Source organism: Venturia canescens, chromosome 6 (genome assembly GCF_019457755.1).
Source record: "Venturia canescens isolate UGA chromosome 6, ASM1945775v1, whole genome shotgun sequence".
NCBI classification, from domain to species: domain Eukaryota; kingdom Metazoa; phylum Arthropoda; class Insecta; order Hymenoptera; family Ichneumonidae; genus Venturia; species Venturia canescens.
The window spans coordinates 10,676,068-10,820,246 of record NC_057426.1 but is presented as its reverse complement, the minus strand read 5'-3'; the positions used below and the strand labels follow the sequence as shown (position 1 = coordinate 10,820,246).

At 39.3% G+C, this 144,179-nt stretch overlaps 3 protein-coding genes and 1 long non-coding RNA gene across 7 annotated transcripts; all 4 read left to right on the top strand.

Annotated features, from left to right (window-relative positions):
- The first annotated feature begins 32,583 nt into the window (after positions 1-32,583).
- Positions 32,584-34,307, top strand: LOC122412359 (uncharacterized). Its single transcript, XM_043421829.1, has 4 exons — positions 32,584-33,172; positions 33,443-33,724; positions 33,805-34,160; positions 34,269-34,307. Exons 1-4 carry the CDS (start codon positions 32,584-32,586, stop codon positions 34,305-34,307), a joined length of 1,266 nt encoding a protein of 421 aa, XP_043277764.1.
- A 4,521-nt stretch (positions 34,308-38,828) lies between these two features.
- LOC122412401 (fatty acyl-CoA reductase 1-like) lies at positions 38,829-47,373 on the top strand. Its single transcript, XM_043421878.1, has 4 exons — positions 38,829-39,287; positions 40,876-41,352; positions 44,375-44,602; positions 45,846-47,373. The coding sequence occupies exons 1-4, from the start codon at positions 39,103-39,105 to the stop codon at positions 46,141-46,143; spliced, it is 1,188 nt and encodes a 395-aa protein (XP_043277813.1). The 5' UTR covers positions 38,829-39,102; the 3' UTR covers positions 46,144-47,373.
- A 299-nt stretch (positions 47,374-47,672) lies between these two features.
- LOC122412071 (uncharacterized) lies at positions 47,673-49,710 on the top strand. Its single transcript, XR_006261286.1, has 2 exons — positions 47,673-48,510; positions 48,613-49,710. It is a non-coding gene; the product is annotated as an uncharacterized lncRNA (long non-coding RNA).
- Positions 49,711-72,822: 23,112 nt separating this feature from the next.
- On the top strand, positions 72,823-123,227 carry LOC122412234 (zwei Ig domain protein zig-8-like). 4 transcript variants are annotated; one of them, XM_043421652.1, is made up of 7 exons: positions 72,823-73,466; positions 75,590-75,877; positions 104,018-104,184; positions 106,627-106,837; positions 120,134-120,261; positions 120,470-120,638; positions 120,975-123,227. In XM_043421652.1, exons 2-7 carry the CDS (start codon positions 75,751-75,753, stop codon positions 121,064-121,066), a joined length of 894 nt encoding a protein of 297 aa, XP_043277587.1. In that variant the 5' UTR covers positions 72,823-73,466; positions 75,590-75,750; the 3' UTR covers positions 121,067-123,227. The 4 variants fall into 4 exon arrangements, with proteins under 4 accessions (XP_043277587.1, XP_043277585.1, XP_043277586.1 ...); XM_043421650.1 differs by having other exon boundaries at positions 72,823-73,821; XM_043421651.1 differs by having other exon boundaries at positions 72,823-74,388.
- Positions 123,228-144,179: the final 20,952 nt, after the last annotated feature.

The window sequence follows — 144,179 nt, the reverse complement described above, 5'->3', positions numbered from 1 at the left end:
GAAATATATTTTCTGCTGCAGTACAATGAAAGCTTCCACTTTCATCGCAGCGCGGAGAGAAACCGATAATATCGGTAATTTAGCTCCCGAAGCTTTTTTCCCCACGGGCATATTCGGCTGCTTTCGCAGAGGGCTTCTCGCTCACCACGCCAGATGGAGCGGGCCAAGCGGTCCAGCATCAATACTTGCTTGATGCGCCCTGCATTCAGACGCTCAAAAATCATTCGGTCACTCAAAAATCAAAATTTCATGATTTTTTATTTTTGACAAAGCAACTCAAGTACCTCAGTTAAATATTTCATCAGGTAAATACTAGCAATAATTTGGCTGAATAAAAAAAAGCTGTGACGAAGATGAAACTGTGATGTGGCATTCAAGTATTCTAGATTTAAGCATGTGGTCTTGTTATCCTATACGAGATAGGTGGAATAAATGGTCCCAGGGCTCTATTTTTTTCTGTATTTATTTTTTCAATAGTTCCTAAAATGCCTAAAATGAACCTCTCATTTCTGAGGCCTCGATCGTTTTCTATCACACGAGTCATTCAAATATATTTCTGATGTTAACGTTGGCCAATGCGATTTTAAGATCAATAGTTTTTCAGCTGCTGCGTACTGGTTTACCTGGTCGTAGATAAATACGATTTTCTTATCGCGAAATGCAATCAAAGAAAATGGCGAAAAATGTTAATTTTTCATTCTCCATTGTGTTTTATTGAATGGATTCAATTCGGTTTGATGGTTCTGCTGAGTCGAGCTCTAAATTTCATGTAAATTATAAAAATTCATTTTTATATCGTTCACGTCGATTGCGTTGATCGAAACAAAAAATACGTATGACTCCATTCCGGGGGTAACAAAGTACTTTTTGTTAAATATTCGAGCCGAATCGATTTACCATTTGGAACGAAAGTGATTGATATTGTGCAGAAACGCACAACGCAGATAGATTTTTCCGAACATTACGCAGTGTTGCGAGTTCCTGAATCTATGTGCGTTAGAAAAATCCAATTAAACTGTCAAAATGAATATTTTCAGAACATACGTGAATTCGTTAAATGAAAAATCAGGTCAAATCCTCCATTTCAACTTTGGAACTTTTTATTTATTTTTATTCGTATTAAACGTGTATGAACTGTCGAAGCACGTGTCGATCAATTAATTCATCGGGCTCGTCGATTGGGCGATGACCGAATGGCTTCACACATCAACAACCAGCGACGCAAGCCCCGGTAATAAAAGATTTTTCGATAGGTCAAAGTTGCGCATGGCTTTGGATCCATAAAATATATCTGGAGACGAAAAAAATGTCGGCAAACAAAAACGAAAAAAAACATCTAGGAAAAAAATCTACTAGAAATGAATTTTTAGCAATCGAATGATGCGTTTCTGCAGTTTGATTGATCGCTGCGGACATTCATCGTGATATGTAGAGACATAATTAAAAAAAAAAAATGGCCACGAAATACCTAACGAGTCAATGCAAAATATTTATGTTTCAACCCATCCAATATCATGCGCTGAAAGTAGATTAACCTACGCATTCTTCGTTTTCGCTTATCAAAAAATAAAACGAACCTTTACACATATATTTCCAAAAAGAGCCTTAATATTACAGACGAAATATCAGTTTACCACGCATCTTTGCTCCACCAGCTCTGCGTCGTATATTTCTCTGCATTCCTGCTTTGATAAAAGGAAGATAATTTACCGTTTGGTTGGTAGCACCAGATAGAAGCTGGGACTCTGTACTGACACAGCACTGTCATTTTGCCGAACAGCGAAAGAGAGAGAGGGAGAAGAGAGAAGACATAGGACGAAAGAAAGGAAATACGTAAAGGGGGAGAAAACAAGGAAAAAACAAACGAAACGAGTTGAAGCAAAGCCGAGCTTGCGCCCTCGCTTGCAAGCGACTTGCTCAACGTGTTGGGTCAGCACAGAATTCCAATGAGCGTTTGACCATGTTTTTCCAACGAAACCTCGTCGTTTGCTGAAGCTTTCTATGCGGCTCTTCCCTCCTGTATTTCTTTATATACATGTATTTATAAGGTTATTTCTATATACATATGTATATATACACATTTAAGCGTTAGTATCGGCGTTTGTATTGTGCAGTGGAGCTCGGACTCCGAACTGGGCTGTTCCCCTCATAGGCGAATATACTGATATCTAGTTGTATAGATGATACCGCACTATCCCGACGTTATAATATAAAGACAGTGCAAAAAGTTTGCTACCACTGAATTTTCTTTTGCTTGATTCCACTTTCGCGTATGATGCTCGAATATATTAATAATCATTTTCATTTATACGACTTCAGACTTGAGATCCACTCTTGAGGATAATGTTCAAGTTTTCTTGTACAGGATTTCACTGAACAGATACTTTGAAAGTTTCTGTATCGAATTTCGAAGAAATGCGAAATTTTCAAAAAATACTAATGGCCAACAGTCATGTGTTACTTCTCTTCAGAATATTTTGCTTTATTCAATGCGACAAATAACTTACTGAGTAGGTTGTGCTTTTGAAGCTAAAATTCCGTTTTACTCAAATAACCGTATATTTTTTAAATTATCATTGATGATAATTTCAATGATTTTTCAATCATGTTTCACAACGAGTAATGTTCACACAGGAGAGGAGCTGCATTCTATTTTTTATACGGCACTTAGCTATCAAACTACCTTAACGTGGTGGATGTAAGTATTGGATCGGAGATTGTCTCAACTGTCGGCAATAATCTCGAGAATATCGGTCCTCGAAAACTCATCCCTTCCTGACACTCTTCGCATAAATTATACAAAAATCCGTTGAACTTATCCCCAAGAAATCTGCAATTCCCTGTAGAATTTCACAGTTACAAAGACGAATGGCAATCGATAGGGCAGATCGGGATGACCACGCGCCTCCATTCTGTTTTCATTCATCGAATGCTCGTGCTGGCCCTTTTTTATGAGCTATATTATAAAATAGGCAGCGAATAAACGTGAAAAAAGTAAACATTATAATGTTGGATGGTAAAATGATCGGTGACCCAGGATTATCCGGGTGTTATAATGCGTTATTCAGCTTGTGCACGTGAGCAGCTAACGATGTGGACATGAGGGAGAAATACAAAGAGACGAGGCGTCCGAGGGGACACGTGCGAATGTTATATAATTACGACGCACATGAATATTAATCTGCTCTGAAGCTTCGATCAAAATATTGAACATTGACCGGATATATTCTCTCAATACCTTTTCAAGAGAGCAATTGACGAAGCGTACCCTCTCGATATAGCCAGGACGGTCCGTTCAACCTTAAAAGCCTTCTACTGCAACCAGCATATTATCAAACTTCACGTATTCCACCTTAAAATATACGTGGCCGTAATACGGAGTTGATGAGCGCGTGTAATACCCTGGGAGGCAAAATTCTGAAACAGACACCTTGATCTATTTTCTCCGGGCGATTTTCACTCTCGAATTTAATGTGGCACGAGACGGCGAATCGCTGTGAGCGAAGTATCTTAGTGTGGGTGGAACACGGTGTGCAGTTTCGTGAAGTTTCATTCACGTCAAGCATATTTATTTAAGTATTTATCAAAGTTAATCGGAGTGAAAAACTCAACGCCGTTCTCATCACACACCAACGTGCACCATTTTCATGGTGATTTTAGTTTCAATTATTTTTCATTTCGACGACAGCTACTTCTGCCACAAACTTGATTGGGATCCAATGGAAAAAGGAAGATTATAAAGCAATAAAACGAGATTTCTATGGCTAATAAAAAGCTACGATCCACGTGCGACGGATTTTATTATAACGTTTCACTCTTTACGAGCATCGAAATAATCAATTGGATCTCTCGAGGGTGTACGCAACGAATTCGCAACAGTAAACACTCGCGGAGTATACGCGTTCGTGTAAAGTTTGACATTTGCTTGTTTGCTCTTGGGCATTTGAACGTTGTGGTCAAAGTGGTCGACGTTTTTGTATTACTCTCTCTCTCTCTCTTTTCTCTCTCTGTCCCTCGGTGTTCCAGAGTTCACGACAACAACTCGAATACGACTCTGGCGTTGTTGAGCTCATTCGTAATTGTACTGAGTTAGTGAACTGCGGTTAAATGTTCGGAAAAAGAATAAACGCCGCAGGAAATGTACTTGATTCGAGTCATCGGTGCTGGATTTTCTCGAATCGATTGTTATCGGCATTGTAAACATTAGTTGATTGAACAATTAATTCAATTATTTATATTTATAAACAGTTTATTCATAAATATAGACCGAGAATCGATACATTTTTTCGCTCTCTTGTATCAAGTAGAAATATTACCGGGAGGGATGAAGAGTTTAGGGAGAAAGAAACTCACCCTCAGGAATATATTTAAAAAATACCAAATTGGGAAATATATATTTTAGTAACTTGTTCGCATTTCAGCTTCACTTCGTTGAATCGCTATGCTGCTGATCATTAAAATGTCGATGTTGTGATAATGGAGCATTTTATTCAAATTTGATTGACATTCATTCACAGGAATTAACAGCACGAGAGTATAAATTGCACCGATTATGTTGTCCATCGATAATTTTATGTATTCCGTTCCGTAATTGACAAACGAATTTCGTTGGAGGAGCATGATTTTGAAGCTGCATGGATGAATACAAGTATACTTGAAACGAGAAAATCAGAATTTTCATTGTCAGTGAATTCGTTGGATTTTCCGTGCACATGTGCTTCGAAATAATATTCTGATTTAATGAACACGCTATTACGTTAACGATTTTTCATTGCAAGGGGCGGGGATATCGATTTGCATCTATATTGGTGTTACCCGAGACGCGAGGATCCTGAAATTCGATATTTTTTTTCGTCGATAAAATAATGTGAGTTTGAGAAGTTGAATAATTTTTTTTTATTATTTCGTACAGAGTATGATCAGAAAAAAGTTAATTGCGCGAGCTGTTTTTGTTGGATATTTAATTTGAGAAGTGACGATGGTAGCATGAAACTCCGGTTAGCAGACTGAAAGAAACTTAATTAATTTGTCGAGTGTCGAGTGAATTCTGTTCGAAGAAAATGGAGAATAAATACGAAACGACCAAGAACAATATTTCATTTGCGTACGCGGGACCAAAAGAAATGTCACCTTTTTCAGTCGATTTCTTCGTCACGCCAAGGAAACTTGTACTGTTTCGACACTCGGTCGAAAAAAGCAATTGAAACTGCAGAAAAACAGAGAAAGTGTTACGTTGTAGCAGCAGCGAGCTCGAAGCTGTTATATGAAAGGGCGATTTATTCTCGAGGTTAGAAAATAATTTATATCGTCATGTATAAAGGCTGCACAAATGTGAAGCTGTACGAGAAGAAAATGCCTCTGCCAAACTCAAGCAAGGGTTGTAAAACGTGTTAGAGATGGCTCACGGCGTAGGTTGAAGAAGACAGGAGAACGAGAGGGGAGAGAGAAAGAGAAAAATAAGAGGCTGCTAAGAGAGGGTGTCTTCAATTTATCAAGGACTGCGAACAGCGACGACACATTTTTCTATATAGTTTTCTGCTAGTAACTTTGCCCAGATGAATGGAAGTGAAACCGTTCGAGAGACAGTGCCTTTCTGTCGTATCTTACAGGAAAGCCGTGTATCCCAGCAGGGAAAAGAGCTATGGACGTGTTAATGGAACTGCTTAGACAATGATTCACTATACTCTCCTTGCCAGGAAAGTATCCTATCAAAACGCTTGTATCAACTCTGCGGGTCTCCTATAAATAATCTTTCCCACTTTTGAATGTCTCTGGCCCCATACTGTGACGAACAACAAAGTAGAATCAATTGTAATGACGGATTCGTTGAAAAATTGGTGGGTTTTGGGTCGTTAAACAAAATTACAGCACTTGAAATACGTGAGCAAAGAGCGCCCCTTAAATATTGTTACAAAATTGAGACTCGCTGTTCACTCTGTCAGGCAGACCCTAAGTTTGGTAAAACTGTTCGTAATTTACTAATTGGCCAATTGAAAAAATGGTAATTCACTAAACTGAAGCAATAAAGTGTCGTTGAATTGATGCCATTTTGCTGGAAACGAATAAATGTATAAATATATATTCACGAGTAATAAGTGTCAGGGTGAACAATGATCTCGACTCTCGGTTTATAGTTATGAATCAGTTTGGCGTCTGGCAAAGGTCGTGTGACCGCGTTCTCACAAGGGATGAACCTCGAGAATGGGAATTCTCTCTTTCACATTCACGTGGAGGTTACCATGGCTCGGGAAATCATGCATGAATGAGCCATGAAGCGAGAGGGACGAAGACAGAGAAGCAACAAAAGGAACAAGCTCGATGTGAAAAAAGAGAGAAGAGAGAGCAGGAATGGAGAACAGTTCGAAGAAGAAAGTTGGAAATTCTGGGAGCGGGGAGCATTTTCTACTCATCCGGAATATATAACCTGACGTAAATCTCAAAAGAGCTCCTCTCGCGTGCCATACTTTGTACTCTTTCTTTTACACGTCCGTACACACGTGCCGGTAAACATTTGTATGTATTACATGCAGTTGCTCAACTCACGTATGCAATGCTGAGGTAGGCAGAGTTACACCCCCTTAAAGCGGATTTTCCACTAGTCATTCCGATAGCTCCTTATCGGATAATCGAAGGATGTGCGGTTCGAACCCACGAGAAAGACTCAGCTCTTTCTTTTCTTATCTCTTTTTTTACGCCAGAATACTTCACGAAGTTCGAGTACCTACTTGGGTAACGAGCGCTGGATGGTAAAAGTATCGACTACTCGGTGCAAGAATTTCTGACGTATTATTCCAAGGGAGATAGCAGTGATGAAAATATTAATGGAGTTTCAACTTGTAATTGTAGGAAAACGCATCCGATGAAATTATCTGGGATTATCTTGGCTCTGGCTGAGGGTATTTAGTAACGGAGCATCGTGGCTCGAATGCGTCTGCAGAAAGATGCAAGAAGGTTTGTTTGATGAAATTTGTGCTGATTTTGTAAATGAATTTTTATTCTGATTTTTATTGGAGGGATTCAGGAACGAGGCAACGTGACAAATAAAATGATTTTTCACGACTACTCAGGTTTCTTCTTAAATGCAAATGCAAACCTGACCGGACTTACTTATGGGAAAAGCAAGAAACGAGATGGTAAATTGGTCTACAATTATCGCTCGTCCAGTTGTAGCCTGATAATTTTGTATAATTAAATGAAACGTCGTTACAATTGTTTCGAGGAAACTCACCGGCAAATATTTTCTCACTTGCGTTCGAGAGTGTCCTCGCGGTGGTGACGTGACGAGAAGACATTAAGATGTTTCCCCCGTTTCTCCTTCCCTCCCCCCCCCCCCTTCTCTTTTCCTGACTACCGCGAAGAACTCTCGCCACGTTTTCTCACGAAGGAAAATTAAATTTATGTTCTTCCCTCGGTTCCTTTCGCACGTCATTCCGAAACCCATATAGTTATTACGTATGCGAACTTCCACCAAGAAACTCAATGCTTATTATCATAGTTATTATATCCATGGGGAATCTGGGACGGAGTGTGCCAAATTTATAATCCAATCGATTTTTTTCTTTCAAATCTTCAGTAGTTCCTAACGCTCTACTCGCATGTTACTTACGGAAAATAATCCTCGTGATGAGGCGCAGTCCCAGGTCAGAAAAAAATAAGCGACCCGATTCTCTGACCAGTGAAATCTAAAAAAAAATCTTCAAAAAACAAAAATAAAGATCATCGAAAAATCTACGCCATTAGAGTTTCAAAATAAACATTCCAGCTAAATTGACAAAAATTCTACAGGAAAGTACTAGAAATATAGTATCTCGGGGACGGTACAAACGTCCTGGATTGCAGCATTAATTCGAAGAGCGGTAATAAGAATTGCTCCATCCACCGTAGTAAAAAGACCAATACTCATATATTTTATTCAAAAGACTCGAGAGTGTTTTTCTCTATTGGGAACTCACGAGTGTGTCACTCTGACTTCTGGTGGTCAAATATTAAACTGCTCAAAACCAGTCGCTGCCTGGGTGTTTCTGTAGCTATGTATATCAAAAATGGACGCTCATTCTCAGTCAATTTGCTAAACCACGCCCCCATGATGTTTCCCAATAAGCATAGCAAAAAATCTTTTTCCTAAAAAAACTATATGTATGGTAAAATGTGACACGTATTTGGCGTATATTTGTGTATGTATCATAGAACTTACTATGCTGACAGTGAAAGTATGAGATTTACCATAAATTTCGACTTGTCAGTGAGTGCTAGTCTGACAGGACGAATGACACTCGAAAACAAAACGAAATATAGTTCTCACGTGCACCACTTTTTGCTATCCACATAAAGCTGCTTAGAATTGGAGGGACGAAAAATTGTAAAATTGAAAAAATACTATGCTCTTTGTAATCGGGGCTTAATTACTTTGAGATTCTTGAAAAATAATATATTCCTCACTATACAAAACGAATCCGTTCGCTCCGTGAATACTTCGAGAAAAAACATTTCGGAATATTTCACCCAAATGAACCGAGTCAGAGTAGCAGATCTTGCAAAAACTGCAGACCCGAAGAAGTGTATCTCGAGATTGTAGCACACTCGATTTTCCAACGACAGAAGAATTTCTCGATCGTAAAAATCGTTGGCGAATTAAGCAGGTTGCCAAAATTTTTTTCCACCAAAAATCGCTCTTCCCCAAAGTACCTCGTACACAAAACACACAGCTCTCTACATATACATGTACATGGAAATATAACACGGAGAGAGAGAGAGAAATATGGTTTGTATGTAAATTACCGGAAGCCTGGTAGAGGGCGCTGGCAGCTTTCGTGCATACGGGTTTGGTGTCTGTACATAACTTCGACGCCGGGTATTCCCTACTGCGGAGATTTTGCGGCTACGTTGCATACGCTATACGTACCACAGTGGCAACAATACTTGCTACCGAACTCATAATACGCACCACATACTATTGCCCGTGTACGTAATACGTAAACACACTCGAACGCTTACCTGTACGTGCATTCCCAAACACACATGCATCCGAATACGTGTGTACGTATTAATATGTAACACCAAAAGGTTAAAAGGGCGTTTATTTTATGAACTAACTAAGTGAACCCGCCTTTTAGATGCTTCCTACTCGACTATGTGCACCAAAAGACCACGAGATATTGCTATTACCGCGCGGTCCACCGAGATTTAACACCGAAATCACACCGAAGGTTGTCCATTTTCAGGAAATCAGCGTCACTCATTTTCCCCACAATATTTTATTTACAACCGAGTGAGGGGTATCAACGAGTCATTTCCGGTATTCGAGGAGCTAAAAATACTGTTAACCCGTGGACTTTTTTTTTAACACTCCCTTTGAGGCCATACACTCACCAAACTGGTGCAAATTTGCTCTTCGACTTTTCAAAACTTTTTATTTCATGGATGAGTGTATGGAATTAATTTTGCGAAAACAATTCCCTAGTAATCGATTACAATCGTTAAAAAAATTGATAAATCACGTTTTTTTATAGAAAAATGGCCAAATTGAAGAAGCTAATTTTGAAGTTCTCGGACACTTTGAATTTTCGTGGGTGCAAATTTGCACCAGTGTGGTGTCTGCGGGTTAAGGTTTTCATATTTTTCGAGTTTCTCATCGGGGCATACCTGCGAGCTCTTCGTCACTCAGAACCCACGCTCCAAGCAACTTTGGAGCTTTTCACCGGCACGTATTTCTTGGAACTGGATTTTGAAAAATCGTGACCAAAATATCTTGTAAACCGTACTGTATCTTAGAAATTTATTTTTTAGGGTTTTGTTAAGTGTGGTACAGGGCTTAATATTTACAGGAAAATCGCAGTATTTACTCGCTCCAAAGCCATTTTCTCCGCGACTGTGATTTCTCAAAGATTTTTTACTCAAAATCTACGCTCCCTAATAATTTATTTTTACTGATTTACCGACGGCAGATGACACAACCCTAAGTAACACCGGTTACTGCAAAACATTTTAGTCGAAGATTCCTGCACATTCTTCGAAGTGTATTTTTCCAGATCCTCAAACAATCATTGTATAATGGAATACCGTTTTGAGGTGAAAACCTCAAAATTTATCTTCCCGGGGGTAACCGACCACCCGCCGTTTTATTATGAACGCAAAAAGCTTCAGATTTTTTCGCATAAATCAGGAGAAAAAATGGAGAGGAAAAAGAACTTGCACGATCTCTCAGAAGAGTTTAGATAAAAATGACGAGGCACGTGAGCGCTTTTAAACTTTGACTTTGTTTGAATTAACAAAAACGAAAGGAATCCATTGTTAATGATTGTTCACCGGGGGAAATAGCGATTAATAAAGAAATCATGTGCGCGAAAATGCTTGAAAAGTCTTCCTCTGTGTCATTCGAACAAGACAGACGCGCGTGTGTGTAGAGAAAAAGTCAAGATACTCAAGATCTCGTTCATATCGTCGTGGAGTTTTTTCCCTCGTGTAAGAAGGTATAAAGTATATCTCGTGGTACAAAAAACGTGGCGAACTTAGCGCTGCTGGTGAAAGAGCAGCGAGGAGAGAAAATGAGATAGAGATAAAAAAAACGTCATGATAAAAAATGAGAGAGGAAAAGAAAGTGAGAAGTAGAGAATGAGGAAGCAAGAGATGCGACGCCTTTGCCGAGGAGACGAAAGAGCCTCTGGGTTTAGCGGAGTTGGCAATAAAAGATTTAATAACCTCGTGGGAGCGTAAGCCACTACGAGCCGCCTCTGAGGGCAATATATGTGTATACGTACATGGATAAGAACGATGTACACGCGACCATGATGTAACGTGTGAGGAAAGTGTAAAGGCACACAGCGTCAGGCCCTTTACGAGCACTTTGAAAGCCCTCTTTTGGGATTGTGTATTCGAGGAGTAATATCTACACCACAGTGGCCCGCAAGGAAGTCACACGAAGACTGTATGGATATAAAAATGTCTGTATGCATATACGTGCACGTTAAGGCAGTCGTGTCCGTATTCTCACCCACTTTTTCTCACACTCGACCACGTAAACTCATCCTCTAAATTGAATAACCTCTGCACATACCTTACATATTTATACCAAACGTGTGTAAATGCTTGACAACAAAAAGTAAGCTGGCGAGATTTTAGAGAGGCGAAAATTTCATTCTGACGTTTAGAGACACCTTATTTGGTGATGGCATTTTTAAGGCTTATTCTCTGTATACAACGATGACAAAAACACGAACGAGCACGGCTTATGCAAATTCAAATAGTATCATTCACGAGAAGAGTGGAATCCCTGAATCCCGTAGTAAATTCCTCAAATGCCTTTTTTCCTGGGTTACAAAGCCACGAGAGCACGTAAGGTGAAGTTTAGCAGTTCATGGCAATTGTCGATTGTAGCGACGAATTAAGCGAACACTCGTTCGATTAGTGATAATGAAAATCCTTTTTTCACGAATTAATGGTAACGATCAGCTAAATTATTCAAACTAATTTTTGTTTACGGCAACACGAGAAATTGTGCAAAAATTGTGATCGAGACTGAATGAAAATATGGTACACGTTGATTCCAAATGGAAAGATTTTCTTACGATTCGAGTCACGTTCCAATTGAAATTGAGAAATGGAGTTCCGAAACAATTTCGAATCCTGTGCTGTGTTTCTGTCACTCGACTAGAAAAAAGTCACGTCGCCATGCCAATCAAAAGTTAGCAACTTTTCAACGTATCACACCATGCTTTTTTGTCGTTTTGTACGCTTGAATTTCGTAACTTCAGCTTAGTTACTCGGAGTGCTTAAATACCCAGATGTATCACACGCCAACGCGGCACCGTCTGTCGTGGTTTCCCAAGCAGCAATAGTTCTCATCCATTTTCCCCTTTCCCATATTCCACATTCATCCCCTAACTCATTCTCACTCAGGCAATTTACGTTTAACAGGATGTAATTAACCAAGATTTCAAACTAATTGTAGGCTCAATTGTACAGAAGGTTGAGACTACTCGACAAGCTTTTATTATTGTTATTTGTATCTTGATGCTAGGAAGCATGCCTGGGAAGAAGAACCTTAATATTCGTATTTCAGATTTAACAATCGCACAGAGATTCATTCAAATCCTGCACCTGCTTAAGGAATTTCGTTTGAATCGTTAATATTTCCCCCTCCTGCGAGTCAAGATATTCAGACCAAACTGCGAAGGTAAATGTGCCTAGGACCGAGACAACTCAGTCTTCGAATCTTTTTTCTTCTTTCATCGGGGCAAAAAAGAAACGAATGAAAACAAACCCGAATCAGAAGATTCAATTATTTTTTATTGTATTCGAGTGAAATCAATTTCCTTCCATACGGCCAAACTCTTTCAGGCTCGACTAAATTGTTTTCTTTTTTTTATATTTATTTCCGAGGGAGAATCGCGTGAGAATTATAAGGGACGACCTTTCTTTCGCTTTGCCCAGGAGGACCTTTGCTCGGATTGAGAACCGTAGAGCCAGCGAGGGATCAAAAAGGGAATGGCCTCGCCACTTCTACACATAAACCTGAAGCTTCTGCCTCTCCACGGCCACCGTACTGCTTAGGAACTTGTACGTCTATCAGCCTGCTGTGTCCTTTGAAACTCTATCTTCGAATCCATCTGTCTATACCAAACTGCGTCTACGATAGACATCGATGTATCTATATACAGTAAAAACTTACATATATATATGTATATGTGTCCAGCAGTATCGTCGTTCCACCTTTACAAGTGCTCTGTAGATTAATGCCAACCTCGAAAGACCAAGGATTTCCAGTCCGTTCCGTCAAGGCTGCCCGTACCGGATATTTAATCCCAAATCGAATAGACTTTGACCCCAATAAGCTTTTATCCTGCCAATAATTCTTCATATCACCGATAAGAGTTGCTGACGCGGGCTGAATGTATCGACGACATTTGACACGATTTATATCCCAACTAGGGTCACCGCGCGCGCAAGCGCGCGCTTGTTTTTAATTGTTTAACACTTTTTAAATAAAAATATTACTCAGGACTATTGTTTCGAATAGTTCATTGCGAAAATCACGGTACCTACGGTCGAATAGTAATTGGGCAAGATCACTCTTATTAAATTACTCCATCACTTCACTTTTATATCGCTAAATAAATTTATCTGACACACGACCGCGATCGAATGTGTTGCAATTGTTTCCTCCTTTTTTCTACCATCTGAAATACGCACATGAACGAACTCCGAGCACAACATCGACAACCAATCAAAGTACGTCATAGCAGCTTCAAAAATAACTCGCACTTCGAGATTTCGTGACAACTCTTCTTTTATGAAAGGATAATATATTGTAAAACAGCAGACGACAGAGCTGTCAGATTACTTGCCCCGAGGCTCTATCGAGTCTCTGGATTATAAACTGTGAGCCTCGATTTTGTAAACCGTCGTGGTTGATATTTCTTCCACGATGCGTCGAATGTCGATCGGTTTGCGAAGAGTGGGCAGCCCCCAGATGGCGGTAAATTAACAGGGCACGACCTCAATTTGTTGCAAGAGAGATTTTAAATTATTTCTTTTTATTTTGATTTATTTTTTTGTTTTTATGTTTTATATATTATTTATTTATTTATTCATTCATTTTTGGTATTCCTGCGTTAACTTTTTCTCTCTGGTTTTATGGAGGCGTTTCATCAGTTCAGTCCTACTTCTTTAACTTACTGGTGTTCTTGTTCTGGTGCCCTCTCCCCTCTTCCATCAAACCTTGGCCAAAACTGCTCTTTCGCTGTATTGCACTTGCACGGGGGCCATGCGAAACGGTTGAAAACCCGGTCGATGCAGGCCGCTATATTTTTGCTATTGATTCATATTATTTGAAACTCAGAAAATTCGGCTCTTGCTCAGTTATCGATTTGCGAGCCAGCGCATAAATTTTCCATACTGTAATAATCTAGTTCATTAATTATTGCACGTTCATTATATTCCTTCCCATAATTTATTACCCATTTACAAATATTCCTGGTCCCTTCAAACTTTGATGGTGAGTAAATATTGAAAATCGATTGAAAATGTATTTTCCACTAACATTTACGGTGAGAATGGATGCAAAATTATTATCGTCATTTTCAACGAATTTCGTTAATTGGAGAAAGAAACTGTTAAATGTGGAAGAGGAAATAGTTTATAATCAAAATTCAAATCTTAATAATTTGATTTTATTTTGATTTCCACAATCGTTTTTTCTTTTATTTGTAAGACAACAGTAACACAAGTAATTTTTGCACACTGCGAACAAAAGAGTTTTAGATCAAACTGCAGATTCGTTCTCTCCAAAAATATTACAATTGAATGAAGAAAACTCTTCCAATAGCATCGATTGTTATCGAATCAACAATTTGTTTTTTCTCTTCTTTGTCTTATTTCTTAAGTCTTTTTCCAAATTCTTAAACTCTCTTTTGACGTAAATATCGATAGATATTCAATTTAATCTAGAATCTCCCATGCACACCCATGCAGATGCAGAGGTAATACGTCGAGCTGACGATTACCGTAGATCGCAGACGTAGCGTATACGAGCAGCAGTATATCCGAACAGCGACGCGCTCTGCGTGCCTTCTGAGTAGTACAAACGTATGTAATGGCATACACGTTCGAGGTGGTACAAACTACGTTTTCCTGGTGCCCCGACGAAGTACGAGGTTCTCTGCTGATTTATGCGTTGAATTACACCACCAAGTTGTAGTTACGCATATATGTGTATAGTGCGCATAAACAAATTTGTGTGTGTGTTTGCATAAATATATGTATTTTGAAAATTTATGTCGTTCGAATACCCATGGAAATTCATCGAGCTAAAGAATTTCAGGGATGTGATTTTCATCAGCAATTGTTTCTAGCCTCATCATGGTGAAGTTGCATGAATATATTTGTGTCAAGAAAGTTGATTATTTACCTATTTTCACACTGTTCGTTTGTTATTTTCATTTCATATGATAATAAAATTAAGTGAATAAACGATAAAGCAGTCAATGTACTTGTGCCGGGGCACTACACCGAGTCTCTTGAGGAAAAAATGTTTTAAAATCTGTGGCAACTCGACGGGATTGGAAGTAAAATTTTTCGTTTGTATCTAAGCCAAAAACGAAGATGGGAAAAACGAATTTATTTTATAGCAAGAAGTTCATTCGGAAATTGATCGACTTGGAGATATCGAAATTGCTCAGTAAATGGTTGGCTATCCGAGTTTTTTTTAACAGCTCCACCTAAAACAATCGATTTATATTAATAATAATGAAGTTCCCTGCGTATTGTGATGGAAAAATGCTCAATCTGAAAGCCTCGCCGTACGCCTCACTCTTCGTTGTTGCTTCAACATCTCAGCCAGCTACTAAAAACAAATGACTGTAAGAAGGCTCGGCATCGATTGTGTGCACTTGAGTCTCCCGTGGTGTGAAATTAATTATAATTGTTCGTTAATTAGTTCGGGCAAACTATTCAAGAGTTTAGATAGACGATGGGAGCTACCAATGACAGAGAAGCTAAGAGGAGCACATATTCATAGACGAAAGTTCTCGGCAATCGTAGGGAAGGAAAAACACTCGGGCGCTGCGATGAAGTTGGCCCTTAAAGATCCAAACTCTCGAGACAAGGGAAATGATTAATTTTCTTCTCTCGAATGTTCCAACGCTTGTTAGACCTCGTCGTACACGTGGATTTTAAGCCCAATATACGATTCGTCGAAATCGTCACTCACTGCTGGGATTCAGGGTAATTAAAAAATATCGATTTAAAAAATTATTTTTTCGGTTATCGCCATTGCAAGGGTATTGCTAATCTGAAAAAATCAAATCAAATGACATTTTATCTTGAAAGTTTGAACCAGTTTTAGAATGAAGATTATCGAAAAATATTGAAAAGTCTGTTTCCATGAAATCGAGTAGCCAAGGTGGTGTGTACCTGAGCAAAGAGCGACGATTTCCAGCTGGAAAAATTTCAAAGCGTACTCGAAATATGCATAAATACGTGGTGAAATTTCGCAACTGTATTTTCATCGAGTTTGCCGAAAAAAAAAATTCCAATAAACGCATCAAAAAACAGCCTTCGCACAGGATGAAGCCGTGAAGTAGACTTGCCCTGGAATGCATTACGCTGAAAATAATGATGATTCACTGGGAACGTGGAAAGAGGTGTAAATATTCTATTCATTGTTAATTAAGGTTATTACGCAGCTTTTTCAACCGTTTAATTACTCCGTATGAAAAACAGCTGTAAATCCGTCCTGTAAAACAGCCGTAAAACAGCTTTTCCGTCATCTTTGAAAAAAAAATAATAATTGACACGAGCAGTGAAAACGGAGCCCACGAAAAGTTTACCAAAAATCAGCCTTTTTTTATCGCCTCGTTGGCTAATAAAGAATATTTTTTTTAAATGACCTTCAACCATCGTACTTTCTACTGCCAAGGAATAAATTTTATGTATTTTCTTATTCTCATCTCGAAAGATGAAAAAATTTCGAGACACCTCTCAATTTGAGAATTTCGGATTCCGTTTTTTTTCACGGGCACAGGAAAATCAGGACTGAATTAAAGCTTATTAAGGTCGTGACATTACGTCACAAAATAATCGATTGTTCTTCAAAGCGAATTCACCATAAGTTACGATCGTGCGGATACAGGACTTTCGTGATCGAGTCGGGGCAAAGGGACGATTCGCTAGCACAAAATCAATAGGGGTGATGCCCATCAGAATGCACCATATTTGCCCGCTAGCTGTATCAACTATTTACTTATGGAACACTTGAGGCTGGCGGGGATGCTTGCTTGCTTGGAATCCCCCGCATCGCGAAACCTCTCAATATTCGCGTATCGATGCTACCCGAGCCCCGCTACTCGATACGCCACGCCGTCGCGTCGTTAACCGATTAAATATTCATCTGTAAAGCATAGAGTCTCGGAATGCTAGGGGAGGTCGAGTATTTACTTGAAAATGCATAATGAGATTTGAGAGATAATGAGATTTAATCGCATCCTAAAATCTTGTACGACACACGTGGACTGCACAATAAAAATAATCGTCACTTCCTGAGTTGCGGAAATCATGGACGTTCGAGAAAAAATGGTTGCTTCTTTGGAAAGATGCGGGCTATCATACTATCAAAAGTGATGAGAAAAATGATTAAGTAATTAAGGAAGATTATCTGTTACCAAGCAAGTTGAAACAAAAAAGCTTGACCTCCTTCTTCGAGACAAATTGATTTATCGGAACCTCATAAATATTGAATGAATTTTACGAAATCGCACAAAAGTTCTTCGGATATTTTTCCAAACATTAAAAAGTTTCCTTGAAAACTGTTAAGGGACCATATGTTAAATTCTGAAATCAGTTTTTATTAATTCCTCTCGAACAAAGTGTCCTCGGGACTTGAAATTTTGAGAAGAGTTAATACTGCTAAATATATCCAAATTTTTATTTCAATATTTGTTTGTTCAATTACCAGATAAATGACTCAAAAAATGCGGGGAATTTAGTTAGTTAATGGTGCATTCTTTCAACGTCAAATTTAGATTGGTAATTTTTGAAAGAAGATATTTTTATGGACAAGAAAAATCGATCAGGTGAATGGAATAAGGGCTCAAGTGGCACGATTCAACATGCGAATTGATGACATACCCGTTTTTTTGTTTGCTGGAACAGTCGACACATAAATATATATTTATACATATGTATAGAGGGGACGCGATAAAATTCGGGAAATAAATCGTGCACGATGGAAAATCGAAAAGCATATTTCTTTCGCACAACTTCGATTGTTACCGTCGAATGGAAAGAGGTTTAACCGTGAAGGGGAAAAAAGTAGATCGTTTCAGCACAGATTGCTGATTGATTTCTAGCAATTTAAAGCTCGTGGTGTCGCTTCTCTTCAAGAATGGCCGATATTAATTTTTGATGACAGAAAAAGAGACGCTCGTCAGAAAAAGAAAAGATAGAGGAAGGGGGAAGTGGGAAAGCTGTAAGAAGCTCGAATAGATTGAAAAATACATTATTTATCAAAAACATTAAATGTCCACTTCCCAGATCCAATGTGTCATAAAAAAATCTTCTAATATCAACGAATTTCTACTTTAACTCGATCATATCAACGGACGAAAATTTCAACTCGCACGAACAACCATCGTGAGTTGGCATTCGATTGCAAAAAAATGAAGTCCGAAGGTTAAATGACTATTTGTTCAACCGACACTGAAATCGCGTTAATTTTTTTGTCCCTCGGACTAGCTCCGTACATTCGTGGGCATGAGAGGGCATAAGAGAAACCGTATACAGATATGGCGTGAAGTAAAAAAAAGGATGAGAAGTGCGAGATAGAGGCAACGACAGGAGGACACACAGAGCCTCGTCTGTATTCGACAAGGGTGATTTATGCGTTTTAATTCCGTGGCGAGGAGTCGTCCTTTATTTATTGGCTTTCGTTACAGGATATTGCGACAAGCCTCGACAGCTCGCTAGAGGGCGCTCTCGCTACGTACAGTTTTTCGAACTTTGTATATGAGTGAGTACGTACGGATGCATGCGGATGGGTGACCATGCGTCAGAAACTTCTTTTTTTTGTTCCGATGCACAGTTAACCCCACCCCTGCTCTGCTGCGGTCAGCGCAGCCCTTGAAATTCTTCACACGTTCGACAGATCCGTTTAATTTCTGCGTACACGAATCTTCACATATCTGTTCCAAGTGCTGGCTCTTCCAGCACGAAAATCAGCAATAATTTCATTATCATTTCATCGGACGATAAAACCGCTCGCTTTTTTCGTAAATTCATCATTTTATCTCGCCGATAACTGAGTGTACGAATAACAATGATTGTTTTAATATTCCTCGACTTCATGTTGCAATCGGACGAGCATCCAAATGAGAGCTGGTTCCCAGTTTTGGAAAAAAACGGTTGTCTAACATCTGAAATAATTATTATTTATAGACAGTTCACAAAAGCTGAAAATCATTTGCAATTACTGCGTTCAAGCAGCGCTTCACTAAGCTCTTCACTGACAAATATTATCATCCAGTTTCACACAACTTTCTCGCAGCATGGTCGGAAAATGCGAGAGCGTTTTACAGGGTCTACTTCACCAGGTACATTCTGAGTTTATGGGGTTCGAGACGTGAACTCGAGTATTCAAATTACACAACAGAAGCATCCTGCATATTTGAAATATTAGGGGTAGTTCCGATCTGTTCTCAACAAACTTCTAAATTCGAAGGGAGCTCCGATATTAAAACATGTTGGGTGCGTTACCAGAATTTAATAACACGTACATTCCGAGTGAGGTTCATTTCTGTTTATTTTTTAATATTCACATCCAGGAGTGAAGTGTTCATAGCAGTGTAAAATTTTTAAAAATCAATTTTCCTTCATTATCCTATAATTTCACGAATGTCTCGTCTGAGAGGCAAAATACACACAATTTTTGGAGTTTCACCGGTTCGGAGATCGATTCATCATCTGATTATAATTGTTGAAAAAAATGTATAAAAAGTCAAAGATATTCTTTTAATTGGGATATCGAGAAAAAATGTCTGAACTCATGATTCGTGAGTAAAAAAATGTCTGCAGATCCCGAAGATCCTTGAAATCTCGAAGAACAATGGCAAAGGATCTTTCAGCTGAAGTACATTTAATTTCATTTTTCGAAATGTTTCAGTTCGAAACTATCCTGGTGGCGCCATCTGTACGCTCAATGGAGAAGGAGCTTTCCCATTCTTTAGCTCCGTTTGTTATTCAGGCGAAAAGACAGGTATACATAATTGAGTAAAGGAGAAGGTAAAGTGGAAAAGTTCAGAACGATACGAAGAAAAGGAGCGAGAGAGATGCGAAGACGAATATAGAAAGATGAATCGCGGTGAAAGCAGGAGAGAATAAGACGAAGATATTCGCCCACTGAAAGCTTTTCGTATCGAGTTCTCACAGAGTCAGCATCGATGTGGTCCCGCTGTCTTATTGCCACTACGGAAAATATAAGATCCAGGCTTCATTTAAGGGTGCGGACAAAACCATCTCGCGAATCCATCTCAAAGCTCGCTACAATTAAACTTTCTTCCTTACGTGGCAACTGAAAACGATGCGGAGATCCTTTGGCGAACAGTAATGGCCAGGATGTTTACGCGACTACGAGTCTCGTAAAAGTTTCCGCATTATGCTATTCAGTGTCTCGTACCTTATTATATCTCACTACTATTCTATATATCACGTTACTTTTTTATTTCGTCTCTTTTCTCTCTTCCTCCCCCACTCTTTTCCTCTTTCCGCTATCGACTCCTTCGTCTTTCACCTCACCGCTTCGTCTCAGAAATTAGCATAATAATATCCGAACGATATTTCACAAGGTAATGCTAGCGTGAACGTAATTCGGTTAACCACTTAAATTTAAGTGCTCTCCGATGCACAATATAATGAATTTTATCAGAACGTCGAGTATATCATGACTTGAAAAAAATTGATCCACCTTCCAAGCTGTTTTTGCCTTTTCATATTGACCATATTTAAACGATTGTGTGGGATCGTTCGTTCATTTTCAAGTTGTGCTTGTGACCGTATTCGAATATTTCTTTTAACGTGTCTTCAATCTCCTTTAACTTCATCCTGCTCCAATCATCTCGGATGCATCCGTTGGAAATTCAGTAAATTGCCATTTCTATATTTAGGAGACTCATTTGAATGTTCATGTGGTCATCAGGTCGTTGACCAAAAAGATTGAATAGTTTTTCAAACTTCAGGACTTTCATTCATGATAATACACGAAGCTGTGAAAGCATCGAGAATCATTTTATTTCCCAATCCGCGGAGTTTTCCTCTCTCGGGTACGAGAAAATCGACTTTTATACGGAAAACGGACAGTGGAGTACGCGGAAGTGTGCGAAAACTTGCACTTCCACATATTCCATTTCTTTGGGAACGGATTCCCAAAATGAAAAGCATGAATTCTTAGGATGAAAACATCGAGAACTCGAGAAGCAAACTGGAAAGACGAGAACCGGTGGAAAACTCACAAAGGCTTCTGGTCCGGAGATTTTATACCTGTTTGAATAATGCATGAGAATCGGCAGTTTCGGATGACTTCGCAAACATATTTCTCTCGTGTAATGCATGTCCAAAGTTATAGAACATTCAATCGGCTTTTAATGCTACGTATTCTTCTCATTCCTGTAAAATATTTTAATTTCACTTTGCAAATTCGTTTAGTTGTTATCCGTAAGAAAATGACCAAATTTTCATCGTTTTTTTTCTCTATAAATGATCGTCTCCGAATATGGCTGCTTCTCAATTTTTCATATCTCCGATAACATCCGGAATGCAACCCGATAGTGCAACGACTTCGCCTATACACCGCGACGCGATCAGCTGATCGTTCGTCGTTGCATTGAACGTGACTGGTGACGGAATTTATATTTTCATCTCGTAATATGTAGGTTTTTTTTCAAATGTTTCAATCAAATTTCATCATGAAAAATTAGAAGGAAATTAGAAAATGTGAACTGAGAGAATTAAATTTGAAAAATTACCGTGAGCAACGATAGTGCGGTGACGAGCTGCAACTCACGATACAATTATCGGAGAAATTGAATTTTCCTATAAATTAAATAATATTTATTGTTCCAAGTATATAAGAACTTTTCCCGGAGTATTTAGCAAATTTTGACGTTCTATCTGCAATATTGACTATATTATCAAATTGAAAACTTCGCAAAATCTTTAAAATTGAAATTTTAAAGATTTTACAGTGCGTTAAAGGAATGAATACTTTTCGTTAACTTGTCCCTGCAGTCAAATACACCATGGTAAATTTTACAGTGAATTTCTCGCTAAACATTACCGTTTAATTCTTTCCGTATAATTGAAAAATAATGACGTACAGCACTTTGGCATCTTTGATAAGGCAACGAAACGAGCTCATTGTATGAAAAATTGAATATGGAACATCGTACTTTCTATCGTCGATTCAAAGGTTCTGTCGAAACGTCGATAAATTAAATGGAAATTTCGACGTTTCGTACTGTAGAAACGAGATAATAAGAGAAGTGAAAACAGAGGTAAATTTTATACAGTCCGACTAACAGTCGAAGCGATCGAATATTCAATTTTTCTCTCGCCTTTCCGAATTCGTCTACGTCCTAATATTGATGGTACTTGGTAGACCGCACACTTTCTGCGTAATATAGTCCGATAATGTTATTCCATCGTGATATCCTATTATCCGTTCCTTTTCGATGCCGAGGAATCTCAATTGCGTTTATAACGGTACGAGAAACTCTTCCGCTGACTGTGGAGCTCCATTTTTCACCGTCAACTTAATGTCACTACGGATAATTTTAAATTGATACGATTCGAAATACAATTTCCAATTTAAATCATGAAATTTATGATAATAATGAGAAAGTTAAATATTTTAGATGAACGTGAAAAATTTATACGAGTATCAACTTGTGTTGACGATTCCGAGGAAATTTAAATCAATTGGAAACATTGAAAAAATAATTAAGATCTTATCGGAGTAAATGAAGCCTGGCAGGGTAAACAAAGCCCGATGTGATAGTTTCATATTCAGATAAATCAGATTTTTTTCATCGACACAATTTTCATCGAAACTGACCAGGGTGATGAAAGAATGTCAAATTTTCACGAGTTTTTCTGCAAGTAACCCGATCTAATTGTTCCACGTTTGATTGTTTTATGTTTTGAAAGCAGAGTTGTCAACTCTACATCGGGCAACTCGACATCGCGTTGTCTCTTCGTTGCATCTCTCCATCGTTGAAACTCTCCAAGTGTAGCAACTCTACATCGTGCCAAGTGTCCAACCGGGAGTCACTCCATTGGAGTGACTCCCGATCGTAGCGACTCGGCATTTTCTCGACTGTTATATGTGCTCGTATTTTTCGTTGACTCTACTTTTCGCACAGAACTGCTCGTGCTTGACGAAAATCTACGAGGCATGTCAATTTTTCCACATGTACCGGTTGCTTGCTTCGTCAGCTATCTAGTTTATCGACAAATTTCTGATAGAATCATTTCTTTCATGATTTTGTCATTTAATAATGCTGCGGGCAAACATTCATGACAATCGTGAGAGTCTTTTGAAATGATAATTCTTCATTACATGGCGATAAATACTTCAACTTCATAACTTATTAGCTTCTTGGAACAATCCGAAAAAAACATCCGACTCATCAGATTCAGACTTGTTTGGGTTTGGGTTTGTTTGGGCTAGACTGAGTTTGCTTTTGTTTGGATTTGGGTTGGATTTGTTTGGGCTTGATTGGGTTTGGTTTTGATTGGAATTGTTTGGGTTTGGGTCAGATTTATTTGGTTTCCTTTTGGCTTATTTGGGTTTAGGTTTGTTTCGGCTTGGCACGATGTAGAGTGGCTACACTTGGAGAGTTTCAACGATGGGGACATTCACCGGAGAGATGAGCATCGAGTTGCTCGATGTAGAGTCGACACCCTGCCGTTCACAATCATGAGAGGCGGAGTTTGCCGAAATATTACAACGATCAATAATCGCATTTCTTCTAAATTGTCTTCCGATATCAAATTGCGGTGCAACCGACTGATTTTTTTTTCTTCATCGTTCTTCATGAAAACACCTCAATTTAAGTTCGTACTTCTATCCTCATTCGTACTCCTATTTCGTCCCTGAATTGGTCAAAGTATTCGTCATGAAAATGCGAAAATACTTGGTTTCAAAAGGCTAAACGATAAACTCACGATTTTTCGCTTTCAACTACTGGTACAATTGACTTTTCGAACGACCTAGAAATGCGACAAGAGCTTCATTGGCTCGGGGTATCGACTCACGGAGCATCTTCTTCCATTCCTCTCACTCCCACGTTTCTTCCGTCCCTTTCTATCTTCCCTTCTCTCAATTCATGTACATATATAGTACATCATGTACACAATGACCACATAAATCACGTTTCCATTCGGTTATACGTGTGTACGTGCGTTATATATATAGGAGATGCATTGGACGATGCAGGGCAGACGACTGGAGTGAGTTCGGGGTAGAGGAAATATCTACGATCGTAGCCGCAGTTTGATTTACGACGCAACTACCTTTTCCACGTGCATGACTTATAGAGCATTGCAACACAGCAGTACTTTAAGTTGCACTTGTGTATCGTCGATGGGATATATACATAACTGGAAATATTTGAGATCTTGGTAAAAACGGAATCTCGAGTTTACGATAAACCGCCAGATTTATGTTAACAGTTTATCGAACGGCACTGTATTTAGATGGACAGATTTCAGAGATCATTGCTCGGCTTCTCGCGTTTTTTTCTAATATAAAGTTTTGGCATTTTCGGAAGTTCCGATGAAAATTGATGAAGCTATAGGCGCGCTGCGCCGGTGTTCAGCTCCAGTAAATATTGGAGGAGGGTAAGTCAGTTTTCCTCAAATTTTCGTTCTGGAAAGTTGGTATCATTCAATTATTTTTCAATCCAAGAGACAGGAGAACTGTTTTTTCATGACTTTCAGAAGTGGTTGAACTCTTCAGTGGTCAGTGCCTTGTCCGTTTTGTCTCGCGATTCGTTAATGGTAAAGAAGAACGAGGAGAACAGGATTATAGGACGATCGTGCGGAAGGAGGCGGATGAGGAAATTCTCACGGTCCAACCACCGCCTCAATTGTCACGCAGCTCTCTCGAATTCTAGTTTCGTCGTAGGGGAGGAGGTTTTCTGTGAGGGAAAACGTCGCTCTTGTGACAGAGTAACTGGGGATGGAAATGGCGAGGAGAGCAATGTTAGTGTTAAAAGAGAGATAGATAGACGGAAGAGACGGTGGAGCTCTCTCGCGTAGCGATTCGAAATATTCGGTCCAGAGGAAGAACGCTGAGCCAGGGAGGCGAGAGATCGTGTTAGGCGGCCGGTTACCACGAATAATGGATGCGACGGTAACTCACGTTAATGAAGCGTACCGTTTACATCTGCCTAACAGCCCGATGTCCTGGTTCTCGTTCTCTCTTGCTTCTATCCGCCATCCTTTTATCCCTGCTCTCGTTCACTTCCCTCATCTCCCCTTTTCTCTTTCTCCGTTCATACACTGATACATATACCATTGCCAATTTCTGTAGCCAGCACTACTAACACACTCTGCGTCAGCCCTCCAAGGACCGAGTAATAGAGAAATGTCTTCAAAGCTTTCTCACCGCGTTCAATTCCATTCTACCCGTTAGCTTCCGTCTGGAAGAGCACGTAAGCCTGGCCAACTTCTGGAAAAGCTCACCCAGAGCCCAACCCTGCCGACTCGCTCCTAAAGACCACCATCCCCATGTCAACCTTATACCCCAAAAAGCGTAATACCCACCGACATTCAACCCAAGATCTGACTTCAAGAGACAACTTTTATTACAGTTACCGGACGAATAAGCAGAACCAAACGCGCGCACGTTCAACGATGTACAGCCAACGGCTTCAAAGCCCTTCTCTCGTGGACAACCATTTACCGGAGCGTTTTCATCATGTACATCGGACCACTCGTTAATCATAAAACTTTTTTAACGAAACAACCTTTACTTAATATTTCCCTGACTCCTTAACTTTTTTTTCGTTCACTTAATCGAACGATGTTATCTCAAAAAACTACTCTCCGTCGAGGCAACTTTCCAAGGAGCAATTTTCCTGGGACGTTTCATGAAAAAATGAAGGAACCCTCATCTTAATCATCAAAACTCCAACATAATAAGGGTCCGAAGGGAAAAATTGTTGTGTTCGTGTTCTCTTAGGACGAGCTAAACTTCCGTTGAGTTGACCCGCACATGAGTCCCCATCCTTTTATTTTGTATTTTTCTTCCATCAATGTACGATGGAGGATCTTAGTGTGATCTGAATGGACGTGATGATTCTATGGCTCAGGGCAGTTTGACGGATTAATTTGACTAAGTGATTGAATAATAAACCATTGGAGACTCGGTCCGCCATCGCATTCGCATACTGGTTTCCACCCCATTCGATTTGAAGCTAAGTTTAGACTTCACGAGATCAGAATGGTTGATGAATATCGCAACAAAGTCTGCTGTATCTTAGCAGCGACCTGGTAAAAGACATTTTCACGAACAACAAGGTAGAATGAGATTAGAATATACGAACGTCTCCGTACGTGTGCCTCCCACAGTTCACGGACTTGTAAGATATTCTCGATAATGGAACAGATGCCTGATACTTATCGACGCTTCGTTTGTCGTCTGTGGGCCACGAGGATTCTATGAGGACGCGCAGAAAGCACGGAATTTCTAATTAATCGTGTGACGGTAATGCGGGGCTGCTCTCTATCCAGGATCAAGAGAGAGGTTGAGTCGATTCGTCGAGGTGACTCCTATTCGACATTGTACAAGGGTAAAACACTCGTTTAGATACGAGAATCATGTGAGATAAGATTTGCCAAACGAATGGTGCACGAGGCTAAACGAAGTTGCCTAGACCTTAAAAGTGGTGACCGTGTTTTTTCCCCCTCGCAGTAAACAAAGTCGTTGATCAAAACTACTCTATAGCTCGTTTCGAATATTTTCTAAAGGTTTATCTTGACATAACACTGGGACGAGTTTGCTAAACATTTATCGAAAACACAGATCGATAACCACAAGTTTGTATAGTGAATTACGAAGTCTCACATGTGTGTGTGTGTGTGTGTGTAGCAATCAAAGTCTTGAGTGCTCACGTCGCCACCCTCTGGTCTGACAATTCATCTCACATCCCCCGTCGGACAACGTTTGAAAATGTCGTCAAATTCTCGATGACTCGCTTCCCATTTGAAGCAAGGAATGGGAGGGGGAAGCACAATTTGCAGAAACCTCGAGAGCTGCCACGAGCGAGACCGAGAAAACTTTCGAAACGTGGCTAACGGAGTTGAGATTGAAATTTCAAAGAACTGTCTCAATTGAGAATTATTTCGATTTTCTACCTCTTTTCGGTCATGGAGTCTTTTCAGCATATCAGTTTTAAAAAATGTTGAGAAAATAGAACGGAGCAGGAAACATGAAATTCATAAAGAATGTTTGGAGAATTTATAACCAATGTTTTGTTATATCCAGGCCTTGAGTTATTTAGACATTCTTTACTGCATTAAGGAAAAAAAATTGTTGATTCAATAGCAATTGATGTTATTGGAAGCTTCATTTAACTGCAACGTTTTTGCAGAGAATCAATCTGCAGTTTGATCCAAAACTATTTTATTTGGTTAATCATGTTTGACCTTGGGATTTCGTTGGCACCCTGTAAGGCCACATTTCGTTGTTCCATGAAATGATTTTTTTTCTCAGCGTGTCCAATGGATAGTAATTCTTCTGCATTTGTTGTTGATATAAAGGGAGCAACCCTCTATAAAAGTTACTCTAATCTGATGATTTCTGTTCACCACACGTATGTGTATAGACACGTTAAATGAAACAATTTATTCGTCAAGCGTGCAATAATGATAATAACAATCATAATATGACAAAGTAGGATCCGTCGGCTCGTAGATCTCATTTTGCATTATTATATTACGATATCGTGTTGAAAGCCAACAGAAATGTGAGGGTGGGTGCGCGTAGGTTAACGAGGATACGTCGCAAGCACGACCCCATTTTTGTCGTTCCATAAAACTCCATTAGCAATCTCTCGGCTCTCTCGCGCGTTTCAGAGCTCCGTGTGTCACACCGTGTGATCCGAGACTGAGCTTTTTTTTCTGCGGATATTTCTCCCCGTATGACTGTGGAATATTCGGAGAGAAAGTCGAGAAAAAGCTTTCCACACGATGATTAATTATCGTCTGACAAACAAAAAATCTTATGTGCTGTATCGACGTGAAAATATTCCTGCACTCATGTAAAAACCAATCGATTGCTTTTTCTGCACTCAAACATGTTGATTCCGGACCAATTATAATTGGAGGACTCATTTCAATAAGTCTAATGGATACTTTTATAAATGCTCGTGGTGAAATAAGTTCAATCATAAGGAAATATTGACAGGTTTTTTCATCACTATATTATTACCGGGTCTGAAGTATATTTGGTAATGCGAATGGTTTACGGTGAGTTGAGAAATTTTTCAGTTTTCATTTCATTGAATAACGAGTTAACAGAATCATTTTTTTTAACAATTTTTTACATTATTTTTTATTATTTTTTCATCACGATGAAACCCCAATGGGAAAATTACTCGTTCAAAGTGTCAAATAAAAACATGAATTTTCAATAGTAAAATTGATTGCCTGTTCCCCTTACTGCCGAGTCGATTTAATGCTAGATTCAATTTATTTTAATGTCGAAAATAGCAGGTTCGGTCCCATTTCCTAAGAGGAATAATCCAAGTTCGAAATTGAAGGGACTTTTGTGCCATCCCACATCCATGCAGGTATGAACAAGGACTGGTGTGTATGTGTACGTATAATAATAAGCCATGTCTTCGATCTCGTGATCTACGAAGAACAATTCGTCGAACAAGACGCGTCAGCGAAGGGCACACACGCTCTCTGGAATACTAATCAAGTTCTCAAGTGGTTTCCGTATTACACGCCGAATGAATGATATACATATGTAAGGCCCACGGGGTAAAAGGGAAGGGCCATAAATTTCAACTCCAATTAATACTACCGAATTGGAAGGAATTCTAGGGAGGAGAAAGAGGGGCGGAGGGTACAAGCTCCTGGTGAATTTCATGACGACATTGAGAGCTCAGACTTTGCGATGAGTGTTTCATCAAATCGTACATGATAATGACGTTCTCGTCATGGCAAACTTCGCCTTGCTTCCCTAAATTCCCTCACTTCAATCCTTATCTGTTTCTACAGCTTCGTCTTTCTCTCTCCTTCGTCTCGTTAAACTCATACCTGAGCACCAATTAGCAGAAGGGCCTTTAGAAGTGGACATTTAACTGAAAACCTATTAAATCCTCCATGTAAATTCAATTGATATGCTTCTATGCGAGTTCATTCAAAATTTAATGCGAGTCCTCTATTTTTATGATTTAATTAATGTTGCGTGTCACACGCTGAATTGACTTCCGTAAAACTAAGATTTAAATTATTCATTTTCGAGTTTACTTCACGAGTTTAATTTACGTTTATTTGTGTGGTATATTATTATAAATCTTGAGAAATATTAATTTGCTGCGTACTTCGGAAAGTCATCTTTCCGATGACGGAGACCAAATGGCCTCTACTTGAATACTTTCTTTACATTTTTTACTAAAAGATGTTTAAAATTTTCATAAAAATTGAACATTTTTCTCAAAATTGAATCTCAAAGAAAGCGGTTATCCTCGACACGAGAATTGAGTCCTGAATCTAAGTCGATTCCGCACAAGCCTGATCGTAACATACTTTAGATTTCCAACTCACCAATTCGTTCTATTAATAAAAGTACTGACATTTATTAATTGATAAATTGTCGATTCTTTATTTAAAAAAGGGAAAAATACTATTGCGACCTGGGATTTGCGACCCCAACTAAAAGGATCGGCTGCAAAAATTATTTATCTCGTCGTACAATTAATCGTGTACGCTGTACTATTGCGCTTTATGAAAAAGGTCTTATTTCTGTGCTACCGTTATTTCACGAGCGTGATAAGTTGCGGATTGAAAAAAGATCGATATTATCGTTGAAATAAAATATAGATTTACCAGTGCCTCATAGGAAATAAGCTCGTGTATGTGGTCAGTGGTGACCATTTTGGCTTAACGCTTGTTGAATAATCCTTTGACACGTGTTCAACAGGAAAGAACTACTGCGACGATTTCATGGAAAAAATAAAACGAAACGAAACTAAAATTGTATCAATTTTTGGCTTTGGATGCAACCCGATAAACGGTGGATTTTACATTCGGATGACCCGACACTGATTCGCTTAACGGTTCGACAGAGCAACCAGACCAGGCATGCCCAAAATCGCGAATTTTTTTGCCCTTTTCCACTTTCTATGTATGAATGTGCACGTGCAAACTCCAAAGAAGTGTAGAAAATGCTATAGTAAAACCCTGGCACGTTCACAAAATATTAACTATACTTCGTTGCAAAAAGCTTTACCGAATATAACAACTATGCAAGTTCTTCGTGAATACATTCTACCACGTTCGAGACTTGTGCCAATAAAAAAATAAAAAATAAAAAATAAAAAATAAAAAATAAAAAAAATAATAAATAAATTAACCTCGTGATTTTTTGTGACATACATTTTTTCGTAACTTTACATTCGTTTGTGACACGAATACGCGGACACATACGAATTCCCATGTGTGTCAGAATATCATTCTTGATACACTTTTGCGGTGAGGAAAAAACATAGAATTATCAATAAATGAACTTTAAAAATTTCAAAAGTCTATGTTTTTTTCTCGCCGTAAAAAACCGTGGAAACACCCCAAAAAATCTGGCTCCCACACAGGGTGACTCCCTTAAAGTTATCCAATTGCCCGAAATGATGCGGTTCGTTTAATTTCATTCGAACAACCATCAAACCTGGAAACTTTTTTCAATGAACCCGAGAAAAGCGTATCAGAAATAAACTTCACTTTCTTTCCAGTACAGTCCCTACTCTGGGAAAATTGAAGGTTATATTTCTGATCATCTTATCGCCATTGGTTCTCGCCAATGAGCTGTATCAAGTCTTATCTACAAAACGCACGCAGCGATATTTTTTTCATCATTTTCTTTGTCATTTTGTGCTACTACGAAAAAGGAGATGTTGCGAACACAGAATTCTTGCCGCTATCCTTTCTTTGGATAACGTCGGATGCAATATCTACTTTATTCACTCGTTAATCAACCTTTTTTTCTTTTTCCATGGGACAATTTCGCGAATTATGCTGTACTTCGGGCGAATGATGGAAAACCGAAAACCGGATAGCGCAAGTGGTCCTGAATGATTTTATCACTGAGATGAAAGTACAGCAGGCGTTCCCTTATTCCAAGAATTGCAGTAGAGTTTCAATCGATTTCCTAATTACTTTTCTGCGAATTCTGTTGATTATACAATGGCTTTTCAGGTTTTTCCGGAAATTGAATTCCAGTTTGACCATTCGTTTCTGTCTACCTTCCGTTGTATTTCTAGGAAAGTATGATCGATACGAAATTCTCGGAAGTTGTTGGAATTTTTTAATTATATTCGATGGGGATATGTACACATTCCCGTATGCAGTGCCGGGAATCTTTTATACTTGAAGAGAAAAACAAGAAAAAAATATTGAAACAAACGATGAATTAAGTGCTTTTATGTCCGCAATAAAATGGGTAAATACTGACCCAGTTTTGGGCTGCACCAATAGTGTGTTCAACAGCTTTCGATCAAACATGAATCTTATTCGCTTGTGTTGCCAAATTCCCGGGTCGAAAGCACAGTGAATACGCCTGTACTTGTACTCCAATAGGCCTCGTAGGCTTAAGCAATTCTGGAGGCTGCTCCCTTTTAACTAAATTAACAAAGCATAAAGTGATCGACAATTTATTGTCTAAACCCAATTTTACCAAATGCAAGCCATGCTCGACTCCATTCGTGTTCGTACAAAGAAATAATACTAAAAATGAAAAACCTAATAGCAGTCTGATTGATGACTAATTCACGATTGTAGCAGGTCACTGAACTTTGCTCAGTATCGACATATGGAAATAATTAGTGGATTCACGTATCAGGAGAAAGTCAGACAGTTCCTCATTCATATTCAAGATACTACTGTCAGTTATTGAAAGGTAGGATATCTAAATAACATGAAAAGATTGAAAAAAGCTCTGCGGATAAAGCGAAAAGAAATTATTCTAATTCTATATTTCAGTGTTCCCAACCAGAAGTTCTAATTCCATGGATGATTGTAATTTTTCTTGCGTATTTTGGTGAAAAAAACTTGAAACCTTCCAATGTCAAAAATTCTAATCGATAATGGATCAATTGCGACTTTACCGAAAGCTCATTCAAATTATTGCAACTGGTGAGTGCGAGATAAATACCTGCAAATTTCGAAATCGAAATTCTTTGACACAGTTTGACTGATTAAAGAAAGGCTCCGTCAGCCGATTTTCGCCATCGTCCTGCGTAGGCTGACAGAGTCTTTTTTTAAGGAGTTTCGGTACAAAAGTCTAAATATTAAGAAATTGATGAAATTTGGTGATAATGTTCTTCAACATCACGTGCGAAAACACAAATTTTTTCAAAATTTTCTTCTACTTAGTTATCGAGTAATTACGCATTAAAGCAGATTTCTTACGCCCGGAATGTATACCTATATATATGGAAACGCTATGCTTATACATGTCAACTTTAGTGATCAATTACTCGATAACTGTGTAGAAGAAAAATCTTAAAAAATTTGTATTGTCAAATTTGGCACTAAAGAATATGTTCACCACATTTTATAAAATTCTGAACTTTTTGAAATTTTTTATGCGTTTAGCATGGTTTGGCATGGCAACATTGTATCGCCTGTACCGAAACTCCTTAATCGGTCAAACTGCGTCAAAGAATTTCAATTACGAAAATTCAAAGTGAGGTTAGTCGACTGATTGACAAATGAAACGACGAACAAAGGAAGATCACAAAACGAGGATGATATTATTACAACGGCATTGCTAGCAACAGGATGAGGTTCGTGTATTCTCTATTCATTAGTATGTGTATCGTCGATAAAGTGATTAATCAAAGAACGGATACAGCGGAAGAGTCGGAGACGACAGTACCGAACGAGACCAAGAATATCGAGGTGAACGGTGGAGCTGTCACAGAGCAGGTTATGGAGCCGAATATAACGATAAATAAACCAGGAGAACCGGAAGATGAGGAAAGTGAGGAATCGAACGAGGAGGAAACGACTGATCGCGAGTCGGATGTGAATCGTATGATTCAAGATTTAGCGTATTTTCTGAGAGCTCACAAATTCCAAGATTACGATCGTCGTTACTTCAAGAGCATCAATGAGGCCTCGACTCGTCCTTACGAAGAGTTTCCACGGCCACCATTGAGATCATTGCACTGGGAAGTGCATAAAAACTGTGACCTTGGGTTCCATCATTGTCTTCGTTACGTCGATCGAATTGTCCGAGTTACGAGTCTCCGGAGAGAAGACGACACTTTGACAATTATGAGGACAAATAATTGGGACCTGGAGAAAAATACTCAGCAAATTCTCGTCACTCAGAAGGACTGCCAGATGGCCCAGAGACGGGATAATCTCACAGTTGTTCCTTTCCAAGGACCTATCGGTAAAATTGGCGCAAGAAACTCACTCGGCTATATTTTTTCATTCGTTTTTCTCGCAAGCTCTCTTCCATTTCGTTATCTCTCCTTGAATAATATTTTATTCCGATACGTCTAAGCCTAGGCAGGGAGAAATAAGGTCACGAGATTATTTTCTATGTCGACAGCAAAGACGTTACGTTTGATGAAATTTTAAAGTGTTCACACTCACCCTAAACAACGACGGAATGAACTATGTTCCCAAAATATCAATTCCAAATGTCTCAAATTCCCAGAACGATTTCAATGGAGAACGACAGTCAGCTATTACATGTGTTGGTACACAATGCTTGAAAAACCAGAGCTTGAATTCTTCGGTGACTCATGCTCCAATCACGCTAATTGTTTGGACAATTATGGAGTAGAGAATAGAGATCCAAGGGCCAACGACGATAAACCCTTCGCTTGTGCCTTGTACAGTTTTTGTCCCGATCATTGCTGTCCCATGAAACATTTGTGGTACATGAGAGATTGTTTTCAATCTCCTAGAAATCCTTGTTACGAGGGAAATCGAGTAGGTAAGCATAAAAAAACGTAACTTGATAACTGAACTTTTCGGTCGGCTTTTTCGTAAATATTACGAACAGTTTGTTCCCAGCTAATCGAAAGTGTACGTTGAACCGTGAAGAGAATCAAGATTTCGAATCGCTCATCCGCAATCGTATAAATGTAAGTTGCCATTGTCACGAGAGTGGCTACGAATGGTCATCAAGATATGGAATTTGCGTGGACGTGAACGAGTGTACTCGTAATTTGCATGATTGTAATCTCGAGGATGGCCAAATTTGTATCAACCAGCCAGGAAGTTACGCGTGTGTGTGTGGTGTCGGCACCGTGTACAATTCTGAGACGAAGAACTGTGAGAAAGATCCAATATTCGAGAAGGCATTGAATCCTTTAAGAGGCGACAAGACTCGATCGAAACCGAAAATGAAGAACATATTCGAGTCGATAGTGAGAGCTCTGACTCGATCATCGGCGTTTAAAAAGACCCATAAAAAAAACAGTATTTTTTTGCAATTTATTTTTATTCCTATTTTTATATTCCTGCAATTGTTGTAGCCTAAAAGATTGGGGAATGTTATCCGTTGTTCTTTGTAGAGATTCGATTATATATTTTCAAAGAGAAAATTTTGTCAAATAATCTACAACTTTTTGGGTAATCGCGGCGTTTGATCAAGGTCTGTCTCTGAAAGCTGTTCGAGTAGGAGAAAGAGCTGATATAAAAGCCTTGAAAAGAAGACTGCAGGACAAAATAAAGTCACCGTTCTGAGTTGAAATGATTGAAACGTTGGTTGCGTGTCGTGTTTTAGTTGCTTCCACCCACATAAAAAAGGCCGTATGAATAAAAGAAGATCTCAAACGATATTTAGTCTCGTATCTATTTTTATAACTTGCTCTGTGCGCGTTCGTTTCGCCTTTGCCTTCGGTGGCAAGGCTGTATCAGCGAATGATAACGATGATAAAATATATACAATGATATGAAAAAAATGAGTGTCGCATTAAAAGTACTGGCAGCGGGAAAAGCGGAGCGAAGACCGGCTGCAGGGGAGAAAAGAAAAAAAATGTTGACGCACAGCATCCGCAGCGGCAATTCGAAATTTAATCTTCTTTCGAGGCGCAACGAGAGCCTGATGCTGGTTTTCGCGATTCTGTGTGTTATTCCGCGCCGCGAGAATACTCTTTTCTCTTTCTTTCACTTCTCGCTCTCTCTCTCTCCCCTCCCCCCCCCCCCTTTTCCGCGTTCTCTTTTCCCTCACACTAACTCTATTCTTCTCCCTCATCTCTCGTCTTTTCGTACCGCGAGCGTGCTCCTGCACTATTTCTCTCCCACTCGTTTTCCACCAGAATGGCTTTTCCCTTAACGGTCGTTCTCCACGCTCAGGGAAAAACAATGGTACTCTACATACCAATTGCCGCATTTAGCATAATGGAGAGATAAGAAAGGCTGCTTTCGCGATCCCTTCTGCTTTACCGGTTAGCATTTTCATATATAGTTATATATATATAGACGGATTTATGTGCAAGTCTGCGTGACCGTACATACGTACGATGTAGTATACACATATATAATGGATGCGTATGTATATGAATAGAAGTTGACACTGACAACGAGAGAAAATCATCAGAGGATGAAAACGACCACGAGACGCCGTAAAGTTCTCAAAAAAGTACTTTTGCCTTGAAACTTATTCATGTATTCATTTCATTACATGATATTAAGGAGAACTTAGTTTCTTAATTGGAAAAACGTCTGGAATTAAAAAACAAGGAGCATCTCGTTTTAATTGTTTCCACGGTTTTCATTTAACAGTAACGTTGACTAACAGTGAGCGTTTAACAAATTTTTCCTCTCTCTCTCTCTCTCTCTCTCTCTCTCTCTCTCTCTCTCTCTCCTTGCATTATCTGTATTATCTTTATTGTTATCTTCTCCATTTCCCGTATATAATTTTTATATTATTTTTAATTTTTATTAGTAAATTTCCCTCACTATTGCAAATTAGCCACATATGAAACCTTCTGGGTTCCTTCTTTACTGTATCTCACTTGTACACCTCTTACTCTACTGTATTTGATTTTGGCTCTTTTTATTCATACTGTCATCACGACATCTTTATTCGCTATTCTCAATTATTATTCTCAATTATTTCGTTATTCGCTACAATTATTATTATTATTTTTATTCGCTATTCTAAATTTTTCGCTATTTGTTATACAAACTGAATTTACCTGTTGTATCTACTGTTTTTACCACTTGCCCCAAAGGAAACTAGGGCATAATAAAGCATCACCATCACCATCACCATCTCTCTCTCTCTCTCTCTCTTCATTTCTGTGCAAGTTTTTGAAATAGGAAATCCGACAGTGGAAATGCAAAAGTGTGAATAATTCGAGATTTTTCGGTTTAGGGTTAGCATATATTGGAATGAAAAATAATAAAAGAACTTGGCGAAAAATAAAACGTAAACAAAAGTGCATCGTGCTGGGATTTTTCCATTGACCTCAAGAGATCGAAAAGAGAAGGCCGCGAAAGAAAGGAGACCGTCAAGTTCATCCGGTTGGGAAAGGTTGTGTGGGCTCCCCGTGTGCAGTCCATGTGAATGCCACGGATTATCATTCTGCTTTAAATTTTATGATATCGTGCGGAGCTTTCAACAACCTGTACAAGCCACGAAATTAAAGTCTGGCGTTTTATATCTGCACAAAAATTTACATGTTCCAATAATATGATAAAGTTTACGAATTTTCTCGTAGCTAAATGATAAATGAGTAGAAATAATTTTCTCTGCACACCTCAGTCGAAAGATAACATTTCTGCGCTGTCAAAACTGCACGCGCTTCATTTGTCTCGGCGAGAGCAAAAACTTTTTTCTGCATTCCGAAAGGTTTGACGTAATTATTTTTTTTACTTTTGGCGTTTGACGTTTGAACCGATATTGCTTACGTGTTTTTTGAAAGGTTGTGTCTAGTCATCTGCAAACCGTACGAATAAGGTTATGTTATTCATTCGGAAATATGTTATGGAAATGCCATATTATTTCCAAGCACTATTATCAAAACAGTACAAATTCGAACGAATAACATACATTTATCCTTCCAGATAAAATCAATGTGAAAGCCAAAAATAAAGTGACCAGGCTGATAAAATGAATATAGTCGTTCGGAATAATGATCTATTTTCAGGTTCATAGGAATGCAAATATTCATATTAATTATCTTTTCTAATATCTTGTTTTTTTGATTCCTGCCTCGGCTTCGCCTCGGACATTGTGACGCGCAGTGCAGGAATATCAAACTTTCTGCCCTTGTGGTGTAATAAACTATTCAATGATTCGAAAATAAAAAGTTTATTGCCAATCAACCTGTTACGCACTCTCCATGGGGGCAAAGATCGCTTCAATGCTCAATGAGGAAAACACTCGAATCAGCGAAATATTAATTCATAAAAGCTGAACAAGCAATATTCGTTCTGTCGAAACATCTTTTAAGTCTGATCTCGTTTTTTATTTACGTTACTTTTTCATTTTTTACGTTCGAACAATATTCAAAAAATATATTTTTTTCTGTTAATTGTATTTCTGTAAGAATCCAAAAGTTTATAACGTTCATATTAAGTTTTGAAATTTCATACCAAATCATACATTGCCTGTTCAGGGATACTCCAGCTGGATCTCTATTCCCCTGTTCACTCGATTTCGCCTCATAATACACTGTCAACGTACTTGTTTGTTTAACATGATCGAGTTACGATTACATTGGCCAGTGTGCGGTTATCAAATCGGAGCTCATGTGATCTCCCACTAAGACAATTTCGTCGTTTGCGTAACTGATTTAGTCACCAGAACGATCTCGAAACCTGAACGGTCCACAGAAGGTGGCCACTGACCGACTCTCGTTTACATAAGAATATTTGGTGAGAGGAGGTAAAATAATTCCAGATGAACTGCAACTTACACGATCGTCGAGAAATTTTCGTTTTCATTTCAGAAGATCAGAAGATCAAGAAACGATTGAAATCCATCGTAGTACAGTTCGAATTCTATGACTATAAAAATAACAATAAAACTGAGGGAAAGAATAAATTTCGATCAATTCTTAACTCGTAATTGAACACATTTGCGGGCAACAATTGTTGTAAATGATGGCTACATTAGAATTATTATTTTAGGCCGTTCATGCACGAAACGTCGATTGTCACGCATATCAAATGTTAAAGGATTCGTCTTATTTGTTATTGAGATAAACTTGTTTAAATATGAAAAAAATCGTTCATCTTTTTATTATAAAGAATGAACGCTTCTTACGAAGTTTACGAAAAAGTACACAATAACAATGAAGTATATATTGAAGGTCTGGGAAAAAAAGTTTTACTAGTAATAAAGATATTTACTTATTTCGGCATTTTGTTTTTTCTTGGCTTGGGCCATTCGTGTCATAGCCTTCTGTCTTTCTATTAACACTATTTTCTTGATTAATTTCCCTTTGCGCTCTCTAATGCAATTTTTTACATGAAAAACTATAGGGTTTTCCAAAAACTATATTATTTGAAAAAAGTTATTTAAAATTTCGAATTAATAACTCTGACATTAATTTAAAGTGACAATATCTTCGACTAGGAAGTAAAAATCAACCCAATTTAGTCACCCATAAAATACGATTCTTCGGGCATGATTTACCGCAACACTTTTTTCGTGACCTTCAATTTCACAATATTTTTGAGCTCTTCTCAAGTGCTAAGTGTGTAATAAAATAATATTATAAAAGGATTGCCATCTGTAAATGAGGCAATCACGATTGCTTGAAAAAAGTTTGCTATAGAAAAACAAGATTTACGGAGGACAGGATGTCATCGAAAAATGAAAGTGATGAATCCTCATCATAATCCTCTCACCTTTGTTCTTCACAGATTGCCTCAACCATTTAGAAAATTGCGCTATTGACTGTGAGTGAAAATTAGCGAAGGTCGAATCTCCGAACGAGGTGCAGGTCTCGACGTTCGTATTTGTGCCTTGGAATTATTTTTTGACTGCAGAGTCTTGAAGGAAAAGATGAAAAGGGTGGGGGGTCGACGATTCGAGTCTTGAGCGATCGGTGAATTCGCGGTTAGTCTTGGCATTGCAGGTGATTGGTAAACATCTTAAGGGGACACTCGTGAAAGAAGAAGAAAGAAATATAAGAAGAATCACTTGACATATTAAGAGAAAGAAAAAGAAAAAAATAATAAAGAAAAAAATAAATAAATAAAGAAAAAAAAGTCTTAGCAGAAAGCTCAATTTGTGAAGCTGAACGATTATTGAAAAAGTAAAACGTGCAAAAAGTGAGAGTCACACGCGTTCACGATATTAAAAGTAGTGCTGCACATTATCTTGTTTAACATCGAAGTCAGTCAGTGACCATGTCTGTGGGGGAATGGTTTAGCAATCATGAGATCATTCTGACAGGAGTGACCAGCGATTTAGGACGAGCCTTGCTAGAAAAACTACTCCGAGCTTTTCCAAATGTTAAAATTAATGCTGTGCTGCGATCTCGAAATGGTCTCAACAAGGACGACAGAATGAAGAGTATTTTGTCATCACCTGGGTATGGTTTTTATAAACAAACGTATGAAATGAGAGGCGTTTATATACTTTAATTTTTCATTCGCACTTTCCACCCCTTAATTTGTTTAAAACTTTTGTTTCTCTTACGAGATCAGCCACACTTTGGTATCACCTTCCATCCGAAGAAATTTGTTTGCAAAACACCATGAAACATTCCAAAACCAATGCCACAGTCCATTTAAATTTTTTTTTGTTGACAATGCTAGATCGAAAGATTCCACGGAACGTCGATTAAAAATAGAACGATCGAGGTCTCGCAGCCACAGTTTTTTAATGACACTAAGCTTCATATTTTGTTGCAAAAAAGACTTGATTTAAAAAATTCTGTAATTAATCAACGTGAAAGCTATTCGAGATATACATTTGTCGATGAAAATACATTTTCTAGGAAAATGCTTTTCTTGTGTAAATCCGTCCTCGGGGGAGTCGGAGCTTACATCTTCGGCGTCTAGGATTTCATAGATTTTTCTCGGATGTCCTTAAAACTTGCAGAGGCCATTGGGCAGATATGTACTTCAAGAAAATATAAAATCCAAAAATGAATTTTCGTAACGCATACGAGGAGCTTTAAGAGAACATATTCGTGGATATGTATTTTTCAGATTTTGTGGTCCATTGCTCAGAGGAATTGAAAGATAATAAAACGCAAAATTTAATGCCCTCGGCGTCGTTTCAGCACTCAGAACCCGAGGAGAGCGAGTTTTACTGATATTATTTTTATTATACTTTCCCAAAGTAATTCATTTTTAGAAGGCTATTCTGTATCGGAAACAATAACGCTCAAGGGGTTGTAAACGATTGACGAAGCGTTCGCGATGCTTTTGTAGCTGTACTCGTCGCGAGTATGCATCTTCGTTCTCCATTCGACCTATTATACTATACACACACAAATATCCATAAATGTGTGAGCGGGTAAGCACGTGAGCACGAACCATACTCATGCGCACGATTTCTCCAACAATTTCTGAGTATATGTTCACGATTTTTCCGAAACTATAATACGTGATTCAGGGCACCGAGTTTCCATATAAAAACCGATGGGAAAAATTCGCGTGAAAATTTATCTGGCTCTGGAATAACACGCGAGTTACCGCTACGTACCGTATTAAGGTTTCTTCATTCGAAAAAAATCGATCTTCCTTGATTACATGGCGCTCTGCCAGAATTGAACTACGAGCCCCGAGCTCTCGAGTGGACACGGTTGAAACATAATGTTTTTTCAAATCTTCCTCCGAGACGAAATGATTTCTTTTTCCAAACAACATTTTACCACGCCATTTAATATTCGTGGATGAAACATTTGTTTTCAAACCTTGCTCGGAGAGAGAATCAATTTTCTTTCCGTACGATATTTTTCTACACGAATTCATATCCATGAATGTAAACAATGTTTCCTCATCCATAAGCACACGTTCTTCAGTTTTTTACGACTAAAAACGTGAAAAAATGATGGAATTATAAAAATTCACAGAAATAATGAAAAATCAATGAAAACGGTCGTCAACGTTTCATCAACCTCGAATACCGAAAAATATCAATCCCTTGATGCAATTCATTCCGAAAAACAGGTACGAGAGATTGCGACAAGAGGATCCAAGCGCGATAACTCGAGTTAAAGGATTGGAGGGAAATTTACTGTACGAGGATATCGGTCTCAGCGATGACGATGTTTCAAGGTTAAAAAACGTCGCAGTTCTATTTCATCCGGCAGGTCCCGACGGAGAAGTCCTCGAGTTTTGCCAACGTTTGCCCAACTTGCGGGCGATCGTTTCTGTATCGTCGTTGTTCAAACAAAAAGGATCAATTATGGAAACACATCAGAATGGAAAAAACTCCGATGTACCGTTGGTGGTTCTGAGAGTCCCATTTTTAGGCCCCGCTTACAAGGAACCGATTCCAGGATTCGTCCAAGTTTTGAAAGGACCAACAGCACTTATGATTGGCGCAGGTTATGCCTATGGAAAATCGGATCTTCCGGCTGAAGTTTTTCCGATTGATCTCGTTGTAAACACGATGATCGTTGCTGCCTGGGAGAGAGGACTTAGGTGAGTTTTTATTTTCTTTCACTCATTTGACGAATCGATTTGTGAATTTTATTAAAAAATAATTTCAATAATTTTTTGTTTTTGCAAACTTTTTTTTTACAATTTTCAGGAGATTATGTGATGACTAATTTTAATTGAATCAGCGATCAATTTCATCAAATTTCAATCAAAAGCTAACAAGCCTTTGAACACGAGTAAAATGAAATCAGCCAGTCACAATGGTCCAAGCGCCGTTTGACTCGAAGCTTCGCGATGAGATGACAGTTTCGTCCAGGCTCGCGAAAAATAACACTCCGCACTCTTTATTTTTTCACTTTCTTATGGCGAGGAAGAGGAAGCAAATAGAATGATTCTCCCTTTTAGATACGAAGTAATCGATTGTTGGAAAAATCGCTTCTCAAACAAATTTACGTTCGCTTCGGTCACTCACCGAGAGTGAAAGTTACCCAACTCAAAGTGCTCGTAACATGTACGCATTTGCTGTTGCATTTGTAGACGAGTCATAAAATACATTGCCGATTTAGTCAATGGTCGCAATTATCTGTTACTTCAGCATCGTAAGAAACACGGATACAGTGAAAACGTGAAATAAAACTTTGTATGTGCGGCTCGATAAACATCGCAAGTATGTTGCTCAAGTGTTATTTTCCATTCGGCCGCATATTTTCCAAATCAGATTATAAGTACTCTGGATACTTGGTAAATGGAAAAGTACAAAGTTCTAATGCAGAGAATGAGAGTTTCTAATGACAGAAGTTTCTTATGAATAAAATTGAAGTATTTTGTTTATTTGTGATTTTAGTTAAAGATTTAAAAAAATATGGGACATATTCTGTTACGCCTTGGGTATCTGCGATTGAAAAAAATTACTCCTCAAAGTCTTTTTCTATCTATAAAAAAATAACAACTTTTGGCGGATGTATGGAAATCTTGATTTAGTGAAATTATTAAACTTAAAGAGTCAGCAGCATTTTTTTCATTTATAAAATCGCATCGTGGCCCGTTGAGAGATTCGCGAATGTTTGAAGCAAGCCATCAATCATCGTTGCGTCACTTGAGACTTTGTGCTGCAACACCCTCGATAAAAGAATAGGAAACGTCGTCCTAAATTATTTACAATCCACCGTGACTGCTGCGAGTCGTAAATATAATTGCGAAGTATTTTGCGACGAGCGCCAATTTTTAAACGTTACTTTGAGTTATCGGTGAAAGCGATCATAAAAGTTGAGGTTAGTAGGAAGATTAATCGCTCGCAGCATAAATCGTTGAAGCTAAAATGGAAAACAGAGAATTCGATTAGAAAAATGAAACAATAAATATGAATTGATAAAACAAGCAATGCACGATTATCCACGTGTAAAATCTTCACGACTCCCTCTTTGAATCTCTTTTATTGAGTATCAATGATTGTCATTGAAGTGTCAATCACGTATTTTTTATCATTCGCTGGGAAAAAATTCTGGAGCAATACATTGGAATGGCAGACTCTGCAGGTGAATTGCAAGCGTATTTTTTTCCGTCCAGATTCAACTGGAGTACAGAGAAAAAAGAGAGCGAGATAGGAAGGAAAAGGTAAAAATCCTTCTGCAACAAAGATCCAGGCAGTTTTATTGGTAGAACGAAAAGCCTTATTTACCGGTCTTAACGTACGTCTCTGGGGGCTTTTCTCGAACCCGCACTATTTTCGCCTCACTGGACTGCTGGAATAAACCGATTGCATCTACCTCCCCGAAACGAACGATACTTATTTTTTTGCTCTGTCGCAATTGTTCCTTCTGGCTCTCGCTCACTTCTTACCTCTTCTACTTTCCTCTCAGCTCAAAGATAATCGAAGTTCACAAAAAATAAATGTCGAACCCATTCAACACAAGAACAGATATGAATGTATACGTGTGTTATACAACGTTGCTCAAAAGTTTCGAAACCCTAATTCAGGATGTTTTCGAAACTCCGGTGTCCTTTTACTAATCACTTATTAATGGAAAGATTAATGAATTTCATAAACTGTGAAACACGAGATCCAACGAACAAATTTTTTCGTTTCGACCTTAATTATTTTGGGTCAAGAATAGGCAAGCTCAAATTTGGAAAGAAACTGGATCAGCGTCAGCGATAAATGAATCGAGAATAATTTGCCTCGTTGCTTTTGTCGATCGGATACTTCAATAAAAATAGCCAAGTGGAAATGCTGGTGTGAGATATTGAGCCATCGATCATCAGCACCGTTCATCTTTCTTGCGAGCTTTTCAAATTTTTGTGCAAGGCTGTATACCGTGTTCGTCCGAATGTGTACCAACGGTGTGCCAAACTATATCCTGCTACAGGTTCATTTTTCTTCGATAGCACGGAGTCCGTAATTTCCGTCTCAGTGGTGATCGCAGATGTGAAGGACGATCGCAGTGTATAAACTTCTGTTAACAGCTATAGTTGCGCTTGAGCCTTATGAGTTCGACTCGGTCAACAATATCAAAAAATAATATCCGCACGAAATGATCCAGGGCTTGACTTGATTGTAAGAAGACCTTTCACTACTTGCCCCACAGATTTCTGAGCCAACTTTCGTTGGCCTGTGTTGTACGTTGTTCGACCTCATGTTCGGGGTGACTGATTCAGAATCGACTGAGATTTTTCGAGACGCTATTTCATTCGAAACTTCTTATCCGAATTAAGATCGAGTATGAAATGATTTGTCATTATTGTTACACGTCCGAAACATTTTTGTTGCATTTCTCGAATAATTCACGGTTTGTCGGGTTCCATAAAACTTCTATCTAAAAATTTGATTTTATATGTTAGGAATGATAATGCCAGTGGGCATAGAACGAAGAAACAGTATCGTGAAAAATATTTTGCTTTCGTTTGAAATATCTTTTTTACACAGAATGAAAATCATAAAAAGGTATTTTAGTGTGATATTTTTCACGAGATTTTCTTGGTGAAATTTAGTCTTATCTCTTGCATGATCGGCGTCGATCAAAATCGTCATGTACATGTGTTTTATAGTCGTTTTTAAACTTTACAGAAGTCGGTCGGACGAGCCAACGGTGTACAATGCTTTGAGTCTCGGTTGCACCTGGGCCGAACTGATCGAAAAGGGCAACCTGGCAAATCGTAAATTCTCCTATCCGACATTCGGGGTTAGGGGTATGACTTCGGTAGGTTTTTTGCATTGGATAGTCGTCTTGTTCATGGAATGGATGCCCTCGGCTGCTTGTGACGCGATTCTTTCGGTTTTCGGTGCAAAACCAAGGTAACCAACATTCCTGTGTATATACATAGTTGTCTGTAGATCAAAAAGTTTATTATACATCTACAGAGCGAAGGCGGTAAAAGATTTTGTTGCGATCGTAAAAAGAAAAAGGACAGAAAGTAGAATATTCCAAGTCTACCGAAAACCTGCACCAGAGCATTCGTTCGCATGCAAGATTCATCGCTCATAAAAGTCTCGAATCAAATACAGAGTATCGGTTCGACGCAATGCCAAAGAATCGAACGATTACAGACACACGAGTGAATCGAAAACCCAATCGAATACCAAAATGCTAACTCGACCGTTGCAATTTGTTAATTGAATTTCTGCCAATCCGAGTTTTCCGTACAAATTCATTGCAGCCACAACGCCATCGACGATGGAACTGCGTTGGTTCATTCACCTCACTTCTGACCAACATGGGGCTGTATTAATGTCAGTTGAATGTCATACCAGTCACCACTTCACAAATTATGGGGACTGTAAGAAAAAATACGAAACTGAACGAGCAAAAAATTTATATTCTTCGCCGTCTCTTTGTTGCTAATATATCTGAGCCAATCAGATCTCTTTTACTGTGAGTGACGCGCATAGAGACAAAAAAAGTCGTGCCACTTTCGTGTCATGACCGTACAGGGGCATTTGAAAAACAACATATTTCTATTGCGTCGATTCGATCCTTCGTGCTGAGACTTTAAAACAAATCTATGAAAATATTTTTCCAACAAGAAGATGGCACGAAATCTCACTTTCACTCCACTGCAAAGAGGTTAACCTTGACTCAGTCTGTTGAGGTGCAAAACGATTAATTCCTTAGACAAATACTTCCACAAATGCCTTTCTACGTGGAAAATAAAGTGGTTTCTAATCACTCGCATCTCTTCCTGCGTCGCGCACCATTTGGCGTCCTAATAGACCTTTTGTTCCGATTTGAAAATGCTTTAAATTTTCTCGAGCCCCAGGCTTTTGGGTTTAAACATTGACTGGGCCGGCAACTAATTCAAGTTTCCACAAAGCAACGTTGATTCGCCATTTGGATCATGACTAAAGTTCTATCCCGTGGTATTCTTTTTGGCGTTGGGAAACTTCATATCAGGACGAATTTGCAGCGAGCGTTTGTTGTTTCCAAAGAAAACCAATGACTGTTTTCCGTAACAATGATAAACTTGTGAGATAAAAAAAAAGTAGTTGAGGAAGAAAAAAATGACAGTGAAATAACAAGACAATTTTTCCCCCTGCCCAGATGCGTGGCCGAACACGAAAAAGTACGTAAAGCTCTGGGATCGCTTGAGCCAATCGCTTCGAGATCGTGGTCCGTCGAGAGGAAACGTATTTACCAGCTGCAAGAACGCCTGACACTCCAAGATAAAGACGCGTACCCTATTTCTTCCGAAATCGATCTCGAATCTTACGCTCTTTGCGCAGCGGCATCGGCGCGAAAATATTGCGTCAACGAAGACAGTATAAAAATAGTGAAAAATTTCAAACTTTTGTTCGTCGCTCTCTTTGTCATTCTGGTACTGTACTATTTTTTCAAGTAAAACGAGATTGTGCTTCTGTCTACGTTAGCTCAGCTCTTTTATTGAAAAGTGTAATGATTAAGGCTGTAAATAATGTTGGGGATCGAACGTATAAATTGTTTTCGTTTTCATTCTTCAATTAACTCTCGGCCACGACATGGAACTCCGAGTCTAGCGTCAATCGTTTATGTTCGCAAATAAATGTTGATTTTTCACATTTTATTGGAAAATAGTCGTTAAGTCAATTAAAGTAGGATGGACCCAATTAAAACGAATCTTTGAACCTGATCGTCGGTCATTAATAATTGCCGGCGAAATGCCGGGCTAATCAATTTCTCGTTTCTACAGCGCCGCATTTTTATTTCTCTTTTTCGTTGTTTTATTGAGACTCGATAAAAGAGAAAGGTAGGTCGAAACAGTGGCCAGTCTGTTGCCTCTCTCGTTCGATTAACTGTGCACACAATACAGAGAACGACTTTCTCCGGTGCAAAGATGGCTTATGAAATTCGCAATACATCTTCTCCGTATGTACCGAAGCGGAAAAATGTTGGGAGCTTTGTTTTTTTTTTCGAAACAGATGGAAAATACGACACAAATTGGTAAAGTTTAGCCACAACAAGAAGAAAACAAAAGGTCCATATATTCGTAGAAAAGCCCATCTCACCTGGAAACTTTTTAAAGCGTGTAGGTCGTGGGATGTGTGATGTGTGAAGGACGCAAAAAAAGGACTGAAATAAACGAGTGTTTTATAGCACGGAAATTGCGCGAGATCGAACATTAAATGTCGCGCGATTGGATGAGCGGAACTCATAAACTCGATAACATTGAACTAATTAGAATTAATCTACCGATTCGCACTTTGTGATCACTGTTATAAAATTTTTAATTGAGCCATTACGCCGGGAGCTTGACATTCGAAAAACAATCGTCCTCGATCACTTATAATGAAGGAATAAAATGTAAATATGAAATGCCATGAAAGCTACTGTGCGCGGAATCCCATAATTTTTTAGGTAATTTTCCATTCGACTATTTCAAATTTATTGAATGTTCGTTATTTATCGTTGTAATAGGGAAAATTGTACAATAAAAAGGAAACGAATTTCGGTTCTCCATACAAAGTGAATTTAGTGTTTAGTAGAATTACTCAGTTTGAGGTTTGAAAAATTTGATCCACTCTACTACGACATTTCATGATTTGTGCATGTTTTGAATAATTATTAATAAATATTTTCACTACATTTTCATGAATTCACAAAACAATTGAATCAAAAAAGAATTTTCGAAATAATGTACCCGAACCCACAAAAAAACAGCAAAATGATTTCGCATTACTTTTATTTTGGCCTCATGGTCTGTCAGAGTCAACGTTTACGATGTCTCAAAGATGGTTGAATCAAACAAATGCTTCTGTTCAATTCTCCAGTGTGGAGACTCCAAACAAATTGAATTTTCGACTGGGAACATATTCGTGAATCATCCTTGAAAATGCTTTCGGAACAAGCCTATTTCCACAAGACAAATTTTCCAAGTCCTTGGATTATCGAACGAGGTCAACGATCGGAGTTCTCTTTGAAGTTAAAAGCGCACTCGTCCATCGTTTTTCGCGCCGTGCGCGCAGTCACGATTAAATGCTAGTCGGAGTGAAAAAAAATCTCGAGTCGTTCGAGCGAAAGTAGAGAAGGTCGTTAAGTTCATCCGGAGGAGTGTGGGCGTGTTTTTTTTTTCACTTTTAGCATCACCGTTGATCTGCTATGCTGGCTGCTATTGCTACGTTCCAGCTGGGCCACTCTCCAGAGTGTTGTAGCAAACGCAGCAGGCTTCCACCTTTAACACCTCGCTTGCTCACTTCAACTTCTATATACGTATGCATCGATCTCACCAGTCGAACGACACAGAAGCGAAACTTGCTCGCTGCACATTCTGACGGAGTATCCGTGCTGTGTTTGGCACGGCTCGTTAGACGAACCCGCAGAGACTGCACTTTTTTCTTCCTCGCCCTTTGACATTCGCGCATTTTTTATCTAAAACTATTCTTAAACTGTCGATTTTGCACTTTGAGTGTGAACTTGTTGCGACGAAAGTGATTGCTAGTTTTTTATTACGAAGAGTCGAGCTTTACCTATTGAAAATAAATTGTTTTTATGTATCGCAAGGTGCTAATTAATCTTCGTGCGTGCACATGAATCGTGTCGATCGTGCAGGTTGAGCGCGAACTTGTCGTGAATGAAAGTGACTCTTTCAATAACGGTCCGTTCTTTCCAACCAGAAAAGGTGAGACCTACTCCAGGCAAATCTTTCGAAATGTGGTAACTTGGCAATTATCTTTAGTGGAATCGTTCGTGGAGAACATTTGGGAAACACAATCGAGTGTAAATTGGACCTCGCGTAAGTATAGGATTCCGTATTTGGTCGCACCGAGGTTGGATAAATGTGAGCAATGAATTTCGGAATGTCAATTCATGAGTTACAACGACACTTGGTTTACAGTCGCAAAGCAGAAGCTGCATGAGTTGAGCGTCGTTGGCAGACGAGTTCCGGGCCAATACTTGATGAAATTTGAAAAATAATTCGTTGAATCTCAAAAAGAGCTGAGTGAGTTTACAATTGTGAAGTCGACCGAAAAGTCGTTTCAGAAGCAAAACGAAGTCTCGACTTTCTCGGACGAAGCAAAGAATAATTTCGAAAGGAAAAAAAGAAATTTGAAGAGGTGACCGGGGAAGAGAATCGCGAAGAGAACGAGAGGCAATGATGGGTAGGAAACGGTCGAAGTGGAAAATTGGGTTCTAGCGAACACTGCACTTCGGTACGAAGGTCAACAGCGAAGTTCTCCTTTCGATCTCTCTTAAGCAGTTCCCAATGGTTGTTGGGAGAGAGTTGAGCTCGAGGGAAAAGCGTGAAAATGAAGAAAAGGAAGATCGAGGGTGGAAAGAGCCATGGGGTGAGAGTACAACTGTTGCTAAGCTCGAACAACTTCAGCCAACTGTGCACCACAGCCAAGGAAACAACTGGCAGCAGTTGCGCCGACCTCCGGGCCACCCTGCACTAGCAGAATAGTTATTATAACTCCATGGACAATCTTACATCTCCATCGAGCATAACAAACACGGCTTACGATGCTGTATTTTAGTCATGTGTACATTTTAATGTACGCAGTAAACTTGGCGAAAAGTAACAAAACTTTCGACTTGGACTCATTGGAATTCCAGCAAAACGAAGTAAACACTGTAACTGATATTTTTTACATTGATTCTAAGAATTTTGTGGGTACCGTTTTATCAAAAATTCATTTAAAAAATGAGAAGAGAATCTGAGGAAAAAGGAATCGTTGTGAAATCAGAGTCTCTAGTAAGCAGCTTCAATGCTCCCTCCAATTTTTTTCCTCCCAATAATTAGTGATAACAAAAAATATTATACTCGGGCTCTGATAAAAAAAACAGCAACTCTTTTCCAGACATATTTCATTCGAAGTAATTTTAATTGACTGTGTGGCTTTGCTCACGTTAAAGAAATATTCGAAATTGATAATGATCATTCCGGCATCTCAAATTCAGTATTTTCAATAAATTATGTTATCTTTAAAAAGAACGATCGATATTTTCCTCCCATATCGAACCAACCCCTTCAGTCCTATTTCCCGAAATTCTCAAACCCCGAAGGCAGAGAAAGGGGAGATAAAAGGAATAACGGTTGCCTAGGGTTCTGTGATTGTACTAAACCTTCAACTTCAGGTACTGAAGATGAAAGCTGTAGGTTATAACGTAATGCGGTGGATATCTGGTACATATAAACATATTCGAGTTTATATAAAGCGCACGAATGCTCGAAGGAATTGCAAAGGGTAGTGTTGGTGTTGGCTCTCCACTGAGCGCATAAGTTATAGTTTGCATTGTGCCAGCAGGGAACCAGATAGAGGACTCTGCGGGGTAAACTTTACTGGAGAAATTCAGCTGGCCATAGAGTCACGAGTTCACGCCCGCGGTTTTACCGCCTAAGCTGCTTTCTCTCAACTGCTACCATTTCAAATTCTCACTCAAACATACATGCATATGAGCCTACGTATGGGTGCGTTAAAGCGGACCTGCGAAAAAGAGACTGCGCATAATTATGAATTAATGAATTCTGGGATTTAAAAGAGACCTGCATGGTGAGAAAATTTCAGATAAAATTGGCCTGTTCATTTCGAAATCTATCGTTGTTTTTTAACGTCGCGAAAAAGTCCTTTTTATCGTGGCTATTTTTGTTGAACAGTTTGGTTGTTAAACTCCAAAAAAAACCATAAGAATTCATGGTTTGTGAATGATTAAAATGGTCAATATTTTTTCGACAAAATCCTGATTTTTGTCATCGTTCAGAAGACTTCTATTCGGCTTTTTAACATCCTTCCTTACTCTGTACAGGTGGGGCCGAATGCATTCTAACTATAACACGTTTGCCAAGGGTGGAGAGGAGTCGTGAAAGACCTGCCACCTCTGGGTGGCAATAATGCGAGCACGCTCAAGCAACTGCTCATGAATGACAAACAAAGCTGCCCAATGACAGCTGATGAATCATAGTGAAATATGTTGGGCATCAATTAATTAAAAGTCGTCTTCTTACTGCCAGGATTGCATGAGAATGTGCGAGGTAGTTTTCCTTTTTTCGTTTTCTTTTGACCCGAAAAAACGAACCAAAATATTTCCAGACTGCACCTGCGCAGCAGGGAAATTTTTGCTAATAAAGTAAATTATTCAGTTCCTTTCGATCAAGTATTTTTAAGTATTAACGGCCGAAGGATTTCGAGCATGGCTTCAAAGATATAGATAACCTCGGGCCACTTTTTGACTCGAAATCTATTTCAAGCAACTGTTCCAGTCGTATGTACAGTATGGAAAAAGGAAGGTGAAAAAGAGGGTCTGGAAGCAAGAAAGTAAATGAGCAAAAGGTTTGCACGCGACGTCACTCAAGCAAGGATTACTTACGTTCGCGTTTTCTGCATCGCCCTTCCGCAAACCTTTAATTGAAAATCTTTTTATGATCTCTCCTTCACAAACAATAGCTTCGACGTTGAAGGAAATGACTCCTGAAGTAGCTTCAAATCGTTCTCGCGTAAACTCAACACCTGAAAAAAGAGCATCGCCGTTTAATCGCAGCATTTTTCTTTCGTCTTTGACAAACCTCAAAACAGGAAGAGTCTGCATTTCCAAAAGTAGAATCTGCATTTACTAAAATCATTCTGTTTTCGAGACAGAGATTTTCGAGCTCGTAAATCAATATGATTAACGTTTACATTGCTCTTCCGATCGTTAAATATTTATCTGTATGTATTTACTCCGAGAATATTGGGAATCGTGAATGTTAATGCGTCCCTTTTCATTTATCGTTGTCGCTCTTCTTTGCCCTTCTCTCTTCCCAGTTGTCTCATGGGACGTTCAGTGAGAGAAAAAAAATCCATTTCCTACACGTCGATTAATCGAGTGAGCAGCGAGCTTCTCCGATCCCATACCCAATATATTGATATAGTAAAACGCAATGTCCGAAAGTGCGTTGGGTACGAGTTTGGACTCTTCGTGTCCCAATTCTCAAATGCATTTATCCGTACGCATGCGTCCGCGCTTTCGGTAATTAGACAAGTTCGATGGACGAATTTATGGGGATAATTCGATTATCGAAGGTATCGAGCTGGAATAATCTATATATTGTAGAGAAAATTTGATGGTGCGTTATCGCAACCTCCATACCGGATCTATAAATTTCACCGCCCCTCTGTTCGAGGGTCAAATCCATCGGGGTGAACTTGGTGGTTCAAGGTGGAGGCAACGGATCGAAGTTAACGGGATCTGAAACCAGTTTTACTTTTCACAACAATGATGTTTGGCTGGAAATAAAAATGAAAACAATCGACAAAAAAACTAAAAATCATTGCACTGGTCGCTTGTTTCACAAGCAGCAAGATAAAGATACCCGAACGCGACGAGCACATTCGCCATGATTTGTAAGAAACCACGTGGCTACAAAACCAGACGCTTATCCGTGAGGAAGCGTAGTTCGCGACGCTTTTTAAAGATTTTGTTAAAATCATTCAATTTTTTTTCTTCCAACCGTGAATGATTAAAAGCTGAAAAGTTTTCGTTATACGTGCATCATGAATTGGCAAGCTTTCACTGATTTGTTACTGATGAATATTAATAGGCAGAAAAGTTTGATTGCCCTTGAATTCATGAAACGAGTGTTTTGATCAATCAGAGTAGAGCTTTGGTACGTTCCCGTACGCGATTTTCAATGACCCTAGACTCATTTGTTATTAGTTCTTAGTCGAATCTGGGTTTGAATTTCCAATCAGAATCGAATGATTTTTTTTGTGCGATTTCTTCATTGTGTTTTATCGAATTTTCCGAATGATCGTATTCCCTCCCAAAATCTTCATTCGACCATCAAATGATCTTTGCTTTTCAATATCCTAATTTTCATAATATTGTTTACAATGGATGAATACATAAAAATGAGCAATTCCAATATCAGCTGCGACACGAGTTCGCCATTATTTTATCACAACAACTTGGTATTTATTTTCCTTTTCAATTATCGCGCCACCCCGAAGGGAAATTTCTGCAAGAGCTTTCGAGAGTGTGTACCAAAGGTCTGTAACTTTTCGAGCATAATCTCAGAGTTATGGGTAGAATTGTGTGGTTAGAGAATCTCTGGAGATACGGGAGGCGATACAGGGAAATCTATGAATCTTGTGGCACGAGTCTCATAGCATTTAAAAGTTTACCTACAAAATGTTCAAAATTCGTATTCATGCTTCGGTGTCACAATAAATAACAAAACTAAAAACAAAAAAAAAACGATTCTCATTATTAACGATCAGTTAAGTACTCCACAAGCGTCGATGCAGAGAGAGAAATGCCTCGGAACTCTCCTCGTCAGAATTTTAGTAGGCTGCTCTCTTCAGAATCGATTGCACTCTTAAAGTCCGTATTAACCAACAATTTAAGCATATTTTCTGGAAGTAGAAAAAATCTTGAAATTTCTGCACCAAAATTATAAATCGAAACGCACTCTTCGTGACTTGGATCCGCTCACGGTATCTCTTCACTCACGATTTTCGGAGGTTCAACTGTATTATTGGAGTTTCCACCTGCGTGCGAATGTGTCACGCATATAAGAAGTCCATAAAGTAGTCCATAAAGTAGAGGTGGATTCCGTGTCTTGTGCTGCTCGGAGAGGGATTTACAGTTCCGTGGAGCGCCAAGGGCGAGACCAATAGCATCGCGAGGACTGAAACTACGCAAGTGAAATCCGTGGTTCAGCGAATTCACTATTTATTTAACTGGTGAAAGCGTGAGAGTTTCATATGTATATGCTTGACTCACCAAAAGCTTGTACACGTATTTACCAAGTTGTAAACCCGTCTTTCCTCGTTACGTGAAGCGCCTTTCAAATTTCCTCCGCTCTCTTGTGTGTGTGTGTGCAAGATAAAGGCAAATAGAGCCAAAACAAACCACACGAGACTGTTTATGTATCATTTACGTCAAGCTTCTTCCTTTCAGTGCTGTATGAGACTCTATTGATATTCACCGTCATCTTTTATCTCAAGAATATTAATACCTGTGCAACGGCTTTGAGTTTCCAACAAGCCTTCGATCGAATAGAAACTTTGAGATTAAATGGTTAATTTATTACACGAGCCTGGAATCGTTGAAGCACGTCGCTCTGGTTCTGTAGCTCGAGTGCTCCCGCACGGCTTTGTATCTTCGTTGAAACGGTATTTTTGGCAACGTTGACGCACCGAAATGATCGATTGATTTCTCGCCAGGAGACACGACTTCGGAAAAAGCTTTGGTTCAATTAGTGCTTCGTATCTGTCAAATTGAAATGGTTTCATGGTTGAACGATATTTGACACGACAATGATAGAACGAAGGATGCCTCGAAGTTGAGGATCAAATAAATGAATACAAAAAGACAATGATGCATCGAAGCGATGAAAAACTCGCCTCGATTCTGGTATTCAGGTTGGCCCTAATAACTTTTTAATTACTAACGCTTCGATATCGAATTACGGAAACGAGAATAAAATTCCTGCAGAGATCGGCGTTATGACTTCAAATACCTCGACCTCCTATTGCGCAATTAAGGCGTCGATTCGAACACGGTATTATTAGTCGTACACGAGTCATACCGCTCCAGAGAAAACGACGGGAATCCCTTGGAAGCTTCAAATTGAACTCCAATATTTGATCGAGAAAAGAGAGTCAGGGAAGAGGAAATTCCTCTCCTGTTCTACGCCTCTGTTCGAGGGGCCAGCATGGCCAAATGCCTCTGGCTCAATCGTCTTCACAAGGTCTTCTCTCGTTCCGTAGTTTCAATCGCGATCAGCTTTTTCCAAACGTCTTCCATGCTTTTTGATACATATTAATCGTACTTTTGGAAAAAACGTTTTCAATTTTACTCCAATGAGCATGACACGTCGTGGGTTATCTTTTGCCCTCTAGATCTTTGTCGATATCTTGGCTTCCTTGAAAAACGAGAGAATTGATCTTTCAAGCGAATGGGCACAGTCATAAAAGATATTTGCATTACGTAATGGAATTTTCATATCGCATCATTCCCCGGCACTCTTTTTTATCCGGATACCTACGAATTCGTTCCCCATACGTTTCCCTCTCGAAAGATATGATTCGAGTGGAATTTCGGTATCCGGCAATTCGTCAACGCGAAATACTGAAGTATATCCACTAATGAATGGTCATAACATTCAATGTTTATTCTTCAACTTAAAATTATTCGATGAAACAAATGATGAAATATTTACAATTTTTCTAATAGCTGATAAAGAAATATTCTGAATTCAGATGGTTTTAGCCATGTATGACGATTTCAGTTGTGACTATAAAATGGAAAAACACAAATAGGCGAGTCTACGAAGAAAATGGTGCCTTTCTGATTTTTCAAAACAAATTTTTTATCAAACAATCATTGTTTATATCCGCTACTAATTTTCATGATAAAGGATATTTAAACACGGAGAGAATAAAAATGTAATATTTAGCGTGAAATTTACTGTAAAATTTACCGGATGTGTTTGACCGCGGGGACAAGTTCAAAATTTTCAATATTTTGCGAAATTTCCAGTTTTATAATAGTAAATATTGCGGATAGAAACATTTACGGTACGTAAACTAAAATTTACAAAACGTTTAATCAATTTTACGGTGCATCACGGGAAAATGTCTTTGCCCCAATCTAGGTCTCGATCACCCGCTTCCGAATTCCGTAGCACACTAAATCAGTGATTTACACAGTTCAGTAAAGAGCCGAGCATATAAAAACAATGGGGAAATAGGCCAATGCAGCGACAAAATGTACCCCTGCGATGGCCCTATTATCGTCGCATCCTGGCATAAACATTCGTACGGAAATTTTTGCAGTGCAGTGCAGTAAATTTCACGGTGACGCTTGTGTAATATTTCGAATTAAGTATTTAAATAATCTTCAAAAGTACGGTACCTTCGACCGGACATTAGGCATTTTTTTGACATACTCCGATAAAAGTTCCTACTTTGAAAAATGAATATTCAATGTATAGGAAAATTCAATTCTTTCTCCACAATAATATCACGAATTGGAGCTCGTCACCGCGCTATCGTTACTGGACGGTAATTTTTAACATTTAGTTCTCTTCGTGTAATATTCCAAAGAAATAAGTCTGACTTTGGCGAATATTTGATGAATGGTTTTGAATGAAGTTCCATCGTAGTCGAACAGAGAATTCAAATGGTGTTTGATACTGAAGTTTCGAAAGCGTGCGAATTAAAAAATCTGTATTTGTACTTGATCCGCGCTTCTACGCAAGAAGGATCAAAGAATCGGGGTCGCGGAGGAAAATGATACGATAAAGAATAGTTTTCGAATCGTGATAAGAATTCCCCGACGTTGAAACAAAGACTGTCGAATGCCACGCTCTCGTTCAACGTTTGGAACGCGGGAGAGCGCGCGAAGCTGTAAAATCTTATTGTTTTCGATATTGCAGAACTCGGCTCCGCGCTCGCTATGACACAATTTTAGGGTGCGAGTACTCACTTTTCGTGGAAGCATCGCTTCGAAAATGCGATATCGAGATATCGGAGAATCGACCCAATAAAAGAGAATAACGTGCGAACGTTGATTATCGCGTTTGCATACAATATGTGACTAAAAAAAGAGTTTCGTATCGAATGCATGCATTGTGGTAGTCGCAACCAGGACTTTTTTAAAGTCAATGAAAACTTGTACCAAACGTTATCGGGAACGCTTACCCGATTTTTAGCATCGCTCTATTTTATAAATCGTTCGGATTATTTATAGATTTTTCATTGTGTATCATTTATTTCATCTGAAATTCATCAACGGCACAAAATCATTAGTAAATTGATTATAAAAATGATGGTGCTCATTCGGTTTCGATTTTAATTGTCGAGATCGAAGAATTTATCGCAATTCGATTGAGGGACGTACGTTATACATGCAAAAATGCAAGTTCGCACACAATAAAAATTAAAAAAAAAAACATAAAGGTTCGTAGAAGTTTGAAAATTCTTCAACAGGGAATACAAGAACGTGCGGTTTTCTCGTAAATTTGAATAGAGTGGGAACGGCGGTTTGTGAATTGCAAAAAGCTTGATAAATTAATCGTGGAGGTTGATCGGGCGGATTTGGTGAGAAAAGCGCAAGTGAAAGTTACTGCAGTGGTTGCGTTCCGGGTGAATACGTTTTTTCATACTTTTCTCGGTGCTGCTGGCTTTTTTTCCGCTTGAATGTTTAACACCAAGTAGGTGAATCTGCGGCGGCAAAAGACTTGCGGACGCATTAAGAATTGGTAGATCTTTTCCGCCTCGAAATCCCAGTGCATTCCATTTCGGGAAATAGTGAAGTAGCAAGGGATGAGAAAAGGCGAGAAATAAAGAGGAAAAGGCCTGGGAATTAACCTTTGGATTCCTGCAGGCGAGTGTGTTCATTCGAAGGTTTACCGTTTCTTGAATCTGTTGTTTCTTTCATGCACCCGAAGCAATCTCCGTGTTGAATATTTAAGGGAGAACCATCTTTTAACCTCTTAACTGCCCAAAGTTTTTCAAGGGGATGATATCAAATTACGCGTTGGGGGAATGAACAGAATAAAAAAGGAGACAGTGTTTTCAAGAAATACAAAAGTTATGATTCCATAAAATCAAATATTTTGCTACCACGAAACAAAGTTTTGAAGGCATGAATTACACGACGATCATGGGATAGTTTATGTTTCGTGGCAGCTCAAACTCACTTCAAATAGCCATTGAACCTTTTTATAAACTTTTATTTTCCAAAAGTTCATCATACTCGACCTAGTTAACTGTATACCGAGTCCATTAGAGCTTATAAATATGGAATTATACTCATTATACTCACGGGCGTTTTCAAGACAAGTTTTACATCTGATCGTTGCTTGAAAATTTTTATTATAATTGTATCTAAATAATAAAAGATAATCGATTCCATAAACGTTCAAAATGTAATGAAAAAGTCCGTAAATTATCTAGAATACAGACATATTGGAAGAAAACGTGTGGGCTCTCCTCATTCCTCTTCATTCCCATTTTATTACACTCTCTCTTCGCGGATGCTAGTGCAATTTGTGGTAAATAATACGAAGTGTTGCACTTCGTATACCAGCAAGTCTCGTGTTTTCAAGGCTTGAATTGTTCGGGTCATACCGCACCAACGAGGAGCTTCTGGTACGGAAAAATAGTTGGTGAAACAGTGTACTGCGCTGGAGATTGCCAAAGATGAAGAAAAGGAATGAGGAAAACGAGTGGAAAGGGGTGTGCCAGTGTACCTGAGATTTATCGTAGGAAATTTTACTCTCCCGCAGTTAGTACCGTTCTGAAACGAAACACCCCTGTTGTATCACGAGTGCGAAGCCATTTGAGTTAACGAGTTTAAGTAATTTGGTACATATAAAGCCATCAACTTGAGGTTCTATGAACACCTCGAATATTCTTTGCAATGCAAATCCTTGAATAGTCCTTCATTCAACGATCCTTCGTTCTGCCTCGCTTTAGCTCCCATTCTATTCAGAAAAAAATCTTTTCAGCCTTTCCGTATACTCGGATCTATATGGAAATATGAACTTTTTTATTTTGCAATTTTCTCCCTCCAGAATAGTTGCAAAGTGAAACCCTGAAGGGACTGACAGTTTCGGAAAGGGTGGGGATAAAGTGTTGGAATTACTAAAATTTCAAACAGCTAGAATTCGACTAGAGCTTTTAATATCGACAATAAATAAAGTAGAAACTTCAAGGTTCGAAGCACAATTACAACGAAAATAGAATGTAATAATCGTTTATAGAACGACGACTAAAATATCGTTTTTCCGAAAATTCAGACTCAAACCCGTGCTTTCCAATTTCAAACATCGCCATTTTGACTTTAGCCTTTTCGAGTTATCGCTATTCCGCATATCCAAGTTTTATAGGCTCGAGAAATTCACTCTCGATTTTTCGCTACTCCATATTCTGGCCTACTTATAAAACGACTACTCTCCATTTTGAATTCGAAAATATGAACTTTTGTCATTCTTGTGGCCTGCTCTGTTAAAATTGCGCATTCGAAATGAAAACTATTGAAATATATATTTTCGAGTAAATACGAATTCAAAGAGGGAATATTCAGTTAAACACGTAATCTGCTAAATAGTCAATCTGCATGATTACAACATTAAGAATTTTGAAATACCGCCCGTCCTACTATTTGGTTATTTGACAAATTGAATCCTACCCCTTTTTTTGTATCTACTAGAATGACAAAGATTTTCAAATTAGTGAAAATCATTCGGAGGTATCAGCTTATGTGCCAATTTAAAAAGTCATCTCCCCTGTGTCACAATTTGAAAGTAATTTTTATGTAGTAGAAAGAAAAAATGAAACTTACTAGTATGGAGAATGAGGGAAAAAAATAAAGAGAAAATATTCATTCAATATTATTTTGGAGAACGATGAAAAATGAACCAACTGCAGTTTCCTCGGGATTCGCATTGTCATTATTTAATGAATTCGAGTCAACGAAGATCAATTACAATAATTATGCAAATTCTCACATCAATTAGAATGCAGGCTTCACTGAAACTGCAACGCCTGAAATCTCGCATCTGCGTCTTGAGCGCTGCGAAGCTTTCAACCTTTGAGCCTTCGGAAGCTGGGCAAGATCACATGAACTCATTAAAAATCGTAGGTCTACCATGAAATGGTGTTTGGGTGTTGAGGATTTGGCTGAGAGCGTTTCGAGGCGGATGATGGGTCGAGCCCTTGATCTATCTGCAGGCGCACAATTTAAGGCGTCTGACAAAAGCAGATCTCATCAAGGTTGAACAAGATGAAAGGTGATGTTATAAAGGAGGGAGAGAAACAGAGATTCAGAAAAAAAATGTGAATTTTCTAGACTCCCAGATCCGTTGTTCATCGTTGCTAAATTTTGATTTTTAAATCCGATGATTGAAATCCCACGTAAACAAAGTCACTACAAAAGTCTTGGCTAGTTTTTATGAAAGTGTCGCACCGACTGATGTTTGCGAGACTTCAAAACTTCTTGCGCTAGTCTCGCAGAGACTGACGCAAAAGGTTTCGAAATGTCTGAGAAACGATCCAAATGAAGACAGAGAAGTCTGTAAAACAGTCCTGGAGCAATATTTTCACGGAGTCTCCGAAAAATTTGTCCACATCGAAATACCATTCGTATTTTCGTGCTTCATTTCCTTCATTCTATTCCTCTTTGAGAAAATCTTCAGCAGTCTTGACTGTGTTAATAAAATTGCCGAATTGATTCAGCACTTGTTTCTCTCCACGCACAGAATTTCTAATGATTTTATTTGCGCATGAGCATATTTCTGACTATAATTTCGTTATGTCTGTAACGCTCGCTACGTTAACTATATTTTAACGACCTCGATAGTCACGCAACATTCGGTACGAGGTGTCTGTCCAAAGTTTTCGAAAACTTTGACTCGGAACACGAGAGATCGCACGCTCTTCGTTCGTCTACTCGTTCGCTCGTATAGCAGCTCGTCGAGCTTTTAGAGTGCCTAACCGTGCTAGCGGTTTCTCTCTCTGTCTCTCTATCCGTCCCTTGTATTCTCTACCTTCCTTGCTGTTTCTCACTTATTCTCAAAACTCAGTCTGAATTGTTCTTGTAATTTCCTCGGTTGTACCGATTACGGAGAACAACTAATCTTTCTCCTTTACATACATTTTGATATACGGATGAGTGGGTAAGAAACCTATCAAACATACGAATGGCAATTTTACTTGAAATTTTTGAAAACTTATCGCAAAAAAAATGCAGAAGTAAATTATTTCCTGAGGATTAACACGAACGCGTGATTATCTTATTGATGTGCTGTTTATCATTATCAATCCTTTTTGTTGTTTTCATTATTCTGTTTTCATTAGTATATATACCAAGAAAGACCAATGAACATCATAAAATAAGAATGCTCGATATTGATTATCGAAACCAAACAGGGAATAAAGCTCGAGCTCAAAGCATTGATACCGTCACAGTCACGTACAAATGTTGATTCTTGGGTTAATGTTCGAAAATGTGAATATAACTTGCGGAATAATTTTATGATAATTATTGTTGCATAGGAATCTCAAAACGTATAGACTTTCGGGATATTGTTTATTATAATGAAGAGTTTCTAGCTATGGTTTCTATCGAATACGCAAATTCTTCTGAGTCAACACAACTGTGTGGAACTGCGTAATTTGCTATTTTCAATCGTTAATGTCTCGAATATGAAAGGATGGATTGCTCTGGAATTGTCTAATTCAACTAAAATTACTCGCTAACATATCGTAAGGTAGTTCATACATGAAACGATGTTTTTAAGAAAGTCTTGAATTTTACTCACAGTTTAAGGAGTTTCGGTACAAAAGTCAAAATATTAAAAAATTGATCAAATTTGGTGATAATGTTCTTCAACATCAAGTGCGAAAACACAAATTTTTTCAAAATTTTCTTCTTCTTAGTTATCGAGTAATTACGCATTAAAGCAGATTTCTTATGCCCGGAATGTATACCTATATATATGGAAACGCTATGCTTATACACGTAAACTTTAGTGATCAATTACTCGATAACTGTGTAGAGGAAAAATCTTAAAAAATTTGTATTGTCAAATTTGGCACTAAAGAATATGTTCACCAAATTTTATAAAATTCTAAACTTTTTGAAATTTTTTATGTTTTTAGCATGGTTTAGCATGGCAACATTGTATCGCCTGTACCGAAACTCCTTAAATGGGTAGTCGATTGACAAGCATATCAAATTCTGAAGGATTCGTCTTATTGGTTATTCACATAAACGTATTCGAATATGAAGAAAAATATACACGGGGGTCAAGAGACTATGTGTAAAAAATCGTTTATTTTTCCATATGACGAGTGAACGCTTCTTACGAAGTTTATGAAAAAGTACACAATAACAATGAAGTATATAATGAAGGTCTGGGAAAAAATTTGAGAGGATTGTCTTACTAATTGTAAAGATATATTACGTTAAAGACTGAACGAAATTGTTAATGAGTCTCGTCACATTTGCTTATTTCGGCTTTTCCGTTTCTTCTTGGCTTGGGTAATTCCTGTCATAGTTTTCTATTTTTTTATTAATGCTTTCTTCTTGGTCCACTTCCCTTTGTGTTTTCCCTTTGCGCTCTCTAATGCGTTTTTTTTACATAAAAACTCTAGTATTTTTACCAAGGACGAATGAAATTTCGAGTTCACTCAGTGACGGATTCACGTTTAATTAATGGCTTGTAATTTCATTCGCCAAAAGATAAGTTGAGAAAATTTATTTAAAATTTTGAATTAATAACTGTGACATTAATTCAGAGCGATAATACCTTCACATAGGAAGAAATCGATCCAATTTAGACAAACATGAAATACGATCCTTCGGGCATGATCTACTTTAAATCAGTAATCGTATCCCGAATAAGATTGAAAAATTTTCAAAACTCCTGGGGAAAGTCGCATTGGTGAGACGACCACTCTTTAAAATTCTTTAGATTAAAATGCGTATAGATTGAAATTATTTTACTCTGAATGTGAAACCTGATAAAGCAAAGTAATTTCAATTTCTGTGATTTAAGCTTCAGCCCTTAACATTTTCACCATTCATACAATGCCTGCATTTATAGAACTATGATATAAAAATCGACAACACAAACGGATCGCACGTGGTATTATTCCGTCGTTGGGAAACATGAAATTTTTCAACGAAATTCATGTTTTCACTGGTATCTCGTCCATAATTCATGCATCGTCGAATCCGTAGTGCTCCGAGGGTGCAGTATACCCTGAATGGATAGCAGCATTGGATGCATGTATGAAAAATAGCCTGAGCTTCCCGGACTCCTTTCGATTTCTCAAAGAGGCTTTGAGTAAAACCAGCGAAATTCATACATTTTTTCCAATAAGTTTAGATTTCTCGAACACAGTGAACATTGCTTCGAACAAAATTATATACGATTCTGAGAAACATATTAAAAATTTAAGAATGGAAATTTATTTTCAACAGATCACATCAATATAAAATTCAAATTTAATTCATAACCCCATCGTTCGATGTGGTCGATTAACCCTCCGTGGTCACACATTCTAAGACAAACGACTTGGTCACACGGGCTCGGAATGACCCCAGCCATGTTCAAACCTTTGGCGCGTGGTCAGTATCGTTCCGAACAACACATAAAAATGTAGGATATTAGTTTGAACCTTTCCGAATAAGAATATCATGGGAACAAAGTTTTTATACAATTTTCAATATAGCAAAAAAATCAGCAACGATACCATGTTTAAGAAAAAACCATTTGTCACTAAAAAAATCACAACTCTGCGGCTTCTCCCATGGAACCAGCTTCCTCGGGCTTTAATAAATAATTTATAATCTCTACATTAATGTTGCCCTTGGAGTCATTTTGTTTAAATTATTAATACTTAATTGTTTAAATTGTTTAAATTATTAATAGTTTAAATTATTATACGATCATAATTATTCACTTTCTCTCTTTCTCACACAATTTATCGAACTTCCAGCATCTCTCTTCCTCTCGTCTCTGTTAATCCAGGTTCCATCCAGGTTTTTATTTCGCTATGCCAGTTCCTCTCAAAAGTATTTCACAGTTTTTCGAATTGTTTTATTCATCGTAACTAATCACACAATTAGAAATTCGTATCAACTTATTCTCACACAACGAGTGAAGGACGAGTCGGTGGATGGCTAAGCCCTCCCGATCCCCCTGACGACGTGAAGCGCTTGAACCCTAAAAATGACTGAAGTCATAAGAAAAAGCGTGCGCCTATCATTGCTGGTTACATTTCGAATGTTTATCACTCAATTTTCGTTCACTTTGAACAATTTCTGTAAAGCTTTTATCGAGCAGCTCGAATTTAACCGGTTTTTATAGAAACATCGTTTCGTTTAAAAAATAATGCTCGACACGTATATTTTTATTATACATCCTCTTCCCATTTTCTTTTCCCTCAGCCCCGCGTTTACTTCCACAAGGTGTATAACTTTTACGGCCGTGTCCCTTATCATCTCGAGCGCCGAGGCCACAAACCGCATCTGTGCTTTACGTTCTCCGGCCCCGGGCGTTTTACATGCGTCAAGTGTACACCCGCTCGTTCGTATATAGTCCATCTCTCTATTGGCTTCACACCTCAACACAGAAGAAAATGTTTTTCTGTCGCCGCGTAAAGTATGCAGATAAATGAACATATTTTTAAATACAAATTTCCTCCACAAGGACTTTTTTTAGTGCTGTTCTACAGCTACTCAAACAAGCAATCCAAGAACGCGCGTGTATGTCACGCGTGTATGTGTGAGAGCCTTAGTTTGCTCGGAGGACGAACATTGAATAAAAAGTGGAAAAGTTTCGATATCAGTACGATCCGAGGAACTTCTCGTATTTCTGTCTCAACAGTTGGAATATGAAATAATCGTATCACGTGAGTACAGCTCACGAGGGAGCCATAAAAAAAATCTTTGTCCTCCTAGACGCTCATGCAGAATATATGAAAGTGGCCCGAATAATAAGGAATGATAAAGCTTCTCAGACAAGAGAACAAACAGCACACGAATGGGGAAAGAACTTCTGCAAAATAATTTTTATAATAATAATAATGTTGATCATAACAATAAACAAGTTTTCGTCATATCAGAGACTTTGAAAAGGTAGAAAATGAGTGACGAGTTGAATATATGATTAGATATTAGGAAGAACGATTACTTTTGGCTGCAAGAATTTGTTGAATGAATATATAGATATGAGTGCATTGAAAGAGATAATACCATGGAAGAAGCTCGACCACCCAACCCTTCCTTTCCTTTTTACCAACCTCTCCAGCCCTCCTTCCAAAACGGCCGAGAGCTCTACGACGGTATGTGGTATTCTTTGAATTGCTCAAGATTACGTTTTGCAAACCGTGCAGTTTTCTCAGCTTTGAGCTCGTATATACGTATCTATATATGTATATCTATAAGCTCGAGCGGACTTGATAAATGACCCTAAAAAAGCGAGGGTCCTTAATTTTTCATTCCCGCAGAAAATGGTCGACCACGACGTCAGGAGGACCGCCGATGCCTTTTCTTTTATTCTTTGCTGGATATCGCGACGTTGAGAACCGAGAATCGTCCTCAGGGCTGTACGCGGATTATTAAAGATCTGGCTAACGACCGAAATTGGATTTATCACCGACTTTATATATTTTCTTCAAATTATTATCTTCTTATTTCATTAATTTCACATTTCCATTTTTCAGCTTTAAAATCGCGAATTTGTTTCTACAGAGCGGCGAATTAAGTGGGTTCTCAGCAGACGCGATCGTGTACTCAAAACCGATCAAATCAAAGATGGATCTAGAGAACTTTTTCCTCCTGTGAGATGATCCTTGATTTGAATGATCAAACAAATACTCATTTTTGCAGCATTCCAGCGACGTTAAATTCGATAACCATGAAGTATGAAACTGAATCGTTGCTTCTGAATACCAGTATTTATGACATTCTAGTTAGGGACTTCAAAGTGGGATCATCATTTAAGGAGTCTACCTTAACTAGAATTTACAAAAAATTACTTTTTTTATTGCAATTTTCGAAAGTATACATATTTCAAAGTATCGTACTAAAATTTTATAACGATTTGAGCAGTCTAACTAAGTGTACTTTTGAGCGACGTTTACTTGGTTGTCTGAGTGCGCGAATACGTACCGCCCAGTGCAGTACCGCGTACCTGCCTTCGTTTAAACGCGTTTTTCTCAAAATTACGTTTGCGGACGGCTTGTTGATAAAATCTCCAAAACTCTAGCTATAGCGCATGTCATACGAATTTTGAAATTTCTTATTGCAAAAAACGATGAAAATACTTGCTTTTTTGTAGTTTTTGGAAAAGTGACGGCCATTTTGTTGTTTTTGAAAAAATCAAAAATCGTATAATATGCGCTATAGCCATTTACCTATTGAATCTAAAAACAATTTTTTTCTCCGATCATCCATTCCAAAGATTTTATCAACAGCGCACATCCATTTTTTTGGACCTGCCTTCTCCCCATTTTTCTGTACAAAAGCTGAGTAAAATAAATATACAAATTTTTTTGTGTATTTTTAGACCCAATACTTTTTATATTCATATTTACAATTTATACCGGTCCAAAAAATTCGTGAAAACAGTCTTCTTTTTGCCCGTCTTAATGTAAGACACACGATGATTGTAAAACGAATCAGATAATTCGAAAAATATCGTGTCTCCTTCCAGGTGTTCCAATGAGTATCAAGTGAAAGTTAATTCATTTACTAGAAAATGAATTCTAAAGCAAAATAAGCACGTATAAAATAATGCTGGAACCATGACGAATTGTCAGGAACGAGAAGTTGTTCCGGTAATCGATCATGAGTAATTGGAAAAAGAGTGACTAACTCGTAGGCAGATGCAATAGGAGAATGAAAATCGAAATATGGAAATATGATTGGGTAGCACATCTGGAATTGGTTGTTTCACCGCATGTAGTTAAAGTGCATCGATCAATTTGCTTTCATTTCTCTCCCAAGCAGAGTATTCCATCTCTTTCGTCGGTGGCAAAACGTTTCAGAGATTAACCGTAAGCGAAGTGAATTCCAGCTGGTTCTCTTTTCCATTTTTTGGTGAAACTCTGGGTTTGGCTGTGTATGATCGTTTCACTTCACACGTTTTGAAAGTCCAGTCGGACGTTTGCGCGTTTATCGTTGAGTGCTGTGGAGAAGCGCGGCTGGACCAGGTCGTACCGTCAGATTTAACATAGCTATATATTAGAAACGAAAACGAGAAAAGGGAGCAACGAAAGCGAAGCAAAAAAGAAATAAAAAGAACAAAAAAGATAGACGATGAACAGCCACCACGATTTGAACGAAAGAGAGAGAGAGAGAGAGAGAGAGAGAGAGAGAGAGAGAGAGAGAGAGAGAGAGAGAGAGAGAGAGAGAGGGAGGGAGAGAGAGAAAGGTAGCACTCTGTCGACGGTCAGCTTGAGCCTTTCCTAGTTTAGAGAAGTTCAGTTTCGGTTGCTGGTTGAAGAGCTGCTTCGAAAATTCGCTTCGTTTAACCGAACCGGCCTGGCTGGACGATAGCCAAACGGTATCATGCAACAAACGTACGTTTTCTGCCGCTCGATTCCTCATGCTCTCGTTGCTATTGGTGCATATCTCGTCCGTATTACATTTGAACGTCACGTATGTCTTTCGAATAGCATCAAAGTCACCATTGAGGAGAGGTTACAGGAAGAAGAGGACTTCGATTTGGAAGTAGATTGGCTTTTCGACCGGAGATGTTTCAAAGTGGGACAGCAAACTTGAAAATAAAGGATTATCTTTCAATCTGTTACTCCTACTATGGTATTTCGCTGGTTTGGTTTCACACACCAACAAGCTGTCGGTGGAAATGTGACTTCACCTACTGTAAATACATCGACCAAGGAAAAATATCGGTGATGATTTTTCTTGTTGAAAATATCCTGCTCAAGGTTCATGCTTCGACGACCACAAAGTCAAAGGAGTATTGGCAATGAATTGAATCCTATACTTGTGAAGTGTACCAGAGCAAAAGTCAAAGAAGTCGCGTACCATCCGATCGGTTTTTTGATCGAACAATGAAGTAAGAGAAATAACATTCGCCTTTCATCGGAATAGAGTTTTTGTCGCTGGTGACGCTCAAGCCAACCAACGACGACGACACGTTGATGCATTGAAATACAATATGAAACCATTTGTCTCATCTTCTCAGTTTCGCGTGACCCGACGATGGAAAACTTCTTAAAACTCTGTCAACGTAGCTTGATACTTGGCTGCTTGTTGAAAGCGTTGGAAATACATGTATGATCGATTTAATGTGGACGCTGTGCCGATCACACTACACGTTACTTCCTTTGCTTGAAATTATTTGTTGGCCGACGGGCCAGAAACAATTGCCCAAAACTTCGATTACTTGGGGATTGTTCAACGATTGCGTATACATCACAGACCCCATGAAAGCTTCCACGAATATCCCTGTCGAGTAAGTTTAACGACAGGGAAAGGTAGTAATGGGGTTCCTACTAAGATTAATAATGTATATTAACCTTGTATAACCCGTCCCTAACCCCCAAACTTTCCACCAGTTCCTCTTCTTCAGTTCTCAGTCCACCCCACTTCGCGTTGCCACAATTCCCAGCTGAGCATGTAAACTTACTGACGGAGGTCAAGATAACTAGCTTAGGGGCCCAACAATCACTATATTCCCTTGTATATCCCGGCCTCGCCAGCCGGAGGACCAACAGTCCAAAAAGTTTACTCGCGCTATGGCTCAGTGCTACCATACAACTCGCCAGATTTGTCGCCAACAATCTACGCAGAGGTGAAATATCGTGGGAGCGAAAGAGAGAAAGTAAAGAGGAAGAAGAACGGAGTGATGGCGAGAATGAAACTTTGGATATTCACACTGTCTGACTGTTGGCAAGTTACTCTGACATTCACATATGCGCTACAGGCTAAGTTACCTCTTTCGGTCTGGGGCTCTCCGCACCCTGCTTTTCCGGACATTTGCGCGTCTTCAACCACAATCTGCTTTATGGCGACCTCGCTTATTATCCTTGGCTGAAATCCTGTAACGATAGGGATACGTGGGAACATTCAAAATTTATTGTACAGTTTGATTTCACGACTACGCTTATAGTGCCAAGGATTATTAAACAATGTGTAAAAATGTTGTGATAGCAATCCATTGCACGTGGCGCACTCTCCATGGAACGATTAATTTCTTGGAATCGGGTCATCGGTTGCAGCATCAATTATCCATTCGACAAAAATATTATTTCTCCATCAAATTTAATTGGAAACTTGAATCGTATCAGTCGATACTTCTCATTAATGGTTCAAACCACACTCTTAGTTCTTAACGACGACAATTCAAGGACTCTCGAAACTCGAAAGCAAAAGAATATCACGGTACAGTAAGGACAAGTAATTGGTGCTCTTGGCAACATGGAGATGAACAAAAAGAACGCGATTGTAAATAGCGCATCGGAATCACCGTATAATGAGAGAAACCTAAATCAGATATTTTCAACGTCGATGTTACGAAAGAAGACGAACTGGTACCGGAAAGGATACTGTCTCGTTCAACGAATGAATTTCTCCGAAGGAAGATATAGACAAGAACAAAAAAGGGCTTCGTTGACTTTGCTAAGGATATAAATTTAGCTTTCGCTTGAATCCTTTGCAAGACCGAGTTGCTGAGAACTCCATTTCCTTTGATATTTTTAACAACTTCAATGACTTTTTGCTGCGCCGTATTTCGCATTGGATGAAATATATTTTATTGAAAGTTTCGTCTTCTCAGACGACCGAGGCGAGTGATGAATGTTTGTGAATAAAGAATTGTATCAGCATCTCTTTTGATCGTTAGCATCGCCGAGAAGTAATTAATTAAAGATAATTCATTTATTCTTTCGTAACTAAGTCTGCTCTTTCTCAAGAGCATCGTCAGAAAATTTCCCAAGGATCAAGATAAATGGGTGTTTATCCGCGAGGGTCTTGCCGATAGTTGATTGTCGATAGCCTTTGAGATGTATTTCCAGCAGTGAATGTGAAGACTGAGGTTGTTCCGAGGGAGCGAAGTATTGGGAAAGATAGCAATGAAAACCGCTGTCCCGCTGTATATTTTCTCATGCTCTCAATGCGCCACAGTAATTGCAACTTCGCTGCCTAGTCATCGAGGCAGCTCATTTAATGGTTTCCAACAATAATATTGTATTTTATCTTCGATGAAACATGCAAGGATCTTTCAGCGAGCAAGAACAATAAATCGCGTGCAGGACCTCAGAATCATAAGCATTTTAACTTACAAAAATAAATCCCAGATCCTGAAATAGCTGACAATAATTCAACTCAATAAAGTTTTAAAACTTTTCAATATCATATCCGATGCAGTCCCCGACGAGGCTGTTCTTTCATTTTGAGTCTCTGAATCTCTAAAATGAGTTGAAATTCAAAATCATTCGAGCCTGCATGATTAAAGGAGCAAGTACCAAGATAATTCAATGCATAGCAAGTCCTGATTCAACAGCGATGCTAGAGTAGGAAGCAGCAGTCACCACATTCAGAGAATAAATCTTTTCACACTCTAAATGCTAATGAGGGCCGATGCCGCAGAGTGGCCAGTTGCTCCGTACGCTATGTGATACTCTATTGCGTCGACTTTTTCGTCCTCCCGTTCTCCGTGCACATGCACAAAGTGACAAGACGAATGCTCGCGCGTGGCACACACTACGAACTCCGTTGGCTGAGGCAAAAGGTTGAAAGCCTTCTATGAAGCTGTGAAAAGTCCGGTTGGAATAGTGCATAATGAGATAGTTACAGAAAACTATTAACACGCGAGACACCATCGTCACTCTCACAGCAAGAATTATTCAACTTTCTCAAATAAGCATGTTGCTATCAAGGTAGTTTTTCGAACATCAAATCCTTTTAGTACTTCAAATGGGAAATTAAATCCAAATCAACGATATTGCCTACTTGGAAACCCAGGTGTACGTTTGAGCGAAATTCAACAGTAACATTCCCTCTATTTTCATGTGTTCACTCGCACCGTTAGCGAATTGGTTACAACAGCGATCAGCTTCAACGATATTGCTCTTGCGTAACTCGTACTATCGGGGTTACATTCTGATACTGTGAGCGTCACAGTGTGCCCTTCCTTGTTTACGCGAGAGAGAAACATAGAATTACAGAGTTTGAGTCACTACAAACTCTCGTGTACATGCGGTGAGACTCGAGAGAGGGTTACACGGTGTGAAATTGTTGACATACCCGCGTGGAAGCACCAACTTTGCATAAGGTTGGATGGCGCAGGGGCGTTGAGTGGTTTGCCACGCGGGAAACGGATATGGCGAAAATCGTTTCTGCCGAGTCGAGAGAATAAATGGAAACCGGTTAGTACCGTCAATCCAAGGCTTAGGGTGCAAGTTATCTTATCCAGGTCCGAATTCATTAAATTTTTCGAAATAACGTCATTATTGACCCAGGTTCCAATCGTGGAAAAGGATCCACCTGTATTTGGTCAAGGTATGGACATCTGATTATGCACAACCAGTGTATTCGTATATTTTTTATCCCCAGTGAGTCCGAACACAAACAGGAGGATTATTGATTGAAATTCTAATTCTCTCTGAAATCTAATAAACGTACTTTGCAAGTGAACAACATCAGAGAATGTCCATATACGTGCTGTGAATATTCGGATCGTTATTAAGCTACTGTTGGTTAACGTTGAAGGTGGCATTGGGGTATCACTGAAAGAGATCTCGAATTTTTTCTTCCCACTCGTTCATCCTATAAACTTATCTTATTCGTAAAAATTCGAACCCTTGAAGCTCAAACGATATTGTAAAATCCGAATAATCTCAAAATCACTAGTTTCTGGTATTTTTTTTTTTTTTTTAATTGTAAAACTCTCGTGTATTAAAACCACATCCATATACCATTTATACAGACTTCAATGTTAACACTCGAACCAGTCGTAAGAGACGAGGAAATAGAGTGCAGCAATTCCAAGAACCAATTTGGGAAGAACTTAATCCGTTTTCTTGTAACCCTGTCATTTAAGGGGCCATAAATGCCGTTAAAATTGTTTAATATCTCTGTGAGAAACTGAATGGATTGCTATCGTCCACGGATATATTTATCCTTAAAACGTGACATTTTTTCATCTGTGTTTATTTTTGATGAACTTCTTCAACGAGAGTTCGTTGATTCTTTGGATAGGGAACGAACGAGCAGCTGACGAGTTCGTTTTATTAACTTGATTAAGTTTTGACTTTCGTTTGTATTTTCATGTAAACATATTTTCGAAAGTTATACACGTTTGGAAACGTGTTTAACATTTTTATCATATTTCCGCTTATCCTGCCAGTTCTTTCATTTTAGCGACAAGAACTTGAATTCCCGCAACTAAAAGAGTGGAAAACAACTTTAGAAACAACACTAGAAAACTCGTTGGAAACCGATTTCCAGTTTGTTGTTTTTTTTGTTCGTTTGAATTCCATCTGTGGTATCCTGATGGCCATTACAATCAGAGTGCATCTTTTGGCGCACTTACTGCAGTGTGCTACAGGTACATGAGAGTGGTTACGACCGACGCTGGAGTAGAGCATTTCGCGAAGCAGGCATCACAGTGCGCTTTTACCGATCGCGTTGGGTGTTCCATTTGTCCATTGGACTCTGAAGTGGAAGGAGCCACTAATAAACAAGAGAGGGACATAATGTTAAGAGTGTATACGACCCTCTTTGTAACGTCAACGCTTCTGGCACTATCCACGTGTGAACACACAATTATTGTCCGCACGTAACACGTAGATCTCGTTGTCTTGTTTTCTTCAATACTATTTATTTTGAAAGTTTCTTCCCACGCCACGGACTGGTACAATTGCACAATAATTAAAAAATCGGCGACGTTATACACGTTGACGTACAACGACGGAATGGCAGTTTAAGAAATTTGGGTCTTTCATCTTTCGGCAAGAATTCAAAAGCTCATTGAAGATCCTGCGAGCGGGTGTCAAAATGTTGGCAACGTTTTCGCCAACACGATTTAAACGGGGTTATATTTTGCAAACATGAATTGTTGTTACAGGACAGATGGAGTCGAAACTTGGATTAACGATGTAGCAAAGGCCTCTGGACTTGAGACAATGGAAAAATTTATCATGTGCTTAAAAAAGCACTATTTCTCCGGATCAATCCCGTCAGATAAACGAAAAGTAAGATTGGAAGAGAAGAGGAAGGTCATTCTATTTCTTGAAAAGAGTCCAAAACAAAGAAGACAGTAAAAAACCGAAAATTGATGGGGCTCTCTCGATTTTCAAGCAACTGGGCCTCAATGAGCCTCCTGCAAAAGATAACTTCCGACTCTCCCGATGTCTGAAGAAAAGAGGAACCAGTGAAACACATGCGAAATGGCGCACGCGGTCCCGCCCGGTTGGAGAAATGTTTTCGGGGTTGCAGGCGGCGTTGGTAGCGTCCACCGTCGTCGCCGCCGCCAACACGGCGTTGGGAAGCAGTAAGGGAGGTGGTAAGAGTTGACGGTGATGGTCGGGGGTTGATATCTAGCTAAGCGCTCGCGCAGTCGATTCGCGGTCTCCGCACTACGAGAACCCGAGCACACGCTTCGTTCACTCATCCTGGTCCGTTCGCTACTCCCTCACGCATCCCCTGGTGCAATTCCTTTCTCGTTCCCGTTCGCGCCCCCGTTCGTTCTGTCGGACGCCTGGTGGCCGGTATAGTCTCGACGCAACTCACGCGCTATCAACCTCGCCTGTTACGAACGACGAGTCGTGCGTGAGCGAATGACGAACTATGGGACAACGAGAAAATTTCCCTTGATTGACCATTCGTGAAAATTGGCTGGTGCAATTGGATGTTCAAGTTCCCAATGCCGAGTGGAATTATCGACAAAAATTTGTCGTTTTATCTTCGATCCTGAAGTGCCGCTGGATGTTATGGAAAACTAGTAGACTCTGAACTGAACATTACTCGTGTGTTTTCGAGTCATCGTACCCTTGTGGATTGGATAAACAAAAGAAGAAGAGAAAAGTGTAATGTGCATGTCAATCGTGGTAATGGTTGCTGTTAATGACTCAATACGGAGAGGGTGACAATGGGAATTGGAAAAGTTGCTTCAAACGCTCGTAGTGGTAACAGGCACGCTTGAACAAAATGCGTCGCCCAGTAGGATGAGAATTCACCACGTGGTAATCCAACAAGCCTGTCAACGTAATTTGCACCGCGGTATGCTGCAATTGAATTTTTCGTGTTGTTAAACAATGTGCAATCAATGACTTCTGTTTGAGGGTGATTGTGTTTGTGTGTGAGTGTGGATGTGCCTTCGGGACCAGTGTTGACCGCTGCGGTTACGTACTCGCGCCTGTCAAAGTGAAAATTTACGTGCACGCTTTCGAAAATCAGCGACACCGCGCCTGTGCAATTCCTCCCTATATATTTCCCCGCACGTTATTTCAAAGAACTCGAATTAATAAGGAGTCGGCGTAGAGTCAAAACTTCTGAACATTTGTATCTGGGGCAGAACGAAATTGCACGATAATTCAAAAATTGAGGATCTCCGTAACTGGATGCACTTTCAATTGTTTGTACATTCGAATCGATAAAGGCTTTATTGTTGGAGCAATCTCTGTCTAATTAATACACAAATGTCAGCTTGTTATGACTACCGTTGTAATTAAATCATGAGATTTTACTGCGATTCGTTGCAAACATAATAATTGTCACACTGATATTAGAAACTCAACAGATTCAATTAATCAGCTAGATTTCAGCCAATTATGAATAAATCCTTGCTTTGAATATGTTTTTGGTGGAAGGGATGAGTCGATTTCATCTCATTATGGGAAATTTGGTTTATTGATATATTTTTTTCATGTAAATATATATTATTTCACGTTTATTGATTTTACCATGCAGCAACAAGCAGTGCAATTAACAACAATGCTGTTACGAAACGGACTATTTCAATTACGGCAATGTTGGCTCATGACCACTTTTATGTTTTCATGTTTGAATAACATTTTCAACGATTCGGGGAACAGCTATTTTCGAACTGATTATGAACGGCATTACCGTTCCGGCAAATCGATTTCAATGAACAAAATTTTCATACGAGTTGATGGGAATGGTACATGAAATGAGAATCATGGTAAAATTAATCGTACACACTCAAACTCAAATTATGCGTAATTTAGCAGCAGAGATTGACACAAAATAGCTAATTATTCGGGGAATTGAAAGCTCAAATATTTTCTGAGAATTTTCGAGTTCGTTTGAATCCGCTTGGCCCGCGTGCGGCAGATAATTCAATAGTCATATATCTGATGGTTGAAGGGTTTGCCAAAAGCTCCCCGCCCCTTGCAACGAGCAAGCAGACAGTATTTGCCATCACATTTCCATAATAGGAAACAAATCCGAACTGAATATTGTTAATTTGTACATGCTTTCCAACTGCTTTGTGTCGCCAGAGTTTTCGTTTGCGATGCTTTATTTTTTTTTTTCATCTTGATAACGTACCATGGTCCTTTTCCTCTATCACTCTTCTCCATCGCTAGAGCACTTCAAGAAACATTTATTTTTTCGTTAGAGTAATAAAATAGAGTGATAAAATAACAAACGGAGAAAGAAGAGTAAATTTATGAGCCGCGCCTCGTCAACTTTTGCGCATACGATTTCATTTTGAGTAGCGAATAAATGCGGTAAATTCGTGTACACATCAGCGAATGTTAATTGAGTTTTAGATTTAAACGCATTCGCCAGAATCTGATGACAGGCCGAATTAATTTTACTCCAGCTCGTTTATTTTCCTCTCGTTTTGTTTACTACTTATTCACTTTGCACTCGTGTACATACGATTAATAACTTTGATTTATGTTATTCATTTATAATGGAAATTGACGTGTTAGACTAGCTGCGCATTAATCGGTGGTCTGTGTGTCAAAATAGCAGCTTGTCGTGGCAATATATTCCAAGAATTCAAAGATCATTTTCTTGATCCAGCAGGCTGAGTGCATACTCGGACATGATGAAACGGTCACCCGATCTCGCGTTGAAAAACAAACTCCTTATCGCGTGATAAAGAAAGACCAAAACGTCAGACGACCTAATTAAATCGATTTGGACGTAAATTAGTTCACTTTCACCCATGAATTTATCTTATTCGCGACCATTTTGACGATCCAATCACAATCGGACTGAATCGATCACAATCCAGGCTTTTTTAAAAATGAAAAATGAATCTTTTCATCTGTTATTTTTAAAAAATATTATTTGAATTTAAATCGAAACAATACATTTCGAAAATTCAATTTACATTTGGCATCGAATTATAATTTTTTTTATCATCACAGAATGGTGAAAGTGAGTCAAGACCCCGGCAGATAATAGACGCATCAAACTTAAGACGTTTGCGCAACCCAAGATTTATCAGTACGTTCGCCGCAAGTGTAGCGTGCACAGTGTACCGCGAGAAAACGCGAGTGTGACGAGAGTCTGAAGTATCTTTCGTGAAATGTACTGGAAACGATGCAGTGCAAAGGCACTCCGGAAGCATTTACGACATGACTGCTGCTTGGCGAATGGAGGAGGCACGCCACTTACAATGATATACATCGTTCTTCTCTCGATAATGCTTGACAGTAAGTGCACAAGACTTGAAACTATTTTCTACGAATCCTTAGAATCGTACATTTTTTCATATTTCATAAGGCATCTGACTTGCCATAATTTCTCTACTATAAACAACGAATAATCTACAACAAAATATTCTCGATACTTTTTGTTTGTTGGCGATTAATCTTGGTCCGTGAGTCGAAAACAAAAAGCTATCCTGTTAGGGCCAGAGCCATGCGCACGAGACGAGCAAATTTTTCAAATGTGAAACATTCAACTTGGTAACATCAACGGTTTTTTTTGTTAAATTTCGATTCGAGCTCTTCTGTCTTTTTCTTCCATAGGGACGTACTTTTTCGATAATTCATCGCCTTATCGTTCCGATCGAACTTTCCTATTTAATATGAAATTGGACGAAGTAAAAAAAGCTGCGAGAGCAGCAGATCCGATGGAACTTTGTAGAAATGGAGGAACGAAGGTAGAATGTATCGTATAAGAGTATCGTGAAAAGTGTTGAAACAGAAAAAAGGGAGACAGAAAGGAGTGAGACAAAGACGGATAGGAAAGTTTCCCGCGAGCCCTGTATCGACGTGGTTCTTCGAAGAAAACTTGAACAACCACAATGCGGTATAAAGTTCTGCCACCGGCGAAACCGTAAAGTGCCCTAGGGTGCCCCGTAACGGAATAATTTAGTTTCGAGTCATAAGCGCACACCCGCCCCACTCGAGGAAGAACGCCACGAGATATAGCAAGTTTACCAGTTGTGTCCGTGACATATCGAGCAAAGTAAGACAAATGACGGAAACGAACGAGAGGGAAACGACATGGCACGTGACGCATCAGGACCCTTCATCCCTTTACCGTTATACTTTTCCTCCCTTGTGTTCACCCGAAGCTCTGCTGACGTGACGATTGTCGAACTTGTCAAAGGTGTCAATTTTAGGAAAAGTATATGACTGTAATCTGTCTTGTAAAAAATTGGCCACGTCAATAAATTCATTACTTATTCTCTATTCATCATCGTCATTTGACTCATGACAAAAAACTGACAAGCTTACAACCGCTTTTCTCAGCTATAAAAATAGTCAATCGTGAAATAAAATTTGTTTTTTTTTTACGGTAAGACATTATTGTGCAAAATCCTATCCATTTTAGAATGAGAATTAAGCGTATGAATACAATGTGAAGAGATGCTGTGAAATGTACGAGAATGAAGAATTTTTCAATAAATAAATCAGTTTAACGTAAATTTTTAACGATTTATTGAATGCTGTTTTGAGAATTACACGATATTTATTATACGAAAAGAAACTTTGAACATAAAATCGGAAAGAAAACGGGGAAATAAAGAATGAGAGGAAAAGAAAGGGCGAGGGAGTTCCGACAATCGATGATGTAGAGACTGTGAAAAATTAACGTGAAAATCCAGGCGTACCAGTCTGGAAAAAAAGATAGAGCTCGATAGTGAAGTGGTAGAAGAAGATCCGGTTGTGGCGTGGGGTAACCCACAAGAGAAAGAGAATTAACGTTAGTCAAGACGGAGGAAGCGGTCTGCTGATGTTGCTTCACGCCAGGGACTCCCTTTCCATTCGTTTAGATCGTCCGGACGTTCCAGTGCAATTTGATTTCGTCTCTGCCCATAGACACTCGATAAATTCGGACCAGTCATGGGTCGGACCTTTGCGGAAGACGGATTATCCTTTAAGGTGACTAATTAATTGAAGTCGCGGCTCGGTAATTCAATATACCAAGTTAGTTTGGTTCCGTACACGTTTACTGGGTACAAAGTTGTAGATACACAGAGAGGCAAAGAGGCAGGGATTGAGGGAGGAAGAGAGCATCGTCGTGTAGGTGCGAACTCTAACCTCCTGTGTATGCTTTCGCAAATTACCCAGCCGTAGACATCGTTCGGTTCTATTGAGGCGATGTAGATGAACGTCGTGTAGAACGAGATTAATTATCCGGCTGCCAAAACTCGGTGGACTACATCGACAGTATAAGAGAATCTCCTGATGCTTGGTGGTTTACCTTCCAACACTTTTGGCTCTTTTTACCTTCTCTGCTATTCCTGCAGCGATCCTTTCGCAGTAGGAAACAATTAAATGATTCGGGCTCGATTCGATCGTTTTCCTGCATCAGCCACATTATCCATTCCCCGACCTCTGACTACTGTCTTCGGCGTAGCCGTAGAACCACGGAAAATCGTCGAGACAACTGATTGTAGAAAAGACCAAAAGAGATTTGATTCTCGGGTTTCCCAAATGAGACTTCTGGCTAAGGAGGACTCGAATGGAAATTCGATCGCTGCCCATTTCCACTTACGCAATTGTTATTTTCAATCACCTTAATCCCCTTGCCATTTCGTTGTATCCGATGATCAATGATTTTACCGAAAGGATCTGAGAAGAACTAGTGTTATTGGGCAATGATTCGGACGTAGCTACGACAATGGACGGGGCATTTGCACGTAGTAACTTCGAAAGACTGATGATGTAAAAGTGCACAGTTCATGGAACATCATTATTCTCATTTGGTGCATGTAACATCTGACAGTTCGATTATGCGTAACAGATAGTTCGTTAACACGCCGAAGCAAGCTTGAGAAAGGGCGGGGAGGAGCGAGAAGTGAAACTCTTTTAATTTCTACTGTGTGGAGATGGATGACGTGTCGCAGCGCATACTGGATACACGAGAGGTAGTGCCTCGTTGGGAATTATAATGGCAGAGCAGCCGGGAGGTTCGCGAAATACTCTAATTACCCTTACCACTGGGATGCTATCCAGAACCAATAGGGAATTGAGAGGGATGATGATACACGGGAAGGGTGTGTTAATAGTTTTATGATACTCTGCCACAGCTTGGTGAACATGTCTATGTATATTGCCAACTGCGTGTCGGTCAAAATCGAGTTGACGTCATCCTGCTTCTATCCCTGGTGCATTGAGTTAATCATGTTACCCACGTACACACACACACACACACACACACACACGCGCGCGCGCGCGCGCGCACACTATCGTTCTCTATCTGCTTGCCTTACATTTATTCACGTATGCATATGAGTATATGTGCGTTGCCTCTGATAGCCGTTGCGGGGCGACCTTTCCATATATCGGGACCGTGTAGACTAGTGATCCCCCTGTCGATACGTAAAGTGTCGGAAGCAATAATTTACCGCGCGTTTCTTTATCACCTCGCTGCGGCCACCTTTTCAGTCTACTCATCGTTCCGTTTTCGTATCTGAGAAAAAGAGTCGATCGAGCATATATATCTAACGTACATCTAACGATCGAACCGTAGCGAGAATCCCAAATTTATAAGGGGATAAGCTGATTTAAGCCTAGTATCTTTGTGCGGGTTGGACGAGTTTGGGTGCCCAAGTTTTCAACGGTGAGATAAAATATTGGTGATAGATATATTTTTAAGGATGAGGAGCGACTGTGCCGAAGTCACTCAACAATTATCTTTTCTAATGGACTGTTGCACCTTACGTAGGGCATGGGAAACCCTATTTTTGTGATAAGCCATAAATTATTTGTTTTGATTCAACGAGATACCTGTCTACATGGATATGAATAGGTCGATTACACTAACGAAGGAAACAGGGAACAAGTACGGAGATTCAATAAGCAACGCCCAACGTATACCAGCCGTTCCTCGTGCGCAGAGTTCAAGACAGTGGAACGAAAACGGAAATCCTTCATATGTTTGACCCCTTTGGCATTACCTTTAACGACCACACTGGGCCACTGCATTTCGGACTCCAATGCTCAGCTAGTTGACTACACGATTGTACTTGTTGTACATTCTCTTTGACACATCAGCCTGCCTTTAGAGCTTCGTTAGTGCGTACAGAACCGAGCTGAAGCGGTAAGGAATATTCCAACAATGAAGTCATAATAAATATCAAACATGTGATATCGTAGTATTTCCAACCGTGCACGGTCCTCGTTAAAATCCATGCGGCTTCTGCTTTTAATAGTTTTCTTTCCCCTCCGCAGCTTCGTTATTTTTTGACTAGGATAGTATTTTTTGATGGTGTTATATTACGGCTGAACCGGACATGATACGATTTTTCAGATTTAGATTTTTCGCCGCTAGTCGTTCAAACACTAAAAGAGAAAAAATATCAAATAATATTTCAAAAGTTGAACATAAAATGTAAATCCGTATATGAGACTGGAGGGGAAAATATTACCGGCATTTCCATTTCATAAAATCTACGGCCAATGTGACTAGAAAATGAGCATTGGGGCTTTCACATTCAGTGTTGCTTGATCTCACTTAGGAAAGGGTCGAGCTGTGGGTTTTTCTGATATCTGAATTCATCTCGACTATAGCACGGAACGAGCACGTCCAAGAGGCATCAAGGGATGGGGAAGGATGATCCCTCATGGTCCTTAAGCAGGTCTCTTCCAAACCAACAAACTTTCTTCTTCGCCTTCCCGTCGGCAACGATGATGATTGTAATGACCTTTTTGGCCTTTTATTAAGGAGGAATCATCTTTCGTTAGCCAGCAGAAACACGAGGGGGACATTTTCTCACGAGAGAGGTCTGTAGGTCCAGCTGCCACAAGCATCTCGCCTTTCCCTCACAATGAAATTAATTGCTGCTTCGTGTTTAGAGCATAGAAACGAACTGAAATGGTTGTTTGGGGATATTGGAAACATGAGAAGTTTGAAACATAAGTTTAAGATTGAGTCTTTTACTGTGAATTAAAAAATCGTGCGTCCATGTCAATGTAAATTTCTACGTGATTAAATATCCAGCTGCGCTCTTGAAGATTAAAGGAACTTGAGGTTTCATCCTAGTATCGGTGTGTAAGCTCATTTTGAAGTGCACAAGTGTACGAGAGAAAAAGGAATGAGAAAGACTTTCTCTTTTTGAGCATCGTCCACCAATTCCTTCGTTCTTTCGTTTATCGAACGAAGTGAAACTCTCCCAGAAAAGCAGTTTTACGAGGAATCGTTGGTCTGTTGAAGCAAGAGACGACCGATCGAAGGGAGGATCTTTCCATCCATTAGGAGTCGATGGCTCGAGGTATACTCACTGCTCGTTTTTTTATTCCGCTGTAGCGGTGGCTTTCATCTCCCGTGTGCTATTTCTACGTGTGCTAAAGCTGCGGTTGGTTCATGGGAAACTGCAACTGACGACGACGACAGCAACGAATGATGTGTCACATAGAAGAGCAAAAGCACCATCGACCTTGCTCACTCAGACGATTTCTAATGTCGTAGCTTCGTTATTTTTTTTTACAGCATATTGATCACTCGATAACCATGGCCTTCTAGAAGCTCGAAGTATTTCAGTCGAGCGTTTTTGTGTGTAGCTTGAGGTCGCATAGCCTGTTGGATTTTCGTCGTGCACTTTAGATCGGTGATAAGCCGATATACATGTTTGAATTCCGAGTAGGAAAGGTACACCTCCTCGATCTACTGCGACCAACTACTGGAAGTCTGCCAAAGCAAAGCACAATATGTACCTTTTCACTTAAACCTGTCACGGTAGAATGAGAGTATAACGGTCTATACCGTCAACTTTAAACTCGATTCCGATTTTGTCGCTCTTCCCAATTCACATTTTCCAAGCAAGTCCCGGGTATTTGCATTTAATCGTATCTCCAAACCTGCTGTAGTTTTCTCACCTTAAAAACTGTATAAGATCCTGTAGCTTCCCGGGAGTTTTTACTTTGATAACAAAACATTGAAAAACACGGTACGCCTTTGCGTCAGGAGATAACTCGAAAGCGCTTTCTCGCATCGGATAATCGAGTGCGTGTGTCTCTCACTCACTTGGTGCTCTTATGGTTATCTCTTCCTATCTCATCAAGGATAATGCACTGTTCAGGTTAATCTCATTGCAAATCCGTCATAGAAATACGAACCAATAACATCATTATGCACGAATCGAATCCCAATTAACTTTTGACGTCGTAACATAATCCAAAATCTCAACGGGAGTATCTATGAATGTGAATTGCCTTCGAGGATGTTTTTGTGATCGGTTTTCAAACCTGATAATCTTATCGGATTCTATTTTAATTAACAAATGCATTTGCTCTTCTTGTTTGCATCGCCATTATGCAAATAACCATCGAACCGTTATTGAATAAAGTAAGAGAATCGTTCGAATGACAGAGAAAAAACTCAGTGCAATAATATTTTCATAAAACCAGTTTTAATTGCTAGACTCTTTGAAGCGATTTTCCACTAATAGGTTGCGTTATGTGACCAATGCCCCACGGGCAAAGCTAGTTTTTAAACGAGATCAATCAAATTTCGTTGGTCAAAGCAGATCAACAGACGATGAGTAAACGAACACTCGATTAGTTGCATTATATATGAAATATTTGTACGTCAACAGACAGGAATGCGTTCTGTGAATCAAGAATCAAAAGCAATTGAAATAGCTATTGGATTCAAAATCATATTTTCAATAAAATATTAATGCCTTGAGCGTATTAATATCTTCAACATTTGCAGCAAATATTATTATAAGAACATAAACCACAGGGATTTTGATGCTAAGTGATAGTATCGAATATATGCTGGTAGTATCATCTCAATAGTGTTATAACGCATCACATCAGCAGGGAGTCCAATTAGGGCACACGTGATACTGATGGAAATAGGCGTTTACTGACTGTTAAAATTTCTCTTTGAGCGTGCACTCGAACAAGTGCGATTTGGCGTGTGTCAACACGTATGCGTTATGAATAGCGTTGCAGACCATACTCGATTCATAACTGTGTATTGACGCGCACATAAACTCGTATTCTCAAAAAGAAAAGAGGTGGTTGAATAGCTTCGATATATTCGATTTAATGAATCAGGCATATTGCATTCATGTCAACGAAGTTAAAGCACGATTCATAGATCGCACGATGGAAGCTTTGATTGTTCAGTATGCACGGATGATGATAAATAGTTGTAGGCAATGCAAACGAGAGTATCCAAAGCAACATGACTTGTGTGTCCCAAGAGCCACTATGAAATATCAGTACGACGCTACCCATTTTGTATTTGCGTAGGAGACGCCGTTCCTCGAGATACAAATCGCTCGATTGCACGTACAATTATAGAACATAGCTTTTGTCGGCTGAACTGATTTTCTAGAATTTGGTATCGCGCTATTCTGAAACTCGATTCTCATGAATATCCGTATCTACAAGTCTCGATAGGACTAGCAAGCGTAATATATGATTAAACAGATGCATATACCGTCAATATGTAGGGACTGTTGCTGGAGGTTAGCGAACGCCGTTAACGTAGTCGTTGGTACAGAATAATCCGGAAACCAAAGATATACTCCAGAGGTAAACTCCATGAATTTCATAACCCATAGAGGTGGAGCAATCTCTTCCTTCTCTTGTTCCTGGTTTCTCTCCTATCATTGATTCTCCGTTATTGCTTCACATGTTATCCATGCGCCCAAAACCGCAATAGTGTAAACAAGGATATCGAAGGAAATCGCTTGTCTAAATCCATTTTGACAATGGACCATATTCCCAGTCACGTCTCTGAATACCCTTACATCTTCTCGGCTCCGCTTATACACAGAGAAGACGTGTACGCGCCATGAGAGGATGTTGGATAGATTGATCTCATGTCGATGTTAACTCAATACGCACGCGGGGGCACATCTCAATGTGAGTCTGTCAGAATGTATGCTCACGAGTCTATGATTATTGCTAATCAAGGAGCGATGTAATGATGGGCAGCAGATTTTGGAAGCTTGATCACTGTACACTAATCGACGATCAATGACGATGCAACGAAAACACAAAATACTCATGGCTAAAGTTGATGATGCTTTATTTCTGAAGTCCATAATCCATGGAATCATTTGTTAATGGATTATTATTGTTATCGTCATACAACTGGACACCCATGAGCCATAAACGTCGAGATCCCAAGAGAGAAATGACTCGAAAGCCAGCACTTAACTCAACCGCAATTCCGTGCCAATATCCGAAGCCATTCGAAGCACACGGTACATCTGGAATGAGCAATGACACTAAATGTTGAATAGAAACGATATCGCGGCTGAGAATCGGGCCTGATCTATCGAACATCGCCAGTGCGAGAATGTGGGCAATGTGTTATATACGAAAACCATGGGCCGGTTATATCAATTCCGGAAGTGCAATACGACCGACATTTTGATGTATAAACGTCATTTATACGGCCTACCGAACGATTCCCATTGATCCACGAACCGCGAGCCCTTTCATTCGCAACTCACTATATAGAATCGTTCGGTGTTTCGCGTATCACCATTGTTTCGATCCATTCACGTGGATACGTTAGTCATCGCGGCTTTATCCATCGACCTGCACATGGTTATGAGTTGACTTTTAAGCTCATTCGCTATGCGGAAAACATTGTTCGCTGTTTTCATTGGCAAGTTCTTATACACATCCAGCTGAACAGAGTTTCGGCGAGTTACGGTGTTATTACGCGGTTGATGTATAACCAGAGCTTATCGGGTAATGCCTCTGATAGCTCTACTGCTCGGGGGGCAGCCCGCATTAGCTTCGTTTAATCCGCTGAAGAAATGGAGCAAAATAACCTGCAGTTGCTTAGCTACAACTACACGCCGAGGCGGCATCACAGTCTGAATCATGGCCATTATTTTTTAGTCGATTTCAAAGATATCGTCGTCATAAAAATTAATTGGGTGGTTGATGAAACATGGCCTGGCACTTCGGAACTGCTGGCTATTTATTGGAAAAGAATCGTTTTTACATTGACTTGTTTTGGTAAGGGCATTGACGGTTTTATTCACTTCAATTGCAAAATGTTTGTTGTTCAGCGACGCTCATTTGTCAAGGCAAACGCGTAGCAACACATCCGCCAGGTACACGTATCGATTCTAACGGCCTCGTAATCTCCATGAGAACACTATTGCAATTAGCAGCCTCTCATGCTGGTTTCCGTTGAAAATTTCATTTGAGAGAAGTTAAATTGGGAATCTGGAAACGACTCGAGATATTCAAAATCGTCTGAAGTGCGCAAGAATTTAGGCAAGCGTAGGAAGGGCTTCCGAAATTGGAGCTTAAATAAATGATTTTCTGAGAATCTAGTCTAGGGTTTCACTTCTTTTGTTTTCCATTTCGTTTTCTCTTTCGGTGCAATTCTTTCTCTTTCAACCCGAAGCTGTTTCTCTCCTGCTACTTAATTAAGCGGCAAAGCTCTTAAGAGGCTTAAGTGCTAAGATTGCTGCACTTCTTATCGCTCAGACACCTCCACAATTGTCAGCGATTGCACGTGAAAGTGCCCAGCAGCAGAGCTCGCTATAGATATTCAACGTTTTCTTATTTTCTTCATCTCGTACCTCGTCATCGCCAACTTTTTCGCTTCCATATATCCAAACCCCCTGGCTTACTTGTACGTTCGGAATAAGCTATTATTATAAGTTTTCCCGTTGCTGCGCACTTTTCCTCGGGGAAGCAAGACCTTGGCCCAAGTTGCATTCACCAATCTGAATAAATCTAGAAATCAATATCCGTTCGGCACGAATAAAGGGATCTCGAATAGTGGAATAACAACGAAAGTCGTACGGAAGCAAAGTACGAAAGCTTCTCGTTTTTTTCTTCCTTTTTTACATCGCATTCCAAAATGTTTTCCATGAATTGAGAAAAATATTCGTGGATCATAAATTCCATAGAGTTTTCTCGTCTCCAAGGTTTCATATTGAATCTCGAGCAGTCTATTGTTACATTCAATAAAAGCTTGCAGACATACGTTGTATGGCTTACGGCGAAAGCCACTCCTGACTGCTCTTCGTTCACGCTTCATTTTTTACAATTAATTGCATTACACTAATTAAATTTCAGCAAGTAAGCTCGCGGTGAAGCAGCACCGGCGCCGCGACTCATCCTTTTTTATCATCCCTATATACCAGTTACTTTCACGATTTTCTCCTCAAGTCTTGGATCTGGAACGAGAGCTTCTGTATGGCAAAGCCGATGGGCGGATAGAATTGTGGATCGCGTGCAAAGTACACGCTGGATATAGCTATGGAAAGAGGGAATATAATCCCTCGAGAACAGAAAGAGAGGGAGCGAAGCTTTCATAGTAACGTATCCCGCACAGCAATATACATATACGCGTCTTTGGAAGTACCGGAGAACAGTTGTGAGAGCACGTTTGTGTATACAAGTGTACGAACGATGTCAAAGCATGGGTAACTGCAATTTCTCACTCATAAATAACTCGGATACATTTCCTAAATTGTTTCAAATTGTATTCGAGATTGTTCCTTGTCCATTAACCATTTCGTAATGAACTCTGAAATTCTTGTAGTCGCAGTAACTACTGGCATTTCGAAGAATATATTTCTGCCATTACTACCTTAATGAAACAATCGGTCCAACCGTCGGCACGTCGAATCATAATGAATAAGAATTTATAAAGTAGAAAAAATGACAGAATTCACGTGGTGAGTAGTCCTCTTAGGAATATACGTCAGGCTTCACCTGATTCTTATTATCTCCAGAGGAACTTTTGTGTCTCAGAGATAAGGAAACGCTGAAGGATCTCTTGTTCGACTGCCAGTGGAAGAGACTTATCACGGTCGATATCGGTCATCCGGAAACGAAAATTTTCTTTTGTCGAGTGGAACAAAGAAGAATATGAGAGAAAATTCTGTTGGAAGTATGAAATGAGAGAATGATCTGAGATCCCATCTTATTATGTTCCTCGACGATAACATAGCTGATGCGCGGGCGTTGGAGATAAAGGGAGGACCGGATGAGAAAGGGCAAAAGTCCAACTCAAGTGATATAGAAAAAAGGTTAGGTGCTTTCATCCCTCGAAATATACCATGTTTATATACCGAATACAAGAATTGAAGTCTCATATATCTGAAGCACCGTTTCAAGCCACCTTAAGCGGTCAAGAACGGCGATAGCGGCTCGACGCCAAGTATTTAAAAAATTCAGCGCAAGTCCTGCCGCGCTCTTATCGCCATTTTAAAATAATGGTTTTCGAACTTTGTTTGTTTTTCAGATCGCTCTCAGTCGGCGTCAGGTTGAATAAGAATCTGAATGTAAAGCACCCCTTTTTGTATGTTTTCCTATCTCCATCGATCATGGCTTCAAGGCGATTCATCCGCTTATCGATGTCGACTTTCACTCCTTCAGCGTTTCATTTATCCTTAATAAGGTTCATTCAAAATTTTCTAACTCGGGTTATTAGGCAAGTGACTTCCAGAGAAAATGAAATTGAGTGAAACTAAATATCTGATTCCCATTTTGAAGCTTCCGTTTGATTGTCCATATATTTGTAGATCGCAGAGGCGTAACCCTTTTATGATATCAAAAAAATTGCATGAAGCAAACGAATCTAACCAAAACAAATCTAACAAAAAAAACTTCTCTTTACATTTTTCTAGATGATTGAAAATATTTTTAAGCCCCTTCGAATAGCGTCATTTGAAAAAGTAGTGAAAATTCTACCCCGTAATAAATGTTTGCAACACTACTGGCTGCATATTTTGCGCAGAATGAACTTCCGTAAAGGTGAAAAGTTTAACTGCCTCTCTACTTATCGGAAAGGCTCGATCTAAATGTCTGAAATAATTCACTGCGAATCTTGACTGGAAGTTGCCCTAAAATTATCGCCATAAAAAAATCATTATTTTTCCGAACATAAGAAAAAAGTTCAGTTACGACGATCTCGAGTTAATTATTTCGTTTTAAAAAAAATCATTATAAAAGATTTTGGGAATCCTTGAAAGTCGGTCCTGGTTGCAGATAGACACTAACTTGCGCTTTCCATGCCAAGATCTCTAAGGGGATGATCGCAGAGCGTTCATCCTGCGAACATGCAACTCGAGTTAAGGTAATTCACGCAACGACGTCATACGAGACAAAGCGCTCTGAAGGAAATACACCGCAACAACATTGGATGGCGTTTAACGAGAAAGCGACGGAGATTTGCTTTTGAGGTTTCTTTGTGCAGTGCACGAATATGTCCTTTTAAAGATAACACAGCAAATGAAGATGGAGAGCGAGGACGGGGAAGGGAGGGAGAGACTTTGAGCAAGAGGATGTAGAGGAGAAACAGAAACGGGAAAATAAGAGGATAGAGAGCTTGGATGGTGACCACAAAAAATAGGGGCGCACGTAATATGAGCCCTGAAAAGCTTCGGATGTGGTGTACACGCAAACCTTTGAGAAAGAAAAAGGACGAGGGAGCAAGAGAAAGGGAGTGAGATGGGAGTGGTATGAGAGGACGAAAAAGCGGCACTATAGAAGTAAGCAGACAGGAAAGATGAGTGTTTGAACGAGGGAAAGCAACGTTGCGTACGCTGTTTCCGCTTCGTTCTCCACTCCCTCTCGTTTTCTCTGCTGGTATACTCCTTGGTTATGTACGGTTTTCCGATGCTGCTAGCTAACATTTGGACCGATGAGCATGCCTGTATAAACTTACCGCACTCGAGTGTGTCGGTTTGGCGCGATTACGTTTATGCTTCCGCGTACGTTTTACTATCTGCTCACACGTGTGCCAGGGTTTAAGTGCTCATTACAGGAAGGCTTGAAGATTGCTTAGCAAACACATACAGAGGCGATGATGATGTTACGTGACATTTCAGAGCGTGATTAATCTCTGAATGGCAAATGGCACTGTTTAACTAAAAGTGTTTGTTCCTTGATGCTGGAAGAATTGATCGTTTTCTACAGCAAATGGAATGCTGTCTTTCCCTCTCTTTTCATTCCCACTTTGCTGATTTCAATTACCTTGCTTTTTCGAGAAGATGAAAAAGTTTAGTTGCTAAATTGCATAAATTACACTTTTACCAAAGTTTACGTATCCAATTAATAGTCATTCGAGGCGCAAGTGATTTACAGAGCGAAATTAGCAAACAATGTGATGTATTGTACGCTACCTCTCCTCTTGTTTGCCATTTAATTTTCTCGGCTGAAAGAGAGGGAAGACGCGATCAAGGCTAAACGCCCCCAAAAGCTTCGTCGCACACTCGGTCCCCTTAATTAATTCAACTTTGTGCCAACTGCCAGACGCTGGAGGCGCGAGAATTGGATATAAACTGCCGTTTCATTTGCTTGCCAGAAATTCCCGGTTTGCGGTAGAGGAGGCGAGAATTAAATGTCGAATAGTTTTAAATCACCCCTTTCTGTAACAACCATTTTTTATGCCACTCCCTTTCCCCTATAACTTACCGGAAGTAAGAGGATTTTCATTCCGCCATGACATCACTGTTTAGCTATTTTTCTTCTGCAAAGGAGCGAACGGGCTTTCAAATCACGTCCTGGAGGTTATATTATCAAAGAATTTTTCACACGCTCTTTTTCCATTAAATATTTTGCTTCGTCAGATTTTTTATATCTTATACGAAGCTACAATAACCCGACGATGAACAGCCGTCGACCGAAACGATTGTTTTATTAAAAAAATTACGAACACGCATCGTGCGATGATTTTTTCGTTCCGAGGATAAAGTTTGAAGAAATTGAAAATTAATGAAGAATCAAATGAAAATTTAAAAACGATCCAAAAAATCGAATGCCTGCAAAAAAACAAACCTGCGACTACATCTAAATCAAATAATGCATTTCAAGAGTTGTTAGTCGAAAATTTGTACCACCATTATTGACAATATAAAGTAGTTTATTTACATTGCAAATACGGCTGACCGTTTATTCTATAAACCTTGAAATACAAAGTAACCGAAAATCTCGTTGATTAAGGAAGATCATGCGTCACTTGTGATGCAAAAAAGCAGCTAAACTATTTGTTCTTTTCATTATCAAAAAAATGATTCAAATTTATTCTAGCAATTATTAATATTATGGTAACTTATTTGTTGAGATTGATAAATTTTTAATATAATGATTCATATGCGTATGCATATCTATATTTTAAATCAGCTGGCTCATGGCGTTGCAAACCTTTCACCGTTTATGTCGTTATTACTCGTTAACCTCAAATAAGTGTTTTTCTTTTTCTATTCCCAAGTGATTTTCGCCGGTAGCGAGGCTTTCTCAAGACATCATTGATCTCTAAAAACATTCTATTTTCTTATTCTCGTATTTTTGGCTCTTCAAAGTTGGGAGGATTCTATTTCGTTAAATCCAAATCGTCGCACAGGAAGTGTGTCTGCCATAAGAGCTTGTGTATAACCCTTGAAAAAATGTGATTTTCCTTAATTGTTTTCTCGACAACTAGACGATAGATCCTATAATAATTCCGAGAATAGATGCACGGTGTATATTTCTAGCAGTTGGAATTTTCAATTTCCATTAGATTCGCATGATCTTCCTTAAACCGAATAACTGAAGCCGTGGGTACATCGTTAAATATATTTCAAGACGTTTGCACACAAAGCCCAGAGTATTCGATTGGGTCAAGAGTCATTAAGTCCCACGAATACCCGACTCAATTGAGTCGTTATTCAGGAGCCCTTTATTCGTGAGTGTCCGCACCCCGCATTCATCATGAATAGCGGAAAGTCTCGCAACGTAATGGCGTGTGTAAAGAATAATCAGAGTCTAAGGTGCGTGACGAGAATTCAACAAATCATTGTGGAACAATGGGTGGAATAATGTTCGTAATTTCATTGAGGCAAGCAGTGAGCGTACAGGTTTGTATAATTAATTGTGGAAGGACGTTCTAGCACACGTTGAAAGTGATAGCGTTCACGTACGCACAATCTTTTCGTATCAGTTTTTCGCTTTTGTACCGACTAATCATCACGACGTTGCCTGTCCTCGAAATGTGTATTCGATAAATGAAAAAACCCCTAGCCATACAGATAACGAACGCGTGAACAGGCATTTTCCTATTCACATATTGTAGAATAGACCGTATGACAACCGATACAATTTGATTAATCGAAGTGGTGCAGTTGTGACCGATAAACGCTTTTGTAAGGCTACTATTTCAAAACGATCGTCAATTCTCATTGTCCTGTGCTAAACACTTCGATGCTTATACCCAAGCGTATTATTGCGATATATGAATTCGACAATATTATTCGTAATATGGCGTTATATAGCACATATTAATGTACCTTTAGATCTGTATATTTGTGCATCAGGAGATTGCATCGTGTACGATCACATCGGTCGGCTACGTCGCATTAATTTCTCTCTGATTCGTGGCCATTATCACGCCACGACGATGAGCGTTATAAAGCCCTCATTCTCGAATATCGAGAGGCGAAGCGAGCACGATAGAGAGAGAGAGAGAGAAAGAGAGAGAGAGAGAAACGACGGGTGGGGAAGGGAGCAGGGAGGAGAGAGACAGAGAATTTCGCGTGAAAGAGGGATGCAATTCGAAAATTCAGCAGCGAGCATTGGTGCGTACGTGATGTACAATTTACAATTTATGCTCTTGCGGGAGCGGATAAAAGCTTTTGTACCCCTTGTTCTCCCATTTTAGTACACTTGACATACACATCTACATAGATGTGTGTAAATACTTATACATATGGGTTGGAGCACTGGGTGAACGCAAAAACCTCACTTATAACAGCAGCAAGTAACGAGAGCGTGAAAATCACGTTCGTGGTCTCGTTACTCCTATAATGCGATATGCAGTAAAACATCGGGTGAAATTGCAATCCTCTAACAGCATAATTTAGATGGTGGCACGCGTTCATCTATTGTTCTGACACGTTATTATTGCTGTTTGATTATAAACTATTAGGGATTTGCACATGTTTATTGCTATTTTGCAGGCGATATTTGACTTTTTATGAAGCTGGTACTTTGCAACGTTACAAATTTTACCGAACTCAATTACATGCTTTAATGTTGGGGATTATTGGACTACAAAAAAAAATTGACATTCCTCCAAAGTTCACGCGAACCTAATGGAAATCGAAAATTCCAACTTTAAGACTTGAAATTTGAAGATATGCTAAAAATATACATCTATTCTCGGAATTATTATAAGATCTACCGTCTAATTGTCGAGAAAACAATTAACGAAAATCACATTTTTTTAAGGATTATACACAGTCTCTTGTAGCAGGCACATTTCCTGTGCGACCATTTGGATTTAATGAAATAGGATCCTCCCAACTTTGAAGAGCCAAATACGAGAATAAGAAAATAGAATGTTTTTAGAGATCAATGATGTCTTGAGAAAGCCTTGTTACCGGTGAAAATCACTTGGGAATGGAAAAAGAAAAACACTTATTTGAGAAAAACACTTATTTGAGGTTAACTAGTAACAACGACACAAACGGTGGAAGGTTTGACAACACCATGAGCCAGCTGGTTTAAAATATAGGTATGCATTCGCATATGAATAGAAAATGGCTGTTGTCACAGTTTGCTTGACGATTTAACTACGAAAGTATTTAACCACTATCAATATATTAAAAATTTATCAATCTGAACAAATTACACATTATTTTAATAACTGCAAGAATAAATTTTAATCGTTTATTTGATCAGCTAAAAAATAAAAAAGTTCAGTTGCTTTTTCGAGTCACAAGTAACGCATGATCTTCCTTAACGAATTCTCGAAATTATGCACATATTTTTAATGCCATTTTGACGGATCATTTCTTCATTGCTGTTATCCTGCTTCGTATGCTGAGTCGTGCTCAGTGTAACAATTCTTTTTTTCGTGTATAATCATTTTCAATTGAATAAAATTGGATTCCTCAATGGGGGAGAGAAGCATTTTGTCTCCTTCCATGAACTTCTTCCTGCTCATACGAAAAATTGTATCTTTCGATTCCATAATTCGTTATATTTTCTGAAACTTTATTTCCTCTATTCTCATATCGTTCCGAATAATTCATAATTTCAGTATGAAAAAAAAATCTCCCACCCGATAGCAGGGTTGTATTTTTTTTGTTTTTCTGAAATCGTTTGTGGACTCCGTGAAGCTTTGCTTATTCGTTTTTTGCATGCTGGTACAGCGATTTCGACGGCACAAAAATTCTGTCACGGCACAAAGCTCTCTAACGCTGCACGGCTTTTTATGTTGTTCGCAAGGTTGAGTTACGTGGTATACAGATATGTGACTCACGCAAAACGATATCGCCTGAGCGACCCTGGTGCTCTGCTAATAATAACGATAATGACGAAAAAGTGCTCGGATAGAAGTTTCGCGAGTTTGAACGACTTTACTTATACATACGAACTAACGCGCCCTTATAGGTGAGCAGGTCACTACGTCGTTTATGCCAGTGGTCGGGTGCAAGAAGTCTTACTTCTGAAATCCCAAAAAAGACCATCAGAAAAGGAGATTTTCCCTGGGGGCTGCACACATCCCTTGGAATGATTCTTTCTCTACTTATTTCTGTCTCTCTCCTGCATACTTTTTCCCGCCTTTCCGTCTCATATTTTTATACTTTTAAAAAGCGTTAAGGTCAGTCCTCGTGCAAGGGTTGGGCATCGGATTGAGGGATGAAAAACACTAGAGGCGAAAGGGAGATGAAAGAAGAACGATGGGAAGTCGACATGTACTTTTGCTCTGCTGCTACTTCTCTCCACTTATTTTTCTCCCGAAGCATACAAAAGTTGGTGAACGCCAATACATGTTCGCTCTCATGTATACATGTTTATACTCCGTCTCCAAATTCGACCGAGAATTCCCTTCACCTTTTTTTCCGCCCATAACCCCCCGTCGAGTTTTTCAAACTTTTCCTTAGTTCTTCGTCCCTCTCTTGCACTCGTTCTTTGCACGTTTTTTCGTTTTCTCGCTGGACAAGATGCTCCATCACAGAGAGCATAGGTCAGCTGCAGTTCACGGCACTGGCACAGCTGTCCCATGACAATTTCGACCCCGGCCATAGATCACTGACCTTCCTCAGGAAAATTGAAGAAAATATCGAAAAAAACTACTGTCCCAAATAATATTTCTGTGATATACGATTTTGTGCTATTTTTCTATGAAACGGAGAAGTTATTTTTTGAAAAAGGTGAATCCCTGAGGCCGCCGCGACAATCTTTTCAAAAGTATCTGAACCTTCCTGTTAATCAATCAATTTTCCGTTAAAAGTAAAAAATTGTAAGGTTCCACGTGGCGATGCAGGAGAAAATTCCAAACTATAGCAATTTTTTCACGTTTTTTTAGTTTTCACGCTGCTACTTTTTTCATGAATTCGAGTGAGGCCGGACTCAGGAATCTGCGCGGCACTCTGTTCCATGATTCGAAATTAGGGCCCTTCAAGTAAAGTCGGCTTAACGATGTGGTCGTTTTTTTCGGTCCAGCCCGGAGTCTGGTAGAAGATATACGAGCAAAATCAGTGTAGAAAAATACCAGGAAGGTAGGGATGGCTTGCTTTGAGCTTAGCCCAAGTGATCTTGAGTCACACACGAGTACACGACTGACGATAGAAAATGTGCTCTAAATATTCATCGTACATATCACTCGACGTGTGACGAAACTGTAAGAGTTACACAAAATATGAACAAAATTTGCAAACTCAACAGAATTCAAGCCAAAAGAACCAATTCAATTTTCTTTCCTAGATTCACTTCGCGCAGAAGTTTCACATTTGCCTGTCACGAAGGAGAAGACGGAAATAGAAAGCATAATATATTCGTTTTCAGATAACACACAAGAATAGCGAATGAGATATAAATTCAGTGGAGTGCAAATTCGTCAAATGAAAATGCTCTCCAAATCGATGTTGAAACGATCATGAAAATGTTATCGATGGAATTGAGAGACTGGAATCTTCACGATGTTAATTCAATGACGACTCAATAAAGGCTAACGATGACACGAAAAATTACGATCGATTGAACATTTCGATTCATGAAAGTTGGACGAATTTCTTCGATCGATCGATTCGAATCTGTAAAGTAGCTCTACCCGTTCTTGAATTCATTTCAAATAAAAAATTTATCGAGCTTGGATAAGTCGCGTTATAGAAATCTGTTAAAAAGATGGAGAAATTATCTTCGACTGATGAATTGATTCGATGAACTTAGGAATACTATGACGAGAAATTCATTTCTGAACAACACTTTTCTCCTATTTTTCTTGGTGACATAATTACTGTCTCCGAAAGTTCTCGTGACTGAAGCAGCTTTTATGGCACATGCTCACTCGGACACATGGACACACTTATTGTTAGATATATGGCGTCGCACTCCATAACTGGCAACCCCAGAGATTTTCTACTGGTTTTGTAACAACAGAGAAAGAGAGGGAGGAGAGCTAGAGCTAAAGGGTGGGTGGCTATACGTGTCGTACAATTCGAACAATGGTGCGTCTTCGTAGCATCTAAAACGCCTCTCGTATTTTCGTTTAGTCGTCTCGTTTATCCGGCCGAGCGTATAAAGTATACAAGTGAAAAGCCAGGAAGTAAGTTGGGAAAACAGTAAGCAGAGAGAAGCTTGCACGTCGTGTATATAGAGAGGTTCAAGCGAATAAGCTCACCAGAAACACAAACCACCATCATCTTTATATCGTTGTTTTTTTTAACAAACACACCGACGAGCTAAAACTGCTCTGGCTGATATTTCATTTTCCTTCTCATTTATCACTTTTCCGTCGACCGCAAATGGTTTTATCATCTCTTAGCGAGTAACGAACCATATACGAATTTACGTTTTACGAGAACTGTATTTCCTGGCGATAATTACATTTTTGAGACAGTCTTACCATCGGTCTTATCAATGAAAAAAACTGTGTACGTCTTTTATTACATTGGGATTTATTTTTGATTTACCTTCACGCGATTTCAATTGGCTTTATGACTTTCGTACTCGGAGTCTTTTTTAGCACTGGATTGAATTTATTCGAAGAAATTGAAACTTGCGATTGCGACTCGTGACAAACACTTTTGCAAGTGAGTCTTCACAAGACACTTTCAACGGTTAATAAAACTTGAAACACAAGAGTGTTGTGTCGAGATTTTAGGGACTTGGAGCTCAAGACTCTCTTTGCCTCGTTATCTCTCGTTCTCTTATTCTCTTGCAGCCCGATTGATATGATTCTCAAAAGAGTCGCTGCCATGAAAATCACGATTGCACATTGTAAGGTATCTTTACGTTTTTCGATCGTTATTCAAATCCAGGGCTGCTGTCAATCGCGACTGATCTTTTCCGTTTTATTACTCCATTACGCGTTCGGAAGATAAACGAATAGAATCGAGAGTTCATCTTAAAGCAAATGGTGGTTATTCTGGCTCTGGGTCATTTAAGGCCTTACACTTGCAGCGAGCGAAAAAACGTGATTTCTTGATTTTTTTTCGATAAGAAAATAAATGTTTATTGAAAAACTGTGAAGGTCATTCATTAGTAAATATGTTCATGTACTTGTACAATTTTTTTCATCTAAAAATTTTTCAAAATGGCGCAACTCCAGCTGTATTCCAGTAGCACCTTTTTTTGAGCATTAGTTGTGGTGGACATTTATACCACTTATTTATTACAATGATAGCTTAGGCCTGGACAAGGGATTTGTAAAAATTGTAATTTCAAAAAAAATGACGACAGTTTTAAGAAAAAATTCATTTTTTGAGGTGCTAAATTTTCGGTTTTTTTGTTACAATTTTTTTTCCAACAAAATACGAAATCCTTCCTTCAGGCCCTGGATATTATTATAATAAAAAAGTGGTATAAATTTGATATGGATCGGATTAATAGTTTTTTAGTAATCGTGTCCACCGCAAAGGTATTTTTCAAAAAAGACGATTCTGAGATAATCGCGTTTAAAAATTCTAGCTACGAATCTAATGTTCCGATCGTTATGAAATTTGGTAAGAATATTCTTCAGATATTATACTTGAAGAATATCTAATAAAAGAATTTTCGATTTTTCCGCTCATCACAAGTGTATGTACGGCCTTAAATCTCGCAAAGAATCTGGACGAACTGAACGTCCACTCCAAAGTAACGTCGAGACTCGCTTATCGAAATATAGCCATTTCTGGGGAGTATTCTAGTCGAGAGTAACGAACATTGGACCATTAGATCATGAGGAGTTACGTCGTATGTGGTCAACCAACCAGGTCACGAGCTTTTCCGAGGGCACTTGGATAATAATGTAAATATCTCCGCATGTGCTTCCAAGCACCCATTGCCATTTAAAAGCTATTAAGCGAGAAATCCCAAGACCTTGGTAAATTGCAAAGTATTGTATATTTATTGGACTATGAATTATTTGTCATTGAAAAGCTGAGTAAATTTCTATTATACGTGCGAATCTTCGCAAATGTCACCTTCTCAATTTTCTTTCAACCTTTCAAATTTAATTCTTTGTTATGCAAATTTGAGCCGGAAATAAATTGGAATTTATTCAATTTTGCAATCACTTTACAAAAATCAGTAGCAAAAGTTTGACGAGTCTGAGAATTTTTATTTTCTGAACATTTTTTTCTTCATTCACTTACTTTATTTGATAATTAATTGCAAAATTAATTGAAAGCTAACAATTTCCTGCTAACTCATAGATTTTACCATTTTATCCTGGAACGAATTGTCATTTGGCATAATCTTAAATTGAATTATGAATTTCTGGTTTACAATAATTACTTAACTCGCTCACTGCTTAACATGTTTTCAGATATTGATGTATGTATTTTCATCCTTCCTCATTTAATATTATCCTCCATAGCTCAGTCATACATTTTTAATACGAAAGATGTTGAAAAGTCCTCACTTCAACGTTCAACATGCACTGCTCGACATCAACGTCAAGACGATTCTTTTGAATTGTTTGGCACGAAAGTATATTAGTTCATTTGATTCCACACGACGTCGAGAAAATTTAATTAAAATCACTGAATGTTTAAAATGAATAATTTGCTGGGGAGTAACTCCGAATAGTTGGGAATGCAGTTAAAGCTGCGACTTTGTTTTCGCGATAGGTGTCATTTCTGTATTTTGTCTCTGTCCTCTTCAACGTCGTCAAGTTTCTTGGTATGCTGTGCATTTTCACGAGCGTGTATTTCGCTGAAAGAACGGCAGATGAACGAAAGTAAAACAGATGTAAAAGCGAGAGCGAAACCGAGAGAGTGAGAGAGAGGAACAGTAAAGTTAAAAGTGAACGACGGGAAAATGGGCAAACTTGTGTGCGGTTGTGCATGTCAGAGAGAGGCAGAGGTGGAGAACGAAGACTGAAAGACAAGGACAAGGAAGCAAAGCTAGGAGCCACAGAGCGAAGCTCGTTTCTAATTAGGGCCCCGCATAATTAGCAAACGGTGCTCTCTCAGGGAGCCCCTGGTACTTGCCACGCCCACACTTATGCATAACACATATATATGCAAGCGAGCTCTACGCGTTATTTCTACCGGTTTATACCCTCACTGTACGCTCAGCACTAATACGCGTATATAACATGTGCTTTTAGTGAGCTTTTATCTATTTTGTTTTTCCTTTTTTCGCATTAAAGTTCTCTAATGATATTTCTGAGATGCAAGTTCAAGCCATCGGGTTGAAAATTAGTCTCGGTGCGTTTCCTTATGGGCTCTTATTGCGCTTTCCCATTGAACATAAACAACTTACAGTTTCCTCAACTCCATGATTACTTCACGTGTAAAAGGGTGACCCGGGCTCGTTGGCTCAAAAACCAACAGCCGATAACTTCGAAACAAGCGAATATTAAGGACTCCGCACTGTTATCGAGTTCATCGGTACCTCAATGGCCTTAGGAACGAACGTGCACACGTTCAAATTCGGTTATTTCGAAGTTATCGTCAAATTATCAGCTTGCCCCTCGAGGCGGTCGACCCTCCTGGTCTCCTCTGTCTCCCCTACACTCTCAGTAAGGTGGTCGATATATCGATTGACCTTGTGCCAAACCCATTTTTCTTTCGTTTTCATAATTCATTGATCAGTTTGAAAATCGCTATTGTTCTGTCTCGCCATTGCAAACTTTCTGTAGAATGTGATATTTTCATTCTATAAACCAAATGATTGATTGACGAGTAATTGCCTTGAGATTATGAAGCCCTTGATGAAGGTAAACTAATGGGGGAAAACATTCAATTCTTGAATTACACGAATTCCCAACTTTTGGCACTGCAACTTTTCATGGGGCAGTAGTGGAAAAAAATCGAGACAATCTCTTCCAGATCATGTGGAAAAATTCAGTCTGCGAAGTGATTTAGTACACGTGAAAGTGAAAGATTTTTCGATAAATAGTGACGTTGATGTTTGCTTTTCAAAATGCCGCTGAAATTTTTCCAAAATTCGAAACGCCCGATTCAATGGGACGGAAAAATTGGAAAAATCCATGTAAAAACCAATTTTGTCGAATATAAAGCTCAAAATTCCATCAAAATTGAGTAACATACTTTGTCCCACGAATCCTTTGTTACACAAATGTTAATCTAGCACGCCATTCGGGGGAAAATACTTAAAAAGTGAATACTATCGTTTGGAGTAATAAAAAACTTCGATCCGTTGAGCAGGCTGAAAATGTGACATCGACTCGTCCTTTTCTATCGTCGAACTACGGGCAGAACTCTGAAGGAAAATTATGTCTAGAACTATGACCGAGTAACTCCAAAGATCGAGCGCAACTTCCTCGTGATGCGAAAATTATTCGATCACTTCTGAAGTGTGATGGGTCTATCAATTTGCCCCAATTTCGAAAGTGCGCTAAGGGCTAAGTTCAGTATTTGAAACAATGTCAGATGTTTGTTGTAAATGGCCCAAATTAAAAAGAGGTTAAAATACAAATATAAAAATAAAAAAAGGAAAAATATCTGTTGGTTGAGCCTGTTGCTCTTGGTAAAAAATTGGTCACAAAATAAATCCGAGGAATATCCCTTCAAACGTGCTGGTGAACGGTTTCTAGGTCGAATACTTGCGGAGAGTCGTTGAGGTTTGAAGTAAAACACGACCTAAGATTGCCTCGCCATGCATCCACTGGAGCACGTTCAAAATTTCATGAATTATTCTCTGGTTTTTTTTATTCTCGTTCAACTCAAATAACTCTTTTTTGTTCCCACTCTATCTTTACGCTTTGGTTTCTTCGCCTTTCATCCCACGAATATACCTCGATTCGTGGTTACTTTTTTACTCGACCTATAATCTTACCACGAAATTCGACACGATTTTATCCACTGCTTATAGTCACATCGAGTTTTTTTTTGTCAACCTGGTGCAATCGACACCATTTTTTTTGTGCAAAAAGTTGAGTTGAATCAATCGATATGGAGCATTTCGATTGCGATTTGTTCAACACCTACGTTCATGTAGAATCAAAAATTCGCCATTTGACGTAAATGATTTCCAACCATTTGATGCCTCCAGATTATTGACTGGTTTTTAATTTAGGAAAATTGTTCAAGAAATCGTTTCGTCTTGCTGAACGTCAAACAAAAGGGATAAATTGAAAAGGCCCTTGAGTCTGATGCCAATAACATTTAACAGACATGGATGTTTTTCCGGAGAATGTTTGCAAGAGACGAATTTTGAGTTTGCTATTGCCATTGAGACCCCCACGAGCCCATCCCATTGTGCAGGTATTTCAGTCGTTGGAAAATTCGCGAATTGGGGTGCTTTATCAAAACAAAACTGCGAATATGCGGTCAAGCCACGAATACGCATGAATACGTTGAGAGTTTTGTACAGCGTTTAAAACTTCATCGTCGAATGCACCGGAGATCCTCGCAAAAAGGGTTCCTGCCAGCCCCTCCGCTCCCTTCCCTCTCCACCCCGGCAATTTCGACTGTTTCGATTCTCACTGTAGCGGGTCACACAAAACGTTGCTGCTGAGTATACGAGAGGGAGAGGACGGTTGGAAAGGGTGGATGGAAAAGCTGTTGGGACGTGAAACGATCTCTATCGCAAATGGCTCCGGAAAATGCCGCTTCCTGTATGTCACCACACGAAATTTTACTGCCATTCTATGAATATACATATAACGAAACGATATTAAATTTGAATATAACTATAACACATCCGTATATACAACACCTGATGCGATAACCAATCCTTTGGTTTCACGAAATACACATATTTCTTCACGGCTCCGCCATTCCCATAACTAGATGCGTATGGTTATAGAGTCACGTTCTTTAACTCCTAGCATACCCTCGACCCTTTTCCCGTCGTCTGCAACAGAAGTTGCTCCATTCTTCCCTCGCGGTTTCTATTCTTATTCATCCTTCACTCGCTGTCTAGTTTTCTCCTCTTTTTCTCTCTTCGTGCTGAACGTTATCTCTGTCTTTTATTCTTGTAGGAAGCAATGACTCCCTATGCACTTCTTCTCTGCATGGAGGATCTCCCAGTGGGGATCACCTTTCTTCCTGGTTCTCAGTGTTCTCAGAGGCGTCTTTGCCCTTTCCACCTTTCTCTCTCTCTCTCTCTGGCTCTCCCTCCTTCTCCATCTCTCCTAGTCTTTCTCTCTCGCTACCTTCCTCCTTCTGTGACTCCGTGTTTGCTGTCCCTTATTCGCTTATTCTCTTTCGCTTTCTCACGTTCACCATATCTCGACACCTTCGTGCCAGTAGAAACAGCCCGTGCTGTTCAAATCATCAACGACAAGGCTCCTTCTCCATTCTCCAGCTCGAGTCACTTCTTCATCCAGCTTCATCCGCCATCCCGTTCCGGGTGTTTGAACAATGAGCTGAATATCATTCCCTCGATGTAACTCTCTACGTCTGCCTGCCTGCCAGTTCGTCTGTCCTTCTCGTTCTGTCTCTTATCTCCGACGACATCCAGAAGTATATGGCTCCAAGAGCTTTGGCTCCTTTTTATCTACATATATAAATGCGCTCTCGAGGCGCTCTTGTTCGGCCCTGCTTCGCAACCTGCTTCTTCTTCGTTGACGATTTTTCAACTCACAAAGGAGACAGAAGCTTGACGAAAAGCGGAGTATCGTGGGGAATCTTTTGACGCTTCACACTGAACATTTACGAACACGAGCATCGTCGAGCGTCACCAATTTCTCCGTGCTCTAATGAAATCAAATTCACTTCGTGTCCTCATAAAATTCTACTCAATCAGCTGACATTTATTACGGAAGCAACTCCAGCGAAATGCGAGCGTCGTGTGCGAGAGGCTTTCTCATTTCGTTTAAATCTTCCCAGTTTTGCTGAATTTATTTATCACTGATATTTCGTCCTTCATAGCCAATGCGCCGAATGGCTTTCGCTTTTTTTCCTCTCTTAAATACCGATTTTTAAAACACGCTTGCTCCATTTAAGCTCGTACATCCTAGCAGCGGAACACATGGTCAAGTTGATACTCGAGCTGAAATTCCATTTTGGAATGAGAAAAGTTTGCCACTCACTACGATTTAAATAATTCCCAACGTTCTCGTACCAAACCGCATTTGAACTTTCTAATGTGTATATAGATTTAGTTTTTTAAATACGCATATGTTTGTGCACGTATCAACAGGGCGTATGTGCACCTTCCAATAAGAATTTTAGCCCACAAAATGGAATGCTGGTACGTAATTTCGCGAAAAAAAGGTGCAGACTAGATCTGCGTGGGAAGAGAGCGTATTCATGTGTGCACGTGCTGTTCGGAGTCGAGAAAATTCCGGCTTCGTGTAGACCAATTCTACCAGTCGTGATCGTTCCAGTTGAATTTCCCTTCTACAGGTCAAGTTATTCTACAAATATGTGAGCGCTCTCGTGCCCTCACGCCGAAACAAAAAGTTGAAATTAACGAAAGAAATTCTATTAAACTAACTAATCGGAAACAAAAGTATTGAGCCTCGAACTTAACTTCGAAGAATTTTAATGCATTCACTACAATTAATCCGACTCGCCAGAAGTGTCTGCGCAAAAAGCAATTGAGCATAAAACTAGTAAGTGATTAGTCGTTAACCTTATTAGAGGTTAATTCACTACGAAGTTTCTGGTAATTACTTTCTCAGAGTTCATTTGAAAATGAAAAAGCACGTATTCGAAAAGTTTTTGACGAAAGAAAGACTGCCAAATCGATAATTGATTATAATAATCGGGGTTTAAGAAAATATTGATTGTGCGACACACCTGCATTTGTGTTACGATCGTAAACACAGCCGGGATTGTATTTGCCGCAGTGCAGAGCAACAAAACGTCGAGTGTGTTTCTGTTTCTCGTTAAATTAGACTATCGCGCGCACACACACACACACACACACACACACACACACCCACACATATAGGCAGATACATTTAATAATTGTACGTGTACATACACGCGGAATTACGCCATGAATTTGTATTCGAATTTACCAGGAAACAGTAGTGAGTGGCATCCACATTTGTTCCTTTCTCTCTCTCTCTCTCTCTCTCTCTCTCTCTCTCTCTCTCTCTCACGCTCAAACCAAGAACTCCTGTCTGTATGTAAATACTACGAAATGTGTATTGCACATAACTATATAAATATAATCGTTGGCTTTCGTAATCAAATTGGCGATTGAATTTTGGCAGCGTGGCCAATTATAACTCATGCTAGGAAGAGCCCAACGTATATTCAACGAATTTGTGGTACACGTTAACGAGCCCAACTCATCCTCTTATTTTCAGAGTATCACAAAATGCACCGATTCCAAGCTTCCTTCACTCTTCAATACCACATGATGAAAATTTAAGCGATTTTCATGCTATTCAATGTTTCCAGGAAGTGCTTCGTGCCTTTCGATCTCAAATTGTATTAAAATCAGGAGCCTACTTGTGAGATGAGCATAGAGTCTCTAAGAATTTTCAGAAATCTCCAATAGGCTGAACACTCTTTGTGCAGTCATTCGGAATAAACGTTTATTAAATTATTATATTAATCCATAGACACCACACTGGTGAAAATTTGCACCCGAAAATTTCAAGTTTCTAGAACTTCAAAATTACTGTCTTCAATTTGGCCATTTTTCTGCAATGAATCTTGATTTTTCAAATTTTTTGATGATTGTAATCGATTACTCAGGAATTGTTACCCCCTAAAAAGTCTCGTTGTAATATTAATTCGATATATTTATGGATGAAATGGAAAATTTTGAAAAGTCGAAGTGCAAATTTGCACCAGTGTGGTGACTGTGTGACCTCAAAGGAAGTGCATGTGGTGTCTGGTGAATTGAAGTAAAAGATTTTCGAAAAACACGATTGAAGGGTTTTTCTACGGAATTATGAAAATATCCGGGATCTTATGTAATCATGGCTTGAAATTTATTGTAAATCGAATGATAAAAAAATGGGCTTGCCCGAGTTTGTTTCGAATAAACATGAGCTCGGTATGAAAAACTGCAAAATCATCTATAAAAATGCCTTTTTCTGTTCTGCAGAAGGGACGGCACATCAACCAAAAACTTTCATCAGCGACTTTCTTCAAGATCGACCGACACCCGAAACGGGACCTTACTTTGACACAACCGTCGAATCGAATACAACGGGATTGGTTGGGAAAACTGTTCATCTTGTTTGTCGAGTGAAAAATCTTGGAAATTTAACGGTAAATTGTTCATTGTTTCTTATTATTATTAATTACGAGTAAACATATGAAGATAAATAACGACTCAAGTCGATGAAGAAAAACATCAATTTAGATTGAATCGCATTGTCGCATTGCGGCATTTCCCTCATTCGATTATCCGACTTCTTCAATGAATCATTGAAGAAAAAAACAAAATAATATGTTTATTGAAATTCTATGCTTTTGCAAAATCAGACAGAAAAACACTTTTTTTTTCTCTCGTACTTTTTAGAACTTTGAAAAGCTTTGTCTACTTCTTCCCCTCAACAAAAATTTGGAAAATCGTTCTACGCTGAATGGTGCTAATGATGACGAAAGCTGCTGATGTTTATTCAGCAAGAATAGTTATTTCGTATCCACTCAATCGTGGATTCAGTGTCAAAGTTGTGTCGCGGAGATGGGCTTGTTTGCAGGTATCGAAAAAGAGGTGCCCAAACAAATTTGTCTGCGATTACTGTCGCCACCATTAGCTTAGCAATGGCTTGACATGAGTAATGAAAAATTGTAAGGAAAAATACTTTTGCCGTTGATACAAGAAGGAGAAAACTGTTTTTTTTTTTTTTTAATTTTCACAACACGATAAAAAATTCACAAATGAATGAAAAAAATCGTCATTTTTCATGTATTTTGTCTCGCTTTGATCTCGATTTGTGTTATCCGAATTAAAAAATGAGAAACGGAGATGAAATTTCACGTAATTCGTACGATTCGAGGGTCTATTTGTAAAATCCACTATTCTTGGGACAAGTGAATTGATTTTTGCTGTTATTTTTGATATTGCGAAAAAACATGGCCTTTCACGCACACCCAAATTTTCGTCCAGCTTTACACTAGTCGCTCAATCATTTAAAGCTCACGGTCTGAAGCTGGCAGCTTATACAAATTGCGAAGATTGGAAAGGAGATTGTTATGTGTACATACAAGCTAAAATATCTCGCTGGCCCCCAGGCTGTGTAACCTTTATGAAAAGGCCAGAGTTGGGAAGGAGGAAATTTTTTTTGCTCCACTATTGTATACATTGTTTATTATGTGGGATATTTTAAACGTTCATTTACGTACCGGAGGCCGAGTTGAAAGCTTTAAATAACGCAAATCTTGATGAACTTTTTCTTCACTATTTCGAAGCGAAATTTAATAACGACGACTTTCCACATAACGTTCGCTTAATCGTGATGGTATTATTATAAATTCTCAGATTATCAGTCAGAAAACGATGAAAGGGGGGGAGGCCATAAAATATTGACTATGGAATTTTATTTGTTAATTTTTCAAAATTGAATGTTTTACGTGATAAAAAACGTGATAAAAATTGAAACTGGTTTCATTTCCTTCATCGTGAAACGATATCCATTTTCATTTTCCATCAGTAGATTTATGCATATTAAATTTCAGGCTGGATTATACTGGTTCTCCTGTATTCATTAAATTATCTTCTTTCATATTAACCCCGAGATCCAAATATTTGTAATGCAATAAAACTCGTTCGGCTCTGTGATTCGCTGTCCAACTTTGTACGGATAAACTCGATGAAACTGTAATTCATCGATTGCGAATATACCGAAAATAATTTGTAGCACAAAGGAAAAACGTAGAAATAAATTAATGCATTTACTGTACGCATTCCGGATTAAGATGATTTTGTAAATTGACGATTAGAGAGAACTGTAAAATAAAGCAAAATTATTCAATCAACGGGTCCGCTCGTGCCAATAAATTAAAAAAATGATAAAGTTTTATCCTCTTAAATAAAAATGTATCTCTCGTAGCTGCTTCTACTTTTATTATTGGTGCTCCGGCTACACTCATATTATCTCGCGTATTGTCAAAGTAGGAGGCTTTCGACATTTATGACGTAGATTTGCGTGCAAGGCAATATACGGCGAAAGTATAGTGAGAATAAATGCAAAGAGGGGTGGGAAAAAAAGTAACACACAACCCTAAATAAGGGAAAAAAATTTGATACGAAAGCGAGGTGTGGTTATAGGATGGCAGGTTACGCTGTTATAAAAATACGAAGTAATCGGCCCACAATGGATCCTGCATAGGGCGGTAAACTTCGCGGATAAGACAGAGAGCGTAAAGTTTTATCGTTCAATCATATAAGCGACGGGGCGTGAGAGCAGTGATAAGCGACACACACAGATCCAAGGATTTTCTGTCTCTTGTGGTGTTGCATGCCCTGCTATAAAATAATGTTCACCTTCCAGATAGCCGAAAACATAGAATTTAATGGGTGATTTTGCTCTTATGCATTTTCGTGAATTTGTTCCGTTGTGACTCTGGAAAAAGCAGACTCTGCATGATAACTTAATAAATCCAACATATTAATAGACATTTTTTTGCAGCAAAGCAAAATCATTTTGAAAGATACTTACTCAACGATTGAATCGCATATTGAAACAGTCGTTGTTTGCGTTTCAGGTTTCATGGGTGAGGCACCGAGACATCCACTTATTAACAGTAGGACGATACACTTACACAAGCGATCAGCGTTTCGAGGCAATGCACGCTCCCCTCGCTGAAGAATGGACTCTGAGGATACGATATCCTCAACGCAAGGATTCCGGACTTTACGAGTGTCAAATATCAACGACTCCACCCATCGGTCACATGGTTTATCTCACCATCGTTGGTAAGAAAACAACAGACATAATTTATCTTCGATCGTACTGCAGAGAATCTGAAGACCTAAACAGAAACGTACTATTTTCAATTTGAACGTCAGTCATTTAACCATTTCAACATGTGGATCAATGACACTTACGAAAACCTTTGTGATGTGCCAAAAAATGAACAATCAGTATAAACTTAAAATCATGAACGATTTATAGAAAAATTACCATAATCATTGATCGAACTGTGGAGATATTAAAAATTGAATTATCAGTTAAGAAACTCAAGCTCCGGAAGAATGATGCACTGGCACATATTGGCTGAAACCAATATCGTGTATGGAGGCGATTTCCAAAGACTCGTGATCTTCGTGCACGAAGTCAGTCGAACCTTATGGTGGAAAGTGAAGAGTCGATTGAGATGGAACTGTGTACGTTCACCTCAGACCTTCGAATTAACCGTTGTATGAGATTTTTTGTCGAGAAGTCCTGCAATGGCTCTCGCAGGATCAATTTCTTCAGAGTTAGCGAAGTTACGAGAGTGTCGAGGGGGTGAATCGGTTGAGGCAACGGCGGTTAGGGGGTTCGGGAAGAAGCGGGCGGGCGGGCGGGCGGGGGGGGGGGGGGGGGGAGGAGGGGTGGTCGAAGCAGAAACGACAAAGTGAGAATTCCAACCGTGCTCTCTACAATCTTTGTGTGGACTTGCCTTCAGCTTTCATCAATTTTCCACCGAGCAAGCGAGAAAAGTAAGTATGTATGTGTGGGTGTAAAAGTAGCAAAAGCTTTTCCCGTTCCCCTGACTTTTTTCATCGCGTCTACACCAACACGCAAAAATATAAAAGGAACAGTGTGAGAAACGGTGATTGAGCGAGACATCAAAGATCGAGGGAACTGGCTGAACGAAAATTTTGTTAACGCTAGTCACGAGAGTACGTATAGAACGTCAATTATCGAACGGCTAATGAAGCTACACAGAGGGAAAGAAAGCAGTCACTTGGCTTCTTCTCTTCCTTCTACTTTTGTCATTTTTCTTTGACTCTTTCATTTTTCTGATTCACCTTTTTTCCACACTCTTCGACTACTGTGCCCTTCGACTTTACAGGCCTATTCACGAGTGATTTGACCTTTTCAATCTTCCACATTACCTGCCTCATCTTTACCAATGTTGAAAGCGATCTGATCGAGGGACCAATGAATATGACGATTTTCACAATTCCTTGAAATTTATTCCAATGAATAATCCTGCATCGGATCCTCGTTGAACGCAATTACGACAAATTTGCAGCCGTTTCGCATCCGTTTTTTTAATCATCCGAACATCCAATGAACGCTTTTCTGCACCCTTCTATTTTTGACGAAATCCGACGAATTTATGGCTTCTGGGCTCAGCTCCAGGGAAATATACGAATTTTAGATTAATTACTCGATTTTGTCGGACAGTATGAGCGGTTACAAACGACGTGGTGAGAAGCATTCCCCAAATGCTTCGTTGAAATTAGCAATAATAAAGTGGTACAACTGTGTTGGATCCTCAGCATTGGGGTTACGTTGAAAGGCCGAACTACTTTTTATGAGATAAGATTTAATAGGGAGACCCAGCGTCGATAGGTTGAACGTTCGAAAAAAAAATATTTCAATTTTTTAAAGTTTCGGGCTTTTTGAAACAGCCTGTATTGTAAGTATGTGTATTTTAGTGCACTCGAGATTCATTCTCGTCGTTTTCACACTCACTTTTCTCACCAGGCACATCGCCAAAGCGCATAGCCTCGGATTTTTTTCACAAGTGCTCTTTTATTCACCCTTTTCACACTTTTAACTTTTTACCCTTAAGAGGGGGGTGTGTGCAGGTGAACGCTCGTAGGTCGGTGTCTATACGTGAGTGATGTCGAGTTAGAGGTCGTGTGATGTAAAAACTTTGATAATAAAGAGGCCCGTAAGGCGAAACGGTCTGTGCACACGAATTTTCTTGCCCCTCGATAGAATCCGATTCTCCCTTTGTTCCCTTTTACGTGAAGAAATGGTTAGGTGGCAGGAAAAGAGCGCGCGGCTATCGCAAGATAGGAAAAGACAAATTGTTCGTCCGTCTTCAATCCGCGTTTGCTCTTCACGCTTTCTTTTTTTAGGATATTGGTGTCTACTGGAGGGATCAGCCTAAGAAAGGGGTTGAAAGCCTCTACAAAAATGGAAAAAACGACGAAGATGATAAATTTATTAGAGCCTTTATCGAACCTGAGCTGTGCGATGAATGGAAGCTATCCTTTTGTCGAGACAATATCGAGAAGACAAGAGAAATGTGAGGCACTGTGTCAGCCGTGTGCAAGTCTGATAACATCTCGACCTTCGAGGGGATGAAATATTTTCATATTTTCACATGCACCCTTCGTCTTCGACTTAGTCAGATTTCTTTGGAAACCGATTTGTCGAAATTAGACAAACGTCAACGCAGTATTAAAGAAAAAGATCGTTTATTACTAAATTTGTTTTTTTCTTTCATATCGTTATTTCACAACGAAGAGTGACATGGATTTTGTGAAGAGCAGACGAAAAGGCTTTCTACTCTAGATTATTTCTCAGCACACTACTTCGACCGTAATGATTTTTTTTCTTAAATTCTTGTTCTCACCGCGTGTATAAAGTTGAATATTTTCACAGAACTTTTCCTCCATCCACGATGAAAAATTCTTTCGAAATCTCATTTGTACTCCAGAGCGAATGGAAATGAGACTATTTTTATCAGGCGTATGCATGAAAAAAAAAATTTTTCGTTCAGTAACCTACCAATTTTTTTTAGTGAATCGTTGGAGAGTAAAAGAAAGGAGACGGCCCTAAGTGTTCTTCAGGACCATAGGTAAAAGGAATAACGAAAGAATGAACGAGGGCTGTTCAACTTTATCGTTAAGTATGCGACCCAACGAAAACTCGATGGGCTTTTTTCATGTCTTTCACTTTTTTTATTGATCACCTGAATTGGACGAAGTAACGGTCTCTGAAGGAAAAACGCCGTCTTTCACTGAGTCGATCCGCTGGTGCCATAAACTTTCTCAGACTTTACTACAAAAACTATATAGAACAAGTCGTGAATAAAGTTGAGTTCTGATGAGAGGATGAAAGTCACTTCCGTCGACTTTCTTCGTGAAACGAACAGCGTCGACGTTACGTCGATAATTGTCTTTTATATTTTATCCACTCGCGTGCGTAAGTTTTATTTATCATTATTATTATTTTCCTTTTTCATGTGAACCACTTACCATATTTTCCTTTTCAAATAGGCATGCCATCTTTAACAAAAAGCCATAAACTGAGTTACACTCGGATGCGGGTTATAACACATGGAAAAAAAATTCTCACGATCGAACATACGTGGAAGCCTCACCCATCCCCATAAAAAGCTCTCTGCGTAAATACATTTTCCACGCCAACCAAAATGTACCCTCGGGCGTATCATTTTCTCTAGTTTCCATGAGTCTCCCGCAATGGGAGAATAAAAATTGCGTAACATCTCGAGGGGTGAAGAACAAAAATTTATGTTTTGTAGAACCAACAAGCCACCAATGCCATTTGAGCGTTGTAAATCACGCTAAAAATACGAAAAAACCAGCAATAGAACCGTGTGCGGGGAATAGAAAAATATTGATGCGTATAAAAAATATATTCATTGTCATGGTTTCATGCAAAAAAACTGTACAAAAAAACCAAAGAATCTAGTTTCATTCGAGTTTCTTTCTTTTGATTTTCATCTATGTATCGGACATCGCACATTCGAGCCATTTTCTCACAGCCGTGGAGAGCATTAAGCTCGCAGATTACGCTAGGTGACTATTATTGTTTTAAAGTACATTTGTTGGGGTATTCAAAATTTGCAGGTAAGTTCGTTCGATGTACTAGTTATACGAGGTTTCAAATGCGTTTTAATTTATATTTTTACGGTTTCCTCCTCTCCCATGTGCATATATTTATCTTATTACTAAAATGAAGTTCCTTGACAAGGGTCGTTCTTTGTAATAAACAAGATCAGAGTATATTTTATCATAGAATAAACTGTCCCAGTCTTATTGAAAATTCGCTTGACTATTTGTTGCTCTCAGACGTAACAATATTAACGGATTAATGAAAATTAAAATTTTGTAGGTGTCGATTCGCATATTATTTGAAAAGCTGGTCGAAACCTCAGCACGCAGATATTCATTTTGTACATTCAACTGAATGTGTTACAATTTGAAAATTTCGATGACTCTGAAGTGAGCCAAGAAGAACGTTTTTTTTCGAGAATTGGATGAGAATAAGATTCACTGTTCGTGGCCGAGAAAATCTGTTACGGGCAAGGAATAATCCGACTTTTTGTGAGGGCCATTTCGGACTTGACATGTTTTGTAGTTCACCGGCACTTCGGACAGAAACATTGAATGCATCTAGTCCTTACGCTTGATATCTTTTGTTGCGGAAAATTTCATTGGAAACGAGATGGTTCTGGAAAAGTTGGAGGCGAGACCGCTGCAGGCAAAAGACTGAACTCTTAGTAATTCGCACGCTGTTAGCTCCAACTAATTACTCCTGCTAATGTTGTTGGCTCGGGTAAGCCTGCTCGTTGTTGCTTTTGTTTAACATCATCTGCCTGAAATCCGATTTCCTTTCGTGGAACTCGTAGGGATCTCTTTGTCACTCCCCAACAACTGCTTCTACTTCACAGGTATACAAATATACATAGGTTACGAGGAAAACTAATTTCGACTCTATACACTTCAGGTACTGTGAATATGTATTGTCTAAACTGTCGTTGTATTCGTCATTGTCTGAAAGTAATTTCAAACTTGTCGTCGTTGCTTATTAACCTTTGGACTATGTACGTACTACATCGGACTATTTTTCTCATACTGTAATGTCAATGGGGCGTATCTAGCCACTCGAACAAAAGTAATTCAAAATCGTGTTTCGAACTCGAAATTAGTCACTTTTGATTTATTGCCTGAAGTTCCATTGTTCCAGTTTCTAATACTTCGAAACAAGCACATTTACGAAACTTTAATTTGACGCAAATCAACTGGCCTCAAAAAAGCTTGCTGCGAATGTACACATTCAATGAATGCTTTTTTCCCTCTGCCATTTACACCGTGTAATAAATTTTTTTCTTTTATATTTATTTTCCTCTACTCAGCATATAATTCGTTTCGATTTTTAATCTCTACAAAATGATAAAAATCAATACAATTATTGCACATTCTTATTGTATCTGCACCATGGATTTTAAACGAAATACATGCCGGACACGATCGTATAATAAAGCTCAAATCAAATAAATTCAAATTCAAAAAGGATGAATTCTCCCCAAGGGGATTCTCCCGGCCGGGGTTGTTCGATGAATCGTTGACGCAGAGGAGAATTTTCCAAAGATGGCGCGTGATGTGAGTTCCTTGTTTTATTTTATATGGATATTTCCGAAGCACATGGAAAAATATAGAGACCAGTGGTCCAATCATATCGGCTACTAATGACCGAGAGATCTCGAAATCGACGGTAGGACAATCCTCGCTGAGGAATCAACAGTTGCCGCACCCTTTCTCCTCACGAAAAAGGCCCAAATTACGAATTTCGCCAGCTTTTTGCAGCTGTTCAGTGAGTGACGGTTTCCTGGAGTAGATTCTGAGAAACGCACTTATTATTTCTATTCTTTCTTCTCCCATACAAATTAAGTTCAAAGGTTCATCTTTTAGCACATTTTTTTTTTAAATCGATTCAGCCTATCATAATAAACGCGATTGAGATTCGATAAATCGGCAACTTTATTTTGATGTTGAAGAAACGTCAAAGTGCCACTTAGTCCACTCGTGCAGGCAGTTCTTACGAAGACCAACATTGGAAGTAAATCACATAATTTAACTAGTTGATACAACAATAACTGTGTAAAATAGGCTGACACCCGGAGTAATTTATCATTCAATGCATAAAATTAACGAGTATAATTCCATTAGAAAAATCAGCGTGTGCCAGAGCGAGCTGATACTTTGTTAGAGAAGCAGAGTAGGCTTGTCACGCGAACGTTTATGAACGCTTTTTTTCAACAGGCTTTGAGGTGTGCAGACGTAACATGTACAAAAGGGACCTAAGCTCAGGAGTCGAGGCTAACACGTAATTACATGCAAAGGAAAGCGCGAGGGTGAATTACGAGTGAGGAGAAGCCAAGGAAATAAAAAGAGAATGAAGGCGATGGCGCAATCTTCTAAATTTACCATGAAGAATTTAAAACCCACCAAAGACTCGAGTAGCTGAAGGCCGATTAAGTGAGAGACGATTAAGCTCTCGCTCAGTTACAACTTGTGTTCGGTTGCGCGAACGTGAAAAGGTGCTTGATGACCGCACGATTCGGGCACATTCGAAGCTCTTAAAAAATAATTTCCCCTTAGCTGAGAGGTGGTTACGTTATATATAAGATGCCCGAGTCGTTTGGCTTGAGAGTGAAACTCACTCGCCTCACCAACCAGTAATTATACGCTCGTGTTATAATAGCTCAAAGGTCGAAGTATCGTTATCAAGATGATCCGCAAAGTTCCACGGTGGAACTCGCCAACTGTATAATTATTAAAACGTGCAGGAACAACCGAGAAGTTCATTGTTCGTTGCTCGTTCACCGACTTGTATACTACACGTTCCATTTATAGTTCAGATGTATCGGTTTCGCGAAGCATTGCTTGTACGAGACTTCATCACTTTTTTTCTATAAATTTTGCCCCATTCGGTATATCCGTAACAGCACGTCTGTACAGCAAATCACACAAAACCTGCTGGAGAGCTTTTTGCGGGTTACACATATAATTTGTAGTTGTCACTAATTCGCTTGAACTTTAAACTTCGCCAAGTTCTAGATTCTTACATTAATTCAGCTGGATTTATAAATATTTTATAGTGAGGTACCGATTAATCTATAGAAGAATTTATGATCAGAATAGAGATACGAAAAGCCTGTGTGATAAATGTCAGAGCCATAAACGGATTCCGGAATTACTGTGTGTGGAGGGCTCAATGAGCGTTTATTGAAATGTCACATGTCTCGTAGTTCTTCTCATTCTAAAATTAAGATATGGAAGAGTAGAAATGTTCGTTTATTGGATTGTCCGATGATGGGGCGAAGATGAAAACTTGAATGATTTTCTGATGTTGATATAACACTGGGTAAATATTTGGAGGATCTAGAGGCGCGTTGCCAATGCATAAGCAAATACGCAATGGCGTATTTCGCATAGATATCTTAGAGAGTATTTCGGTGTGACGATTGGAAGGAAACTTTTGAGTTTCAAGTTTACCAACCACATATTTCTTTGCCTTTACACACGATGTGGCTTTCGCCCTGAGGGCAACCAACGAATCTGTCGAGAGCAGAACCGACGAACGCGAACGAAAACGACGAAGTGGAACCAAGAATTTCCGATATCCACACGATTTGCCGTCGTTCCGTGCGAGCTCTCGTGGCATTGCCCGCGTTTCTATGCGAGAAAAGGAAGGAAAAGGAAAACGCTAGTGGCTCTAGCTCACACCGGGATCCAGGTGTTACGAAAAATTGTTATCGAATCGTGGTCGGTTGGCATTCACCATCTCTCACATCCGACTGTGGTCCACGGATATTTGTGGATATCCGTACAATTTTCACGAAGCAATGCATTACCGTAAATTTATCGAGGAAACCTCGAATTCCAGTTACCTTTTCCAATCGTGCTTCAAGTTTGCTTCCTTTTTTTCCACAGCAATCTTCACCGTTGGCGTAGTTATTGCAGGTAAATCCTAAAATCACCTTTTGGCTTTCCCCATTCGTAGAAAACGGCAGCAGAGCTGGCCGTGTATTCACATAAATTATAAATAAGCCTATTCATGAATATATCTTGATAGTGGTTTTGAAGGATTAACGCCATCGGTCGAGCGGACCTATAAAATCACCAGGATCGCTACCACCACCAGATGAAATAAAGTTTCGTTAGTTCAATATGGCGCTTCGCGTATGATTCCCAATCCTGGCTAACGGCCAAACTCCTTTCCACTCGGTTGAACTGAAATAAAGGATTCTCCCATATTGAGAATTTGCTCTTCCCCTTCTGTTCGCTGTCTCCAAACGACTCCGCGTCTTTCGTGCGAAATATCTCGCTGAATTTCGGACTGTGCTGGTGAATTTTGCGAGCTGGCGAATCAAAGGCTACGAGCGATTCGACCATGCACTAGGATATGACTGAAAATGGAGAGAAACTAGCCGAAATGTCATGAACTTCGTAGCAGGAGGAGAACGAGAGAAAGAGAGTGAAACCGTTTTAGTACGAAAACTTCTGACGTGGAATAAAATGTTCAACCTTCCGCAACCTCCTCTTCCGTCGAAAGAGCTCTTTATAAACGAATGCGATAAATTCTAAAAGATTTTGCGTCGTACGGTTATTATCGACGATAAAGTTTGCTCGCTCGATTGCATTCGGACATTTTCATCTTCCGATTGTCTTTTTGTTTTCTCAAAGTGGTTTTAGTGGTCGTTTGTGCGATGGCTTGGTTGCACAACAGAAATCATTTTGAGTAAAATAGCCTTGGTATTAAATTTATTGAATTCAAACCCATTACGAATGACATTTTCACACCCTTATATTGCAGCAATTCATTAAATAATCTCATTCAGTGAAAATTCCATTTAAGGTTAAAGAACGAATCCCAACTGCCTGTCAGACGTCAGTTATCGTAGAAAAATGTGAATAATTTAACGATAATACATAACGAAATCTAAAAATACAGTCAATTTACGAAAGCTCATTTCCAGAGGGGAACTCCATCATTTTCGTAATCCAAGTGACACTAAACTGCCTCAATGAACGACGATACAGTTCCAGCGGCGTGTTCGAACCCCGATGTCGAATTAACAAGTTGGAAATAACTTGGTTCATCGGATTAGGGTTTACAAATGTATACAACGTCAGTGTAGGATGAAATGGCGACAGAGTTTGTTACAATCGTGTGAAAATTTGCTTAGCTTAATTGACTTACATCCTTGTATTTTGGGTACTAGTCCACGGGTGTGTGTTGTGGCAACCAGAAACTTTCTCAAAGCTGCAATATTCCATGAGAATATGGCAATCTTGTATAGATCAAGGAGCCATGTGAACGCCTGTTTCATGGTGTACGCAATATTCCACATTCAATACTGAATGAAGCGGTCCAATTGAATTGATTAGAAACATAGGTTAATGAGCATTGGTGGGGATGCCCCGTAATTATTCAAAGGCATTGGGCGTGTTTGTCCGCCGGTAGATTTTCTTGTTGACTAGGTCCGAGGCTCTGGAGAATCTTTGAGACTTCTTGCTCTGGATGAGACCCGCAAGAGGACTGATAGTACTTGAAAAGGTCTCGGGAGTCTCGGCTCATAGCTTCCTTCCAAGTGCCCCGGTGTCCCGGGTGTATAGATCCTTTTGTGTTAACGGCTCTTGTTCAGCAGTTTCCGAGAGGAGACATGGCCCGGAGGATGAGTTCCGTTATGGAAGTGAAGTAGCACCATTTGCCAGAGAGGAAGTCCCAGGCGATCTTTGCCCCTCTCTCTCACACTCGTTCCTCCATTCACTCACTCTCACATTTGGTGCAAGTATACGTAATGGCGTACCTCCCGTAAGGTCAGACATCTACGTGGAGAGGCAGAGTTAGCAAGGTATCTCTTGATAGCGCACTACACCGAAGCACGCATTTGGATCTCATTAATTTCCATTGACCATCGCAGCCTGGTAAACGCTGCCCCACACTACACAACAGTCTGGGATCATAAGGCCGAAATACAAGCGAGTCTACTCGATGTAGTCGAGGTACCCTTGACTACGCCACCAGTCCTATTATGCGGCCAATTCAACGAACCGCTGAGATCGTACATCATGAAGGACACCGATCCCAGAGTTGTGTTCGCATGAAATCGCTGAGCATTATGTACGAGTCAGGACGAAGACGGAGTTCGCTTGTGGGCAAGATTTTACGATAACTATCATCCTCCGTACTGTGAACGAGATCGACCATTTTGTGAAAATTATCCTATGAAAAAATCTCATCTGTCTGAAGGAGTTATTTTGCCATGATGAAATTAACAATGGCTGTATAATCTTTATACGACCTTGAATCCTATCCGGAGCTTGGAGTTTATATAAGTGATCATTACTCGGCTTACGATCAGCAGTCTTTGTCGAGTTAGCGCAAGTGCTCTTGATTACTTCGAGCTCGCATCATGCGGCCAATTCAGGCTAGCGCTGATGGCCCATCGCCCAAACAATGGACCTCAATCATCCAGATTTAGGCTTCCTATCATCTTTGTAATATGTCATGCCATGACAGAGAAACGCCTCGTCATTGAAAACACCCACCAGGATTATTTTTGAGCCCAGTAGTGGTGCAAGGCAAAGAAGAGGAGGTTTAGCAGCTCGCGTGAGGGATGATCGACGAGCCTGTCATATCCGGGATATAGAAGTAGCATTTCATGATCCATCAGGCTACACTTTCGCACAGTCCAAGAGCCAAAGCATGTCCCTTCTGAGACTTAGTAACAAAAGTTTCGAGCTTGAATCATTCCAGCTACAGAAACATTTTCAGTGTTAACCGACGTCCCTCCCTCTTTCTCCCTCTTTTATATTCACTCAATTTCAGTTGCGAGAGGGCGCATGAATATATACCCGCGATAGTAAAGGCTCGATATGCATAAGTTTTACACCGCAGAACAGCAAGTAGCATTTGCAGGGAGGCTCACTCCGGCAACACTATTTCACGTCTCTGTACCTTCCCCTGGCTTTCTGATCTCGAACTTGAAAGTAGAACTCCATCGAATGATAAGTCAGACTTCCAGTTCACCGGTTCGAAGACATTGGCGTGTTTCCCAAGGGAATAGCGCAACGACGCTTCTTTGCATTTCTCCAAAGTTGGATCTTGCAGCAGATGTATTTTAGTCAAGCATAAATTGAATAAATAACTTGAAGCCTGCGAGTGCACTGTAACAGTAATAACACCTCCGATCTAAATTTTGGAGGCACTTCAAGTTTTATAATCTCGATGACCGTAAGGCCTCAGTCGTAACTTCAACAATGCTGTATTCCCGATGTCATTTGAGTCTTAATCCATTTCAACGAGACTTTTAAACGGGACTAATTACATTTACCGGTTGACCCCTGCAACACCGCTCCCCGTTTGGATGTAATTGCTGCATCGTCACCAGTCGCACACACCCACACACATAGACAGATACCTCTGAGCCTTCTAAACGTATTCACGTATGTGGAACGGGCACATTTCGTGCCCGGGGAGCCATGCGTTATACGCAGGTGTAAGCGACCGTAGCATCCATCGTGCTTGCGACTCGGTTGAGGTGGTTGCATACATACAATATACTTAGTATAGATATGTAGCCGTTATAGGGAGACACGGTGCTACGACGTTACAGGACATACCCGATTTCCAAGGCAATCAATTTCTATCGGCTGGGCCACGGGTGTCGGAACGGCGAAAGATCGTTATCGCCAGTTGAATTCCATCTGGGCGCGGGATATTTGGGTCAAAAGCTGAATGGTGTGAGCTCTCCAAGAATCAGTTTCGACCAAATTCGTGGGTGTATCCATTTTTTCCGATTGCTCAGAAGATGGGAGACGTGAGAAAGATTTTTCATCGAAAAACCCTCGAAATTGAAAGTGAATTCTGGATTAGCGCACCCAAACAATCACGAAATGACTGCACCCCATCCCCGATTCACCGATAATTCTCAAACGTTTTCACCCTCGATTTTCGAGCGACTCCCTGAGCTTGAGACGTGGCACTGCACGAGCTCCGCCTCACCGTAACACAGCCGTGCGACCTTAAGTTACGTCGTTATCAGGAAAATGGATATAGGGCCACACCCCTATCGCCCGGTTAGGGTAAGCCAGAGCAGAAGCAGACGCAGTCGCAGCAGAATGGCCGATGAGAATCATGACCCTTATTATACTTGGCATATATAGCCAGGCGACCAGGCTGACAGGAATGATATCCTTGTAACCCGCTGACCTCTACATCGTTTTGGGTTCTCGTCCGACCGATAGCCGTCCGACCAAAATCCTCTTCAATCTGGAAAACCTCAGACGACAAAGACGGATGACGACAGATTCGTTTTATTCAATTGCTCTCGTCTCCCAGAAAGCCACCGCGCAGGCATCTTTCGTTCCAGTTCAAACCACACAAATCGTCTCAAGATTCATAGCTGACACGGAAGAATTACTTTGGATGAAGATTCCAATCTTTTCGATAACTTCGTTTTATTCGAAATTGTATTTTTAAGGTGTCATGTGCCATTGAATGAAATAATTTATTGTAGAATAGATTGGATGACAGTAAGAAAAATAGAAAAAATAAGAGTTATTTGGCACTATGAAAATCGCTGTGAGGAGCGATACTTTAGTGTTAATTTGGGGAAAAAAAACTTCTTCGGATAGCTCATGTCTCATAAATCTTACCCACGTGGAAGTTGTAAGGCATTATGTGGGCCTCGTGTTTCACGGGAGTCAGCAAACTCTGTGAATAATTGATCGTCCCCTTACCGATCCTCGGTAAGTTCTACCGCGTGTGGGAAAAGGTTACCGAAAGGAGATGCTTTTCGGGAAAATGACTACACCCTTCACGCGACTTAGTTCCTTCTAGAGAAAGAGAGAGCGAGATGGGCGACAGGAGATGGAGAACACGAGGACATCGTAAAGAAGGATGAAGGGGGATCCAGCCGTCGTCTTGTTGGAATAGCAAAACGTACTTTAGGAAACTGCTTCCACGGGGAGGTTGGAGCACGAAAAAGAGCAGAGAAATAAAAGCCACGACGAAACAGAGCTACGAAATAAAATTTGAGACAAACGTGGTCGCGGAATCCGAGAATACGAAACGACAACAACGTGCGGATAAACAAAAAAAGGAAAGCATTGTCTCCATAAGCAAGCGGTTGTCGGCGCATGTATCTTTATATACAGCGAGCTATTGTCTTGAAAAACTGAATGATGGTAGAAATCCACGGAGTATACTCTTGATAAACGTGTGTTTGAACGATAAATTGTTTAAACAAGAATGAAAAGCCTCGGGTAAATGAGAGGCAAATGGACATAGGCGGACGGAAAATATATCGCAGATACTTTATCGCGTTTCTGTTCCCTCCGATCCGTACATTGATTCTCCAGACCCCATCCATATGGTTTTCCCGTGAGGACAAACCGTTTTCGTCACCACCAATCGAATAAAGAGAATGGCGATATCTCTTTCAGTCTAAACTGGATTGTAAGGTCATCGTGAAATAACGTTTTCTTCTTTTCCCCGGATTGTTTCAGAACCGATAACGGAAATAGTCGGGGGCTCTGATCTCTTCATAAATAAAGGAAGTACGATAAATATAACGTGCTTGGTAAAGCACGCGCCAGAACCGCCAACGACGATAACTTGGAGTCATGATCGACAGGTGATTAATACTTATCTCGTCGGCCAGTAATAAAACCGTAAATAAAACTGAAATCATTCTCTTGATAATTAATCAGCAAAAATTTCGGGTATTTTATGATTAAAACAGCTCCATTCACTTCAGACTCGTAAGATTCAGATGACATTTTTCTTTCTTGAAAATTACACAGCCCCCCGGCTTAACAGTCTCCATTACTGTTCGCTTGCAGGCAATTAACTTCGATTCACCTCGAGGAGGAATTAGCCTAGTTACGGAAAAGGGCCGCGTAACCTCGAGTCGGTTGCTCATACAAAAGGCCATACAAACAGATTCGGGACAGTACACGTGCAGTCCAAGTAACGCAAGTGCAAGCAGTGTACGAGTTCACATACTTAATGGTACGTAACGGCGGCTAATTTAAATTCAAAACTAATCCAATTTCCATTCAATTAAATCATGTGGAGGAACGGACAAACTTTACACGATTCAAGTTCCATGTTTACTGCTTTTGTTCGCAATACATATCCATGAATAGAAAATTAGTAGCAGCTTTTGATGCGTTCATATCGAAAAGCGTTGGTCCCACCAAAGCAAATTTTGGCCAAACAGCGTATTTACTTTCCTCTTCCATTTATCCTAGAATCAAACAAAATCGATCAATTTCAAGGCTCTTTATCGAGCCGATGAATAAGTTTTATTATCGCAGCAGAGTTACGACACGATATTTGTTTCAGAAGAACACCCAGCTGCAATGCATCACGGTAGCGGCGACAGAATGTCTGCAAGTCTACTTCCGGTTGTTCTACTTCTTCGGATGATATTCTAGCTCGCGCATACACGTGATCCGAAGCGATAGTTCGGTGTGAGATTCCGAGGTCCAAGCTGCTCTGCCATACAATGGACACAATTGTGTCTCCATACGTGTGTGCGCTCGTTTGCGCGTGTGTGAGTGTGTACGTGTGAGTGAACGCGCGAGTTCCGGGGAGAGCGGACGATGAACAAACAAAATTGTGAATTGCCGCGAGCAACCAAGTGTTGGTGTTGCGTTTTCGTACACCGATAAAGACGGCTGCTACCCCAACCTCTACGAATCGTTCAATCGCAGAGGGTATCTTCCGTGAACGTTCGTGCGACATACTTCACGAGAATCGACAAATAAAATATGATAAAGTTCTTATTTCACTGGTGGATAAACATTGAAAATATTTGGCCAGTTCCAACAATTCACATTTTTTATACAAAAATGTTCTAGTGCACGTAAAACACGATGCGATCGGACACTGCAGCAATACTATTTATGTGTAAATGTACACGTGATAATATTCAAGGTATTTTATTATAACGGATTACAAAAAAAGTACGATCCAAATTGAAAAAGAATGTTAAAACGCTAAAAATAATGTATCGGTGTATAATAATGATGATAACGTTAAAGAAATCGTTTCAAACCGATCGGAGGAACAGTCGTCAAACTTTGTGTCTCAAATTTTCATTGTAAATAATTGTTCAGACGTTTGTACATATCACTCGATTTAATTAGTTAAAAAACAATAAATGTAACTCTGTACGAATAGCAACTCAGACTCTGTAGTCTGCATAAATGTAAATTCGTGTGGGAGAAATTGGAAACATTAACAGGTTCGATGAGACTCGAGCCTCAATTCCTGTCGGATTGAAATGAATGATAAATAGGGAAAAAAATCATTAGTGATAATTTTCGATGAAACAGAATCGATCGCTGCTCACTGCAGTGCTTATTTATCCTCAGGTATTTTCGCTGCTTATTTTTCGTCTTTCTCCCATGTACAACGATGTCAAAACTCGAAAAAATTTTGTTCCTTGATCGTATATACCGAAAAGTGTGAGGACGTTTTTTCATGGTTTTTATTCCTAACCGATTTCAAAGAGAGAGAAATAAAGAGGGGGAGAGAATTATCGAAAATATTCGAAATTGTCGAATGATGAGAGTACACGGTGTTATTAAAGTCCAGCGTGCCTATCTCACTACTTCCGGAATAGCGAGCACATCGTCGAGTGAACTACCTACAAACTCTTTACCACCTTTCGATAAGTGTGGAAGCTCTCCGGAACACTGCTCGAGTTTTCCATCTTCGTTTCTCTCTTATCTCCTTCATTCTATCTACCTGTATCTCTCTCGCGTTCGCCCAGTTATTATAATGGTTCAAGTTTCGAAACAAACTTTATATATTCGTTATGGGCGTTGTTCAACCGGCTTAAATGTGTTTCTCATGAAACTCTCGCTGAAACACCAGTTTTGTCGGCCATGAATAACATGGTTAGATGCAACACATGAGATATGAAAAGCACCGGGGGCTTTCGCACGATTCGTTAGTTCGTTTTCGTGGCACGAGGAATATCGAAACAATTGAAATATTCCAATTGACTTTCCGACGTTGTTTTATTATTTTTTTTGCTTCTAAGGACGAGGGACCAGCTTGGCAGAATGTTCATTTGCACCCTCTTAAATTGCAAACGTTCAACATCGTTTTTCAATACAACGCCGCTGCTTTTTCCAGCCTCATTTTTTTGCTTACTTCAACCACTACGAACTTTGTAAATGTTTTTAACGATGATCATTGTGATATAGACCGTAGGGCCTACGAAGCGTTTAACACTTGTGAAATATTTTAGCGTCTATTTGCACTGAATTTTCGTCGTGGCGATGTGCCTGTGACACACGAGCACGAGGAAAATTAAATAAAAACGATTTTTTTCGCCACGATATATGTACGGAAATACAGAAATATCTCGAGCGCGTACATGTTCGATCGAAAAATATCTAGTGAAATATCGAATGCGACAAAGCGAAGAAAAATGGTACTGAATTGTAATGAAACTTCGTCGACGGATTTGACAGACCTACTTATTATTATTGTAATAGTACATAAAATACAGAGGGATAAGGAAAAAAGAATATTTAGATTGTTAATTTCTACAGATGTATCAATAAAAACATTTAAAGAGAATGCTTCATCGAGGTAACTCATTTCGATTCCCCCGCCAATGCGGTGATCGATATTTCATGGATTACTCTTTCTCTCTGTCAACAAATCTATAACTTAGTATCGGAAAACAGTGGTGCGAGCAGTTACCGAAAGGAAACGGCAACAGAGCGGAAAAAAATTGGTAAAAAAAAATACAAATCTAATTTAACCGATTTTTTTGATGACTCAAACGTTTTTTTTCTCTACGAAAATAATGTCACGATAATTCATCGCGTTTTTCGCTCAATTTTTCCTCCTCTCCTTACGAACCTCATAATTATGTGTGCTCGGTATTCCTCAGGGCAATTCGCGTCGTCTCGACGGAGCGCCCCCGAGAGAAATACTCGTCAGACATGCACAGCTCCTTCAATACTCAGCGAAGGTGTTGGCCAAAAGGGCGCTCCAACGCGGCAAGAGGACGCAACCAATTTACGGAAGAATTCAGTCTGTGAAAGCAGTCACGAAAAAGGAGGACGAACTGGGGGAGCAGGGAAAAGGATAAAGAGTGAGCAGAGCGAACGAGAATGGAATACTGCCACGTGTATATTTACATAAGGGTTGATCAACATGAAACTTTTGATCGAAATGTGTACCAACTTTGCCCGTATTCAAAACAGTTCGAGAACCCAATTTCTGGGCTGAGTTCCACTTCTCCTCCGTCTCAATAGAAAATAATCTTTATTACGTTTGAAACCAAAGTTTCGACAGCTTTTTTCTTCAGAAAAAATAAACCTAATTTTGAGTTGATTATAGTTTTTCTCCTGTAGCTCAGACGACTTCGACGCTCCCTTCGGTTTTCCATTCCTTGTTCAACTAGAAAACGATTAAACCTGAAATAAAAAATTGTTCCAGTGTTGCTGTCTAAGGTACTATGTCAATATAACATAACTTCAAAATAACATTAGTCAAAGTAACGTAGTGTCAAAGCAGAACAAGCAAAAATAACACAGCACCAATATGACATATTTTTAACCCTACATCTCATGTGCCTTTTTTCATACCCTCAACCTCATGACCGGGGTTTGAACGCACCCCACTCTTTTTCTGCTTATAAATCCGGTCCTACGATGCTAAACTGACTTTATCCTACACCATTTTCTTCGTTTTTTTATAACGAAAAGAATGATGTACGATAAAACTAATTTCAATTGAATTTATATATTAAAAAATCCGTCGATAATCAGTCGATAATGTCGCTTGTTAGGACGGGAGCGTAGTTTGAAGTTCGCGTGGGGTGTGCTCACACCCCAGTCATGCGTTCTAGGGTTAAAATAGCATGATATGTCAAAATAACATGTGTCAAGACATCACAAGAAAAAATAACGTCATGATGTCAAAATAACATTAATTTTGTCACCATCACCGATATCATCATAATCAATATTATAGCTCCATTTATTCGTATTCATTAAATCGATGAAAATGGAATCGATACACACACTCGATCGCACGTGTCTTTGGAGCACTTTTGATGTGTGTGCGGAATCGTTGTGTGTGTTCGGAACACTTCATCGGATATTTTGCCCCGGTCTCCCCCATACACTTATTACGTGTTGTTATTTTTGTTTTCTGTTATTTTTGTTCAGTATATTTTTTTCTAAGTTATTTATGTTGCGTGTTTTTTTGTATGTTATATTTCTGTTGTTTGTTTTCTTGTATGTTATTTTGTCTCGAGTTATTTCGACCTGTCACCGCTGTCTAAATGGTGGTTCTCAGAACTGTGATCGAGCTTTACTTAGTGATTGAAAATACTTAGTGTCAGTGGTAATAGCAATGGGGAAAAAAGTGGCATTCAATGTAAAGAAGCCCGTGGATGTTCTACACAAACATAGAATAGTCGTCATCGTCAGTGTTTTACCATCTCTCGAATAGGCCCTACTCTTTCATTAAGCAAAACGCCCATGGGCACTGAAAGCTACTCTAATTGTTTTATGAAAGCGCCGTGAGCTAAGTGGAACATGGCTTCTTGGCTGTTGGTTTCTGCGAACTCTCACTCGTTTCTTCTTTGAGTTCACGTATACGTATAGATACAAGTTCCGGTGGCGAGTACAGCGGACGACCCACCCATCCCATCTTTTCACGATTCTCAAGGGGCGAAAGAATTTTTTTTGTCTCTTCTGACATCCCGCTTGTATATCCTGAGGTTATTACTCAGCGGAAATACACGCATTCAAGAGAAGAGGCAAAAAAGCCTCACCCGTTTTCCACATTAAATCTAACCGTTAAAAAGCTCTCTTCAAATGTTTAAATGCTGACACTCCCTCTGTTTTAATTTCTATTCATGTATTTCGTATTCTTAACACGGAAAATTCTACTGTACTGCTTTGACGAAATGCGAAATTTCATTTGAAAAGGTTCAAAAGCCACTCTCCCCTGCCCTCTTACGCGATGGCGACTCGAGAGCGTTTCCTTCCCCGTGTTCTACCCTCTTCTCTCAGTGCCCGCTCCTCCCTCCCCCCTTTTCAATTACAAAAACACCAGCCCTGTGGCCAATCTCCCAATAGAAATTCTCATTATTGAGAATTAACGATTAGGTTAAACCACGAAGAATTTCGTGTGATCGAGTTTCGTTGTAAAACTTATTATTTATTATTTAAACCTGAAAATCACATTAATGTGGTGCTTTATTACTATCTCATTTTTGTCTAAAATGTCAGATTATTTTGAACCGCTTAATTTTCACAAAGCTCGGGCTGGTCACACAGATTACCTTGAATAGAGGCTTTTTTCAAAGCGAGATTTCGAGGGCGAGGCAAAAGTATCAAACGGAAAAGTATATGGGAAAGAAAAGCTGACGACAAAGATAAATACAACTCACCATTTTTGCCGAGCTGGGGGTGAGTCTGGCGACACGAAGCTCTACTAATTTTAAGCACTCTCGAGGACCTCGGTTCCTATAAAGTCTGCAGATTTTATTTTTATTTCTGGCTCCTATATAGTCTACACGTTTTCTCTGTTTCCCCGAACAACCTCCCGGTAAACCTCTTCCCGGTGTGTGCATATATATATACATGGATCCATATGCATGAGAGAACGCTGCATACTCAACGGAGAATGCTCGAAAGAAACACATTTCCGTCGCTCTAAATACGGGACTCGCTTGCCTAGCCATTCTTACCCTGCCAGCTCGGAAATTCAACGATATCACAGAAAAAAATGGTACGACAAAAAAATATTCTCCCTCTTTCACTGTACTCTTAGTTATATTCCAGTGAAATTCTGTCTTCAGCAGATTTCGAATTAAAAATGCTACAGTGGAAAAAGTAGCTCAACAAGACCGGAACAATCGTCCTCGAAAGGATTCAACCGTTCTTCTGAACTGTGAAAAAATGGCACGGTGATAGGGTCGTGCTCCACGTTGACGAGTTTCCAGTTTCTCTTGGAACCCTCGCTATTTTTGACGGCTGTTTTTTCAAACCAGGGTCTGCAAAATTATTTGATTTTCGGCACGAATCCCATGCAAATCGTATGTATTCAATGTGGTATTGACAAAAATATATCTTTCCTGGCTTTCCTGTATAAAATGAAACGTAACAAAGCAACCATGCATTGAAAAATCATAACAAAGGTAGGTTATTGTTGAAAATGATATTCAAACTGGAACGTGATATCGAGGTTCGATCGAGACAAAAAAATCAGTGTAAAACTGCAGTTTTCTTTGTGGCATAAAAAACCATTGTGTCCCGAAATGAAAAACACAAAATTTTTTTTCGTCTTTGAAATATCATGCTGAAAAAATAAAAAACGATTTTTATTCTCGATTTTCTACAAATTTATGTTCAGTTTCGCATATCGATGAAAGAAGGGAATGAACAACTCGTTTTACGTACATGAGCAAGTGGCTAATTAATTGATTTCGAAGTCGTTTGAGGCGCGCATTGATCGTCATCGTGGTCGTTATCGTATAAAGAGCAGACACCCCCGAACCCGAAAACTTTTCGACCTACATTTTATTTTCGATTGAGCTCTTTGATTTTTTTTCTAAGCAAAAAAGTACCCTCATGAAGAAATGCGATGCGTCCGCGTTTCAATGGAAAAACTGGCTCTCTCATTTTCCCTGTGTACGTCACTCTTCTCAAGGTGTAAAACGTAAAAATAAAATAATATCGTTTGCCATATCAACACTTTCGTATAACGCTCATAAAAGGGGGATAAAATGGGACTGAGACAAGAAACACTACAGCAAAAAACGCTGTCGCATAACTGACGCTCATGCTTACGCAAAGCGCCTGCGAACCTGAAACCTTCTCCTCGTTTGTGCCTATTTAAAATTTACTGAGGATCACTTTGAAGGCGCTGTTTCCCCGACTCTTTGAGCTCTGCATACGCGTAAATGAATTTATGCTCACATATACGTATACTAAGAAAATGGGTCGATGAAGTTGTAACATTTGGATATTTATTTGTCGATTTTTCCGTAAATAAAATTTAAAGAAAGAAATAAATGATGGCGACTGACAATTTTTTATCAATTCGTATCTTCTTTTCAATATCAATTCCGCTTCACAAACAGTATCACCTCAATTCACATTTCATCATTCACGCACTCGCTTCTCACACTCTGTACACACATACTCGTACAAACGACGCAAAATTTTCGGGCTCAAGAGACAAAATTATAATGCGGAAAGAAACTTATCTTTCGGTCAGAGTCGATGAAACGTTGGCTCCTTCCACTCCGGGACTCGGAAGGACCTCGATGATATGAAAAAATGACGGATCTCGGAAGGATTCGTATCGGTGGATCGTCTAGGCTGGCCACACCCGACGTCTAATTTCTCTCAGATTTCGTCCTTCGTCAGACAATCCCAATTTTGATCTCTTCTTCCGATGACGGTTCCGGAGCGAAAGAGGACGAGCGCTTGTGAATTTTGATTTTCACGATGAGAGAGGAGCGCTGGCTTCCCCACTCTCATCTTGACGACGAAAACGGAATCAATACGGTCGATTTCGCAAACATCGATCGCGTACTCTTCGTACAAACGCCTCAAGGCGCGAATATGAATTTTTCACGTCTTACAAAGTTTAGAGCTCGAAGCCAAAAAGAGAATTGGGGCCGACTAACACAAGGAATTTATAAAACTGACAAAAAATTTGTTATTCGCTATCCAATAAAAACGATTGTGATTTCCAGATTTCCTTTCTATCGTTCATTGATAACTCTATCAATTATTACCTATGCACTTATTTTCGTTTTGTCTAGACATTATTTGTGGTAAAGATTCATTGAATCACGTTTCGAAATCCGAGAATTTAACTCCAATGTTTCAAAGTTCATGAAAAATGAAAGTGCAGACTGAGTGTCGTCGATATAGATAATCAGCAAAGTGGTGTTCGAACGGGGCGACAAATTACTAAAATTAGAAGCTCGATCTATTCACCGAATGTTGTTGCACACGTCGGGAAGAGGAGAAATATGAAAATAGGTGAAAAGATTGGAAAAAACATGAGCCAGCAGACAGGGAATCATTGAAAAGGTGGAAGAAATAGAAAAAGGTGGGTTTTCAAAGTCGTGCAGTGTGAAAAATGTCGTGACTTTATCAGGGAACAAGTGGGGAGAGAATCTCACACTCTCGACAAAGAGATTCATATATTTCAAGCGTTTGAATTTTACCCCACAAGCAGAGAGGGACAGGAAGGCGAAAGATAATGAAAAGGAGAACAGACGACGTGACATTTTGTTATATTTTCCGCGTTTCGACTAATTGTCAAATATGCAGTGATGCAAGTATACAAAAAATTATGTCTCATTTGAATATCAATGCTCGAGGTAGCAGGAGACAAAAAAACAGAGATAGCGACGAAAGTAGAGACGAGGGTACATGTACGCGTGGCGTATCGTGTAATTGATGCTGACATCGCACCTCGAGGGCACAAAGTTTCCAGCAGAATGTATACGGGGATGTGTCTCCGGGTCCGAAATAAAAACAAAAAATGGAGTAAAGGAGGAAGCAAAACGGGAGGTAGCAATTTTTTTCACTACTCAGATTCAACGTTATAATTAACTGTCACAGTAAAAAATGTCAAAAAAAATGAAATGTACGTAATTATAAGAGAAAATAATTAGACTACTCTGGACAATTGCTCATAGATGCAATCTTATTATCACAGCATTTTGTTCATTGTTTCATTTTACTGTCAAGGAAAATATGAGTTTCAAAAGATTCATTTGTTTTCGAATGCAATCAATAAATGATCCATCCAAAAAGGACATAATTGAAAATCGACTATTACATTTCAAATTAATGTTTTATTTATTACATTTTTGATAATAAATTATTATTTATATAATATATTTCAATAATAAAATTATTTACGTATTTACTCATTACGTTTATTACAATTTGTTACATTTCAAATTTAACTTCTTCAGTCTTGATTTCTCGATAGATTTTCCGTCAACGAATGACAGTTTTATTGAAACAATTAAAAAATACTTTGTTCATTACGAAAATTGAATTGCCAAAATGAAACACCACGCGATCCGATTTTTCAATTGTGATATGTTAATTTGAACATTTCAACGATTTATTTTGGATTCACAAGTAGCGATAATGAAAGTACGTTCAATAAAGATATGAAAATAGAATAATCGTGATGAAACGCGGAGAATAATAATGGTCAAACAATGTTACGATTCGCAGAGGAATGAGGACGATGTGACTGATTGAGCTGTTGTCAAGACTTTCATACTTGGAGCAGGAACTTTCATCTTCTCTCTAGTGTCCGGAACGCCAGAGAGCCACGGCAGATGACGAGACTCGAAAGGGAGAGAGAGAGAGAGAGAGAGAGGGGAGCAGAGAAAGAGTGAAGATCGTAAACGAGCGACTAATTTTCTCCTACGGGAACACTTCGAAGTAACGGCCAACTATATAAAGCCTCTCCTCCTCTCTCCGTAAACGATTATCAACGACACAGGTTGGCGAAGAATATTATTATCGTGAATTCAAATTAAGATCCTCGGTTAGCTTCGCTCTGCGAACTCAAACGTAAACGATATCTTTTGACCTTCTCTCTCGCTCATAAGAACAAATGAAATTGAGCAAAACTTGATCCGAGTATCAGAGAGGTTGAGAAAAGGTTGATTCTACATTCTGCTGGTGAATTGGCAAGCTAGCCTCACCAAATTTCGATGAAAGATGAACAAATCTTATGACAAAATTTACATTCGCCATTTCCCTAGACAATATTCTGAAAAAATATTGGACAATATTCTGGCAAAATATTATGAATGGAAACAAAAATTCTTCGCTTCAAAATACTAAAGCTCTGCATGAAAAATAACTCCGCGCCAAGCCCGCAGCGGTAGTGGAAATGCATTTTGCTCTAACTCGGCTGTTTTATCTTTCAAAGTAGAGCTAAACAATACTTTGAAAACATGAATATAATTCGATCCCGAAACGCTGCGCATTTCCAACGAAAGAAGTTTCTCATTAAATATACGGTGGAAGTTGAGATTCATTTTTCTAGACTGTGCGAGGTGTTTCGATTCTCGTGTCTGCACAAGAGCTTCAGAGAACGTTGAAAATAAATGACGAGAACAGCCTTAATTGAAAATTTATTAGCTCTCCTTTGATAAGGAAGGCGCAATCATCCGATGACAAAGTGTTGCATGTTTTAATTCGAACAGATCCCAACCATTTGCTTTTTCGAAAAACTTTGAAGAATTGCAGTTTTGAGACAAGACCGGTTGGCTTTTCTCCGAACGGAATTTTCCATCGAGTTCACACTTCAATAGAGGTCAATTTTGCTCAAACCACTGGGCTTCATGTTCCATGTTACTCGAAGAAGAATTTCCAATTAATATGTCAAATAAAAAACCGAGGAAAACAATTCCAGTTGAAATTCTTTTGGCTTGCTACAGAAAGGAATTCCTAAGTCCTTTCGCTGATGAAAAATCTTGAAAATTCTTCTGAGTGATCGAAATATTCTTGGTTCTCCCCTATCAAAACACTCTCGTAAAATTTAACTCGATTATTGCTTCACTTTCGGGTCGAAAAATATCGATTTCCCAAGAAAGAGCGCAATAATATAAATGCTCGATGAAAAAATCGATTAATTGAATTGTCTCCAAGAGGGAAGACGAAAAAAACCAATGGGAAGAAACACTCGCCTATGACGCTTTGCCGAATTGATAAAAAATGTAATGGCCACACGCGGATGCGTCGCATATAAACTTTTAATCAAACCCACCCGCGGAATGTGCATTGGCGAGTTCCGAAACGAGTTTTTAAAAAAGCTCGTGCTTGTGACATCGCTCGCTTTTAAACGTGATTTAGTGTCCTTTGTTTTTATATGTATATTATCCATCGTTACTTTTCGAGGCTCGTTTATCACCGACTATAGTTTCCTGCATTTTATCAAACATTTGTGAATGTTACGAAAAACAAAACGGCACGAAGACGAATCCGTGAACACGAACACACCGCTTTTGTGACGTTTCCTAAAATGGGGCACGATTTAAAATGAACTCAACACAGTTTCACTATTCACGGATCATTTGTATTTGTTTTTCCGCATGAATTATTCAAATGCGGTAAACAAGAAACCCAAATGAATCGAAGACTATGTTATAATCGACGTCTGCGAAGGATTTTCAGCCCTCATAAACTCCTTTCCGACAAAACAATTGTCCCAGATGGTTCAAAGAAATCTTGAGACGTTGCTTCTTCATGTGCATGAGGCTGGAAGCTCGATCTGTGAAATTCAGTCAATCCGGATTATCATCCCTACGGAACTCAAAGTTTGTGAGTCAAGATGAAAAAAACCGGGGCGATTACACGCTCATTCGCCGATAACAGTAGCTGCGAAAAACAACAGGGTGAAAAGAAGTGGAGAAAAAAGTCTCATGCGAGAAACCTTCCCTCTCGGAGCTGCGAGATTCTCCGGGAGAAGAGGGAGGAACAGGAGAACAAATAAGGGTCGACTTCTTATCTCTGGAGCCGGTATCCAAGCCTTCGTATTTCGTCATTCGACATTTTTCTATGTACGCAGAGCTAACACATAAGGTGAGTTTGTATCCGGAGACAAAAGCCTCAAACCGTTGAACTTATTTCCAACCACTAAATCAACCGATTTTCAGTTGCTCACAAGTTTCTTTACTTCTGCACGATTTTTCCGATCGGCATAACTTGGTTGTCTCAAACGCTCGGTTTTTCATCCCTCCACGAGTCCTTCTAATCATCTGTAGATGGCTCCCAAAATCTGGGTGTGAGTGATGCTTTCCATGATGCTGGACAATCGCATAACGAAGTAAAAATCTGATGGAGAAATGCACCGTGAATGAAGCCATCGATTGTTGAGAAAATTCGCAGCTCGAAAGAAACAATAGAATACGAAACTCTTCGATAGTGATGTAATATTTTATGATTTGATGTAGAAATATTTTCTACGAGAATAACTACTCATTTGAGATATTGAGCCTTGTGACAAGGACAATTATTTTTTTTAGTTGACCATTGAAATTTTACTCTTGTATAGAGTTTATTGAGAATCCAAACAAACGATAAAGATTGCCCGATGTACACGACGAGTAATACAATAAGAGTTAACACGACGACAGTCGGTGTTTGTACGAATATTTGTGAAGGCGTTTTACTCGAGTTTCATCCTTATTGCGTCCAATTCGGAACGACAAAGGAAAGGACAATGAGACAGACTTATTAAAGTACAAAATGCATGCTGTCAAATTCCAACATATTTCATGCATATCTCGCGTGATAATTATGCGTCGCAATCCTCTTAGATTGTTCCGAGTGGCTCCGAGCCTGGCCAGGTCTTCTTGATGCGATGGAGATGTTGGAGAGTGACGGAATTACTTTTATTTTATTGTCGACGGAAAATTACTTCGGGTGCTAATTTTCATGGGCTGAATTAACTTTTGGTCCGGGCAGGACAGCGCTACTGGACTTCTAATCCTCCGTCTATCTCCTCAGAAATTTGGACACTCCTACTCGAATCTCGGTATCGAACGATGATATCGATATTTGTGACACCGATCTTTGCGGTGATCGAGTGTATATTCACGAAAATGGAATGACAATTATCGACCGAGGTAGTCGAGTTCCCAGAAAACAATCGTCATTTCCGGGATATTTGAACTTCGTTTTTCGTGAGAGCAAAGTCCCCAGCCGCAGCAACGGGAAATCAATTTTTTTCGTGATCTCTGTGTCTTTTTAGCACACAGAAAAAGCCATCCTCAGAACGTTGTTCAACCAATACATAAATTAATTTCAAAATAATTTGTCACACGCTAAGGGCAGTCTTTTCAAAACCTCCTCGGAATGCGGAGACACTTGGGAAACGAATTTGATACACGGGAAAGTGCTCAGCCAGCTCAGCAAATTTTTCCATTCCACTCGAATCTTTCGAGACCAGAAATTCCCACGATGGGGGTGAAAAAATATGTAAGCTCCGACGTACAATGTAAGGCAAAGATCGGGACGATTTTGTTGCCTAATCATATCTATACGATCGTGTTGAACGCAAAAAAGTGTGTGATTAATCGCTTTCGCGAGGCCTCCGCGCAACGACAATTTATATACTACCCTTTCCTCGCGAACTTATGAACTTTAGCAGGTGGTCCAAGGCCGAATTTATGACTCCCTTAATCCGCGGTTTTGCGCTCCCTGCCACATACGAGAGATATATAAATCATGTTAGCATGTGTACCAAAGTGTGAGGGAACTAGTCCACACAAATCGCTAACAAAATCTCAATGGAATATTTACCTCCGATGATCGATAGTCCTACTGCTCTTATTTGTTTGCACGTCAATATATTCTCCGTGTATAATGGAATTAACATTGCTATTATTAATACCCGACCATACCGCTGAGTCTACTGACTAATTATGTTTTGCAGTAAATGATTGATTACCTAAATCTACTTTCCGGGACCATGTACGATCGAAAGACGAAACAGAGTTACTTGCAAAATTTTTCTTAAAAATTCGAGTGTCTTCGTGAAGGATTGTGCAAAGTCGACTGCGAGAATCGAAGCGTCAAATTTTTAAACAAATCACATTGATAAAAGAATTCTTATTGCAATAAAGAATAAAAAATTATTATTGTGATGAAGAATATAAGAAAACAATAATAAAGAAAAATGGTGCAAAAACGTGTAACGAGCCGTTTAGCAGATGCTACCTTTTGAAATATAAGAATTTCACAACTCGCAACCTTGCTGTGGACACCCGAGTCAATTACGTTGCCAAATTGAGAGCTGTGAGGGAACCCCGGAACACATGAAAGAGCCAACGAGGGAGATCCCACCAATTATTAAGATAAGCAATATATTCTCTTTGTTCTTTTTTCTTTTGTCATCTATGCATTTGTAAGACGCGGCCATAAAAACAGTTTTGAGTATATGAGTGAGTGCATGAGTGCGAGATTAGTGTGAAAATGAAGAAGATAAGTTTGAGTGAATAATGCCCTGTAAAGAATCTCGATATGACGAATTTGCGTGTGAAATGAAATTCCAAATTCACGAAGCGAACGAAATAAATTAATAAATTGTTACAAACGAGTTTACGAAAAAAAAAACGTTGCGGACTCTCTTGTACAGATATTTACAGATTTTTATTGCCTAATGTTCTAAAAATATGAAAAAATGTTCTCTTTTACAGAACATTTTATTCAATTGCTCAAATCTTTGTTTGAAGTATGTGCTCTAATTATTGATGAAATTAACGTTTGTTTTCGACAGAAAAAGCAGAAAAAGCTTTTGTGCGAAGACTGTGCTCAGAGTTGGTACGTAATTGATGCAAGATCGATTTTTCCAGCTCGTTGGACACGTAATGAAGCTTCAAACTCATCATGATTCCAATAAGAATAATCGGTATAACGCGGTAAATTCAATTTTGTGGACTATTCCGCAATGGAAAACGATTTCTTGACAGGAAACCACTAATCTTTGCATCTCTGGCATTTTTCCTGATCGTTCGCCCGTTTCGTGGACGAGAGAGACGAAAAGAAGAAGAAAAATGAGGAATTCATAAATTTCGTTCTCTTGCCACCTCAATGTTCGCTACCCTCGAGTATTCCCTGAGCTTTCTTCCTCCGGACATGCATATTCTCTTTTTCTCTCTCCCTCGCATCCCTTAGCTTCCTTCGCGCTTCCGCGATCCGCAGTTTTCTCGGATCGTGAGGTTGTTAGAAGAAACTACGCTGGTATCTGACAAATGGAAGTGGTGAGGCAACGGTAGCAGCAGCAAAAGTGGCAGCTGGCCAGCCAAGTGGTACGGCCATATAATCCCGAAACCGAACGAGCGATTTCGAATTTCCAAAGATTTATAGTGACGCGTTGGGAAAAATGCAGTGAAAGGGCCGCAGCGGGAACAGCAGAAGGTTTGAGCCTCGAGCAGAGCATATCCAACGTGTCCTGCAACGATTGGATCGTGAACATAGCTCGAAGAAAATATATACATACATGCATGTAATACGCAGGCTATGAAACCGTGTACACAAAGTGCAATTCGTTGGAACGTGACTGGGGATTTGCCCGAGATTTTTTCGTTCTCCTGCAGGTGGTTTTTCTCACTTTCGCGATACGGGGGTAATTAACGTCTGTACGGAAAGCCATATAAGCGGTGGCAGAAAGCCTCGCACTGGTCGGAAAAAGAGTAATCAAATTAGGTGATATTTTTTATTTAGAAAAAGGTGAATGTATGAGGATAGAAATAAGATTTTATTACAAATTCGCCAGTGGTGTTTTAATTATTTTCTAAATGAGATACTCTCTTAGATAAACGGTATGCTCGAGGTTTTAAAATCTCCAGCTTAACCACTCCCAGTCTAATCCGTCTGAAAATGCATGGCGATGCAAAGTGGCAACGAGCGAAAGCGAAAACGGTGAAAGAGAAAGAAAGAAAGGCGACGTATTTTTGCTGGTTTCGTGTGATTTTCTCGGAGCACTCCTCCGGGGCAATTCACAATATATCATTGAGCGTGCGAAAAAAAGAAAGAGAAAATAAGAGACAGAGAAGGAAGAAGAGGATGAAGTAGAGACAGTCGGAGAAGGGGAACGAGGGAAACGGAAAAAAAAGTAAGAAAATGGGGGATTGAAAGTGACGAAGAAAGAAATAAAAAATGAGCGAAAGAAAGAGAGAGAATTCTCACCGGTGAGGAAGATGTTACCCATGTCGGATACACAGTTCACCCAAGATCTTTTTCTCGTATTTTCTTCTTGTTTCCCATTCCTCTCTCCCTCTCTTCCTTCACCTTTTTCTATCACTCACTCACTTCTTATTTTTACGCCTGAGCGAAAATCCTAAGGAATCTGGAGCACGTCGATAAAAGAGTAAAAGAATGCTCCGATGAATCAAGCTGCCGGAGGAGCATCGAAACCGAGACGTATACTCACCCATGGAGAATTTACTGGCGGAAAGCTCAAATTTAAGTGACATATTACCGATGCTTTCAACCAGCTTCACCAATACCTAAGAAGTACGCGGAAATACTGCGGACGAAGGTGACGAAAAGGCGAGTAAATTTGCTGGTTATTATTTCCATTCCTGCGTTTTATCATAGAACTTGTTGGCGTCACAAAGAAAATGAAGAAAATTAATTCTACCCTAAATATTATTTTCAAAAAATTCATTTTTTTATTGCATTTTTCGAAAGTATACATATTTAAAATTATCATACTAAAATTTTATAAAGATCTGAGCAGTCCAAGTGTACTTTTGAGCGTACCTGCCCTTGTTTAAACGCGTTTTTTTCAAAATTACGTTTTTGGACGACTCGTTGATAAAATCTCCGAAACTATTCAACCGCGATCCTTACCAAAATTTTACCACATGTTCTTTATGACTGTAGCGCATTTTGCTTTTAATTTTGTTTGTATTAAGTAATCAAAAATTTATTAATCATCATTCAATAGATTAAAAAAATATTTCTTTTAACTAGAAAAAAAGTGCGAGCCAAAAGAGACCGCGAAAACGTCAATAGTTCATTGCGGACAGTGAATTTCACGAAAAGTTGATACGATAAAATATTCAAAAAGCCAATAAATGAATACGAATCGAAGTAAATAATTAAATTGAATAAAATTGATAGGCAATTACGTGATAATGTGAATAATTGACAAATCACCAATTTCACGAATTCGAAATAAACGGATGTTGTCCAAATGAAATAGATCTACGAGAGGAAAAATATTTCACCACTAATTGTCTGATTGAACTGAATTTAATTCGATTTGATAACAATTTGACGTTGAAGAGCGAAAGCCTGATAAAGTTGTGCCCGAGGAACGTAATGGCATAAATCAGAAAAGTAAGCTGCTTCATTTTTGAAAATGGTCTGCATCCGATTCTACGACTGTTGTAATTATTCAGTGGACGTTACTATCGGACTTACTTATTTTATTTTATGGTTGGTGCATGCAACTGTAACCATACGGTACTGTATACGAATAAATTATGCGAGTCAAGTGTACGTTGCCGCATGTCGGAGATAAGAATGCAAGAGACGGTTCAAACGAGGACGATAGAGAGCTCTCATTACGGTTTACCCTTACGCGATTACAATCAACCAGCTCGCGCACGAGTTGCACCCCAGGACGGGTTAAGATGGATGGGGTAATCAAATGGCATTGATCGTATTAAGCACTAACTTACCATAATCCTGACGGATACGACGAGATTATTTATAAACTAAAAACTTATAATCAAGCTAAAGAAATTCTCGATAACGCCGTCGTCACCTTTTCTCCTGTCGACTAATATCGAACGGATTTTAAGCTGGTTCACGAACGTTCAATCACGTGATGGAATTCTACGTTTTCCTGCACCAGTGGTCACTCGTTAAACCATTTTTTTTTAACTTTCTTTTGAGCAATAGAATTTTGGGTTCTGAACTCGTGCGCGCATGTTGCTTGAAAACTTGTGCTTGCTGTATGGAAAAGGGTGGAAACTTCTGCACTATTTGGCAGTTGTTCCGGTACCCATTTTCAGGGTGGCTTCAAACGTTAAAAGTTTGGTCTCTGTAGCTCGTTGCTCAGATAATTTTATGGGAAATTCAGTAAACTCAATAATGATAATAGAACACACGAAAGTTTTGAAGGGCTGGAAAAATGTTCATCTCTGCGAGGAGCTCATAAACTTTGCTAACCGGAAAAAAATTGTTTACCTCCACCATTATTATATTTTCCACAAATTAATGTATTAGTTGAGAGCAAAAAGAAACTTATGATTAGACATTTTAGTGTAATTCTACGTGAATAGTTTTGAGTACTGAGGCTTTCAGAGTCTGAGCTCACTTCTTATTCCTAAAACGAGGTGCCATCATTATTTTTATTTTGTCTGGTATGACTTTCTGCGCGACTCGAGGAAGACTCGAGGGTGCGATTTCTCACGGATGGCGTGAGAGTGACTGAAACAAAAAGGCGTGTTTTTTTTTGTCACGAACGAAAAAAGATGGCAGGAACAGAAGAAGAAAAACAGGAGCGCTCTTTTCTCTCGAGTTTCTCATCTCGAGGTGCACACGAAGGTCGAGGCCCAGAGGCTCGAAAGGAAGGTCTTAAGAAACTTGGATAATGATACGATGAAAGGGTATGTATGGCAAAAAAGGACGAGAGAGCTGCGTTAAAAATAAAACGAAAGTAAAGAAACCACGCAAATGACGGGAAAAAAAAAGACGGAGTGTTAGGAACACAAACAAAGAAGCAAAAGGTAGAAGAATTCATTCGTCCCTTGTAAACACGTAGCAGCTTTCACTTTGGCGAATGAATTGTTCTGACAGGTATAAAAGAAGATGGAAAACTAAAATGTGTTTGGCTAGAAACTTCGAAAGATCGAGATGGGCACTTTTAATTTTAAAATATTCAAAATTATTCCGAAAGATTTACTATAAGCAGCTACTCGCATTCACGTGATCATTTGATTAATTGTCAATTATCTTCGGAGTGAGCTTTACAGTACGGGAAACTTATTCCACTGGATAAAAATGGAAGGCAACCAAGATGTGTCCCTTTCGATGAAAAACATAGGACGTCGAATATTTTTTGCAATTTCTTATATCCTCACAAATTCAATCACAATAAATATCGCTAAGAATAATTAATTCTTACCAATATTTATAAATTTATACATTAATTAAATCGATTATCAAACAACGTTTAGTCCGGGAACGTTGCTCCTGAGTTTTAGCACAGAAGTGCATGCATGGGCACCCAGAGATATGAAATTCACGAAATAGTGGGTAAGAGAAAAGGGTGAGGGTGGACCGCGACCGAGGACGAACTAAATTGCGTGGAATAATCACGAGCGATCCGTCATCATCAGGGTGACCCAACAGCAAGCTACTAACGTTCTCATTTCTCTTTCTCCTTCTCTCCCCTTTCACGTCCCCTTCCGCCCCGCCCTCTCGCTAACCATATAGTCTCACACAAGCTTTCATGAGGCTCCTGCCCTTCCTGCCCATGCGCCTCCGAATTAGCCGGGTACTCCGTGCTCTTATCTGTGCGTGGAGAACCTCAGATAAGGAACTTCGTGAAGACCCATCCCTTTGGCGAAACCCTCGTGTCACTGCGTCAATCTATAAACCTCAATCGATTTTCCGATTGTCCGAAGAAAAAATTGATGCGAATTATGGCATCGAGGCAGTAATTTTGTTTAAGAACATCACGAATTATCTCATTTCGAATATTTTTGACAAAAAATGAAGAGAAAATCATGCATCGAAAATTCGGTAACCAGCATTATTGTGGTCCTTTTAACTGATCTAGAACAACTCCCATTTTTTCGTTCAATGCCACGTGCCTGCCAGAACGGTTTTGAAACAATTCATCCGCGGATCAAATGAGAAAATACTTGTCGTCACTTTTTCAAGAGAATTTATACCAACGGCGAGTTCAGGCCCATAGTTGAGACCGAAAATTCAATCTGCTTGTACATGTCTCTATGTGCACGTATACTTGAAGGGGTCTGCTATGTATCGTCCATTAGGCGTACCCAGGGCTTGTATTAGGAGTTTGCAATTCCGGTCACGAGCTCAGCTCACGTGTACGACTCGATTGAAGGCTCGAACTGGCGATCCTCAGCCGTGCTGGTATCCCATACTAGAAACTTGAGCCTCACCTTCCCCTGCAAACCTTAACTCTGTACTTACTCCGCTTACGTCGATGAAGATACTCATCGTGAGCTCCATATGACCCCATACAGAGATAGAGAGAAACGAGGAGCGATTGGACGAGATAAGGGAAACTATTCTGATCCATGAATGATGAATTTTCAATAGCACTCACCGAAAGTGCGATCTAAGCTTCGAAAGTACTGATCGAATTTAAGTCGATTGACTCAATCGCTGTATCGTTTTGAAAAGATTCAAATGGAGATGAATTTACGGAGCATTTTTTATAAAAGATCTTTCCCAAGCAATTTTGGTATCATGATTACGGAATATTGCTTGGAAAATTCTGACCGTTTAATTGGCTGCAGAAAAATCCGGGAACTCTCAATCGGCAAGTGCTTTTGCAAAAGTTGCCAGAAAGTTTCAATCATTCCGACAGAATTCCCATGCAGAACTGGGAAGAGATTCATAACTTTTTCAGTTCAACGCAATCAACGATTTTAACGTTTGAAATTTTCTGTACATTCGCAACAAATTTTGACATCAGCTCTCTCAACTCTTTCCAATCAAACCAACAGAAAAAGTAAACAGTCAAAGTTAAACTTTCATAATCGTGGCTTGAAATGACGAGCATCTTGCTTCGCTGAGCCTGAACTTCTGATATGCTGATATATGCGGAAGCGATGCGTCGTTTTCGATGGCTTACTCTAGTGCCAATAAATATTTTCAAGCTGCTATCTCTTTCCGAGCATGGAAAAGAGTTGCCGCGTATAGGGGAGACCATGACAAAACGGGATACCCAAGGAAACATCGTAATTTTTAGTAGCTTGAGAAGCCTCATCCATTTCTTACTCTCAAACACAAAGAAACTTACTAAAATTCTCAAAATTTTCGATGCAGAACAAATTCTTGGGGCATAATGGGGTGCCCCTCAAAAAATGGTGAAACTTATTTTTTTTACTACAATTTAAATTCAAAGCACCTCGACTGTTTCTTAAAAAAAAAAAGTAAGAAGAAATTTCTTTAACATTGCTTCTTTTATCCAATTTTCATCCTTTTTGAAATACCTTGTTTTTCTCTCTTTTCGAAATTTGCTTTTTTTCAATTTTGAAAGCATTCCTTTTTTTGAAGAATATACCGAATTGCTAAAATGAAAAAAAAAATAAATAAATAAATTTCCGCAATTTTTCAAGTACCCCGTTTGCCTTGGTCTGCCCTGTATAATTGTAGGTACCAGAGAGAAGGCGTTCGGTTGGAGGATTAGAAAAATAGTGGAACAGTGGCAATTTATGTAGAGGAAGTGTCCTGTGTTTATATGGATATATGTAAAAATATAGTTATACTGACGGGACGGATAAGGTTTCCAGAAAAGAGAGAACAAGAGGACAAAGCCTCTGAGGAAAAAGGCGCCACAGTAACGGTACCGACATTGTGTGACTGAGGTTCGTACCTCGGGGATATTTCTTGAGCTTGCGGTTTGCTCGAGCAGATTCAAGAGAGAAAGGAAACTGAAAAGAGCATAAAAAAGAACAGGGTAGAATCTTGAAAATTGCAAAGATGAAAAGAATCGACGACAACTGGGAGGAGACTGAGTGAAAGAAAAAGAATCTTAATTGTTTATTGAATAATGTATTCTCAAAAGAAAAATAATGTTTCGTTTAATTGGCTACGATGAAAGACAATCAAAACTCACAAAATGAAAGTAAACATATTTTGTGTTGACTGTTAACGAACGTTGGACAATTCATTAATACAAACTTTGTTTTAATCGTATTTTTCTCTCGACGTCGCAGAACGAATCCCCCTTTCTTCGTAAATTATGGAGACCTGCCCGTCGCAGGGCAACCGTAGCTAAGAAATGAAAGTAACATTTTTTCTCTCCGAGAATAACGAAATGATTTTTTTTTAATATTCTAAAAGCATAATTACACTGAATGTTTAAAAAAAAATCACGACACGACAATTCATTAATACAAACTTTGTTTTAATCGTATTTTTCTCTCGACGTCGCAGAACGAATCCTCCTTTCTTCGTAAATTATGGAGACCTGCCCGTCGCAGGGTAACCGAAGCTAAGAAATGAAAGTAACATTTTTCTCTCCAAGAATAATGAAATGATTGTTTTTGAATATTCTAAAAGCATAATTGCATTGAATGTTTAAAAAAAAAATCACGACACGATTGTCAACATTAGCTACACAATTCGTGAATATTTCTAGCGATTCCTCATGCTAAACAGTTTTCAGCGAGACAAAATCTTTGGATGGGTGACCGCTTTGTTGTGCACGAGCTCGCACATCGATCGCTAAGCGCGGGCCAGTTTTGCTGGGTTTTTCATAGTGGTTAACCAACTGGAACTCAGTATAAATACAGCCTCCCGTATCGACCGGAGATTCCATAGTGTCCTCGGGCCCTCGTATACAAATGCGATTTAGGCGATGCTTCATGAAAGAGTGGCGCAGTGAGGCAACGCTCTTGGAGAGTTTTCATTCAGGAGAACATGGAAGTTGAGGAACGGAGTCGGAGTGACGTCGAGCTCTCGTGAAAATCTGAAGCTCATTTTTTATTCAGGAAAAATGAACTTTCGAGATGAATGAATAGAAATTGGTACGGCGATGCATAGTTTTAAAAAATCCAACGTACGTAAGGTGAACGAATATATTTAATGTTTTATCAACGAAAGTCTGTAAATATGAGACTGGAAAATTGGTACGTTGATGCATAAAATTCGGTTGAATTGAGATTCATCTCTGTATACGCGGGGACGATTCGGGATACATGGAACGGACGAAATAAACCCCGTGATGTCGTGGATACAAAGTTTTACGGTTCAGGAAATACGTGAGATGACATTCTCGATTTTCTCACGTTCATCTCGAAATGTCATGTGAACGAAATTTCAGATTTTCCCATATCACATGGCACTTTGCGAAACTCGCAGATTCGATATCCAATGGTAGTACACATTTGAAAGGACCTTAAATGAAATTGAAATAATATTAACCCAACAGCAATGAATTATCGAGCGAATATTTTTCGTTGGTTTACGAAACCATCAGAAAAACTGTGTATTTTCAATATTTTGCTATTTTAATCTGTTTTTATCGTCTAACAAATATCATTTTAGATAGAAATTGTTCCGGATGTGAAATGCAGCGAAGTAAATGGAATGGCAGCACAACACGAAATGTCACTCCGGGCGACAGACCGTAAAGCCCTGATAGGATATCGTTCGTACGCCCGCAAAAAATTCACCTCTGAATAGAATGTAGCTTGGATTACACTTCATACACAAATAATATTTTATAAATATGTGTACATATATTTGCACAGATCTGCATATCCGTTCACGCTTCTTCTCGATATTTTAGCCTTCGTTCAAGACCTCAAACGTTCGAAGTATCCAATACCTGTATTCGCAACTTCAACGATGCAAATTATCGAGGAAAATCGACAGAGAAATTCGACGAGGAGTGTACTAGAAAACCGACACGACAGCTAGCTTCTTATCGTCTTGTCAAATTCGCACGATAGTTTTTCGCTTCAGTCGTGACACCTGAAAGTTTTTTGTGCTCTTTTTTCGTCTCTGCTCCCCATTACTTTGATGGTTACTCTCTTTTGTTGACTGCGTCCCGCTGCGCAAGCTCTGTAGCTTAATTCCGAAAAAAAGTGAGTCACACCCTTCCGGAAAATTCAAATTTTAATGACTTTTGCTAAAGACGCTAATAAAAAACGTGGTGCTCCAAATCTTGGGTCTCCTACTACTTTCACTTCTTTGGAATAACATTTATTTTGTTAGTTGAGTCGATGTGGTAATTTCTCTCTGTACCGATAAGTATCACGATCCCACGTCTAAGGTCCTC

Coding starts and splice junctions, on each gene's coding strand:
- LOC122412359 (XM_043421829.1), top strand. CDS start 32,584: ATGTGTATCGTCGATAAAGTGATTAATCAAAGAACGGATACAGCGGAA. Junction 33,173..33,442: donor TCCTTTCCAAGGACCTATCG/GTAAAATTGGCG, acceptor TCAAATTCCCAG/AACGATTTCAATGGAGAACG. Junction 33,725..33,804: donor TTACGAGGGAAATCGAGTAG/GTAAGCATAAAA, acceptor GTTTGTTCCCAG/CTAATCGAAAGTGTACGTTG.
- LOC122412401 (XM_043421878.1), top strand. CDS start 39,103: ATGTCTGTGGGGGAATGGTTTAGCAATCATGAGATCATTCTGACAGGA. Junction 39,288..40,875: donor AGTATTTTGTCATCACCTGG/GTATGGTTTTTA, acceptor TCCGAAAAACAG/GTACGAGAGATTGCGACAAG. Junction 41,353..44,374: donor GCCTGGGAGAGAGGACTTAG/GTGAGTTTTTAT, acceptor TAAACTTTACAG/AAGTCGGTCGGACGAGCCAA.
- LOC122412234 (XM_043421652.1), top strand. CDS start 75,751: ATGTACTGGAAACGATGCAGTGCAAAGGCACTCCGGAAGCATTTACGA. Junction 104,185..106,626: donor AAAATCTTGGAAATTTAACG/GTAAATTGTTCA, acceptor TTTGCGTTTCAG/GTTTCATGGGTGAGGCACCG. Junction 120,262..120,469: donor CTTGGAGTCATGATCGACAG/GTGATTAATACT, acceptor GTTCGCTTGCAG/GCAATTAACTTCGATTCACC.